General features: G+C 41.0%; 2 protein-coding genes across 6 annotated transcripts in view; one reads left to right on the forward strand and one right to left on the reverse strand.

Annotated features, from left to right (window-relative positions):
* Positions 1–5,071: 5,071 nt before the first annotated feature.
* On the forward strand, positions 5,072–119,354 carry pitpnc1l.L (phosphatidylinositol transfer protein cytoplasmic 1 like L homeolog). Its single transcript, XM_041569647.1, has 10 exons — positions 5,072–5,272; positions 61,991–62,139; positions 75,725–75,813; positions 100,027–100,034; positions 103,793–103,864; positions 107,041–107,133; positions 108,684–108,839; positions 109,172–109,235; positions 110,162–110,248; positions 114,300–119,354. The coding sequence occupies exons 1-10, from the start codon at positions 5,225–5,227 to the stop codon at positions 114,455–114,457; spliced, it is 924 nt and encodes a 307-aa protein (XP_041425581.1). The 5' UTR covers positions 5,072–5,224; the 3' UTR covers positions 114,458–119,354.
* A 13,247-nt stretch (positions 119,355–132,601) lies between these two features.
* The window catches only part of axin2.L (axin 2 (conductin, axil) L homeolog), a 15,320-nt gene continuing 3,742 nt past the window's right edge, over positions 132,602–144,179 (reverse strand). For 3 of the 5 annotated variants that reach the window (XM_041568330.1, XM_018224241.2, XM_018224242.2), the window contains exons 2-12: positions 143,883–144,013; positions 142,625–143,244; positions 141,150–141,272; positions 140,496–140,586; positions 139,750–139,890; positions 137,901–138,190; positions 137,421–137,615; positions 137,096–137,275; positions 136,678–136,767; positions 136,075–136,236; positions 132,602–135,799 (exon numbers count right to left, since the gene is read on the reverse strand). In XM_041568330.1, coding sequence (XP_041424264.1) covers positions 135,673–135,799; positions 136,075–136,236; positions 136,678–136,767; positions 137,096–137,275; positions 137,421–137,615; positions 137,901–138,190; positions 139,750–139,890; positions 140,496–140,586; positions 141,150–141,272; positions 142,625–143,244; positions 143,883–143,987 — 2,124 coding nt within the window. In that variant the 5' untranslated portion in view covers positions 143,988–144,013 and the 3' untranslated portion in view covers positions 132,602–135,672. 5 annotated transcript variants of the gene reach the window in all.

The raw sequence follows: 144,179 nt of genomic DNA on the forward strand, positions 1-144,179 counted from the left end.
CACACAAAAACCACAAAAGTGTGTTCAAACTTTAATAACCAGGCAAATTTAGTAAAATGGACATGGTAATTAGGGGATGTGGCCAAAAAATGGGCATGTTAAAAAAAATGTTGCCATGCTCCATGCAGCAAGTCTTTTTGTCCCTCTTTCGGTCTCCAAAATGTTGGGAGGTATGGGGACAGGGTGCAAAATGTGAAAAATCTGGTGGCTTGCTCCTGTTTTTGGCAGTTTATACCCAGCCCCGCTGGTTGTACATAAGTCCTTTTACATACCAAGATTCTTGTTCGAACGTCATCGGCACAACTCCTTTATCTGCAACAATAAGTGGATACAAACAGTGTGGTATTTCTGTCCTCACCATGACAAATGTGCGTAAGTTTAAAAGAAAAAAAATGATGTTTATGAAAAGGTGTAAGACGCAGACATAGATGGAGCACACAGGCATGCAGGGGGGAGGCATTTTTCTCTGAAAGCTTTTCATTCCAGTTGATAACTGCGCTCATTCTGAAGCAATACATTGTGTTGGAATGTGCAAGAATAAACCAAACCGATAGCTCTCCTGTTTGCCAACTAGAGTTTGTCTTCCGGGCTCACATATCACTAGTAACACAATTTGGTTTCTGTATACAGGTATAGGATCTGTTATCCGGAAACCCATTATCCAGAAAGCTCTGAATTACAGAAAGGCCATCTCCCATAGACTCCATTTTATCCAAAATCATTTTTCCTTATTGGAAGCAAAACCAGCCTTTTGGGTTTATTTAATGTGGACCCTGGGTGCTGAAATTGCAAACTGAAGAGCTGCTGAATAAAAAGATGAATCCAATTGAAAATCAATTGCAATTTTTCTCAGAATATTACTCCCTACACCTACATCATACTACAAGTTAATTTAAAGGTGAACAACCCCTTTAACCCATTCCCTGTAACTAACACATAGGGGCACATTTACTTAAGGTCGAATATCGAGGGTTAATTAACCCTCGATATTCGACCATCGAAGTAGAATCCTTCGACTTCGAATATCGCATTTCCTACAATCGTAAGATCGAAGGAAAAAATCATTCGATCGAACGATTAACTCCTTCGAATCGAACAACTCGAAGAATTTTAATCCATCGATCGAACGATTTTCCTTCGATCAGAAAATTGTTAGGAAGCCTATGGGGACCTTCCCCATAGGCTAACATTGATGCTCTGTAGGTTTTAGGTGGCGAAGTAGGTGGTCGAAGTTTTTTTTAAAGAGACAGTACTTCGACTATCGAATGGTCGAATAGTCAAACGATTTTAGTTTGATTCGAAGACGTAGTCGAAGGTCGAAGTAGCCAATTCGATGGTCGAAGTAGCCAAAAAAATACTTCGAGATTCAAAGTATTTTTTCTATTCCTTCACTCGAGTAAATGTGCCCCATAGGGTTAGATTGCAGCAGAGGCAATACCCAATGATACACTGAAGTGTGATAGCCTGAATACAGCCTTGCCATTCCCACAAACTACTACATGTATGGGACCTTTTATCCCGGACCTGGGGTTTTCCGGATAAGGGATCCTTCTGTAATTTGAATCTTCATACCGTAAGTCTACTAGAAAATCATGTAAACATTTAATAAATAAACCCAAAAGGCTGGTTTTGCTTCCAATATTCCAATATGGATCAATTATATCTTAGTTGGGATCAAGTACAAGGTACTGTTTTATTATTACCTAGAAAAAGGAAATAATTTTTAAAAATTTAATTTTTTTATTATAATGTAGTCTATGGGAGACAACCTTCCCATGATTCAGAGCTTTCAGGACAAGAGGTTTCTGGATAATGGATCCTATACCTGTACTTTGGAGGGATGGTGGAAAACAGTGTGACAGCCACAAGAGGGGGACACTTTGCACAATGTAAGCCAGGTATATGTACAGAGAAAAACCTGCATGTAAGTACAAGTAGACACAATTATTTAAATGCGCATGTGTCCCCTCTGTGTGTATGGGCCCCAAAGCAGCGAGCGTGCAACAAAGCTAGGCCACGCATTCTGTGATGCAGGTGTGTGAGTCTATAGAACTAGAAGAGAATACAGAGAGAAACAAAGACATGTTGGAAACTGCAGTCACATGGTATAATGTAAATACAGTATACTTTTGTTATATTCACAGGGTCTCCCAAACATCTTGAGTTAAAGGGGAAATTCCCCTTAAAGGACCAGTAACATCAATTTTTTTTTCAAGTATACTACGAAAAAAACCCCACCAACACATATTAAAGTTCAGAAAAGGTGACAGGGCGACGATCCATCGTGCGGTGCTTGACTTCTCCTCCCTGGCTATCTTCTATAAGGAAGGCAGGAGAGAAATCAAGCGCCGCACGATGGATCACACGATCGCCTTTTTTGAAGAAGAGCGCAAGCGGAGTTTCGGTACGTTATTTCTTAATAAAGTCTTTACAATTTTAAAGTTTAACATGTGTTGGTGTTTTTTTTTCGTAGTATACTAACGATTTTTTTTAAAACTTATATTTGATGTTACTGGTCCTTTAAAATTAACTGTCTTGTGATGGAAACATTTTACTGTTATTAATAAGATATGTCATATTTATGACTGTATGTTCTATTTTAAAAAAAAAAATTTCAATAAAAAATATTGAAACCTAAAATTAACTGGCAGCATGGGATAGACAGATTGCATAATTGTCACGCCTATACATGGGCAATGCCAATCAGCTCATGCAACAGGGGTATAAATGCCAAGCGGCCCTCCTGCTAGGGTGGCAGTTGCCACTGGATGGAGATGATCTTCCACTCTCTGGCACCAGGTTTGCCCAGGGTGATTAATCTATAGCAACCAATAAGAAGCTTGCTTTTGAATAGGTTACTGATTGGTTGTTGTAGGCAGTGGTATAACTAGAAATGACTGGACCCCACAGCAAAATCATATTGGGGCTAAGTTATTTTTCAGGAAACTGCTTATCAGTCAGTGCCCTGCTGGCAGGGTCTAACTGGAGTATTGGGGGCCCACCAGGGCAGCAACATGAAGGGCCCCCCTGGCATTCACCTGGGGCCCCCATCCGACTTCTAAACCTGCTCCCCCCACTGCGTGCGTGCATTTGCACCATGTGCTTGGGAGAAAGATGCACTGCAAGATCTTTATGGGGCAGCCAATTGGGGGAGCCGGTCTGGGTCAGAGGGGACCCATGAGGGCCGGGGCCCACCAGGTTTTTTTCTATTCAACCCCTATTGGACCCCCTTATACCCACAGGGCCCTTCCCCCCGGGCCGGCTCAGGATTTGCTTCCACTGTAGATATACAAGCTGTCATTTGACACGTTACGTTACTGGTGCTCGATATGTAAATATGTCCCTGCGAGTGGGGTTGGTGGCACTCAGGGTGGGGGCCCTAGTGGGCCCAGGACACCCCAGTCTGAGCCAAAATTAAGTCACTTTCTGGTTGTTAGGATGTCAGGCCAGCAGCCAAACTTTAAAACCCTTAAACCAACCTTAGGTGCAGCTTGCAAAAGAGAAACAGGGCCGCCTTTAGGGCCTGGGCCTGCAGTTTTTGAAATAGTTGGGCCACCCTGGCAGCTCCGAAGCTGTGCCGCCTCTTCTTAAGTCCTGAACTGCCAAAAAAGTTAAAGTCCTGAACTGACGAGGTCACAAAGAGCCATACTGCCGAAGTCTCGAAGCCGCAAAAAGATCATAAGTGACGAATAGAGCCGAACTTGACGTCCCGAAGCCGCGACAAGACCTGAAGTCATGAAAAGAGCCGAACTTGAAGTCCCGAAGCCACGAGTTCAGTTCTACTGAACACCAATGTGTGTTTTTTTATTTTTTAATGTATTATTTTAATACGCTACAGGCCCCTGCCACCAATGTTTTTTTTTTAATTTAAATATTCTCTGGGGCCCCAATGTTTTTTTAAACTTGTAAGGGGGGGCCCTGGTGCCAGTATTTTTTTTTTTAATCAAAAGAAAAATTTGAAAACCTGTGATATATTCCTAAAATATTTCATGGATCTATACAAAGAGCCATACTGCCGAAGTCTCGAAGCCGCAAAAAGATCATAAGTGACGAATAGAGCCGAACTTGACGTCCCGAAGCCGCGACAAGACCTGAAGTCATGAAAAGAGCCGAACTTGAAGTCCCGAAGCCACGAGTTCAGTTCTACTGAACACCAATGTGTGTTTTTTTATTTTTTAATGTATTATTTTAATACTCTACAGGCCCCTGCCACCAATGTTTTTTTTTTTATTTAAATATTCTCTGGGGCCCCAATGTTTTTTTAAACTTGTAAGGGGGGGCCCTGGTGCCAGTATTTTTTTTTTTAATCAAAAGAAAAATTTGAAAACCTGTGATATATTCCTAAAATATTTCATGGATCTATACAGGGTTTTCCTGACCCACACCCGACCCTAACCCGCCCTGCTCCAGCATGGACTTCCAGCTGGAAGTCGGAAGCCGGCATTTGAAGGTGGTGGGCGGGGAGAGCTGGAGAAGAGCTCAACCCGCACCCGAGCGTCACCCGCAAGGAGCAGAGCGGGGTCGACCCGAACCCGCCCGACCTGCGGGTCCCGCGGGTATCGGGTCGGCCCGCACATCACTACTGACCACCAATGAGTTTTAAAAAAAAACTTTTATGGGGGGCCCTCACCATCAATGGCTTTTTATAACTTGTGTGTGTGGGGGTTTACCGTTTTTAGCGCTGATGGTCTTTTAACTGTGGTGTGGGTAGGGCCCAAGGCTCCCCGAAAATCTTGTAGTACGGGCTTGTGATTTCTAATGGTGGCCCTGAAAAGAAATAGATATAATTTTTAGATGAATTAGAATAGGAATGCCTATAGAATGCTGAATGTACATATTGGGTTAACTCCCCTTTAATGTGTGTGTGTGTCTGTGTGTGTATTTGTGTGTGTGTATTTGTGTGTGTGTCTTTGTGTGTGTGTATCTGTCTGTGTGTGTGTCTTTGTGTGTGTGTCTGTCTGTGTGTGTATTTGTGTGTGTGTATTTGTGTGTGTGTTGATTGTAGGTGGAGTGTGTCTCACTCAATGTAAAGGTGTGTGTGTGACTCCAGCCCTGCCTCTATAGAGAGAGAGAGAGAGGGAGCAGGAGGGAGGGTGAGAGGGAGAGACGCTAGCACAGAGGGAGGGGAGAGAGAGGCAGAACCCACAGTGCAAGGTGAGAGAAGAAGCAGCAGCAGTGCACAAGCCAAAGTTTTCCCCGAGTGCAGCGCTAGTGTCGGGCCGCGATGCTGCTGAAGGAATACCGCATCTGTATGCCCCTCACTGTGGAGGAGGTAAGTCAAGGGATCCATGAGGCTCCTGCGCGATTCCGCTTCTTCTGCCGACAGATCCCGCCAGTTCCTGTGTATTTACTGTACATCCGAGTAGCGAGGGAAGTGCTGCCTTTAAATCGCAGCGCCTGTAGCCCTGTAACGATCCAGCCAATGCGACACTTGCTGCAAATAGTCTGCGCCACTCGTGGGTATAACGCAACAGCAGCGCCAACATTTCACTGTAGAGAAGGGCATGTGCCTTTATATTACTCATTAGCTCACTCTGTGCGTCTTGTTGCTGCTGCTGATCATCTGCAACTCCTACAGCCTCTAGGCTTAACCTGGCCGCAGTTTCTAAACCAGCACCAGACTCTCAGGGGGGGGGGGAGCTGTAGTTCAGCACCAGGATTAGTGGGTGTTGCAGTGAATTTGTAACTCATCGAGGAAGAAGTCAGGCAGCTGAACTAGTTATGTGAAGACATCCCCAGTGTGGCTGCAGTCATCTGAATCCTGTATTCTGCTGCAGGGGCTCCTGCAACTGTCGCTTTTAACCCTGAAAGTGCCGCTGCAGTCAGTGCAGGCATGGTGTTGGCATTTTTGACAATTTCCCTGTTCCTCTTGGTAGAAGAGCATTTTTGCAAACATGGCTACATTCAGGGGGTTATTTATTAAACCTCACATTTTTCTGGTCAGGCTTTTTAGGGCAAAATTCAAATTTTACATGGAAAAAAAAACCTTACATTTTTTGCTGCAAAAAGCTCAAATCCAAAAATCCACCGGCTCAGACCTGGCGAGGTCTTGTATAAGTCAAGGGCAGAAGCACCCATCCCAAATTGAAGGTATCATGGTCTTTGGTGGCTTTAGCCCGAAAAATCTGACTTTTTCTGGCCAAAAAAATATCGAGTTTTCCGGGAGAAAGGACGAAAAAAAATCATACGATTTGGGTTTTCGCTCAGTTTTTTTATTACGTTTTAATTCATCTTAATTAACGGGTTTATTCATCTTTAAGATAACTTTTAGTATGATGTAGAAAGTGATATTCTGAGATAATTGGCAATTGTGTTTCATTTTTTTTGGAGTTATTTAGCTTTTTATTCAGCAGCTCTTTAATTTGCATCGTAAACAATCTGGTAACTAGGTTCCAAATTATCCTAGCAACCATGCATTGATTTGAAAAAAGGCCCCCAAACACGGGCCCATAAAAGCTGCCGACAGACCGAGTCGCCAGCTTATTGGCCCGTGTGTCCGACGGGCCACATCTGTGCGTTTATACAGTCCTGCGATGCGCCCACTCGTTTCGGATGCACTATGATCCGATCATTGGGCCCTAGGGCCCACGATCGGATCAGCCCGATATCGGGGAGATCTCTACATCTATGGCCACCTTAAGAAACTGGAATATGAATAGGAGAGGGACTGAATAGAAGGATCAATAATAAAAACTAAAAATACCAATACATTTGTAGCCTTACAGAGCATTTGTTTTTTAGAAGGGGTCAGTGACCCCCGTTTGAAAGCTGGAAAGAGTCAGAAGAAAAAGGCAAATAACTATAAAACTATAAAAAAGCCGTTCTATAACATAATAAAAGGTATCTTAAAGGTGAACAACCCCTTTAAATTTTTTTTAATGATCCGATTAAATGGAGTTAATATATAACTAAATAAGGAAAAATCAGGCATGGGAGTTTGGTGGAGTTTTTTTTATTGGGACAATGAGATAAATTCAGATTTGAGGGTGGAACTACACGGGCGATTTTCAGTGTGCGTCCATCTGTTCCGACGTGAGGAAGAGCAGGCGGCACGTCGGGTGCGCCGAATCTTATGTAAGTAATACAAATGTCGCACGTACAAGCTGATGGCATCCAACACAACGCGACTGACGGATGAAGACGCAACATGCAGCGTTCCCATCGTACAGTCGTGTCGTGTTGGATACCATCAGCCTGTACATGTGAAATTTTTATTACTTACATTAGATTAGGCGCATCCGATGTGACGCCTGCGATTCCTCGTGTCGCGTCTGAACGGATGGACGCGCACTGAAAATCGCTTGTGTGGTTCTACCCTCAGTGAATAATCTCTCCAATGTTCAGCTGAAACTAACGGTGACAGATGTCGCAGCCTTCCTCTGCTGCCGTGAAACTGGCCTGGGACTGCCGGGGATGGTAGGAAAGGGTTACAGAGACCCACCACATACACCAACAGGGACCCTTTTTTTTAGGTTCAGAGGCTCAGAGGAGACTAAACATGGAATGCACCCGAATATCCGCACAGAGAAAGGAGCTGATGACAAATCTATGTCTTGTGTACACAGGGAACTCTACAGCCGCCCTATGCAAGCCCCCAGGCAAAGCTTAAATTCCTGCCTAATTAAGAGCGTGTTGGAAAGCATGGGATAATGGGTTAATATATTTGGTGCATAAGGAGTCAGCGTTTGTTTTGTAATGCCTCATTGCATTTTTAACTCTTGCAAGGTGAAGTACAAGAAAAAAAATCCTTCTGATGCTAAAGACTCATAAAGAAAGCTGGTGATTATAAAGTGTTTGTGCAGTCCTTGTGATGTTGGCCTCATGCTGAAAAACAATTCATCCTCGTAGTGAAGTTAATGGAATAGACCGATCAGAAGTCCAGATGGGCCCGAGTTGTCCATAGTCCTGTTTGTGGCTTATGGAACTGTACTTGCGATTTCTTTTTAGGGTCCCTGGGGGATCAGGCCCTTGTTTTGTAGTGACACGGTCCAGTGTCGGACTGGCCCAGCAGGACACCGGTAAAAAACCCGGTGGGCCCTGACCCTCATTGGCCCTGCCTGGCCAGACCCCCTCTCCCCATATTGGGATCCCAAAAAAAAAATTCGGCACCTCATAGTAGGGGACGGGCGGGGAGGCCGAAGGGGGGACCTGGACAGCAGTTCCGGTGAGCCCCGGGCCCCCAAGTCCGACCCTGACAGGGTCTGGGGCAAACTGAGTCTGTTTGGGGTGCAGTTATAACCACGTAAGCTTTGTTGTTAAACAACTCCTGAAGGAAAGTGATGAGATATATTCCAAGGGGCGGTTCACCATCAGATAAACTGTTAGTATGTTATAGAATTGTATATTCTTGGCAACTCTTCAATAGGTCGTCACTTTTTATTTGTAATAGTTATTGAAATATTTGCCTTCCTCTTCTGACTCTTTCCAGCTTTAAAATGAGAAGGCGGGGTCACTGACCCCAGCAACAACAAAAAACGATTGCTCTGCAAGGCTACAGTATTATTCTTACTTTGTATTACTTATCTTTCTATTGAGGCCCTCCTCTATTCATACGCCTGTCTTTCTTTCAATCCACTGCCTGATTGCTAGGTTAAACTGGACCCGAGCAACCAAGTAGCTGCCAAAATTACAAAAGGGGAGAGCTGCTGAAAAATCTAAATAACACAAAAGCCGCAAATAATGAAAAAAAAAACGAAGACCAATTGCAAACGGTCTCAGAAGAGCACTCTACATCATAGTAAGAGTTAATTTAAAAAAAAAAAAAATAACTCCTTCAAACAACAACCCAAGGGCTACTGATCCAAAGATTTATTGTTACCATCTTGCTCAAAAATATTTATAATCTCCCAGCCATTCTATCAGTGCCCGCCGATCTGCAGGTCCCGCTATGTGTGGGGCCCAGGGCCATTACTTGTTTAGTCTCCCTAAACATTTTGTTGCACCTGAAGGGGCTCAGTACAATTGTACCCCACTTTCATCTTCTGTAGGATGGATTACAGGACCGTGCCGGTTACTCTGAACAGTGCTGGCCAACTTTTGCCAAGCTGTGGGCCAAATATCAGAGACGCCAAATGCATGGGGTCCAATTGTCGAATGTTTGTGGTGCAGCATTACTATTGCTGCCTTTTTATGCCTGTAGTCCTAGGTTCAATTCCAACCAGGGCACTGCATCTGCAAAGAACATACATTAAGTTTAATTGGCTGCTGATAATGCAATAGGGATCAGATTGCAAGCTCCACTGGGGCAGAGACTGATGGGAATGATATAATCTCCATAAAGCACTGCATAATATGTTAAAATAAAACATAATAACCCTGCTGCCCCTGGAAAGCTGCTTTAAACCACAACCTGCCTGTTTGATTCTGGCATAGCATGAGTTCTGTTCTATCCAGCAATAACCAGCTGGGCGGGTGATTTAATATTTTTTAGTTTAGTTTGACAGTGCACCTGCTATCCGTCTAATGCAAGATGATTCATGATTCTGCAGGCTTTCCTTTAAGTGCAGTTGACGCAGCTCCCATCGCCCCGGCTGCTTGCGCGCGAGAACTGAGCAGAGACTTATGGGGTGTTTACATTTAATGACATACATATGTCACAGGCTTGACACCTAAGGAGAAAACTCGTCAGCATATGAAGAATATGCAGTTCCAGCATCGGCTCTCCTTAACCTCTTTTCTGCATTAAACTGACGGATAACTTTGGTGATGGAATGAGTTGTAAAGCCTCTGGCAAAACGGATTGGTGGTCACCTCGGTTGGTGCTTATGGAGGATAGTATCATTAGAACTAGGGATGCACCGAATCCACTTTTGTGAAAGATTCGGCGAATACCAAACCGAATCCTAATTTGCATGATGCAAATTAGGGGTGGGAAGGGAAAACATTTTTTACTTCCTCGTTTTGTGACAAAAAATTACACGATTTCCCTTCCCACCCCTAATTTACATATGCAAATTCGGATTCGGTTCGGCCGGGCAGAAGGATTCGGCCGAATCCTGCTGAAAAAGGCCGAATCCCGAACCGAATCCCGAACCGGATTCGGTGCATCCCTGATTAGAACAATAACACATACAGGCAGGGATGAAAGGTGTATGTTTGGTACAGCCAGGGTTGAAATCACAATTGAGAACATGAAAAGCTGCTGTCGGCATGAAAATGCCCAAAAAGAGGTGAGAGCTTGGCCCTGTTACTGTTCTTGAAAGAAAGAATGTGACTAGTGTTTCTTAACCTGCTTCTCATGGAACCAGCAGGATCAGCACAGCACCCACTGCATTCTCCCATTGTGTTTAGTAGGAATAGCATGAAAGTTATAATTTCCATACATACCATGTGCTTTTGGGCAGTGACCACTCCAGCCACAACCAGCTTAAGGCTTGTGACACACGGGCAGATTTGGGGAGATTTAATCGCCTCTTCTTCTGGGCGACAATCTCCCCCCGAACTGCCTTTGCGTGTCTTCCCGTCCATTATAATGAAAAGCTGCCTGCACTAAAGCACATGTGATGCTTCATTTTCCGAAGTCGCCTGAACTTGCCTCACAAGAAAACTTTGGAAAATGAAGCACCACGTGTGATTTAACGCAGGTCGACTTTTCATCATAGCGGACGGGAAGACGCAAAGGCAGTTCGGGGAGATTGTCACCCAGAAGAAGAGGCGATTAATCGCCAGGCGACTAAATCTCCCCAAAGGGGAAGGAAAGTCTTCTTCCATTTGGGGGTGCCAAATGTTAGGCACCCCCAAGTGATTGTATTGACTTACCTGAAACCTTGGGCCGGTGCTCCTATCAGCAGAAAACTGCACCGGCCCGGGGTTCTTCCAGCAAGCACCACAAAGCAATCCTTTTCCGGCTTCTTCTCGTGTGCATGTGCAGTAGAGTGAAAAGCCGAACTTTAACTTAAAAGTCGGCTATTTCGTTCTACTGCGCGTGTGTCTGCCCCAGGAAATTTGAAGAAAGAAGAAGCCGGAAGAGAATCGTTCCGTGGTGCTCGCTGGTATAACCCCGGGCCGGGGGTTTCAGGTAAGTAAATACAATCACTTAGGGGTGCCTAACATTTGGCACCCCCAAGTGGAAGAAGACTTTCCTTCCCCTTTTAAGCAGGTTGTGGCTGGAGTGGTCACTGCCCTTCTCCTTTGTTGATTTTTTTGGTATAGATTTTATTACTAAAACTTACACTGTGTACATTGCAAGTAATTCATTCTACCTTTTAAAATTTTATTCTTGAACCATTCAATTACATTTTTTTCTTTAGTTGTAATATTGGTGTATAGGCAGCCATCTCCGGCCATTATGCCTGGTCATGTTCTTCCTGAAAGAGCCAACACTTCACAATGGAACTACTTTCAGATTAGCCATTGGTCCTCCTACTCAATGTAACTAGAGGAGTCTTGGTGGGACTTGGATAATACCTCTTGAGTGCTATTCTCATATCTATCACTAGGTGGGGCATTGGACCATTTTTAGCTGTGTCAGGGAGCTGTTATCTGGTTACCTTTCCATTGTTCTGCTGCAGTAAAGAGTGACTGACAGAGAACAAGTCACATGGCTGAGGATACTTGGGAAACTGGCAACATGTCTAGCCCCATGTCAGATTCAAAATCAAATTTTAAAAAATCTGTTTGCTCTTTTGAAAAATGGATTTTAATCCTCCTGCTAGAGGAATGCTATAAACTGATGCAAAAAAAAAAAAAAAAAACTTTTCCAATGACGGAATCCATTTAACCCTTTAAGTGCCAGCTGTAGAATCAACAATGCCCATATAAAAGCGTCATTGCGACAATACTTTTGTGTTTCAAATTTGATGGGCATGTCTGGACAGCTTTTTAATACCAGTGTGTACATCATAATAAAAGAGTCAAGTGAACTTTCCCTTTAATTCTGAATCAGATCAACAAGTCTCTTCGCTGCTCAGTCTCTCATCTTTGCTATTCTCCAGCCATCTATCATATTTGTTTAGAGAGTTTCACAGCCGCTGTGTAATTATGGTACAGATAACAATGGGCTTCTGCCAGAAGCTGCTGCTGTACATTCTGTTTAATGCACTATATCCTCATTTAACTCTGTTCATGTTGCAGCTGATGTGGTTATGTGTTTTGTTGTTTTAAAAATATAATTGTGTGTCTTCTGGCTGGTTAGGTACAGTAAAATAGTCGCCTGCTAGTCTGCTTATGCCGTTGTAAAGATATATTGTTTATTTTTCTGGTTCTGACTTTTGAAACAATGTATCAGGAGTCGGTTCTCCTCCAGGTATGTTATCAGCTGGCTTGTGCAAATCCCCTTCAGTAGTATATGGAGTGCACATAGAGAAGCCTCAGCTGCCAGTGAAGCTCTGGAATCCCTAGAGGTCTCTCAGGAGTCGGGTAGTATACTCAACCACGAGTTGGCACCATCACGGTCTTTGGAAATGAAATCACCTGACTAAGTCAATGTTTACTAAGTACTGACTTTTCTGCCGTCATGTTTGGCTTTGATTTCCTGTTAAGAAGTTGCAGTAGTTAGAAAAGTGGATGAAAGTAAAAAGTTACTTCTAAAAGTTACTTATTTTAACATTAGGGGCAGATTCATCACGGGTCGAATTGAGAATTCAAATTTTTTTTTTATGGTCAAAACTGTCAAATTCGACTAGGGAGCTATCCATATTCGATTTTGAGTTTTTTTAAAAAAAAATTAAATTTGATTTTAAGATTTATCATACTCTTATCAAATTCGACCCTTGATAATTGTGCCTCCCCGTGGTAGAACGCCAAATCCAAGACAAAGTTGATGTTCCACACTAGAGGTGCCCATACATGGGAAGGTTTTAGCTTGGCTCCTGCGCTCCCAAGGGGCCTATTTGACCCATAGCTGGCTGAAAATCGGCTAGATATCGATCAGATTTGGTTATAAAAAGCTTGTTAGGGCGATGATGATGATGCAGTCCTCTTCCTGACAGCCTGTACCCCTGTCATTGTGATCTGATTTGTTTGGCCCAATATCGCCAGCGTCAGACTGGGGGCACATCAGGATCCTGGCACACGGGGTGTCACTACAGAGGAAGCAGACCCTGTGGCTGCAGGGGGCTTCTTGAACCCCTAATTCATATAAAATGTCAATAAATAGTGGTAAAACAGGTCACCCTCTAGACCAGTGATCCCCAACCAGTAGCTCGTAAGCAACATGTTGCTCTCCAACCCCTTGGATGTTGCTCTCAGTGTCCTCAAAGCAGGTGCTTATTTTTGAATTCCAGGCTTGGAGGAAAGTTTTTATTGCATAAAAACTAAGTATAGGGCCAAGTAGAGCATCCTGTAGGCTGCCAATCCACATAGGGGCTACTAAATAGCCAATCACAGTCCTTATTTGGCACCCAAAGGGATTTTTCATGATTGTGTTGCTCCCCAACTCTTTTTACATTTGAATGTGGCTCACGGGTAAAAAAGGTTGGGGATGCCCCACCTGCTCTACACTTTTGCGGGCTTAAAAAATAATTTACTGTGGAGCCCAATAATATTTAGTTATGGCAAAGACCAAGACCTAGGTTGGCAGGATTTTAGGGACTGCGAAGCCCTGGGGCCGTGCAGGAGATAAGTACACTGGTTTAAATTTCCTGTGCACCAATCCCCAATGCTCAGGTACCCCATGGTGAAAATTTGCACACTCGCACAGATGAAGGAGAGGGGGTGACGTGCAGCAGTGGGCCTAGGGACACCCCCTAGAGTCCTGCGCAGAACCAATTTATAAGACTCGAACCTGACCGGAAACCACAACTCGCAGCCCGTGACCCAAACCGCAACCCGCATATTTACCCGCTTTGATCTGCTACCTGACCCCAACCCGCAACTGGAGGGCTGTATGTATGGATGCTGGGTTTTCATTTAGAGTGGTTGAACTTGATGGACTTTGTCTTTTTTTTTCAACCTGATTTAACTATGTAACTAACTATGTAACTGCCCGATCCGCCACCTGCCGACCGCCATTAAACAGGACATGATGTTGCTGTAAACCGGATTTGACATCATCAAAAGTGGGCGTGGAAAGAATATGTTTTGTAAAATGTTAAAAGGAGTAAAATATAGACAATATAAGATAAGATAAATTTAGATGAGACCCGCAACCCGACCCACAATCCGCAGACCCGCAGGCCGCATCTATTCCCGCACCTGAAAATCCTACCCGCAGGATACCCGCTCTATTTGCGGGTAACCCGCAGGTACACGACCCGCTGAAGGACTCTACTGCGCTCTATGTAGTCCCTGGGTGGGTCCCATGAGGGCTGGGGCCCACCTGATTTTCTCCCTGTGTCCCACCAGCTCAGTCCGACCTTGGATATCACCCACCTCAAGGCAATTTGTCTAGGGAAGCAGCAAATAGACAAGGATTACTCTCATATACCCAAAGGCTCCACAGCATGTTAACAGTTACACATATATCAATTTGCACATACATTATTCACAGTTGGTTTACCACTTGCACATTCACACAGGAACCAACTCAACTTACACACACAAGCACTTATGCACACCATGCATTCTTACATTTCTCCATCGTCCCTTGATGATAATACAGCAAACAGAGGCAGTAGCGCATTATTAGGTATAATAAAGAATAATGATACATTCGCTTATTTCCAGTAGGGCACAATGTATAAGTGAGGTATAGTGACCATGTAAAGCACTTGCCAAACCTGCTGTCCAATGCTGGTGCTCTAAAGAACAGGCTCACCATGTAGAGAGCCCAAGTTAGAGATTGGGGGTCATAGGGGGACGCCATGCAAATCAGTGCCCCTCTCATTTAAACAAGCAATTAGCTGAATTCCTTTAATGCATTAACAGGCTTACATTTAAAAAAAAAAAAAATGAGGAAATTGTGTAAAATTACAGAAAATAATTTCTTTAAGGATTGGCAAAGAGTTTTAGCAAGTGAACGGTGTCACATTAGCATAACTGATTTGCTCATTATAATGAAGTACTTAAATAATTGGGTAACAAGCAGACAACCCTGCTGAGTGAGGCCTTGCTTAGACACGTTCACTTTATGAGACAGATGGGGCAAAGGAAAAACCTGTAAGGCAACGTCAAATACTAGAAATAATAATTCACTTTGCACTGAATTTCCAATACATTGTCACTCTCCTTTATACAGTGTAGTGATTATTTATATGGGGTGGATTAACCTTTAAGTTAACTTTCAGTATGTTATAGGATGGCCAAGTCTAAGCAACTTCAATTGGTCTTCATTTTTTATTTCTTATAGTTTTTCTATTTCACACCTGCCGAATAAATTCGCCCATCACTAAACCCATACATATACTGGCACTTTCCATCATCTGTTTCCATAATTCTGTAGTGTATCATTGACTAATTGTAAATTGCGGCACAGGGGTCTATTCATTTGTTTGATACCACTATCCAGTGACTGTGGCTATTATGGCACTGTGTGGGGGCCCAAACAGACTGGTTGGCCAATACCCATGATTATGTGTGCAGAACATAGGTATTTTTGCATTAAACCAATCAAAATCGACTAAATTACTAAGTTGTACCCATACACACACACTCGTTTTGCCTAAAACTGGCTTGTTTTATTTGCCCCTTTGTGGCTGGCTCTAAGAAATATGATTTATATGAAGAAGATAAAGTATTTGCAAACCCAAAGCAAGGTACAAACCAGCAACTTATAGTACTGGATTTGTAGTTGCTACCAGGAATTGTGAAATGTCCTTTATCAGGAACGGCACCAGGAACGGCACTGTTTTGTTTCGCTGGGAAGGTGTCACCCCATGCATTTCCTTGCAGACATAGGTGTAGGGAAGGGCACTTTGTCAGCGCCACATTGAATGGTTACCAAACAGGTTACTAGCATAATGAGTGATCTCTCTCTCACTAGTGCCATTATGCTCAAATGGTTTTCACTTTGGGTTTAGATATACAGTTCCTTTAGCATACCTCCCAACATTCTGGAAATAAAAAGAGGGACAAAAAAGTTGCCGGCGTGCCCATTTTTGTGGCCACACCCCCTAATTACCGTGTTCCTTTTACAAAATTTGGCAGGTTATGAAAGTTTGAACATATATCTGTGTTTTTTTTAGTTATTACAGTTTTGCTTATGAAGGCTACTTGCCCTTTAAGCTGTGAGTCTAACTTCTCCCAAGAGACCTGTTATCTTATGCTGTTACAATTACATATTTGCTTATCTCAAAATTGTTATAAAAGTATTTTATCTGCAGCTGTGGCTGTTCTGGGCTCATAATTGCCAAAAGCCAATTATGTTAGAAACATGGTTTCTTTTTCTGCCTGTTCAGTGCAGAGAAAATCGGGACTTTCCAGTACAAATGAGGGATTGGGGTTGAGCTATCAAAAGAGGGACTGTCCCTCTAAAAACGGGACAGTTGGGAGGTATGCCTTTAGTAATTCAGCCTTTTTTAGCAGGATTTGGATTCGGCCGAATCTTTGTGCCTGGCCAATCCAAATCCTAATTTGCATATGCAAATAAGTGGCAGGTAGGGAAATCACGTGACTTTTCATCACAAAACAAGGAAGTAAAAAAAAGTTTTTTCCACTTTTTCCTTTCTCGTATCTGTAACAAGGGGAGTGGTTTATTAGCAGGAGTGTCTCCCAAAGTGATCTTACTAGCATGTTTGGAGTTAATAGCTTATTGGACATTATTCAATGATCTTACTGGCATGTCTGGGATTGATGCTCTACTGACCAAGTCTGGGACCATTTGAAATGATAATTCTGATCCTTTTATTGCATTACCCGCCATTCACATCTGCTCTCCTGAAACATTCCTCATGGAGTATGTCAGAAATTATGAATATTCAATTCTTATAGTTTGTTATATTTTGGATTGTAAAGATGGTAAAGTGAAATGATTTGCAAAACCAGAATCCGTTGCATGCGGTAAGCTTCTCCTTGATTTTTATTGTAAGCTGTTCCCTATAGACATTTACACGTTTGAGATCAAATAATTTATCAGAGGATAATTTAGAGAGGGAGACAAGCTTAGCGGGAGGGTTTACTATAGATAGCAGAGGAGAGACTGTCAGATAAAAGGGAATCGAATTAACAGAGTGCTCCTGTAGAGGAGAATGCATGGAAGCAATGAAAACGCTGATTTATCTACTAATGCTGCTTGCCGGTGAAGGTAAAAGAACTTGGACCATTACCGAGCGTGAGAAATGGTGGCAACAGCTTTAACCTGAGAGACAGAGAAGGGTACACAGTACAAATTTATATCATCTGTAACCTTGTGGCAAAGATTTACTCGCAATTTACTGTCCATAGGTCGATAGTCGTGAAATACATAACAGGAATCCAATGATGTATAAATATATCACCGGAGGTTCTGAGCTGGCAGCAGGGCCATTGTGAAATTGCTCATTTATTATGAAGGCTTGAGTGAAATAAATACTGTTGCATTAGTCTTCAGAACTCAATAAGATAGGTTGGAATATGAGAATTGTATTTTTAGTTTTTTTTGTATTTTGTATGTAGGGATCATGAGATTTACAAGAAAAAGGAAACTCAAAGTCACTGGGGCTCATTTATAAACAATGGGCAAAGTTGCACATGGGCAGTAACCCATAGCAACCAATCAGTAATTAGCTTTTTTCAGCAAGCTGAGGGTTGGGCATTGAAAGCAATCATCTGATTGGTTGCCATAGGTTACTGCCCAGGTGCAAATTTGCCCACTGTTTATAAATGAGCCCAACTGACTTACTGAGTCCCCTCTCCCCAATACAACAAAAAAAAACCACAGGATGGCCCTACTGCCCCATGCTGGTCTTAAAATGCAGAATTGTGCAATTGAGTTTGTGGGCACCGTGACTGACTACTCAACTTCTGAAACTCAGCTCTCTCTCTGACCAGAAGCATGCACACTAGAAGACCAAAGGGTATTTTATGAAGACCCCTAAGAGCATGCTCCTTAGGTCACCTGTAGAGAACACTTTTGTCTGGGTTCTGGCTGCACTCTCGCTACGAATAAAAAAAACATGCAGGCCCAATGGTAGCCTGAGTCTCCACTCCCAAACTTGCTTGACTAAATGATAAGGAAGTTAGGTGATAGGAGTGTGCCCCATCCCTGCCCAACCATCATGATTACAGCAGGGTTGAACGCAGGCAGTGCTATATTTGGGGTGGTGGTCTGGTGCACCTTTTTTTTTACACATGGTCAATGACCCCTAAAATTTTCCTTGCTTCAAGTGCCCATGCTCCTGGGTTCCTCGGCCAGGTTAATAGATTTCTTTCGGCTGCCGATTATTACTCTGCATGTATTGCCGATCTGAAGATTTTCAGTAATCTTAATACAATTGCTGTCAGGGGCAGAACATTGGCTGATCTGTTGTTTTACTACTTTATTTGATCTGAATGGTTAGTGGTAGGTCAGGAGATGTGGAAGTCCGATCATTCGAGCGATCGGATCTTTGCATCTATGGCCAGCTTAAAAGGCGGCAGTCAACCCTGCTTGCAAAATGCAACTCTGCATTTTCAAGAGTTGAACTGGGGTGCAGGGCATTTTTGTCTGGATTTTTTGCTTTGGTATAGAGAAGGAAGATCAGTCTAAGGGACCCCTAATTTGCCTACAGAATTGCACCTAGTAAAGGGAAATGCCTTGGAACCTCTCTCTACAGTCAACAGCAAAACCTTGTTTTCCCTTCAACTGACCTATTTAATTTGGTACCAAGGTCCATCCCAGTAACCAGTTCTGGATTTAGAAAGCAATCTATTTTCTCTATGGCTTTTCTTCCTGAGTAAAACAAGGATACTCCCAAGCTTCAGAAATGCTTCATTGAGACATTATTGCTAATTAAAACCAATTAAGCATTTTCTCTGATCATATCACTACTGTAGGGCACTATTTCATTATTAGTTTACATTAGTTGCTCTCACTGATTCAAATATATATCTGAATCCCATCCATGGGAAGGTCTTTTAGCTTGGGCCAAATTGGGCTGTTCCCAGTGGAAGGCTGTTGGTTTTGCTAGGAGTTGTACTTTAATAATAGCTGGAAGGCATTCAATAGCCAATATGTTTTACTGTTTGTTTATAGGAATGTTAAGTGAATCCTAATTCCAATAAGAGTACATTGCTCCTTTATAAAGTTCCTGGGGGAAAGTCAGAATCATGACCTCCTATTTATACCCGAGACTTAACTCAGTCCTGACTTTGTTGATTTGACATTTTCCAAGATTGCGTCTCAGTTCAATGCTCGATGCCTCTTGGCCATGGTGAAAATGACTGCTTTGGAAATAGGCCTTTTAAATGACTTGTGCTCATAGCATAAATGACTTGTGCTCATGGTATAAATGATTTGATCTCATTTTCTCTGAAAATGGCATAACGGTAGATTAAAATAATAAAGAATCTTATTACAAAAATTGCCGTAACCCACACATGTCCCTGCTATTTTTAGCTTAAGTCTAAGAACGGGGAGGGGGGAAGGAAAATTCTGCTGCTGATCCTTAAATTATACAGTACAGTTTATGGCACCCGTAGCTTTTGCATGACGCCATTTTCTTGCTCAAATTGTCAAAATGACCCTTCTGTGGCTACACATTCATGACCCGAGAATCACATTAAAATGTCAGCATAGAGAAATGTTAAATTCACAAGGGAGCAGGAATTATTTTTATGAATGTCCCCCTCCTTGAATAAAATTGTTTACTTTTTACCCAGAACTGGTGTTTCTCTGCCTTACAAAATTCACAGACCAAGAGACAGGTCCTGACTTGTAATCCATGGATTCTGCGAATGCCAGTGGGTGTAGCTCCCCCTGTTTCATCAGGATATACCCGATTTAGACCAACTCCCTCCAGCTTCCCTCCCCTTACATCATCCTCCCAGGGTTTTCAAGTTACAAATTCAATGCGTGCATGTGCAGCAAGTATTTAGTTACATCAGCAAGTCTTCTGACAGCATATGTATGCACAGTGACATCACGTCCTGTGACAGGCAGGCATGATTACTTCTTTTCCTCAACTAAAGGAAAAAATCCCCTCTGAGTTGCCTTCCTTTGGATTGAAACAGTGTTTGCTGGTTTGCTGTCTGGTTCCCCCAAAACACGTTGGATAGGTGGCGCAAGTGCCCCCTAGATACCTGGTGGGGTATCAAGCCAGCAATAGAGAAGTAGAAACCACACACATGTTGAATTTAAAAAATGTCTTACCCTTTTATTTGGCCACAAAGTGTCAAAACAAGATACCGTTTTGGGTGGATAACAAAGGGAGGTTCATCCAACCTAAAAATAATACTGCTTTGTCACATTGTGGCCATATAAATAGGTAACCCCCCTTTAAACATGTGCGTGGCCCCTACTTCTCCTACTTGTCTCTACAATTTCCCTGGATTGACAGTTTTTAGAGCGGCTGCTGATACGATAGGTAGTCACTGATAAGTGAGGGCTGTTTGGGCCTCTGTGTTCTTGAAATGCCAAGGCTATTTAGAACTCCGGTCTGGGCCCAAGATCAGGAGTATTAACCTCTGAGCAATCTGCTCAGTAGCATAACTACAGAGGAAGCAGACCCCACGGCTGCATGGGGGCCTGGGTCTGCCACCTCTACTGGCCTTCCTACATATTTAAATTTTTTCCCTATTAATAACATTGGGGTTAAGTACCATTTTTAACGGTTAGGCCGGTAAAATACTCCTCTCTATGGGGCCTGGGCCCGCCTCCTCTGTATGGAGCCTGGGCCCGGCTCCTCTGTATGGGGCCTGGGTCTGCCTCCTCTGTATGGGGCATGTGTCTGCCTCTTCTGTATGGGGCCTGGGCCCGCCTCCTCTGTATGGAGCCTGGGCCCGGCTCCTCTGTATGGGGCCTGGGTCTGCCTCCTCTCTATGGGGCATGTGTCTGCCTCTTCTGTATGGGGCCTGGGTCCGCCCCCTCTGTATGGGGCCTGGGTCTGCCTCCTCTGTATGAGGCCTTGGTCTGCCTCCTCTGTATGGGGCCTGGGTCTGCCTCCTCTGTATGAGGCCTTGGTCTGCCTCCTCTGTATGAGGCTTGGGTCTGCCTCCTCTGTATGGGGCCTGTGTCTGCCTCCTCTGTATGTGGCCTGTGTCTGCCTCCTCTGTATGGGGCCTGTGTCTGCCTCCTCTGTATGGGGCCTGTGTCTGCCTCCTCTGTATGGGGCCTGTGTCTGCCTCCTCTGTATGAGGCCTGGGTCTGCCTCCTCTGTATGGGGCATGTGTCTGCCTCCTCTGTATGGGGCCTGTGTCTGCCTCCTCTTAATGGGGCCTGTGTCTGCCTCCTCTGTATGAGGCCTGGGATTGCCTCCTCTGTATGGGGCCTGGGTCTGCCTCCTCTGTATGGGGCCTGTGTCTGCCTCCTCTGTATGAGGCCTGGGTCTGCCTCCTCTGTATGGGGCCTGGGTCTGCCTCCTCTGTATGAGGCCTGGGTCTGCCTCCTCTGTATGGGGCCTGGGTCTGCCTCCTCTGTATGGGGCCTGGGTCTGCCTTCTCTGTATGGGGCCTGGGTCTGCCTCCTCTGTATGGGGCCTGGGTCTGCCTCCTCTGTATGGGGCCTGGGTCTACCTCCTCTGTATGGGGCCTGGGTCTACCTCCTCTGTATGAGGCCTGGGTCTCCTCTTCTGTATGCGGCCTGGGTCTCCTCCTCTGTATGCGGCCTGGGTCTCCTCCTCTGTATGGGGCCTGGGTCTCCTCCTCTGTATGGGGCCTGGGTCTCCTCCTCTGTATGGGGCCTGGGCCTCCTACTCTGTAGGAGCCCTGCAGGTAACCAACAAGGCATGCAAAATATACCTCAATCTAATGTTCATTTACTTAACTCCGTTTTCTTATCATTATGCTTATTGCAGAAAACTGCTGTGATGCCAGCCATTAAACAAACAAAAAGCAACAGAGTTGTTTCCCAGTTCCCAAGAGGCTCCTTGCCATGAATTGTATTGCTGTGATACTGTCATACGCAATCCCGGAAAATGGCAAGCGGGAGGGTTGGCAACTCCTCTAACTGCCGCTTTGAATGAAAGCATGCCCATGGTGATGAATGCTGTAGATCAGGTGCCATATGATTTTTAGATTTAATTATAATTTACAAGCCAAAATACTTTGGCACCGTGTGAAACCAAGATAGGCCGGAAGGCAAATTGGGAGCTGGTGTTTTACTATAAGTGAAATGTATCGTTTGTAGGTGTGGCCTTTTTTCTACTTCCTTGTTTATGCTTTTCTCTCAGTACTGTCTGCACACGAGGCTTTAGTGCTTGTTTGTATCTTGTGAGAAACTAGTCCTCGGTGGTTCTTTGTTTGTTAGGTACTGCCGGTGAGTAGTCCGGATACAATGCCTGCACAAAATGGAATCAAAATGTTGTGTCCCCATGATGTGCTGTAGGTGCCATAGACAAGCTGCAATGTTTACTTCTTTACTTCTGATGAAACAGATAAAGGCTTTTTTCTGTCACAAAAAATGGCTACAACAGGAAGAAGTGCTGTGGTCTAAATACCCTTGACCTTGCTGACCTTGCTTTGTGTAAAAAATAAGAAAGTACCAGTGTGTTATACACATTTAGATATAGAAGAATTGTGCGTAAAAAAGTACTGTTTCAGGCTGATTTATTGAATATTTCTGCAAAAATCCTAATAATCCCTCCCTTCCACTTCCTGCTCCCTGAATTCCCAGGCTGTACAGGGGAGCCGGCAGCTCTCAGCTCACTGCACTGTAGGCCAGGAACCAATCAGCAGCTAGCAGGACCTGATAGGGAACTGAAGCTTGTCTGTGCTTGTGTGACTTCAGGGCTGTGATTGGCTGTCCCCCTCCTACTGTGCTTATGGCAGGGACCGTTAGGACACGCCCACTCCTCATTTGAAACACAAAATGAGGGACCAGAGGACATCTATAGGGAGCTCCAATAAAGGGGCTATTTTTAAAGATAATATTAATTTTTAGCACCATGTAAAAGAAACAGGACCTGATAGGGAACTGAAGCTTGTCTGTGCTTGTGTGACTTCAGGGCTGTGATTGGCTGTCCCCCTCCTACTGTGCTTATGGCAGGGACCGTTAGGACACGCCCACTCCTCATTTGAAACACAAAATGAGGGACCAGAGGACATCTATAGGGAGCTCCAATAAAGGGGCTATTTTTAAAGATAATATTAATTTTTAGCACCATGTAAAAGAAACAGGACCTGATAGGGAACTGAAGCTTGTCTGTGCTTGTGTGACTTCAGGGCTGTGATTGGCTGTCCCCCTCCTACTGTGCTTATGGCAGGGACCGTTAGGACACGCCCACTCCTCATTTGAAACACAAAATGAGGGACCAGAGGACATCTATAGGGAGCTCCAATAAAGGGGCTATTTTTAAAGATAATATTAATTTTTAGCACCATGTAAAAGAAACACCATATATTACTCATAATTGCCTACAAAATTAGGGTTTTTTCACTTATCCTATATGTCTAAAATCATTGGTGGTTAGGGCTCTCCCCACCTAGTTTAAAAAAATGAATTGGTGGTCAGGGTCCCCCTACAAGTTAAAATAATAACATAGGTGGCCAGGGTTTTTTTTTTTAAGGAAAAAAAAACCCATAGGTGTTCAGTGGAACTTACCTTTAAAGTGTGCCGGGTGGTCTTCTTCCTCCTCGGCAATGACACCTTCTTCGTTCTCTTCAATGGCTTCAGCTTCGGTTCCCTTTGGCGCTCCTTCCCCTTCTGCCTACTCCTTGTTCCAGCCCTGATCATAGGCCACTTGATCCCCAACCAAAGTCAATGGTAAATAGCTGCTGCAGAAATGGGAGTCCTGATCACCGTGTCCAACCCATGGCAAATACAATGTTTACTTGATTACTTGAAAAAGTGTCCCTGGATGTAACGCTGACCTATCAATGCAGAGTAGCACACGTAGCTTCAATTTTTTCTCCGAAATTGAGCTTTTTTGCACATGTGCAGATGAAGCCAGTCTGGTATCAGTCTGGAAAGCTCTGTAAATCATCAAAAGGAAAGAAGAGGATCTGAAGATACAGAAGATAGTACCTATGAGCTCTGTGTGCTACTGTGCATTGATAGGTCAGTGTTACATTCAAGGACACTTTTATAAGATTCTGTAGTTGCATGGGAGGTTAGTTCTCCTTTAAATAAGTCCCACACTATCTTTTTTGCTGTACAGAACATGCTTGAGCTTAGGGATCAACTCACAATATGTGGTATGTAAATAATATAAAAAGCACAATACAAAACTATTGAGTAATTTATTCTGTAAATTACATTATCTGCCAGCTCAGTAATCAGTACTGTGTCATTCTCTATCAGAATTTCATAATCAGCCTTGTAGCATCAGCTTCTATGTCAGGCAAACCTTGTTTTTGGCTTGATGCTTTGCTACAACCCCCTAAGCTTAGCTTCTCAAGAGCTGCCCAGAGCACACTGAGCATGTGCAGTGCCACTGACACTTAAAAGATGGCTTAATAAGTAAGCTGGTGTGAACAACCCTGAAGGCCAAGATTGTTATTTGTATAGGGCTGCTGATCCTCTCTGCTGGTACAGTTAGTTCTGTATCTAAAATGCAGCCTATCTTGCTTTATGGCAGGAAAAGAGAGCGAAAGAGATAAGGAGGCTTATTGAAGCAATGTAAACATGTGCATTGTATTTATGTACTAGATAAAAGCATGAAATCTGAACCTGTGTAGCACAGAATGAGAGAACACTTTTATGTAATAAAATAAATGACATTGTTATTAAACGGCGTCATATTGTGATGGCGGCATCCCTTTAAGCTCTCTTGGCATTCATGTTACTGGTTTATTTTTATCAGTATGACACCTCCAAACATGGTTAAGCAAACACATCAGATTCACGTTTTGATCATTTTGATATATGTTTCCTTTTGGAGTGGTTTATGCTGCGTGGCAATATCAGAAAAGCGTGTGTGTGTGACTAATCAGATGTAATGACTAATGGCTTAGTTAGAAACGGAGAAAGTTTGGCAAAAGATAAAGATTATGAAACAAACCTTCAGCGTTGAACATTCTGCTTTGGAGTTTTGTCACCGGGTTCAGATTAAAGATAAAAGGCAAAATCTTACTTGCAAAAAGGCATGGAATGTACTAAAAAGCTACATTTCTCCCAGTGTTTGTCTCATTCTCTTTTTTAGAAGGGGCAGCATACATACCCCTTGTGCAACATGAGTAAACATAAGCAAACTTTTTGCTTATTTTCATCAGGATAAATCTTTGTTTTTTATTTTTTTTTACTGATCCTTATTTCTTTTTACTGATCCTTTAATATACTAAGTTAATTTCCATGTTGATTGAAAGAAGTTAAAGGGATACTGTCATGGGGAAAAACATTTTTTTCAAAATGAATCAGTTAATAGTGCTGCTCCAACAGAATTCTGCTCTGAAATTCTTTTCTCAAAAGAGCAAACAGATTTATTTATATTCAATTTTGAAATCTGACATGGGGCTAGACATTTTGTCAATTTCCCAGCAGCCCCAAGTCATGTGACGTGTGCCTGCACTTCAGGAGAGAAATGCTTTCTGGCAGGCTGCTGTTTTTCCTTCTCAATGTAACTGAATGTGTCTCAGTGGGACATGGGTTTTTACTATTAAGTGCTGTTCTTAGCTCTACCAGGCAACTGTTATCTTGTGTTAGAGAGCTGTTATCTGTTACCTTCCCATTGTTCTTTTGTTTGGCTGCTGGGGGGGGGGGAAGGGAGGGGGTGATATCACTCCAACTTGCAGTACAGCAGTAAAGAGTGATTGAAGTTTATCAGAGCACAAGTCACACGACTTGGGGCAGCTGGGAAATTGACAATATGTCTAGCCCCATGTCAAATTTCAAAATTGAATATAAAAAGATCTGTTTGCTCTTTTGAGAAATGGATTTCAGTGTGGAATTCTGCTGGAGCAGCACTATTAACTGATTAATTTTGAAAAAAATGTTTTTTCCCATGACAGTATCCCTTTAAGTACACAACATACAAGACATTTTATCACTGCCAAAGCTCAAAGATATAAACCACATCCTTTGACGACACCGACTCCGACTACAGATACCGAAAATTGCATCTGACTCCATCAGCTCTGCATTTTATTCAAATAAGGCAATTTTTTTAAAATGATTTCCTTTTTCTCTGTAATAGTAAAACAGTACCTTGTACCTATTTGGTTTAGTTAATGTTTCCATGATTTTCTAGCAGACATAAGGTATGAAGATTCAAATTAAGTAAAGATCCCCTATCAGGAAAACCCCAAGTCCCGAGCATTCATGGGGATCTTTCTGGTTAGCAGGTTCCCACACCTGTACTAAATAAGACTATTTTTATGACAATGGTTTATTTAGATGAAGCATAGTTTTATACATATATATATATATATGTATATATATATATATATATAAATACGCAATATATTTTTATAGAGACCTACATTGTTTGGAAGTATCGTTTTCCTTTAACAGATGAGCATTCTGGCTGAGGCACAGCAAAACACCATGGAACGTCTAAAATTTATAAATGTACGAAACTGAAGCCTCTGCTATGACAGACATGTACCCATATAAAGGCATGTTAAAGAATACAGGTAGTCTTTATAAAGGCGTAATCATGAGTATCCCTCTACCCTAAATGTTTTTAACTATTCTGAGCTCTGTACACGGAGAAATAACATTGTAAGATGTATTCCGGAGGCTGCTGATCCTTTATACCAGCGCGGGATTCTCTGCCTGCCCATCCATATAGATGCCTTCTGCTGGAGCACAGCGTGCAATCTTGCACACTCTCCTATATCATTTTCCATTCTTAATTGAATGCTCAATAATTCAAGAAGTATAACAAAGCAGCCTGAGCCTGGCTAATCAGATAGCCCGTGTTTACTCATACACTAAATGGATTTGGCAGTGGAGCCCTGGCTCGTGTTGGAAAACCAGATGATTATATACTGATTGGTTTAATGCTGTACAACAGTAGCTGCTGGATTAATGCTTTTTTTTTTGTTTTAAATCCTTCCACTTAGGTGTTATCATTTCAATCTCTTCCTTATTAAAATGCCAACATAATATTTGTACCCGGGAGCCAGTATATAGCGATATGCTCTACAGGAATGACATGGAAGGGCTTAGTGAGCTATTATGTGCAAACTCTCTGCATTTTAGCTCAGATGAACACAGATATTTCCACGGGGCGATAACCTTGTTGCAAAGTGCCATTATGCTAAGTGCCACCTAGGAATGCTCTGCAGAGAAACCGTACAGAATAGGATTTCATAATAACACTCTTACAGTTGAAAGGAAGAAGTTCATATAAAACATTGCCTTTTTAGGAGAAGCTTCAGACTCTTGCAGCCTGTGCAATGGGGGACATTACAACAGAGAACCTTTAACACCCCCCCACCCTGCATTATAACATGCTGGGGGAGAAACATAGCAGGTGTTTTTATCAAATTGCAATGATGAGATTTAAGAACTTTCCAGCACCCTAGGTGTTCCATAGGTGTGGAATAGATTTTATGTAATCCCCTGTTTCTGGCTGTACTGAACATTATGTTAACAGAACACATAATATCCCCAACTTTGTGGTTAAATATATTTCAGAGAAAGGGGATGCTTATTTTTGCTGTTTTATCTAGGGAAGCACCAAATCTACTATTTTGGAATCGGCTGAATCCAAAATAGATCAAATTCATGAAAGATTAGGCTGAATACCAAACCGAATCTTAATTTGCATATGCAAATTAGGGACGGGAAAGGAAAAAGTGGAAAACATTTTTTTACTTCCTTGTTTTGTGATGAAAAATCATATGATTTCCCTTCTGCCCCTAATTTGCATATGCAAATTAGAATTCGGTTTGGCGGCTAAATCTGAATCCAGCTGAAAAAGGCCAAATACTGGATTCAGTGCATCCCTAGTTTTATCTGATGATGCATGGTTTAATTTCCAATGCAGGAGGCTCCTCCAAATAGAATCCTTCCTGAAAATTCACCTCCTGTTCTGGCCTAAGAGGGGAAAGAGCAGATGCCCAGCCTGGAGCACTTCTCTCTGATTTCCAGTAGTTCCCCTGGGCTGATAGATCAGGTCATGTCATCAGTCTGATATTGACCCATATAATAATTGGAATATGGCAAAAACACTGTGCATTGACAACATGGGGAGTTTTGGCAATTGGACAGATTTCGGCTCGGCTTGGTGATGGTCCATCAAGCACAACCCAACTTTGCCCCTTATATTTCACCCATAGGGTTCATGAAACCATTTTCAACAGTTCTTGTTTAGAAAGTGTGTGTTAATGTGATTGGGTAACCTGAAATGCTTCATTATAATGGTAAAATCAATAAATGTATTTTTAAAGTACCTGTTTATATTGTTGCCTAGCATGTATCATGCCCTCCTAATTGTCTGGGTTATGCTGGGGTTCCAACCTTTTTTTTTACCTGTGAGCCACGCTTAGATGTAAGAAGAGTTGGGGAGCAAAGCAAGCATGAAAAATGTTCCTGGGTGGTATAAAAAAGGACTGTAATTGGCCAAATGGACTGGTAGCCTTCAGGAGACTCTGTTTGGCAGTACACCTGTTTTTATTTAACTAAACTTGCCTCCAAGCCAGGAATTCAAAAATAAGCACCTGCTTCGAGGCCACTGGGAGCAACATCCAAAGGGTTGGTGAGGAACATGTTGCCTGTGAGCCACTGGTTGGGGATCATAGGTTTATGTATTTCTATATTGGAGGTGGGGGTGACCTCACAAGCAGCTGTCTAAGGCTGATGGAAGTTTAGCTGATCCCAGAAAAAACTCCATCTAGTTCTTTACCAGCTGTGTTGGCATGGACACACTGTATCATGAGTGAGGCCCTAGTTCCATCCCAGCTATTGGTAGCATAAGATTCTATCACCATTTGTATTGAAAATTGTTGTGGTGTCCTTCCAACTGATGAGAAATTGGGGTCTGCCACTGGAAGATCTTTGATTCAGAACCTATGGCATTACATAGAGATTAGATTTGTATCATGTACAGTAGAAATCAAATTCATGAATCTGGCAGCACTATGGGGAATATTCTTCATTGCCCCCCCCCCCAAAAAAAAGTATCATCAGTGCTATGTCTCATTTTTACTTCAATAACTGTTCAAATTTATCTCCAAACAAAACCGAACACCCGTTTTTTTGCGTCGATTTTTTTTAAATAATTTTTGTATAGGTATGGGACCTATTATCCAGAATGCTTGGGACCTGAGGTTTTTCCAGATAAGGGATCTTTCCATAATTTGGATCTTCATCCCTTGTCTACTAGAATATCATGTAAACATTAAATAAACCCAATAGGCTGGTTTTGCTTCCAAATGAGGATTAATTATATCTTAGTTTGAATCAAGTATAATGTTTCTTTATTACAGAGAAAAAGGAAATCATTTTTTAAAAATATTAATTATTTGGATTAACTGGAGTCTATGGGAGACGTAATTTCTGCAATTTGGAATAACGTGTTTGGGAAGTACAGATCCCATACCTGTATTAATTGTACAAGCTTGAGGGGAACTATTTAAACACCTTTTGTACTCGAGGCATATTCATTACATGTAAGCAGAGAGTCTGGAATCACTTTTTTCCCCTTCCTGTGACACAATGTTCTATACTCTTTGTGAAAGTTCAACAAAAGCTCCTTAATTACCAGTAACACTCGTGCCAAGCAGCTTCTTTGAACATCTTGGCAATTTTGAAATACAATATATTTTGGAAAATTCCATCTTGATCAGAATGAGTGGTGTTGGAACCTGGCGCTGGTTATTAAGGGAGCTGGGAGGTAGGGAAAAGGGGGGGGGGCAGCTAATGCAAGACGGTTGGAGTCTTGAGAAAAATAAGACCGAGTTAAAGGGATCCTGTCATGGGAAAACATGTTTTTTTCAAAACACATCAGTTAATAGTGCTGCTCCAGCAGAATTCTGCACTGAAATCCAATTCTCAAAAGAGCAAACAGATTTTTTTTATATTCAATTTTGAAATCTGATATCGGGCTAGACATATTGTCAGTTTCCCAGCTGCCTCTAGTTATGTGACTTGTGCCTGCACTTTAGGATGGAACTACTTTCTGGCAGGCTGTTATCTCTCCTACAATGTAACTGAATCAGTCTCAGTGGGACTTGGCTTTTACTATTGAGTGTTGTTTTTAGATCTACCAGGGAGTTGTTATCTTGTGTTAGGGAGCTCCCATTGTTCTGTTGTTAGACTGCTGGGGGGGGGGGTGATATCACTCCCAACTTGCAGTACAGCAGTAAAGAGTGACTGAAGTTTATCAGAGCACAAGTCACATGACTGGTGGCAGCTGGGAGACTGACAATATGTCTAGCCCCATGTCAGATTTCAAAATTGAGTATAAAAAAAATCTGTTTGCTTTTATGAAAAATGGATTTCAGTGCAGAATTCTGCTGGAGCAGCACTATTAACTGATACGTTTTGAACAACATGTTTTTCCATGACAGTATCCCTTTAAGTATAAAGGACAGTACTGTCCAAGTTTCTGGAACTGATATATAGGGGGGCCCCAGGGAAAACTCTCTGTCTATTCTACCCTCAGCTGTGGCATTTATACTGGGGATGCAATAAAGATTATTTGTGTCGGCAGCCAGGAGTATGTGAGAAAGAAGGAATCGCCAATAGCAGTAAAGGCTTAGAGATCAGTAACACGAATATCCGGGAGTCCTTCACATCAAACCAGGTGCTTGGCAAGACTTTGTTAGTTCTGTGCTGGACAAAAGCTCTCAGTGGGGAGCAGCCTGGGAAATACTGGCTCGTTTGTTTTATAGACTGAACAGGAAAACATCAACAGAACTTGCACTGTTTGACTCATTTATTAAAAAAAGGAGATTTTTTTTTATTGGACAGCAGTGGATTAGAACTCTTCTGTTTCTTTTAACTTTTTGTCTATGTTCTTCTGTAAAAAGCTAAGATATTACAGAATTCGTGAGATGCCGTCACTTCAAGGCTTTGTTGTCCCTGGGCCCTATCAGATTGTACACAAGCAAGTTATGATTGGTGAGTCTTGATAAAGGCAGCACCTGATTGGCTTGGCCAAAGGTTTATCAGAAAGGCTAGAAAATACTCTTGGCCATTGGATATGGTTCTCTCCTGATGGGATTGTAGAGGCCTTCGGGCGACGCTTATTGACTTGGGTGCCAACCTTAGGATCAGCTGGTTTTGGCCCAACAGTTGGGAAGCTGAACTAAGCAAAGGTCACTGTTTTGCCAAGCTTTGGTCTACAGTTGTTACAAACAAAATATGTGATTGGTGCTTTCCTCTTTTACTGTAATATAGTCAATTGATATTAAGAACTGTCTTTGGCAACTGTCACTCTTTAGGTGGCATTTATATAGTAAGCAGTGATGGACGAATCTGTCCCATTTAGCTTTGCCTCAAAAATTCACAAAACGGTGGAAAAATTGCGAAACGCATTGAAGTCAATGGGCGTCTAAGTTATTTTGAAGCTTGGCAATTTTTCGACAAGTGACAACTTTTATACGCGCGACTATTTAGTCCATATGTATTAAAGTCAATGGGTGTCAGAATATTTTTGACGGACGCCAATTTTTATGTGCGTCAATTCTGACGCGTGACAATTTTTTGTCACATTTTTCGCCGGCAGATTTTTGACACAGTTTGGCAAAAGCATTAGTTGGCGTCATAACACACAGATTCGCTGCAAATCCCTAACCCATCACTAACCATTCTTTCTCCCCAAACTACTGTTCTATACTAAACATTTTTTCCGGCAAAAATGGAAACTTTTAGGGGGTTAATTAATAAAACTCTAATTTTTCTGGTTGGGCTTTTTGGGGCAAAAATTCTAATTTTTTGTTGAAAAAAAACTCAAATTCTTCGAGATTTATCATACCTCGATGCTGCAAAAAGCCTAAATCTTGAAATACGCCATTTCAAACCTGTCGAGGTCATGTATAAGTCAATGGGAGATGTTCCTAACCCAATTTGAAGATATTGGGGTCTGTGTAAGGTTTAGCCCGATAGGATTTTCCGGCAATAACCCAAAAAAATTGGAGTCAAATCTGAGAAATTAGTACGAATCGAGTTTTTTATGATTTTTTCCAGTTAATTTATTGATAAATAAGGTAAAATTGTGGACGTGAGTTTGGTTGAGTTTGTTTTATTGAAATTATGAGAAAAAATTGAGTTGTACTTAATAACCCCTTTTGTGTCCCTTTAACCAGAGAGCTAACCGGTTGCATTAGAGTTTGCCTTTTGTATTTTGGAACATTTTCAGAATGTAATAAGAGTTTCTGTGTACTGATGAATTGGGTCTGTACAGTATTATGTTTGCCCATTGACCTAGTGAGCATGGATATTGTATATACAGTATGTGTTTTATTCAATACTTACACCTTTCAATGCACCAGACAGAATCAGGAGAGGAGAAAACATATAATACGGCTACTTTTCCTCCCATTTGGTTTCCCCATCCCCGCAGCCCCTAGCAAAAAAAAACACCAGCTGCAAAAAAGAGATTTTCAATGTCAGTTCCCGCTTTGATGTGTGCTTAGCAGACGAACTGTGCTCTGCTGGAAAGTAGTCGGCTTTACATATTTATAAAGATAATAGTCTGTTCTTAGCACTCGGCCTCGCAAAGCTAAACTGAAAGATATTTTTTCTTACCCGTTCTCAGATTAGAATGCAACATGCTCCAAAATAAGGTTACGGATCATCAGAAACCGATATCGGCCTCTTTGTTTAACCGCAAGAGCGCTCGGTAGTCTTTCGGCATTTTATTCAGATCCCTCGGTGCTGTATTAGAATCTTTATTAACATTCAAACTCCATTTAATCTCTGACAGGGAACCTGCAGCAGCAGAGAACATTAGATTGACTTGGGCAGAGAAGGTGATATTCCAGTATTTGCAGATGATTCTGAATTATGACAAGGTGCTTACACTTTATTTTTCCTACCCAAGTCTTCAGGAAGATAAGGTGAATGGATGAATTCAGTATGGGTAAAAATAAGATTATGTATATAGGCTGTCGGGATGGGTTTGGCATGCATGGGATTACAGTATAGATATCAGAGCTCATTTACCAAGTGGAAAATGTCACCCCCTACGGACAAATTAGGGAGTAGCAGGAGGTGCAACTTGCAAAGGAGCCACTTCCTTTCCCAGGGTTGGGCAGGGCCACCGGGGCGCAACTTGAGGCTGGTGGGGGTTAAGATGGCGGCACTGGTGGGCCCTGGAAGCCAAGTCTGACATTATCCTTTCTGTCTGCCCTTAGACAGGTTATAAGGACGAGGCTCAACCATACCTCCCAACATTTTGGAAATAGAAATAGGAACAAAAACACACGTGGTTCTTATGTGTTATTATAGTTTTGCAAATGAAGGTGACTAGCTCTTTAAAATGCAAGTCACAGTTTCCCCAAGAGACCTGCTTATCTTAAATGGTTACAATTGATTCTTTGCTTATGTTAAATTGTTAGATTTAAGATTAAGTCAGAAACTTTGGGGCAGATTCACTAAAGGGCGAAGTGGCCGCCGGTAGCGACAATTCACCAGAAATCTCATGCGCAGGGACATCGCCAATTCACTAACAGGATTAGAGGACAAGTCGCTAGTTTATTAAAACTACGTTGAGGTGCATGCCACATTTAAATAAGGGTGGGCTCATGTCTAGGGCAATAGAGGATCTCTTCTGTCTTTATTATGGCTCATCGTTTAAAAAAGTGGCCACTTCAAGCTTTGGCACCAACATTACTATTAAAGCTGTCTATACCACTTTTAGGTACCTACCCTTTTCAAATTAACCTAAGCACAAGAGTGAAGTTTTGCTAGGCAGAAATAAACGCTAGCGTAAATTCACTAGGAAATGCTCAGCCAGCCGAATTCGCTAGTGAAAATTCGCTAGCATTCAGCTGCTGAGACGCAACTTTGTATTTTAGTGAATTAGCGTAGTGGTAACGAATTTGCACCTGGCAAAGTAGCGCAGAGCGCGGCGAAGTGGTCGCTGACGAAAATTCGCCCTTTAGTGAATTTGCCCCTTTGTATACTTTTCTGGCTGTTCAGTGCAGGAGATGAAAGAGAAATTTCAGTAACAATCCGGGACTGCGGGTTGAGCTGTCAAAATCGGGACTGTCCAGAGAAAAACGGGACAGTTGGGTGGTATACTGATCCTATACTCCTGCACATAAATTCACAGATAGCCTAGCATGGACCACAATAAGGCATAACAATTTGGAAAGCCTTGTGCAGTCCCAGTTGGTGTTTAACATTTTGTCATTCACATAAGTCTCTAAAGAAAGGTTTATAGCGACCGACTTTTTCTCGTTTGGTCGGTGATTTAACACTAATAAAATGCACAGAAGTAGCTCCGTTTTCCTGTGATCATAAGCCAGCCCCAATGCCAGCTCCCACTCTGACAGAAACACTGTATATCCTCAAGGGTAGGACTTGGATAACTATGCCATAATCTTACATTTTGTTTATCAGAGAGTCGGTAATTGTAGGGAAAGGCAAACTAGAAGCTGTACAGTTATTGGGGAGGGTCACTTTGTGTTATTCAGTGTTTAACATTGTTTGTCGTTCACACCAGTCTCTAAAGGAAGGAGATTTACTTTATCTATCTGCAATGTCAGGTAGCCCTTTTCCATTTTCAGATAAATTATTTTATTCCCTAAATAAATTGCAGTCAAGGTTATCTCTGTGCTAAGGCATCAATTAGGGCTGCTGCGTCTGTGCAGTTTAAACACCCTCCCCAGGTCTCTCAGGTCTGTTAACTAAAGGGCAATGAGAAAAATTTGCAACAGATTCTGCGCAAATAAATTCTTTCCCTTATTAAAGGGAAATAATTCAGCAACACGTCTTCCTAGTCAGCGAGTGCACTGTGCTACTCCTTTACTCCTAAACATGTTCTTGTGCAAAAAAGACACTGCAAAAGTTGTGAAGCCACCTAGAAAGGGATTCCTATCTTTGTGTACCCCCTCCGTCTGCACATTTTAATTGATTTGGTAGTTAGGGGGTGTTCTAGCATATCTCCTCCTGTTTCGCAACGCCGATTGCAATGTGAGGCACGGCTCTTTGCTCACCAGTGAAAATTTGTATCATTGTTCTCCTTCCCCATTCTTGATAAATGAGGGCTGAGAATTGCCTGCTGATGCATTGACTTAAGGTGGCCATACACGGGCCGATAAAAGCTGCCAAGTCGGCAGCTTATTGGCCCGTGTATGGGGCCCTCCGACAGGCTTCCCTGATCGATATCTGGCCGAAAGTCGGCCAGATGTTGATCGGATAGGACTAAAAATACCATTGGATCGTGGCCGCATCTGTTCGTTGATGCGGTCCTGTGATCCGACCACCCGTTACCCATCGTTAGGATCCTATCGTTGGGCCCTAGGGCCTACGATCGGATCAGCCCGATATTGCCCACCTTGAGGTGGGCATATCGGGGAGAGATCCGCTCGTTTGGCAACATTGTGTATTCTCTCCGTGTATGGCCACCTTTAGATGCCAGATAAATATCAAATACTGTGGAGAACTCCCTACAGAGAATATTACTGCAACACAGCAAAAATTAGTTAGAATGGAGAAGGAGTTCCCTGGTGCAGATCACTTAGAGAAGCAAGACAGATAGGACCGGTGGAGAGGACAGCTCTCGGCAGTGAAATGCGATTTTGTGCTACTGCTCAATCATTTCAAATAAATTGCATGTTCTGAACGGCAGCACTGGAACCTTTGATACAGAAAGAGTGTGACAGCAAATGAAAACTAAGCTGAATTTGTTGGCCCATTGTGTCTCTCCATGTAAATAAATATTTAATTTGTCTATGCCTTAGAATTCCTTTCCTCTTCACTAATAGAAAAATGTCACTATCCACTATGCCCTTGTGTTCCCATTTATAATACTCTAATGCAGGGGTTCCTACATTGCAATGACGTGGGGGTCTATATTTAGCGACAATATCTCATCAGGGTTCAACACTGCCATGGAAATTGTAACTTGCATTACTCCAAGAGAATTTGTATGTAACCGAACAACACCCATTAATCAAGCTTTTCTTTTTCTAAAATGTGAGTGGGAAGAATGTGGAAGGGAGGCTCAATAGAGTTGTTTGTGAGCAGACTGGGCTACTTGCTTCTATTGATCACCAGCTTAAGGTCTACTCTGGGATCACAATTTACCTTTTGTGCACCCTTGGTCTATGGGAAGAAGTAAAACTATTTAGTATAAGCTTCATCATACTGAAATAAGAAACTTTCTAAATGCAATCAATTAAAAATTCAATACTTTTTCTGAAATAAGTCACTTTCCCTCTATCCGCATCTGTTTCTCCTCATTCTGTCTCCATGCAGCAGTTGAGTCAGATGAATGATCCAATATATCTTATAGGAGGGGCCCTTTTGCCTAGAAGATGTATTAGTGCTCACACTAGACACCATGTCTCTCTACATGCAGGATTTGTGCAAAAGGCAGTTATTTTGTTAGATTTTATTTGTACTGGAATCAGTTATTTTTAAGTGAGCTCAAATTCATCTTGTAGGAAAGGAAGCCCCCCTATAATATATATTGGATCATTCATCTGACACTCAACTGCTGCATGAAGACAGAATGAAGAGAAACAGATGCTGAGAGCGGGATAGTGAATATAAACTTGGTTTAATAGAAAGTATTTAATAGATTGTATTTAGAAAGTCTCTAAATTCAGTATGAGGAGCTTATATTAAAGTTACATTTTTTGGATAGTTCCCCTTTAAGAGATAAATGTAGTGATGGGTGAATTAGCGAAACGGCGATTTTGACGCCATCGACAATTCGTCGGCATCAAAGTTGACGACGATCATTAAAGTCAACGCAAATTTATTCGCCGGCGGCTAAATGCACAAATTCGCTGCGACTTTGCTCATCACTAGATAAATGCACATTTGTTCTTTTTGGATTTTAGCCCCTAATTTCTGTGCAAGTTTACTGGTTCTGCTGACAAAGCTTCCATTGGCTTTGACTAGCTTCCTAGATCCTTCCTTATCACCTGCCATATCCTTGCACAGAAATAATGCCATTATAAGACTGTGAGCTTGAAATAAGGGTTATAGGTATAGAAGGTTCCCTGATCAGAGGAAACATTTCCTCATAATTGACAAAACACTATAGGGATAATAGATTCATTTTTAGATCCAAGGAAACACGTCAGTGTTCACTAATAGGCATGTCTTCAAGACTTTGAGGGGGTTATTTATCAAAGTTTGAGTTGTGTTTTCCATGAAAAATTTTCGAGAGTAATTTTTGGTCAAAAAGAGTTTTTTAGGTTTATTAAAAAAAACTAGTTTTTTTTATACCCCGAAAATACCCTGGAAAAAGCTAGAATCCCAACATACACCATCTTAAACCTGTCGAGTCAAATTCAGAGGTCCTTTGAACCATTTGAAGATATTAATAGTCTTCATGATGTTTGTGTTTTTTTCTGAAAAGATCTGAAAAGATCTAACATGGGGCAGATTGTTATTGTTCAAGCACCTTGTTCATACAACCAGTCTGATCTTTTCCACATGGATGGCCAAATTGGCTGGTAGTCTTAAAGGGATACTGTCATGGGAGAAAAAAATGTTTTCAAAATGAATCAGTTAATAGTGCTGCTCCAGCAGAATTCTGCACTGAAATCCATTTCTCAAAAGAGCAAACAGATTTTTTTATATTCAATTTTGAAATCTGATATGGGGCTAGACATATTGTCAATTTCCCAGCTGCCCCCAGTCATGTGACTTGTGCTCTGATAAACTTCAATCACTCTTTACTGCTGTACTGCAAGTTGGAGTGATATCACCCCCTCCCTTTTCCCCCCCAGCAGCCAAACAAAAGAACAATGGGAAGGTAACCAGATAGCAGCTCCCTAAAGGTGGCCATACACGGGCCGATAAAAGCTGCCGACAGACCGTGTCGGCAGCTTATTGGCCCGTGTATGGGGGCCCCCGACGGGCTTCCCCGATCGAGATCTGGCCGAAAGTCGGCCAGATCTCGATCGGATGGGATTAAAAATCCCGTCGGATCGCGGCCGCATCTGTTCGTTGATGTTCGTCCCGCGATCCGACCGCCCGTTTGGCGAACGCTAGGATCCGATCGTTGGGCCCTAGGGCCCACGATCGGATCAGCCCGATATTGCCCACCTCAAGGTGGGCATATCGGAGGGAGATCCGCTCGTTTGGCGACATCGCCAAACGAGCGGATCTATCCGTGTATGGCCACCTTAACACAAGATAACAGCTGCCTGGTAGATCTAAGAACAACACTCAATAGTAAAAACACATGTCTCACTGAGACACATTCAGTTACATTGAGAAGGAAAAACAGCAGCCTGCCAGAAAGCATTTCTCTCCTAAAGTGCAGGCACAAGTCACATGACCAGGGGCAGCTGGGAAATTGACAAAATGTCTAGCCCCATGTCAGATTTCAAAATTGAATATAAAAAAATCTGTTTGCTCTTTTGAGAAATGGATTTCAGTGCAGAATTCTGCTGGAGTAGCACTATTAACTGATTTATTGACTGTTTTCCGATGACAGGATCCCTTTAAGTCCTTTTACTGTGGGCCTCCACATAAGTGCTAGCTCTCAATTTTGGGTCAGCTGTTGACCTCCTAAATGCACTTATACAGGACATAAGAAATCTACATTTTTAGCTTTTGACCTCATATTGGTTGAGCTTCATATAACCATTAAGGGAATTCCCAGCAAATAAAAGCAGAACACTTCCCGAAATGTCACTGAGAAAAAGTGCAGTAAAGGAGGAAACATGTAAAGCCTTATCTGCTCTTATCTGTGTAAGGTGTTAAAGGAAAGTAGACTTTTACTATAAATACCATTTTTATAAAGTACGGTATGTTGTAACACAACAAATTCTTACGGGAACCTTTATTTGTATGGTTTATGTAACATTTGTTTGGGCTACAGTTCAATTGGGCAAATAACTTTTATACCAGTTATGGAGGATATCTTATATACCATATATACACTGTGAATATCCAGATGACTATTGAAAGAGGAAAAAAGGGAGAACAGGAGCTTTGTACAATCTACCAATGCTTATAGCAATACCAGTATGGGAACTGTTATGCAGAATGCTCGAGACCTGGGGTTTTCCCGATAATGGATCGTTCTGTAATTTGGATCTCCATACCTTAAGTCTATTTAAAAATAATTTAAACATTTTATAAACCAAGTAAAATGGTTCTGCCTCCAATAACGATGATGTGTATCTTAGTTTGGATCAAGTACAGAGAAAAAGGAATTTTTTTTTAAAATTTGAGCCATTTGATTATAATGGAGTTCCCATAAATTGGAACTTTCTGGATAATGGGTTTCCAAGTAACTGATCCCATACTTGTTATTTAGAGGTAGTACTACAAGGATAAGGGAAGCTAGGTTCTGACAAGTGGTTTTTAGGGTGTAAACTCACAATTCAGGCCTAAATGCACCCTACTACACATATCACTGGGGAGGTGTCTCTGGATATTCAGTGGCTGAATGAATCATAATGAATAGTGCTGATTATAATGGAGTCTATGGGAGATGGCCTTCCCATAATTTCTGGATAATGGGTTTCCCATACCTGTAGTATAGAGGTAGTACTATAAGGATCCCTGAAGACTTAGGGTGGTTCTTAAGATGTAAATAACTTGCAATATAGGCATACCTTCCAACATTTTGGAAATAGAAAGATGGACAAAAAGATTTGCAAATTGTTTGACCATGCCCATTTTGTGGCCACGCCCCCTAATTACCATGAAGTGAAAAGTGAGAAAACAAATGAAATGACTGCAAACTAAGTGTGTGTTAAGTGAACAGAGCTAAAGAGTAAAGTGTTTGTGGAAAAGTAAATCTAAAAAGTCCCATAATTTCAACCCCTAATAAAACTATTTGTCAAAACTCAGGTTTTTACCTTTTGATCGTATTCTTCTATTGGGCAAGATCTTTTATGTCCTCTGATATTACATTTGTGATGTTAATAGGTCCCGGATAGGGTTTGCCACCTGGCCGGTAAAAATAATGGTTGATCCCAATGTTATTAATAGGGAAAAAAGATAAATATATAGGAAGGCTGGTATTTTTTTCCAGAAAAGGTGGCAACCTTAGTCCCGGATAAGTGATGTCTCTAGACAGTATTGGTTTAAATGATCTACTATTATTTATTTTTCTACGGCAGACTTTTTTTTACCTTCAATTCATAGAAGCACAAAGGAATCGAATGGTTTAGGGTTCGGTCAGAGCTTGTGGACTCATAGAGCAGAAATGGTTTGAGCGAGTTGAGTATGGCTGTTGGAACGAACTTATTCACGAATTTGCGTGTTGCAAATTTTTTGCTGTTTCATGAATTTTGGCGAAACGGGACAAATTCACCCATCACTACTTAAGACATTACCAACATGTATTTGTTCTGGTGGAGGTGGAGGTGTTTCTGTTCAGGGTTTGTACATTCAAGCTGCCTATGAGCTATTAATAGGCACCCAAGCTTCGGAAAACCACACAATATCTTTTCTTTACATTTTCTTTGCGGTATTGAAAGAAGCCAATCTCCTGCGGCTCAACGGCACAATTGCTATTTCTGCGGTTCCTTCTTCAGGTATAGTTCTACAAGAAATAAATATCTGAGCCTCTGCTCTTCACAAAACAACACTGAGCTGTCTTTGCCTCCTATTAGTCATTGTAAATAAGCCCTTGGCCATCAACTAATACAAATGGAAACCAGATCATATATCAGGTAGTTCAACAACTGATTCTGTAGCTCTAAAGCTTGGGCTACAGCTTGGCTTTCTGATCTGATTGCAGCAATTCTTCCCTTAATGTCTAGTAGGTTTCCAGAAATACTCAAATCTGTAGACAAAACACATCGCAGACCTTGCAATGTTGCTAAATTTAAAATCCCCCCCCCAAAACAGACCCAGCTGCCAGCAGGTTGCTAGTTTTAGATCAATGATATCTGGAGGTCTGCAATTTGCCCAATATAAAAAAGATAATACAGGTATGGGAGCTGTTATCCAGAATGCTCGGGACCTGGGGTTTTCCGCATAAGGGATCTTTACCCCAGGTCCAGAGCATTCTGGATAACAGCTCCCATACCTGTATTAATAAGACAGTACTTTGTACTTGATCCCAACCAAGATACAATTAATCCTTATTGGAAGCAAAACCAGCCTATTGGGTTTATTTCATGTTTACATGATTTTCTAGTAGACTTAAGGTATGAATATCCAAATGACAGAAAGATCTGAAGCATTCTGGATAACAGGTCTCATACCTATGTTATGGTTGAAGTTGTAAATAGTAGGACTTTCAGGGCTTACACAATACTTCCAATGATTAAAGTCAGTGGGGCTCATTTATCAACACTGGGCAAATTTGCCTCTGGGCAGTTACTCATGGCAACTAGACAAATTGTTGCAATCATTGTTCTACTTGCAGCTGGCTGAAAAAAAAACAATCACTGATTGGTTGCTATGGGTTACTGCCCATGGGTAAATTTGCCAAGTCCCGATAAATGAGCTCCAATAAGGACTCTATTTCCATGGTACAATCGCATTTCTTTCATCTGGTTTGGTATGTTCCTTATTGGGCTGCACTGAATCCACTATTTCAGATTCTGCCGAATCCTTTGTGAAAGATTCAGCCAGTGTCGGACTGGGCCGACGGGAAACCAGGAAAAAACCCGGTGGGCCCGGGCCCTCTTGGGCCCTTGCCAGCCCAGTCCCGGCCCTAGATTGGCCCCCTGAACGGAAGTAAGTTGTGCGGCGCTGTTTAATCGCCATTGGCACAAGTTTTTGCGCATGCGCACAGGCCCCCAAGGTTCACAACCCGGTGGGCCCCGACTGCGCCAGTCCGACCCTGGATTTGGCCGAATACCAAATACAAATTTGCATATTCCATATTTGCAATTGGAAAAAAACATTTTTTACTTTCTTGTTTAGTGACGAAAAGTCAATTGATTTCCCTTCCCATCCCTAATTTACATAAACAAATTAGGATTTGGATACGGTTCAGCCAGGCGCAAGGATTCGGCCGAATCCTGCTGAAAACCGAACCGAATCCTGGATTTGGTGCATCCCTAGTTCCTTCCATGTGAATACATTTGAACATTCATGGTAGATTGCATTCAATATGACGCACAGAACGCCAATGGGCCATCCTGGAACTATGAACCACTGTGTTGCTATACTATCCAAAAATGAAAGCCTTCTAGGTGCAATTTCTCTGTATTCATAAACTGTGCTGTGTTGAAGCACTGGGAAAGTTAACTATGCCCCATGACTTCAAACATTGCTAAAGATAAGACTTTACTTCACCCTTCAACTAATGAGCACTTGTAAATGGGTTACATTATTGGAGAATAATTGCTTTTTCTGAATTCTCGAAGCAATCTGTGTAATGAAAGGAAGGCAAAGCCCCCTTGTTCTTTCCGATTTCCTTTTTTGTCTCTTCATGTAGGGATAAGTTGTTTAGCTGCACACTTTTATTTTCTTTTCTTCAGGGGGAGGTTTTATTCACTATGCTTAATCAAAAATTGTATACTGTGCGGATTGCTTTTTATATATTGAATGCACAGTATAATGTCAAGAACACAATAAAGAGCATTTTGCTTCTCAATACCTTGTATACCCGAACCTGTACTTATTGCGTTTGAGCCAGTTACAAACTGGGTGAGAGAGGCACTTATTTTTGTAAAACACATTTCAGACATTGTTAGGAATGCAGCATTTTCAAGTTTCAAGAAAGTTTAGCATTATAAAGCCCGTCTCCCATAGTCTCCATTTTATCCAAATAATCAAATTTTTTTTAAAAATGATTTACTTTTTCTCTGTAATAATAAAACAGTACCTCGTACTTCATCCCAACCAAGATATAATTAATCCTTATTGGGTTTATTTCGTGTTTACATGATTTTTAGCAGACTTAAGTTATGGAGATCCAAATTACAAAATGATACCGTATCCGGAAAACCTCAGGTCCTACTAAGCTATAATAAATCCTTATTGAAGGCAAAACCAACCTACTGGGTTTAATTTATTAATCTTATTTTAGTAGAGGTAAGGTATGAAGAACCAATTTACGGCAAGAATCCATGAAATCCAGAAAACTCCAGGTCCCAAGCACTTTTCTATTTGTCCTATTATTATGCCAACGGTGCCATCTAACATGGTTGAAGGTAATGGAATCCATATGAAGTGTTAAAGGGCAAAAAAATTAAATCCCATTTCTACTTTCTTTAATGAAAAGTAAACCTATCTCTAATATACTTTAATTAAGAAACCTGACTGTATGCAGTGAAATTCCCCCTTCATTAACTGCTGTGGATAGAAATTGTCAGACAGTCCCTAACTACTCTGCAGGGAAACAATCATACTTATGAACAGCAGGGGGAGCCCCCGCCTTACTTCCCAGCCATGCAGAACGCAAGCAGCTTTGTTTGTTTCCCTGTAGAGCAGTCGGCGACTGTGTAGAGATTTGTATTGGATTTTAATTTTGCCTTTACATCCCCCTTACTGTTTCCAACTCCAGCTGCAGGGACAAAGATCATTGAGCCAGATTTAAACAGATAAACTGGGATTCTATGACGCACGTGTAGTAATTAGTAATTATCTGTATTAATTACTAATCAGCCTTATATTGTGACATTTCTATTCTATGTGTACTGTATATTGTGAGTGGGTCCCTAAGCTCAGTAAGTGACAGCAGCACAGAGCATGTGCAGTGAATCAGCAGAAAAGAAGATGGGGAGCTACTGGGGCATCTTTGGAGACACAGATCTTTACTGCTAAAGGGCTGTGGTTGTCTTGGGCTGGTACAGAAGCCCAAAACATAATGTACAGCATTTCTTTAGTTAAGCTTAGTTCTCCTTTAAAGCCGTGGGATCCTGGGTTTGGGACTGTCTGCAAGGAATTTCTATGTTCTTCTCATATTTGTGTGGGTTTCCATTGGATACTCCGGTTCCTTCCTCCCACCCCAAAAATATACAGGCAGATTAACTGGCACCTGATTAAATTGACCGTATTAGTCTTGTATGTTGAGTGAATGTGATACAAACTGATTGTAAGCTCTTGGCCAAGGAATTTGATTAATTTAGGTATAAACTGCACAGAATTATATAGATAAAGGATTATAATAATACTAATAATCTTCCAAGAAAATCTGCAAGGAGCATATTGTGTTGGCGATGGTCTTCACAGCATGTTCCTGTCTGTGTTTTTGTTTTTTCTTTAAAGTTTGCTTTGCAGCTGTTTGGATTCACATGTTGAATAGCAGCTTCTGCTTTATGCTAGACTTCTGGGATCCATTGTCTAGAAAGCACCGATTTAAGGAAAGGCCCGAAAGTTATCAGAGTTTTCGGGCAAAATTCTGAGTTTTCAGGTGAAACATTAGAAAAAATAGTGAAAACTTTTTTTTCCCGCAAATTTTTTTTCGGGAAACTGTATTAATAAATAAGACCAAAAAACCCATGCAGGTTTTGGTCTGAGTTTTTTTCAGAAAATATCGAGAGAAATTCGGACTTTGATAAATAATAATTTCCTTTCTTCTCTGTAATAATAAAACAGTAGCTTGTACTTGATCCCAACTAAGATATAATTAATCCTTATTGGAGGCAAAACCAGCCTATTGGGTTTAATGATTTTCTAGTAGACTTAAGGTGGCCATAGACACACTGATCCTATCGTACGAATCGAGGATTCGTACGATTTTCAGATCTTGTGTGGCGTGTGCCGACATCTTTCGTCCCGCGGAGATCAGATTAACCCCGATATAGCCATGCTCGTTAATGGCATATCGGGGAAAGATCCGCTCGTTTGGCGATGTTGCGTTTATGGCCACCTTTAAGGTATGAAGACCCAAATTGCAGAAAGGTCCGTTATCTGGAAAACCCCAGGTCCCAAGCATTCTGGATAACAGGTTCCATGCCTGTAGTAGAATGACATGTATGGGGTCTTTTATCTGTGATTTTGCCTAATTGCATACATTCTAACATAAAACGTTAGAAAATCACAAAGACAGAGCTAGACACTGCCTTGCAGCACTGGGGCTATAGGTTTGATTCCAACCAGGGCACTAAATGCTCTTTTTGTTTTTCTCCATGTACTTCGACCTCCTCCCCCACTCCAAAAACACGCAGGCAGTTTAAAAGGGCAGGATATGTCCTTGCTCCAGATGAGTGCAATAAATCGGGAATATCATTTTTGCCTATTTTTTTTATGAAAAATCTGTGTTTTTTGTTATTTCTTGAGATAAACAGAGAAACTGAGGCTTCTCCACGTTTGACTATTGCAATGAAGACAGATTTCCAGTTCACAGATCATTCCGCTGCATAATGATTTACCGCATAGCTGTTAAACAAAACGCAACAACAAAGGGTGAAGGGAGGGGTTATTTATACAGAACTCATTATGAAGCGTGAAAGCAAAATAATGCTCTTTTACTAAAAATAACAAAGAAATAAGCATTAAAACTAAAAGTCTCTGTCAATTTGTAACTGGCTCCTGAACAAATTGACCATGTTGTGTGAATGTGATAGGGACTTTGCATCACTCCACTGGGGCAGGGACTGATGGGAATGATGTAGAATGTAGTAGAGCCAGGCTAGATAAATAATGGATAAAAATAATGTTACAGTTAAGTGTTTTGCAAGAATCATGGATCTGTGCCAGGCATCGGCTTTTTTCCCCCACTGATTATCATTCTTGATACGAACTGGAAGTACTATTATTTATATATTTTGATCGCAAACAACTGAAATAATTCATTAAAATGCAGGTATGAGATCTGTTATGCGGAAACGTGTTATCCAGAAAGCTACAAATTCCATAGACTCCATTTTAATCAAATAATTAAAAAATTTAAAAATTATTTCCTTTTAATCCGTAATAATAAAACAGTAGTTTGTACTTGATCCCAACTAAGATATAACTAATCCTTATTGGAATCAGAATCAGTCTATTGGGTTTATTTAATGTTTACATGACTTTCTAGTAGACTTAAGGTATGGAGATCCAAATTACAGAAAGATCCCTTATCCGAATACCCCCAGGTCCCGAGCATTCAGGATAACACGTCCCATATCCGTAATATAAAATATTTGAGTAAATATTAAAAATAATATGAACATAAATATGAACCTTTAGTATTGGTGCAAAGGATTCTGACAACACTGAAACCATCCCTCTCAGTATATGCAGGTATGGGACCTGTTTTCCAGAATGCTCAGGGCCTGGGGGTTTTCGGATAACGGATATTTCTGAAACTTGGATGTTCACACGTTAAGTCTACTAGAAAATCACTTAAAGGACCAGCAACATAATTTTTTTTCAAGTTCATTAGTACACAATGAAAAAAACAGAAAGACAAATTGAACTTTGAAATCACTAAAAAATAACTTACTGAAACTCCACTTGCACTCCTCCTCAGAAAAGGTGACAGTTTGACGATCCATCGTGTGGCGCTTGATTCTCCTCCCTGGCTATCTCCTATAATGAAGGCAGGGAGGAGAAATCGAGCGATGCGCCGGATCACCTTTTCTGAAGAGGAGTGCAAGCAGAGTTTTGGTAAGTTATTTCTAAATAAAGACTTAGCGATTTCAAAGTTTAACTTGTCTTTGTGGGTTTTTTTTCATTGTATACTAACGAATATTTTCAAAGAAAAATGTAATGTTACTGGTCCTTTAACATTAAATAAACCCAATAGGCTGGTTTTGCCTTCAAAAAAGATTAATTATATCTTAGTTGGGTACTATTTTATTTAGGGATGCACCGAATCCACTATTTTGGATTTGGCCGAACCCTTTGTGAAAGATTCGGCCGAATACCGAACCGAATCCGAACCCTAATTTGCATGTGCAAGGAGAAATTTTTTTTACTTCCTTGTTTTGTGACAAAAAGTCACGCGATTTCCCTCCCCACCCCTAATTTGCATATGTAAATTCGGATTCGGTTCGGCCGGGAATCCTGGATTTGGTGCATTCCTAATTTTATTATTACAGGGAAAAAGGAAAACATTTTAAAAAATTTGCATTATTTGGATGAAATGGAGTCTATAGGAGACGGCCTTTCTGTAATTTGGAGCTTTTAGGATAACTGGTTTCCGAATAGTGGATCCCATATCTGATATACATATATTGTTGTTATCCAGAATGCTCTGGACCAGGGGGTATCCAGATAAGGGGTCTTTCAGTAATTTGGATCTTCATACCTTAAGTCTGTTAGAAAATCATGTAAACATTAAATAACCCCAATAGGCTGGTTTTGCTTCCAATGAGGATTAATTATATCTTAGTTGGGATCAAGTACAAGGTACTGTTTTATTATTACGGATTCAACGGAAACATTAAAAAAAAAAATTGGATAAAATAGAGTCTACGGGAGATGGCCTTCCCCTAATTCGGAGCATTCTGGAAAATGGATTTCCAGATAACGGATCCAATACCTGTATATGTTGAAAAAATTGCAACACTTTGATTAAAACATTAAAAGCCTATACATTAGTGTTTTGTAACCTGCCCTGTTGCTGTTAACTCCATGATCATGCTGTTCCCCTGCCGCAGGGTAATTCTTGCACAGATCCAGGTCCCACTGAACGCCAAGATATCAAAAACCCACTGCTTTTGTTTTTAAATGAATTTTCAGTTCCTTACCATCTGATTTCCACATGTAGAACTTTTGTAGGTTAGCATATCCTCTGGCATTCTCCTACGCCCTCTCTCTGAGAACCAGTCTGTTGAACCTGCTTTGGCAGCTTCCCCAGATTCCCCTACACACAAGATTTCTATCTCGTTTACCTTGTAAATGTCTTGCATAGAGACAGTAATTGCTCCAGCTTCTAATCTTTTAATCATATCTGCAAATGTGTTTTCAATTCACTCAAATTATTCAAGGATTTACTTAAAAAGCTTAATAGAGTTTTACGGGAAAATACTAAATAGCGTAATGAGGGAACCTGAAGACCAAATGGCAAATATAGAAAGACGTTATGCAGATAATGAACGAACTGTAAATGCTGCATGACAGCTCATTTTCACTGCGGCTTTCAGTTACATAGGTCACGAACATATAGGGCCAGATTTAAGGGCGAAGTGGCTAATGCTAGCATCAATTTACTAGCGTTACCGCCCGCAGGGACATCGCCAATTTACTAATGGGCACAGTCGCCAATTCACTAGTGAAAGAGATAGGCGCTAGTAGTCATATACTTTATCACTTTACTTTATCGACAGGCAACAATTCGCTACAAATTCACTAAAACGTTACCTCTTTTTGCCAGAGTTTCCCTCGCCAGCTCAGACCAGGCGAAGTGCTATAAAGCAGCTAGATCTTCCTCAATCTTCTGTCATTTACATTATATTCTCTGAGCTGAAAATGCATCAAAGTTCAAAAAACGCTGGCGACTTTTCCTTTTTTCAGCCTGCAAAAGTCCTGACTTAAAACGTTTTTTGGGTAACCGGTTTTCCCCCATACATTTGCAAACATATGGAACATTAATTTTACAGTGGGCTCATGTGTAGGGCATTAGAATAACTTTATTGTCTTTATTAGGGCTCTTACTGACAAGCGGTTGAAGCTGCGCTCCCCTGCGTTCCGTTTTTCTGCGTTCAGCCGCAGGGGAGCGCAGGAATAGACGCATTATGTTTTTTCAAAGGGGCTGTACTCACACAGGCGCGTGTAGTCGCCGAACGCAGGTTGAGACGCGAAATGCTGCATTTTTCCTGCGTTCGGCGCCTACACGCGCCTGTGTGAGTACAGCCCCATTGAAAAAAACTTAATGCGTCTATTCCTGCGCTCCCCTGCGGCTGAACACAGAAAAATGGAACGCAGAGGAGCGCAGCTTCAACCGCTCGTCAGTAAGAGCCTTTAAGGTTCCCTGGACATGTGTTGTAAGAAGTGGAATTAGTAATTATTTAACATAAAGACGTCCATACAACTTTAAATTTCCTGCCCTATGCAAATTGACCTGAGTGCAAGATCACTAGCAAAATTTCGCTAGGCAGAAATGAACGCTAGCGCATCTTCACTATCAAATGCTTGCATTGCCGAAGTAATGCTAGCGAAAAGCCGCCAGTGTTCGTGCCCGCGACAAAACATTTTAGTGAATTAGCGTAGTCTGAGCAAATTTTCGCCTGGCGAAGTGTTGCTCTGGGTGCGAAGTGGACGCTTGCAAATTTTCGCCAGTTAGTAAATCTGCCCCATAGGATTTTCCCCTTATCTGTATACAGGCATGTAATCCGTTATCCAGAAACCCATTAACCATAATTACAGAAAGGCTATCTGCCATAAACTCCATTATAATCAAATGATCCAAATTTTTAAAAATGATTTCCTTTTTCTCTGTAATAATAAAACAGTAGCTTGTACTTGATCCCAACTAAGATATAATTAATCCTTATTGGAGGCAAAACCAGCCTATTGGGTTTAATTAATGTTTACATGATTTTCTAGTAGACTTAAGGTATGAAGATCCAAATTACGGAAAGATCCCATACCTGTAACAAGAATTACCCAGGTTTTTCAAATCTCCACATTCATATAATGTATTAACATGAAATAAACCCAATAGAATTGTTGTGCCATTTTAAAAAATGCACCCATGGGAGAGGGCCTCCTGTAAATCGGAGCTTGTTGGATAATTGTTTTCTGGATAAGAGATCCCATTCATGTATTCACAGGACAGTTATAGCAGAACAATGCTCCACGTAAAAATAGTACAGTTCTGAAAAAATGTCCTTTCCTTTTTTTTTTTACTATTTCCTTATTCTAATACTGCACAGTACGCTTCACCTGCTTTCCCATGACAAGAGAAGATTGAATTGTGTCAGTCATTGTGTCTCTGTTAGAAAAACTCAATTATTAGTGTATTTTTAGCATTTTCATTTTTAGAAATTGAAAAAAAAAAAAAAGACACCAGATGAACCTATGGGATCAAATTCTATTTCGGTGTTGCCGTTTTGTAAAGATTTAAAAATATTCTCTTGTAATGTCAGATGAAACAGTATCGGAATGGAAATTACATCAAAATAGTCAAATGTTAATACAGGTATAGAATCGGTTATCCGAAAACCCGTTATTCAGAAATCTTAGCATTACAGGAAAGCCGTCTTCCATAGACTTCATTTTAATCAAATAATTGAAATTTTTAGAAATTATTTCCTTTTTCTTTGTAATAATAAAACAGTAGCTTGTACTTGATCTCAACTATGATATAATTAATCCTTATTGGAAGCAAAACCAGCCTATTGGGTTTATTTAATGTTTAAATAGCATTTTAGTAGACTTAGGTATGGAGATCCAAATTACAGAAAGATCCCTTATTCAGAAAACCCCAGGTCCCGAGTATTCTGGATAATCAGTCCCGCACCTGTGTTATACATTTTATACCATGTCAGTGATTAGTCTGTTGGATCTATTGACACAGATTGACAACAATTTTTGTTACAGACAAACGGGTGCTCAGTAGTGATGGGCGAATTAATTTGGCAGGTGCAAATTTGCGGCGAATTTCAGCCTTTCGCTGCTGGTGAATACATTTTTGAAACTGCGGCAAAAATTCACCAGCGAAAAATTCTCCGGCAGCAAAAAAAATTGGACGCGAGTCAGAATAGTCACTAGTGTCAAAACTGTCGCGCCTCAACATTATTCAGACGCCCATCGACGTTAAAATTTATGCAGTGTCAAAGTTCTCGTTCCGCAAATTTTTCATTTCGAGAATTCCGCGGGACATTCGCAAATTTTCCGGTGAAGCAAAACGGTGCTTAGCACAACAATTCAGAAATGAATATGTCCATATTTAGGCTTTCAGTGCAGCACATGACAAAAGATCCAGTTCAGTTGTGTGGTTTTTGTGGTCCGTTGCCTATAAATCATCCCTTGACAAAGGTCACACAGACCGTTTTCTGCAGCACTGCTATAGTGTGGGCTTAGAAGGATTTGTTGCAGGATTTAAATTGTTGTGAATTGACTGCACCTTTGCTGACGTATCGAAGGTTGCTTATTTAAAAGCTTCTTTAAAGACCATAATTGGAAAGAACATTACGTTTAATAAGGTTACATTTGATTAGTGATGAGTAAAATCTGAGGTCGGGAACATCAGTCATGTACTAGAAAGCAAACACATCTATTTTCTGTCACCACTATCTAGAAGTCATTTAAAGGAGAACTAAAGCTTAACTAAAGAATTAGGCTAGAAATGTTGTACATTATGTTTTGTGCTTCTGTACCAGCCCAAGGCAACCACAGCCCTTTAGCAGTAAATATCTGTGTCTCCAAAGATGCCCCAGTAGCTCCCCATCTTCTTTTCTGCTGATTCACTGCACATGCTCTGTGCTGCTGTCGCTTACTGAGCTTAGGGACCCACTCACAATATACAGTACACATAGAATAGAAATGTCACAATATAAGGCTGATTAGTAATTAATACAGATAATTACTACATGGCAGCACAGAAACCAGTTTTTAATTTAATAATCAGCCCTGTAGCATCAGCTTATATTACAGGGGAAGCTCATTTTCTGCTGAATAATTAGTGACGACCCCTAAGCTTAGCTTCTCAACAGCTGCTCAGAGCCCACTGAGCATGTGAGTGTCACAGACACTTTCCAAGATGGTGACCCCCTGTGACAAGTTTTAAGTCCTGGATCATTGCTGCTATTGACAAGCTGAAACTTTATGCTGGTGCAATAAGTTCATTATATATAATTTGGTATTTTTAGCCGTATTCATTTTTACGGTTTAGTTCTCCTTTAAAACAAACCAATTAAAACGTATGACATCACAAAGCACTGTTTATAAAGGTATAGTTTACAGGTAATCTGTGGATATTTATTATTGTGTATACAGGTATGGAACCTGTTATCCAACAACTAAAAAAACATTTAAAGATTAAAGTGATACTGACATATTCCTATAAAATTCGGAACGTGTCGTTATCAGTAAATAGAAGCTGCACGTGAAATATAAGCAGCTAAAAGCTCTCCAAAGCCACCCCCAGCCCGGCGAACCTTAGTAACGACGACCCTCCGACCCCATTAAATCATCTTGCGTAGTTGTTTCAGTCACGCTGGGCTGGGGGCGGCGCGATCCCTCCATAGGCCAATTACAAACGAAAACAGGTCTAAATAAACCCACCCTACGCCACCACCACATATAACTACCACTTTGTATTGGACCTGTTAGCTAGAATGCTCGGAACTTGGGATTTTCCGCATAATGGATCTTTTGTCATTTGGATCTTCATACCTTTAGTCTACTGAATATAAACATTAAATAAACTCAATAGGCTGGTTTTGCCTCCAATAAGGATTAATTATATCTTAGTTGGGATCAAGTACAAGCTACTGTTTTATTATTACAGAGAATAAGGCAATCATTTTTAAACATTTGGATTATATGGATAAAAGTGGAGTGGGAGATGGTCTTCCAGTAATTTGGAACTTTCTGGAAAACAGATACCATATCTATACATGTATTATGAACCATTTATGGTTTTATTAAATTAGAGAGAAAAAGAGGTTCTGCCTTAGTGTGCCAAGTAAATTGATATTATATGTTTAAAAAAAATATATACCGGTATATTCTTTGTATTCTTGCCAAGCTTATCTTACCTGCAGCTGGGAGGCCACTGGTTACAAATCTCTGATTTACATAGATTGTTCCTTCTGATTTTGGTGCTAGAGTCTTTGGTGCATACACGCACAGATGCGGCCGCGATTCCACGGGATTTTTTTAACCTTCCCGATCAAGATCTGCCCGACTTTCGGCCAGATATCGATTGGGGAAGCCCGTCGGATGGCCCCACACACAGGCCAATAAGCTGACGACGCACTCTGTCGGCAGCTTTTAGCAGTCCGTGTATGGTAGAGTCCTGCGCGGGTCCATTTTTTGGAACCTGTACCCGACCCACAACCCGGACTCGCAACCTGCATTCTTACCCGCTTAGACCCACTACCTTATCTGCAACCTGGACCCGCTGACCATCAAAAATCAGGAAGTGCTGTCATTGTAAACCGGAAGTGACATCATCAGTAGGCGTGATCAGCAAAAATGAGTACAAATCGCTATTGAGACGACCAGTGGGCTGACCCGCAAACCCGCAGAACCGCCAACCCAAGTCTATACCCGCACCCGGAACTTCTACCTGCAACCCGCAGGGTACCACGGGTTTTTGCGGGTAACCACCGGTACCCGACCCACTGCAGGACTCTAGTGTATGGGGGCCTTAAGAGAGAGGCTGGAGCTGGTCAGGCAATTAACATTAGAAGCAATTTTTAACGGGGTAGCTATGTAGAGTGTGGTAGCCATGCACCCATTCAAGCCATGAGAAGTACGGATCCAACATCATTTGGTATTCCCACTGTATATGCTGTGAACTTGCCTTCAACAAAGGCTGGTTTCATCTCATAACCACTCTAATTCCATTAGTTGAGTAAATAGCCATCATTAGCTGTAATATCTATATCATTTTCAGAACACTGGAAAAAAAAAATCAATGCATGACTTGGAAATGAGCCGATATAAACAAGTGGGGCTTACAGTACAAGTGCAGAGAGGCTGGAGAACATGGAAACAAAGAAGCAGAGATATTGCTTTGCACGGGGACTCGGCATATATTTATCCTTGACAATGAAATTATATATTTAGGGGCAGATTTACATAGAGTCGAATATCGAGCGTTGACTAACCCTCGATATTCGACTGCTGAATGTAAATCTTTCGACTTTGAATATCGAAGTTGAAGGATTTAGCGCTATTCCTACGATCGAATCCATTTAATCCATCGATCGAGTGATTTTCCTTCGATCAGAAAATTGTTAGGAAGCCAATGGGGACCTTCCCCATAGGCTAACATTGGCCTCGGTAGGTTTTAGGTGGCGAACTAGGTTCGAAGTTTTTTTTAAAGAGACAGTACTTCGACTATCGAATGGTCGAATAGTCGAACGATTTTTGTTTTGAATCGTTCGTTTGGAAGTCGTGGTCGAAGTAGCCATATTCGACCATTCGAAAATGGAATATTTTTTCTTCTATTCCTTCACTCGAGCTAAGTAAATGGGCCCCTTAATATACAATTTATATTATCCAGAATGCTCAGGACCTGGGGTTTTCCAGATCTTTCTGTAATTTGGATGTTCATACTTTAGGTCTACTGGAAAATCTTGTAAACATTTAATAAATCCAATAAACTGGTTTGGCTTCCAGTAACGATTAATTATGTCTTGGCTTGGCTCAAATACAAGCTACTGTTTTATTATTACAGAGAAAAAGGAAATCATTTTGAAGCATTTGGATTATTTGATTATAATGGAGTCTATGGGAGACGGCCTTTCCGTAATAAGGAGCTTTTCAGATCCCATAAATGTATATGGGATGACTGAGGTTGTCCTATTTGGAGCCAAATCGGAGCTCCGACACAAAAGTACCAGCCTGGCAGTGATGTTGATTAGTGATGGGCGAATAAATTCGTCAGGCGCGAATTCACCGCATCGAAAAAATTTGGGCTTGCGTCAGAATAGATGCACACATACAAATTTTGCATGTCAAAATTATTCGGACGCCCATTGACTTTAATGCATTTGGACAAAATAGGTGCGCGTATAAAAATTGTTGAAATTGACTCACGGCAAAATAATTTTGACACCCATTGACTTCAATGTGTTTCGCAAATTTTTTGCCGAAGCAAAACGAGACAAATTCTCCCATCACTAATGTTGATGCTACATTTCTGGGCTTTTCTATCTACCGTATATACTCGAGTATAAGCCGAGTTTTTCAGCCCCCAAAATATGCTGAAAAACTCTACCTCGGCTTATACTCGGGTCAAGCGCAAAAACGGTCGCCGGCGTCTAAGAATAGTCGCTGCGCCTAAGAATAGTCACTGGCACCTAAGAATAGTCGCTGGCATCCAAGAATAGTCGCCGGCATCCGAGAATAGTCTCCAAGAATATTCGCCGGCTTCCAAGAATGGTCGCCGGCTTCCAAAAACAAGACGCCGGCACCTCCAATGGGAGCAGAAACCCTCAATTTTTTGATTGAAACTTACCAGAAGCTGCTGCATTTCTCACCCTCGGCTTATACTCGAGTCAATAAGCTTACCCAGTTTTTGAAGGTAAAATTAGGTACCTCGGCTTATACTCGGGGCGGCTTATACTCGAGTATATACGGTATACGAATAAACCAACACTAAACACTTCATGACAAAAAGGCAACACATTTTTGTTCAAGAAAATTAATTATTGTTGATTCTAATCCTTGGTACTAAGTAAAAAATATTTTTTTAATATTATTATGAGGGTACAGAAAGGGGTGCACATTTGGCACCATTTTGTGCAAAGATCACAGGGGCTCAGAATGTCAAATCTCTACACCTTACAAAAAGTTAATTTAAAGGCAAACAACCCCTTTAAGTGGACAAGACAAAACTATGTTATCCAGAGACAGTATAGTCACCATCTAAGTCAATGGGGATCATTTATAAACACTTGGCAAAATTGCACCTGGGCAGTAGTAACCCATGGTGACTATACTGAATCCGGATAACATATTTTAGTCTTGGGCCACTTAAAGTGGTTGTTCGCCTTTAAATTAACTTTCCGTGTGGTGTAGAGAGTGATATCCTAAAACAATTTGCAATTGGTTTTCATTTCTTATAATTTGTTGTTTTTGAGTTATTTAGCTTTTTATTCAGCAGCTCTCCAGTTTGCAGATTTTAGAAGTCTGTTTAGTAGGTTCCAAATTACTCAGCCATGCACTGATTTGAAGAAGAGACTGGAATATGAATAGGAGAAGTCTGAATAGAAAGATGAGTATTAAAAAGTAAGGGGCACATTTACTAAGGGTCCAATTTCGAAGTGTTAAAAACTTCGAAATTCGACCATCGATTTGGATTACTTCGAATGTCGTTTTTTTTTATCAAATTTGCCCGTTTCATTGATCGATCGAACGATTTTACTTCGACTTCTAAAAACGTAGCCAAATGTTGGCTATAGGTTCTAGAAGGTTCCCATAGGCTAACATTGCAACTCGGCAGGTTTAAGGTGGCGAAGTGTCGAAATCAAACTTTTTAAAGGGACAGTACTTCGATTTTCGAAGTCTAAATTTTTTAATTCGAATCGAAGTCGAATTTGGCCTATTCGATGGTCGAAGTATTCAAAAAATTACTACGAAATTCAAACTTTTTGAATTCGAAAATTCAATTCGACCCTTAATGGGCCCCTTAATGTGTAGCCTTACAGAACATTTGTTTTGCTAGATGGGGGTCAGTGACCCCCTTATTAAAAGGTGGAAAGAGTCAGAAGAAGATAGCAAATAATTCAAAAACATTAAAAAATGAAAGCCAATTGAAAAGTTGCTTAGAATTAGCCATTCTATAACATACTAAAGGTTAACTTAAAGGTGAACCATCCCTTTTATTCAACAATCTCTCCGAGATATAGGAGACAAGCATAAATGAAGTAAAATGAAGTTCTCACACAGCTCTCTCAATGTGTAACTAAACAATTTACAGGCTAGTGACGCTCAAGGCTATTGCACATTGCATGAGAGAGATACATGTTATTCCAAATGGTTTTCTAATGTACAGACTTTCAGATATTGAAATTATAGTACATATATGGGATGGGTTCTGAATTACGGAAAGGCCGTTTCCCATAGATTTAATTTAATCCAATTTTATCCAAAAAATCCAAATTTTTAAATATGATTCCCTAATTTTCTTATAATAAACTAAGATATAATTAATCCTTATTGGAAGCAAAACCAGCCTATTGGGTTTATTTAATGTTTACGTGATTTTCTAGTAGATTTGAGGTATGAAGACCCAAATTACGGAAACATCATTTATTTAATGTTTACATTTTTTCTAGTAGGCTTATGGGGCAAATTTAGTGCAGGGTGAAGTGACTAACGCAGACAAAAATTCGCCAGAGTTACATCATTTCAGTACTTCGCCGGCGTAACTTCGCTAGCGAAGGAGATAGACTCTAGCGGTACTTCCCTCCCTAACTCCAGGCGAATTTGCGCTCTGGCGAATGGACGTAACTACGCAAATTCACTAAGATCCGGATTTTACTGAACGTTACCTCTTGCGCCAGACTTGCCTTCGCCACCTCAGATCAGGCGAAGTGCAATAGAGTACCGTATATACTTGAGTATAAGCCCAGTTTTTCAGCACCCAAAATGTGCTGAAAAAGTTAACCTCGGCTTATACTCGAGTCAGTGACGCCAATGGCTACGATTCAGCAGAACACACACTCCGGCATGTGCACCATTCACTTCCTACCGGACCCGCATCTCCCTGGTACCTCTGCAATCCTGCGGCGCCTACGAGGACTCGCGCTAGAGGCGAGCTGTGGCCAAGTAAGTAGCTGGTGTTCTGGGACAGGGATAGGGGGCAGGCTTCTGAGATCCAGATGCTCCCAATGCAGAGGCAGGTTTATCCCTCCGCTCGCATGTGGAGTGGGCTGAGCCTGTAAGGGAGTGAGCTTGTGAATGTCTCATTGCCTTACCTGACTGCGTATGGTGCAGCACTTGCCTGACCCTTGCTGTATGTTTGTATGTATGTATATGTAATTTATGTATGTGTATGCAATGTATATATGTGTATGTAATGTCTGTATGTTTATGTAAATGTAATGTATTTATGTATATATGTATGTATACCCTTACAAAAGCAAGTGTGGGCAGCACAGAGCTTTGACTGCAGCCTCTTCAGATCAGTAAATAAGATGCGACTTCTTCCCTAGCAGAGCGCACGCAGGAGCGTGTCTTCTGCTGAAGATGTCCTAAAATGCATTTCTCACCCTAGGCTTATACTCGAGTCAAAGTTTTTGTAGGTAAAATTAGGTACCTCGGCTTATACTCGGGTCGGCTTATACTTGAGTATATACGGTATATAGGACTTCCTCAAAAAATAGTTGAACATTTTTCTAAGTCACAAAAAATGTTGGCGACTTTTCCTTTTTCAGGGTGATAGGCTGAAAAATATCGTAATTTTTTTTTTTTGGGGGGTAACCGGCTTCCCCCCTACATTTCCTAACATATGGCACATAAACTATACACTGGGCTCATGTGTAGGGCATTATAACAACTCTATTTTATTTTATTTTATTAAGGTTTCCCGGGCTTGTGTAGTGTAATGTATTTGCTGTAACATATACGTCCATTCAACTTTAACTTCCCGCCCTATATGCAAATAAGCAAACGCTAGCGCAACTTCGCTTCGTTTGGTGCAGTAACCCTAGCGCATCTTCGCCAGCGTTCGGTGCCCTGGACTCAAGTTAGGATTTTAGTGAATTAGCGTTGTCCTGGCGAATCTACGCCTGGCGAAGTGTTGCACTGTGAGCGAAGCCATCCCTGGCGAATTTTCAGAGGTTAGTAAATTTGCCCCATGGTATCAAGAGCATTCTGGATAACAGGTCCCATACCTGTAGTTGAATTGTGTTAATTTCACTGGAATGCTTGTTAATTTCCTGGGGTTTAAATATTTGGTGTTAGAACTTTGTGCTCACCCCATGGCAGTAAATACATTAATAAAATGCCTGAAATTTTCCAAGATTTCATAAATGAGATTTTTTTCCCTATAAATCTGCCCCTGGCTGGCTGGTTCGCAGATGTGTATATTCACTTCAATGTTTTTAGCATCTGTCTTAGGTGTTCATCAGTTCCCGTCAGCAAGCTTTTTAATTGCGACCGCCGCTTCCGTTTGTTAATAGATTTTCCTTCTTCGGCGTATTCCATCATGTTCCTTTCAATTCAATTCCACTTGACGCATTGAATCATTTTGCGTGACTGACATGCTTCCACTGACTCAAGCGCTGACTATTCTGTTCAAGAATCTCCTAGATCTTGTTTTTCTTTAGAAACTGAATTACAGTATTGATTGCCACACAGAAAACTAAAAATGTGAGTGTTTTTGTATTGGGTATTTCACTTTTATTTGATTTGCTTCCTATATATACAATAAAGGTCAAGTTGTATTAAAGCCATAAAAAATAGGTGTCAGCAGGTAAAAGACCAATATGTCCATCTATTTTTCTTTATTTCTTTTAAGAAGAGGATAGACCTTGATCCACCCCAGACGTGTTTAAATTAATTTACTGTAACTGCCTCAGCCGTATCAGCTGGAAGCCTCTTCCAAGTAATGATTTCTGAGGGTCACCGTTGAGCTTGAGAAAGAACTTCTCACCCCATCGAGAATTATTTTTTTACGGGTGTGGGATCCATTATTCGGAAACCTGTTATCCAGAAAGCTCCGAATTACAGAATGGCCATCTCCCATAGACTCCATTTTATCTAAATAATCGTAAATGTTTAAAATAATTTCCTTTTTATTTGTAATAATAAAACAGTAGCTTGTACTAGATCCCAACTAAGATATAATTAATCCTTATTGGAGGCAAAACCATCCTATTGGGTTTATTTAATGTTTACATGATTTTCTAGTAGACTTAAGGTCCTAAAAACACCAGATCCCAATAACAGGTCCCATACCTGTATGCTGAAAGATGAATTACTTGAAATGCATGCTTGTGTTTGCATTCTTTTCCAAACTATCTACCTTCCAATAATCCAGATTTCCATAGGACAGTTGAGAAAATGGCCTGCCTCTCATTATGCTCAGTGCAAGTTAGTTCCTCATACACGGGCCAATAAAAGCTACCGACAAAGTAAATCTGCAGCTTATTGGACAGGGTATTGGGAGGACCTCCGATCAATATCTGGTCAAAAATTGGGCAGATGTCAATCAGCTAAGTTTAAAAATCCAGCCGGATCAAGGGCCGCATCAGTTCATTGATGCTGTCCTTGGTCCAACCTCCGCATTCTTCTCATTGTTATCCAATTGTTTGGCCCTAGGACCCATGATTGGATCAGCCCTCAAAGTGGGAATATCTAGGAGAGATCCGCTCATTTGGCGACCTTGCCTAAATAGAAATGTCCTCTGACATTTTATATTTTTTAGAAATATTTGTAAAGGTTTAATGAAGGGTGTTTTCTTATAATGATCTTATTTACAATACAGGTATGGGATCCATTATCCAGAATTACAGAAAGGCCATCTCCCATAGACTCAATTTTATCCAAATAATCCACATTTTTAAAAATGATTTCCTTTATATCTGTAATAATAAAACAATACCTTGAACATATGGACATGCGGGGTAATTCTGTACATATTACTGGTGGGCTACCCTTCTTTTTGGGATAAAGATCAACATAAACTTTACCAGCAGGTCAAAGCTGGGGAATATGATTTAATAAAGACAGAACTACAATTCTGCAGTGATTCATTTATTAGCAATTCTGTGTGCTGCAAGATCTTTTGAACAGGGCCTTTCCCTATTGTCGCTAACAATGTAAATATGCGTCAGTATGATGTCATTGTTTGTTGGTGTAAATTGTTATGTCTTGTGTTTGTATCCCCTTATTCTGTAAAGCACTGCGGGTAAGGATGTTGCTATATAAATAATCAAAGTGTTACGTATGGTGTCCCAAACCCAGAACAAACCCCAAGGTCCCGGCCTCGGCTCACCCTTCTGCCTATAACCACCGCCTTTTGTTTCGGGAGGAGCCATCTTCTACTCGGATGCTGCCGGGTCTTTTAGTGAGATGAGCATGGGGGAAGATCTGGGCAGGCAAGGGAACTAAACATGAACTAGAGGAACGGGGAACAAGGAACGTGGTTAAGGAACAATCAGGTTTCAAGAGAATGGTCAATAAACGGGCAGAGGTCAGGACGGGCAGCAACCTAGGAATGGTCAGGGACAGGCAAGATGAGGAACTGACAAGACAACTAGACATAGCACCCAGGAACTAAGAAAATAGACCTACGTTGGCCAATGAGTAGTAGTTTGAAGGCCCTTTAAATATTTAAATTTTGCCGCACAATGACGTCACGCACCGGCGCCAAAATAAATAGACGCACACAAATGTTTTGATGTGCGCGCCAACTCAGATATAATTAATCCTTATTGGAAGCAAAACCAGCCTATTGGCTTTATTTAATTTTTACATGATTTTCTAGTAGACTTAGGGGCAGATTTATTAAGGGTCGAAGTGAATTTGAGGAAATTTTCGCAGTTTTGAAATTCGAAGTAATTTTTGGATACTTCGACCATCGAATAGGCTATAACGACTTCGACCTTCGTTTCGAAGTAAAATCGTTCGACCATTCGATAATCAAAGTACTGTCTCTTTAAAAAAAACTTCGACAGGCACCTCCTGTGTGTTTTGCAAAGTTTTTTTAAGTCGAAGGATTTTTTGGGAAAATCGTACGATAAAATCGCTTCGATGGTCGAATTTCGAAGTTTTTTCTACTTCGAAATTCGACCCTTGATAAATGTGCCCCTTAAGGTATGAGGGCCCTTTCCATTATTACAAATAATGGAAAGAACCGTTATCCAGAAAACCCTAGGTCTAGACCATTCTGGATAACAGGTCCAATACCTGTATTATAAGCTTCATATGTATGTAACAATGATTACATATCATGAACTATAGCAGAATGGTTAATTACAATTATTTCATATTATAAAACCTAGAGGAATGCTCATCTCATGGCCCATTGTATGATCCTGAAGCCTGAGTTTGTGGGTCTAGTGAAGTCAGTAGTAAATAATGGTGCCTGCCTGGACAGGCTGATATTTTAATTCCTTCCCACGCTTTCTGCAGCTTTGCCTTGGAGCGAGGCAGTTACTGACTAGTCAGCTTCTTCCAGATTCCCATGGGTTGATACATGCAACATTGAATTGTGTTCCCTCTCATCATGTCACGAAGAACCCCCCCAGGCACCGCAGGGCTTATACTTTCTGACATTTCATAAATGATGCATTAATTTGATGCAGTTGTTTTTTTCTTTAGAAGTTTATGTCAGTGCTTTCTGGGGTTTTTTATTTGGTAATTTATGTTTTATTGGATTTTAACAAGTACAAGATAGAATAAACACCATAGTATGGGATAGAATAAGAATAGTAACAAAGTAGGTAGAGAAAGGAAATACCATTATTGAGAGTTCTTGCACAATATCGCAAATATAATTTAAAGCAAATTATGTCAGTGAGTTTCTGTTTTTAACATCTTCCTTTGGTTTGTTCTCTACAGTACAGGATTGGGCAGCTCTACATGATCAGCAAACACAGTCATGAACAGAGTTCCGATGGAGAGGGTGTAGAAGTCATCATTAATGAGCCTTATGAAAGTGCTGTCCACGGGAAAGGACAATACACAGAAAAACGAGTCTACCTAAACAGGTACTTTCTTCTCTTTTCCCAAACTCCGTGGTGAAGGTTCCACAGAGCTTCACAACTTGCCATCAAATAGTGAAATTTTGAGGTTTCCGGTGGTCAAGTTGACTTGACTGCTAAATGTGGATATAAATGAGAAAAAACACTTTATGATTGTGTATTAAGGGGGTTATTGATCAAAGGTCGAATTGTAGAGTTTTTTTATCATTCGAATGAGGTATAAATCTTGAAAAATTCTAGCTTTTTGATAAAAAAAAAAGTGAAATTTGACAAAAAATCAACTCGAAAACGCAATTTTTTTGTGGAAAATAAAACTCGATCCTTAAAAATATAACCCCCTAAATGTTAGGATGGTGGCCGGCGGGGAGATTTGATTATTTATGCATGACTGCAGGTGACAAATCTCCCAAAAATGCATCTCCAATGGAAATAAAAAAATTCAATTATTTTCCACGGAGACGCATTTTCAGGAGATTTGTCGCCAGCAGTCTTGCATGTTTATCGCGGATGACAAATCTCCCATCGGCCACTGCCATTAACCTGATATATCCCTACCTACAATGACGATGCTTTATGCCTCTACAGTGTTGCTTGTACACCCCCACCCCTTGTGTTGCCCGTAATCAGTCCATTGACCTGATTACACTAGAGCAGGGGATCAACACAAGCATGAAAAAGTTCCTGAGGGTGCCAAATTAAGCATATGATTGGCTATTTGGTAGCCCCTATGTGGGAAGGCTTTCTTTTGCCATAAATCTGTTTTTATGCAACCAAAACTTTCCTCCAAGCCTGGAATTGAAAAATAAGCACCTGCTTTGAGACCACTGGGGGCAACATCCAAGGGGTTGGTGAGTAACATGTTGCTTGTGAGTCACTGGTTGGGGACCACTGCACTAGAGCCATATGAAATACTGTATACTAATCTCCTACAGTTGCCTCAAGGAAGTGTTCCAACAACTTTGAAGTAAAATTCTTCTTCTTCCTGTCACCCCCACTTATCTACAGAACCTGCTTTTGTGTGTTTGACTTCTAAGCCCAATATAAACAGTGGTTCATTTAAAGAACAAAGTGATACAGCAGATCTTTTCCCTAATTGCTTCATGAGCTGGAAAGCAACACTAGCCCAGTAGGCTGTTTGGTTCTTCTCAATCTGATTGGCGGCCTACATGGAGATGAGAGGAGCAGATATAGAATTACATCTGCTAATGTAATAATGGTAAACAGTACCCGCAGTAAATGGAAATCTAGAGCTTAAAAATGTTAATGACCCTAGTTATCTTTAAAGTGAACTTGACAAACCTAAAACCATGTGGTATTTGTATAAGGGATGTCTCAGGAAGCACAATAAACAAGAGCAGCTGTGTTTGTGACTAAATAAATAAAGTACACGCAATGTCCACCTTCCTCATTCCTGGTTGCAATTCTGTAGAGCGGCCATATTCATGCATACATTTTTGCCCCCAGCCTGAAAAGTTTTGAACCTGAAACAGCCGAGTCAACAGTGAACTGATATGTGATAAGCATGTATCATTACTTTGAATATGCAGCACTGTAGATGGCAATTGTGTTCCACAAAATGTATAAAAACATATGAAAACCTGACAATAGCAAAGTACTCCACACCATACTAATAAGGCCATACATAAATGGGAACCTTGACAATAGTAGGGTGTAAGACAAAAGTCACATATACTGTAGTTCTAATTACTCTTGACTTAAGGTGGCCATATGTTATAAGTTCCACTAGTTTGGCAAAGTCACCAAATGATTGTATCTCCCCCCCCCCCGATATGGCCACTAAAAATTGGTGAGATCAGACTAATCCAATCATTTGGCCCTATGGCTAAACAACTGGATTACAACGAGCAGAATAGGGGCTGTTGTGTTGAGGACCACATCAATGAGCCGATGCAGTTCACAATTTGATGTGAAAATCAAACCTGCCTGATTGTTGGCCAGATACTAGTTGGGTAGCCCCATTGGAGGGCCCCTTACATAAGCAGATAAGCTACCGACTTGGTCATAAGGACTCAAATTCCCAGCTTACCTGTGTATGGCCAACTCTAAACTCTCTTAGTGGCATAAGGTGACCATAGACGTAAGAATTACGATCTTTCTTGGAAAGATCTTTCCAAGAAAGATTGTTTGTTTCAATACACACGTGTAGAGCTGAATCATCATTTATACAGGTAGAAACAACAGCATTCTACTTGCATGTGACAATTCCGCACTAACAATGGCCGATGTTGGGGTGCCTTTTAAAGGCACCCGATCAAAATTTTCCATCCAGCCCAATCTTTATCTCATAGAGCCAATGCAAACGAGGAGTTGTGGGTGAGTGGCATGATGACCCTTTTGGGTTCCACCGCTATGAAACATTTAGGCATGGGTAAAGGCTGTGAATATTTGTAGTAGAAGGGGCTGTAAGGTATTCAAAGTAGATATTGGAACCAACTAGAACTATCTCCATATGATTCTTCTGAAATGCCCCATTGAGCCTGAAAGGGAAACCAAATAAAAGAATGACCCAATAATGAAAAATCAGAAGTCCCCGACCTTTTTTTACCTGTGAGCCACATTCAATTGTAAAAAGATTTACACAAGCATGAAAAAAATGTCCCGAGGGTGCCAAATAAGGGCTGTGATTGGCTATTTGGTAGCCCCTATGTGGACTGGCAGCCTAGAGGAGACTCTGTCTGGCAGTACATCTGTTTTTTATGCACCAATTCTTGCCTCCAAGCCTGGAATGCAAAAATAAGCACCTGCTTTGAGGCCACTGGGAGCAATAGCCAAAGGGTTGGTGAGCAACATGAGCCACTGGTTGGGGATCACTGGTCTAAACAATTTGAATGGGATTAGCATTAGAAAAAACTATGAACTATGGGTGCATTCAGAGGTCAAGAATGGCCAGCAAAGACTTAAGAAACCAGTAGAACAGGTTGGGTCTGACCATATAGCAAGACAAGGTTAATGTCAAAACAGGATGAGCTGCAGGTAGGCAGGAGCAACACTGAGTTTTATGTCTCCACAGGAGAGCAAGTAGGTTGTACAAAGGGATAGAAGTCTCCATGTTTGCTCCAGTGCTAGAAATCCATATATGGAAACCCATATTAAATTGCCCCCAAAAAGGCTGTGCACATGCTCAGCTGTCACTATGCCACTTTCCCCCATGTTTTGTTTTTAACTACAAGTAGGTTTTTTTTTTGTTGTGGGCAAATCTTTCTCACAGTCACAGGTGGGTGAGTTTTTTTTGCCAATGGTAACAATGGAGTCAAATATTTTTTGGCCACCGTAATCATTGTTTTTTTTCCCCCCACCAGGTTTAATGTGATAAAATCCACCATAACCTAGGTTTAAAGTTTAAAGAAAATTTGATCTGCTAAAAAAACAAAACTAAAAAAATCATTTCACATCATTTACCTTGAGATAAAATTGCCTACTAGTGATATAACACCTGAAAAATAAATAACAATTGCCACTACTTTTTTCCCTTTCTTTCCTATTTACGGTGCCATTATCCTCTAAAAAAAAATGTGACGCTATGAGATCCATTTTGATTGAGACCTGATATCAGGAAAGTAGCATGTTTTTCTCCAATTACACACATGTGGTGCCTGTGCCCCTGCAGAGCTTTATACGGTGTTAGAGCTTCAACAAGAGGAGAAATCAACTCATTTTGTATCTCATCTCATGAACCTCATGAGGCACATAACCTCTCTCCCCTGCCTGCTGTGTAAATTGAGCACCAAAAAGGGCACATTTCATTATTATATGTTCCAAATAGTTTAGTAGAATTATTTCTCCCAAAGTGCTGGCAGTGAGCCCCCATGCTTTTCAAAGCGTAGTCGGAATGAATACATCGACAATGATTTGCACTAAATTGATGTTTATAAGTTATCATTTGTTGCATATCATCTAACCGGAAAGGATTGGATAAATTGGGTCCCACCTGCTGTTGTCATGAGGATTTATTAATACAATTGCTTGTTATTAATGCACTGACATATTGTCTTTGTACCCACAATGCATTTGTCTCAGAATAGCATGTGCCTTCGAAATATGGCACACCTCAACTTGGGTGTTGGTTCACCACTGCAGTCACCTACGGCACATTTGTGCACAATTCACTAGGTGAAACCAGCACAGGGAATGTAGAAGTCCCAACTTGTAAAGGTAGGTGTTAATTCAAGGGCTATTTTGTTTGTGCCCTGTACTTTGTCAAAAAAGTCAACGTTTTATTACGCATTGCAACCACCAAGTGGTCTTCATCAGGGGAAAAATACAATTAAAAAAAGGCCTTTTTATATTGTATTTTTCCCACGATGAAGACCACTTGGTGGTCGAAAAGCGTAGGGCTGGTTACTTTATTTTGTAACGTTTGATGTAATAAAACTTTGACTTTTTTTGACACAGAGTGCACAACTTAGTTACATAGACAAATCGGGTTAAAAAAAGACAAAGTCCGTCAAGTTCAACCCCTCCAAATGAAAACCCAGCATCCATACACACACCCCTTCTTACTTTCACAGAAATTCTATATACCCATATCTATACTAACTATAGAGTTTAATATCACAATAGCCTTTGATATTATGTCTGTCCAAGAAATCATCCAAGTCCCTCTTATAGTCATTAACTGAATCAGCATCACAACATCACCCGGCAGTGCATTCCACAACCTCACTGTCCTGACTGTGAAGAACCCCCTACGTTGCTTCAAATGAAAGTTCTTTTCTTCTAGTCTAAAGGGGAGGCCTCTGGTACGGTGATCCACTTTATGGGTAAAAAGATCCCCTGCTATTTGTCTATAATGTCCTCTAATGTACTTGTAGGGGCACATTTACTATGGGTCGAATATCAAGGGTTAATTAACCCTCGATATTCGACCGTCGAAGTAAAATCCTTCGACTTTGAATATCGAAGTCGAAGGATTTACCGCAATTCGTTCGTTCGAATGATCGTAGGAAAAAACGAACGATTAAATCCTTTGATTCAAAGGATTTTAATCCATCGATCGAATGATTTTCCTTCGATCAAAAAAAGCCAGGAAAGCTTATGGGGACCTTCTCCATAGGCTAACATTGTACCTCGGTAGGTTTTAGGTGGCGAAGTAGGTGGTCGAAGTTTTTTTTAAAGAGACAGTATTTCGACTAGTCAAATAGTCGAACGATTTTTACTTCGAATCGTTCAATTCGAAGGTCGAAGTAGCCAAAAAAAACCATTCGAAATTCAAAGTTTTTTTCCTTCTAATCCTTCACTCGAGCTAAGTAAATGTGCCCCGTAAAGTGTAATCATGTCCCCTCGCAAGCGCCTTTTTTCCAGAGAAAACAACCCCATGACAGTCTCCCCTCATAATTTAAGTCTTCCCTCCCTCTAACCAGTTTAGTTGCACTTAGTCTCTGCACTCTCTCCAGCTCATTTATATCCCTCTTAAGGACTGGAGTCCAAAACTGCACTGCATACTCCAGATGAGGCCTCACCAGGGACCTATAAAGAGGCAGAATTATGTTTTCATCCCTTGAGTTAATGCCCTTTTTTATGCAAACAGAACTTTTTTTGCTTTAGTAGCCACAGAATATCTACAAAAACCCCTAGATCCTTCTCATTTATGAAAACTCCCAACATAATGCCATTAGCCAGTTCTCTATCCAGGTACAAATACTATGTTCCAGGCCAACATTCCTTTATTTAACCAGTAAACTTCTGGGTGGCACTGTATCAAATGCTTTAGCCAAGACCACTACTATAGTTCATATAAAGAAGCTGCTGTCTAGCCATGGGGGCAGCCATTCAAAGCTGAAAAAGGAGAAAAGGCACAGGATACACAGCAGATAACAGATAAGCTCTGTATCGCACAATGGGATTCTTCAGAAATGATCTGTTATCTACTTTGTGTCCTGCGCTTCTGAAGCAAACACATCGGTTTTGACAGGGACCAGTACATTATATTGTCCACTTTTACTTTTCCTTTAATTCTAATAGATACATGCAAGTGTTACTTTTACTGTAGCTACTATCCTTCAGTTATAGCTCTCTTTTAATATGTACATTGTTTCCTTGAAGAAAAAAAAAAGCTAATTACCGACAAAATAACTGTATTTATTTGGCAGATAACCAAGACCCATATAACTAACACAGTGTATAGTAAAGACTGTGCTTTGTGCAGACTCTTTCTAAAGTCCTTGAGCTTCTGCATGGTGAGAATTAAGCTGTTTGTTCAAAGGGAAGGTAGATAATAGCTCAACAAATGTAAGTAGAACAGACAGTTCTTGTACATAACTGAAAACTTGTCACAGGGAGGGATTAAAGCTCCACAGCAAGTTTTAAGGCCTTGTGTGTATAGAAACTGCTTGTCTTGTATATGGCCTTAAGCTGGTTATACAGGTACCAATTAAATCATCTAGTACCAAGAATATAGTACAGTGGTTGATGACCGAGAGAAGAGGATCCCCAGCTTCTCTTCCCTCCCTGTAGTCCTGATCTTTTCGGCTGTTGGCCAGGGCAACCAGAACAAAAGAAAGTTGGCCATACAGTTGGCCCTCATATGATATCCATCTGTTTTGTTGGATAGCTTATGTCAGGCATGTCCAAGTCCAGCCCGCGGGCCAGTTGCGGCCCAGTTTCAAATGTACACCAGCCCACAGCCTCCATCATGAAATTAATAATAATGCGGCCCGCCAGCACAGTGTGATCAGGATCATTCACTCCCGGAGATGGAATTGCATAGCAATAGACACGTACTGGCACTTAGTGACGCACCACTCTCACATACTCCTTTAGTTTACTGTACTGGCATGTCAGTACGTCTATTGACACTTTCAGCCCTAAAGAAGTATGCGAAAAAGTCTCTACGTGCCAGTAACAGCTTCAGCGGCGCATCACTACGTGCCAATACGTGTCTATTGCTAACACCTTCAGCACACAGGCAGCCCAAAATTTACTGCTACGGTACGCGATTCCTTGTTTAAATGAGGCGCTTAGAATAAGTCCAAACTAGGGATGCACCAAATCCACTATTTGGGATTCAGCCAAACCTCCGTATCCTTTGCGAAAGATTCGGCCGAATACCGTACTGAACCAGAACCCTAATTTGCATATGCAGATTAGGGATGGGGAAGGGGAAACCCTTGTTTTGTGACCAAAAAGTCACGCAATTTCCCTCCCCACCCCTTATTTGCATATGCAAAATATGCAGTATAACAGATGTTTCCGTAATTTGGATTACAAATTAATTTTTATTCTCAATTTCACTTAAACATGGGCAGCTTGGAGTACAGGCAGTGGCGGAACTACCGGGGGAGCAGGGGGTGTGAGCGGGCCAGGGCACGCACCCCCTCAAGGCCCCACCGGCAGCCCGTGCACCACTGAAAATGCGGCCGTACGGAGGGGGGCGGGGCCCGTCTGCGCGTCAGGGCCCACCCCTCTATAGTGATGGTGGTTTAATGACTTTTTCACTTTCAGTATTTAGAAGGGTACTACAGGTATGGGACATGTTGTCCAGAATGCTCGGGACCTGGGTTTTTTTCGGATCTATCCTTAATTTGGATCTTCATACCTTAAGTCTACCTGAAAGTAATGTAAACATTAAATAAACCCAAGAGGCTGGTTTTGCTTCCAATAAGGATTAATTATATCATAGTTGGGATGAAGTACAAGCTACTGTTTTATAATTACAGAGAAAAACGGAAATCATTTTAAAACTTGGATTTTTTTGGATAAAATGGTGTCGGGCTTTTGTCATTTTGAGTTTCCTGGACAACAGGTTTCTGGATAACAGATCCCATACCTGTACCTATACTGGCCAACTGTGATGCAAATAGTCGATAGTCATCCAAAAGCCCAGTAATCTTTAGCAACCAGATATTTTCTTCCATTATTAAAGTTTACACAAACCTGTCAAACCTTTGAGCTTTTTGGATATCGACTTTGAAGATAAACGATCCTGTACCTGTAATTTATTGTTGAATATACAGGTATGGGATCCATTATCTGGAAACCCATTATCCAGAAAGCTCTTAATTACGCAAAGGCCGTCTTCCAAAGACTTCACCAAAATAATCCAAATTTTAAAAAAAATGATTTCTTTTTTCTCTGTAATAATAAAAGAGTAGCTTGTACTTGATCCCAACTAAGATACTATGGTTCTCTTGTACTCCAAGCTGCCCATGTTTAAATGAAATTGAGAATAACAAATTAATTGGGAAGAACTTGAGTTGTGTACATTATGGCAGTGGGTGTACATTTATTGCTTTCAGCATCTCACAACTTGTTCCTGATAAGCAGACAGATAAGCAGACAGAAGCACAGTTAGCAAACTGTTCCTGAGACATTAATTGCAGACACACAGGGATTCGGCACAAGATTCTGACTCACTGATCAAACCTTAGTATGAAAACACAGTGGCAGAAGGTCGGGAAGTAGTGAGCAATAAACAGCTAATGTTAATTTGTCCGGTAACATTTCAGCTAGTGATGTGAAGAAATATCTGCCTGGGTCACTGATTCAAAATGAATAAGGCCGGCGAGGGCTCAGAACTTGACATTTCGGCTCATAGCTGCTGGCAGAAGAAGATAACTCACTTTGAGACATCGGATGAAAAATCGCCTGCGGCATGGCACACGCGTCACTTCGTATTCCGAAGTTGCCTCGCGAGGAAACTTCGGGTGACTTCGGAATACGAATCGCCTCGTGTGATTAGCGCCCGTCGATTTTTCATTTCAGCCAGCGCAAGACAGAGGTAAGGCATTTGAGGAGATTGGTCGCCGCAAAGATGAGGCAATTAGTCGCCAGGCGACTAAATCTCCCCAAATCGCCCAGTGTGACCTTACCCTTCACTTATATTTTTCTTTTTTTAACAATATGTAATGCATCAGTAAAATAATAATAAATAATTAGTATTGCAATCAGTAATTAGTAGATAGGCAGCATGAACTGACTTAAGTCTTCTAATTAGTTGATCCATACATTACTGACATATTTGAAAAAGTAGAAGCAGAGATTTAGGTGCACTAATCACCGACGGGACGGCGACTCTTCCAAAATGAAAAAAATGGTGCCACAATCATGTTTCAGGTATCTTTACCAACGGAAATTCTCATGTTGTTAGTATTCAGTTCCATGTAATTGTTTTATGATGTCCTTCTTATCTTTGATCGCAAACATGGCAGGTTGTAAATGTATTAGTTCTCTTGTTTCTGGGTAAGTTTCTCATTGGCTGCTGGAGTTACCTCTGTTACATTATGTTTAAGGTATGGAAGTTCTTGGCTATGATTCGGAAGAACCCATTATAGCAGATCTAATGCTTGTGCTCCCATGATCTCCTATCATCCCATCAGAAATATCCATCTATAGTGGCTTCTCTTATAAATCCACTTACTCTTTATGATGGACAAAGTAATCGGGGTCCAACAGGTGGAGATCAGATATATGATGGTGCCTGAAAGACTCATATTTGCATCATTATGCCTGCATTGACCACCGTATTTCTCCAGTAACCACCAGTTGGCGTCATTTATTTAGGGGTACAATGTGAAATACCTCCTGCTCTGCCTGCTAAGCTGGGGTGAGGCGTAGGCTACAATGGAGACCAGATTTGAAGACCACCCAGTGATGTTTAATGTAGAACTGGGGACTATGCAAACAGTTCAACATGCTGGGTACACAAATTATGATAGAATTACATTTACGTACAAAGGACTCAGCACCCATTAGGACCCTTGGCACTTCATTAAAGTTCTTTCACATTTGTCAGTTGTGCTGGCAAGAGTCCGGCTCCGTGTTCTTGTAAACTCATTAGAGTTGATAAGGTTATCACGCATGCCAGGGTTTATGAGTCATGCTTTGATTTGACACACTAAATACCGGCAATAGAAACACAAACCAAAATCCTGTTTTACTGGTTCCTATCACATGTTTATATGATAAGTAGTAGAGTCAACAGTGTGCAGAGACTTTCTAGAAGAATTTAGTTTAGGAATAAAGGAAGGTGTTTGTACTTGTTCAATGTTGAGTTAAATTGAACAGTAAAGCCTATAATAAGTGCCTATTTTTGCACGAAATGCGTCAGGCTATACATGTCCTAATAAACACTTTTATAATTACTTTTGCTACTGCATTTACTATTGGTGGGCCTCTTCACCTATTGTGAGTTTTCTAATTTTTGGCAACCCTTGTATTGGGTTTTTTTGTGATGGTGATTTATTTTTTTCCAACTTTATATCTATATTTACTCTTTAGGAGCAGGTATACACGCCATTTTTGTTAATTTAAATTGAACAGTGAATGGAATATTGAGAATAATGTCCTTTTCTGGTGGTTCAGACTGAGTACAGACAATACTATGCCACCATAACCAAGTTCTTTGCCGTGAAATACAATCAGTGAGGACAGTTACCGTTGTCCTTTTTTTAAGATTGTATTGTCACTTACACAATGATCACTCACTGTGGTTGTGTTCACTTGTTTTTGTAGTTTGGGTGAGTACTGTATTCTTTTTTTTAAGAGGTGGGGCTTGCAAACAAGTTGGTGGCACCATACACACAGCAGCTTATTGGCCAATGTATGGGGCCCTCCGACAGGCTTCCATGATCAATATCTGGCCAAAAATCGGGCAGATGTTGATCAGGCAGGCTTAAAGTTCCTGTCAGATCGAGGACCGCATTGGTTCGTTGCTGCGGTCTTCAATCCCAACGCCTGCATGCCTTGCCTTGTGATTCTATCATTGAGACATAGGGCCCACAATTAGATCAGCTGATACAAGGTAGGCATATAAGTGCAAGATCCACTCATTAGATAGTGGATCTGCCTCCCTGGTCACCTTTAGTAGCCAGGATAAGGTGGGGAAATTGCATATCAGGAATGCTGGGATTAACATTCTCTCTAACAATCTTGGTAAAAATCTTGAGATTCATCCAAAGCAGTAAACTCATTCTGGACTTGTAAACACAGGCATGTAGGGATGTTGTATCTCCTATAATAAATTAGCCACCTCCTTCCAGTATTGCAGTACACAGCATTTGCCAAAATTCTGTTAAGGGCCTGGCCACACGGGCAGATGTGGCGACAAATCTCCTCTTCTTCACAACGACTAATCTCCCCGATCTGCCTTCCCCTTCCTTCCGGCGGCTAAAATAAAAATCGCCTGGGGTGGAGGCACTCGGAGCAATTCGTTTTCCGAAGTCGTCTGTAATTGCCTCACGAGGAAACTTCGAGCAACAAAGAGCTCCTGCCCTCAGGCGATTTTCATTTTAGCCGGCGGAAGGCAGGGGAAGGCAAATGGGGGAGATTAGTCGCAGCGAAGAAGATGAGATTTGTCGCCTGCCGACTAATCTCCCCGAATCTGCCCATGTGGCCAGACCCTAAGGCAGCCATAAACGGACCTTGGTTATTGTCCTCTCGCTTCTCATCTGGTGGTGCACCATGCACTGGTTAACATGGCGTATCAACAACTGCAAACCTGCCTGATTTCCAAACTGACCCATAATCACAGTACATGGATATTGGTTGGGATTGTCAGATACATGTAACAATAATCATACAATATTCTTCGGTTCTCCCGTTTGCAAAATCAGCAATCTGGTTGCTAGGGTCCAAATTCTACTAGCAAGCAATCATGCAATGATTTGAATAAGAGAATGCAATATGAATAGGAGAGGGGCTGAATAGAAATAAAGTAATAAAGTAGCAATAACAATAAATATGTAGCCTTACAGGGCATTGTTTTTTTGTTTTGTTTTTTGTAGATGGGGTCAGTGTCCCCATTTGAAAGCTGTAAAAAGTCATAAAAAGGCAAACATTTCAAAAACTATATAAAAAAACAAAAAAAACAAAGACCGATTGTAAAGTTGCTTAGAATTAGGCATTCTGTAACATATTAAAAGTTGACTTAAAGGTGAACCACCCCTTTAACAGTACTATTAATGCCCAATTGTAACAGGGTGTGGACACGTAGATTGGGTGTAAAATATCCGGATTGTTATGTCCCATCAAGAGTACATATTTTGTGTTACCATTCAAACATGGGCAGTTAAAGGGCACCAATCATGACCAAAATCATTTACTAAGTAAATACACTATGTGAAAGTTCAAGAAATCCGATTTTTAAAACAGTTAGAATTGTTTGTATAATGTAAATGATCAGCTCACTATTCCTTCTGCAAGATCTCCCCTATCTCCACTGCAGTTCTAGCTGAGGCAGCCATCTTGGATTTCACTGGCTCCTCCTACCTATATCTTCCCAGCCAACTGTAGCTCTGAAATCTCGCACATGCTCAGTTGAAATTCCTTGCTTGCTTATCAACCCTTCTAAGCTATTTTCAAATCAGCCAAACCTGTGTGTTAGCTGCTGTACAGTAGTGCTGCCAGCTGCTGGAAGTTAGTGTGTGCCCTTCATTTGCATAATAATATCACCAGCAGGGGACAAGATAGGGAAATCTCCTGATACTTCTAGTGGAGGAGTTTACTTAAACAAGGCATTCTGGGTAGAATACTCAAAGCAGTGTTACAATCTGAGCATGCTCCTGAAATTTGCATATTAGAGTCTCTGTTATAGTCTCAATATGGCCTCCCTCAGTGAAAGAACACATTTGACAAAGTAAGGGATTTTTTTAAAACCTGCAGTTTTTTAAAAAAAAAAAAAAACTATATATGTAGTTTGATTAAACGTGTTTAGCTTGTACTGGTCAGATTGTTAATATGTGTTTGATTTTGGCTGTGATAGGTGCCCTTTAAGACATGGTGCTCTACAGCCCTGGTTACACAATCCATGCCCCCACACTCGACTTAATTTTCCTTATCTTTCTCAAGTTGGTAGCTCAAGCCAGTCTCACCTAAACTGGTGGTACATGTTTTGTGGACATTCTCACTGCAGGACAAGTAGAACTTGTGCTGTTATTTACCCAAAATGTGTTCAATGTCTGTAAAGCCTGAAAACAGGGCTGAGAAGAAGATATATGGGCAGCAACACAGTAGCCATGGTCTTTTAACCTGCCGAACAGAAAGCAGATTCACATTGTAGCCTAGGAGTGCCCATACGAATGTGAGGTCTACTTTTAGTGAGTTTGTCCCATTATGATCTACATCCATAATGGCATTGTTAGCATTCTGTTCCATGGAAAATATTACTTAAATATTGATTTATGAGAAAATGTATATTGCTATATTTATTATTTCTTATGTAACCTTAACATAATAAACATCTGAATTAAAAAAATTAAACAGGAGCGTGATTTAGACAATTGACAGTGTCTTGAGATCTACTGATCACCCGCTAAAGGTCTACTGGTAGATCCCAATCTACCTTTTGGGCACCCCTGGTGTAGCCTGATTGATTTATTGTTTTTGTTGCATTTTTTAATGCTGACATGCAAACTAATGCTTAGTTGGTAGGGTCAATGAGCCTTAAACCAAACAACGGTTTTATTTCCACAGCTGTAAAACAAAAGATAAATATGCCATAAAACAAAAAAGGTCTTGGAATTACAATTACAATCATTAAATACGGTTAGTTTTCCCTTTGATTTGTTATCTAATGAAAAATATAACTGTTTTCTTTACTGTGTTTTCACTATTCTTTAACTTTTTTATTTTTCAGAAAGCTGCCAGCCTGGATACGAGGTTTTATTCCAAAGATATTCTACATCACGGAAAAAGCCTGGAACTATTATCCATACACAGTTACAGGTAACAAAGGCACGACAGATAAGGCCTCTGCATTATATTTTAACAACTAAGTGCAAACATGATGCAAAGTAGCAGCTGCCTCTGGCATATAAGAAGGTCAGGGCTGGGTTTTGAAGTCAAGTGTTATAGCACATATTTACATACATAAAGCAGAGACAGCACTTGCAAATATATATTTGCTCCCACTAGGTCATGGGAATGGAACATACAAATATTGATTGTTTTATAATTACCATTGTTATGCATCATTTGAATACTCACCATGAGGAGTTTAGGGGATTATTCCATGTGTTCCAGTAGCGGGAGCTAAGAGAGGGGCAGATGGTAGACTAGGAATCATAGAGAGGAGCATCTATAGAGTAGGAATCATAGAGATGAGAGTAGGAATCATAGAGTAGGAATCATAGAGAGGAGCATCTATAGAGTAGGAATCATAGAGAGGAGAGTAGGAATCATAGAGTAGGAATCATAGAGAGGAGCATCTAGGAGAATTAGCCAATCTGATGAGGTTTTTTTAGGTATTCCCCAGTGACTCTAAATTGCTAACCAATGCGGTTATATTCTGCAGTGTGGTTACCACCATATTTGTTCTTTCCAATGATCCTCAGTGCCGAATTAAGGTGTGCCTCCCAGAGCAGCTCACATGGTCAGTGGAAAGAAAACCTAAAATGTTTATACAAAACATAACCTTGGTCAGCATTGGTCTTCTTTAAAAAAACACTGGTGATTGGAATCACAGGGGGGTGCATGATAGATTGCTGCCAACCAGTGATTTGGGTTATTATTGTTCTTTAAGGCTTAGAATACTGCAGTGATATAAATTGTAGGTTTCAGATTAAATCTCAGTCCAGAAGAGCTTTGGAGAAGCCGCACACCACACAAACCCAAAGATTCTTATCCTGGTGCCCAGCGATAGAGGAATCGGCCACCTCACAACACGGGTAAGAAGAATTTCACTGGCACACAGGAGTTGCGGTAGCAGGGCAAGCCCTTGCAATGTTATTATGCAGTTGTGCAACGTTTCGGGGACATGCCCCTTTGACAAAGGGGCATGTCCCGAAACGTTGCACAACTGCATAATAACATTGCAAGGGCTTGCCCTGCTACCGCAACTCCTGTGTGCCAGTGAAATTCTTCTTACTCTTTTCAGATTAAATCTCAGACCATGGGGTCTGAATGTTGTATAAAAGTGCTATCCAGCTCTTTCGAAGAGGTGAGCCAGTTAGCTGACCTGCTTTATATTCGTGGGTTGGATTTCATGGCAATGATAACGTCATACATGTCAATACTCTGTGGAGTTCAAATAAAAACCTACTTTGAAGGGATAAATCCAGTCAACAGCCCTCCAGGTGGACATTCCCCCTCCCAGTGCCGGGCCAAGCCAGCCGGATGCCCTAGGCAACCCCGCCTTCTACATCTCCTCATGGGCTTAAGAGCGAGTATGCACAGAGGAGCACTTGTGGCCATTATGAAGGTTACACAATCAGCTGCTAGAGGTTGAGGGACTCATGCTTGACACCATTCCACCTTTGTGCCTTAAGGCCCCCATACACAGGCCAATAAAAGCTGCTGACAGACCAAGTCAGCAGCTTATTGGCCCATGTCTGGACCCATCCGACGGGCGTCCCTGATCAATATCTGGCTGAAAGTCAGGCAGGTTAAAAAATCCCGTTTTATTGCGGCCGCATCTTTTCGTTGATGCGGTCCTGCGAGCCGACCACCCTTGTGCCCTCTATTCTCCATCAGCCTGATATTGCCCACCTCAATGTGGGAATATCGGGGAGAGATCTGCTCGTTTGGAGACATTGCCAAACTAGCAGATCTCCCTGTGTATGGCCACCTTTAGGCACGTGCCTCTTTTCCTATCCCTAGTTCTGGCCCTGCCCCCTCCAATTGCGCCCGCCTTTCCCCTGAGTTGCACTCGGGGCACATGCCTCTTCTGCCCACCTTTAGTTCTGGCCCTGATAAAGATAGCTTGAATCTAAGAAAGGAAAGTGAGTAATTTAACCATACAAACATCTATGCTAGCACAAACGTGACAATAACTTTTCCAGAATGTGTCAGAATTTTGATTACACATCAAAATTGCACATTTTGTTTTTTCAGGAGCAGATACAAATATTTAAAGAGTGCTGAGTTCTCAAGCAAATATCCCAGCAGACGCTGGTCTCCTTTGTGTATGGAGGACAGTTTGTCAAATATGCAGCCAAACCTTCTGCTTCAGTTTTGCTTGACTGCCGTTACATTACTTTCGCCTTGAGCTTACGGTCATTATCCTGCTGAAAACAAATAGACGTTACAGCTTTATGTTTTCAGCAAACTGAAAAGAACAGTTTCTTGTAATACCAACGAGGGCGTTAGCCCGTAACGTTGCCTAGTTTGTTGGCACAATAAACCACTGTAACAGGATTCTGAGTGCTGCAGCGTGTGTTCCTTTAAGGTATATGTGGGTCTCTGGCAGAGGTTTGAGTATTGAGTTGAGTATCGCCGCATTTGGTTGTTCTTAGGCTAAGGCAGCTCCTTTCAATGTTCCTCAGCTGTAAAACTGTTATGATGTGGAGTCAATAATAAGGGAAATTGCCAGCCTTCACACTCACTTTAATCAACAGCATAGTAGTTGCCTAAGCATCTTAAACTATGAGCTATAAATCCAACTCACATTGACTGCAAACCGGCTTATTTAAGGGATCTGCCCCATTTTTTAGGATGTGATGCGACCAATGCAACATATTTTTAGGTAGGTGGACTATAGTCTTCCTTTGCCAGTTATAAATAAAAGTGGGCAGTTGTTTATATAGGAAATGACCATACCACCCACATGGGTATTTCCAAAAAAATCAATAGTTCTTTGATACTTGCTCAGTATTGCAATTGGTCCTTTACAATTCTGCAAGCCAAATAGAAATAAACAGGTTAGCTTGTAGGACTTCCAATAGCCTATCCCTTACTCAGTCCCCAAATGATAAGAATGCAAAATTGGTATAGGTCAGCACTGCTGCTGAATACAAAAATAACAACTTTATAGTTGGGTGTATTAGATGTACATGTTCTCTCCTATATTGAAAATAGTTGTGTTTAAAGATAGATGAACCACTATGGAAGCTTGATACAGTGAAATGCTTCAAGTATGATGTCCACAAATAGATTAAAATGTCATCCCACTGCACACGCTGCATTGCTAACACACTCTAAAATCCGAATGTTAAAATCTCACATTTTTAGAGGAAAAGAAACTTGAATTTTAGAGATTTATTATACCCCAATGCTGCAAAAACCCTGAATCTGACAATTCACCATCTCAGACCTGTCGATGTCTAGTCAATGGGAGAGGCACCTATTTCAATTTGAAGTTTTTATCGTCTGCATTCGGTTTAGCCCAAAAAACTGATTTTTTCTGAGTTTTTGTGCAAAAACTAGAAAAATTCAAGCAATTCGGGAAAAAAGCCTGAAACATTCGAGAAATTCGGGGGGAAAGCCGGAAACATTTGAGAGATTCAAGTTTTTCCATGATCCGATTAAATAGAGATTTTTTTAATAAATACCGTAAGTTAAAATCGGGCATGTGAGTTTGGTCGTGGTTTTTTTTAATAACATATGAGATAAGTTCGGATTTTAGTAAATAACCCCCTTCGTGTGTAACTCCCATCGATTGGCACTGAAATTAAAAGTTGACAAAGCTCGTCAACTTTGTTTATTATTCGGGAATCCGGACAACCTTAAACTTGCTATTTTTGACAATTTATTTTGCTTAAAAAAAGGGACAAGCCGAAGTAGGGATGCATCAATACCGCATTTAATGACACAGATAGGGCTGGCGGAAAGGAGACAGCTAGATTGCTATGTTTTGACCAGCAGTTCTATTTAAAGTGCTGCACCCTGGTCATCTCATTGATACATGAATGAATGTGTATGGCTTTTATTTAGAATAAAAGTCAAAGGGATTCTGTCATGATTTTTATGGTGTAGTTTTCATTTCTAAATTACACTGTTTACACTCTACCATATAAAATGTCATTCCTGAAACAGCAAGTGTATTTTTTTTAGTTTTTAATATTGGTGTGCAGGCTCCATCTCAGGTCATTTTGCCTGGTCATGTGCTTTCAGAAAGAGCCAGTGCTGCACTATGGAACTGCTGTCTGACAGGCTGTTGTTTCTCCTACTCAGTGTAATGTGTTGCATGGGGACCTGGATTTACTTTACTTCATCGAGTGCTGTTCTTAGATCTACCAGGGAGCTGTTATCTTGTCAGGGAGCTGCTATCTGGTTACCTTCATGTTGTTCTGTTGTTAGGCTGCTGGGGGGGAGGGAGGGGGTGATATCACTCAAATTTGCAGTACAGCAGTAAACAGTTACTGCAGAATTCACAAGACTGGGGGCTCATGGGAAACTGATAATATGTCTAGCCCATCACTATTAATTATATCTTAGTTGGGATCAAGTACAAGGTACTGTTTTATTATTACAGAGAAATTATAATATTATTATATTAATTATTATAATGGAGTCTATGAGACAGCATTTCCATAATCCTTCTGGATATCGGGTTTCCAGATAACGGATTCCATACCTGTACTGTGTTTTTAGCTGTTATCTTATAATCTGTTGTTAAATTTAGAAGTTTGTATTGCAGTAAATTATAGAATGTGGGCAGAAGGGATTTAAGAATCGTTAAACTATTTATGAAACATTAAATGAGTAACTGTTTGGTAGTCAATGGGAAAACTTTAATTTACTATTTCATAGAAAAGATTTACTCAATTGCTACTGGTCAGACTTTCAGAATGAATAATTGAACATGAAAATATGAAACATTAGGTTTTGTACTTGGGTAGCCGAGGATGAGTAGAGTATAACAGTGCTTTATTAGCAGGTTCATGCAGCCATTACACAATAGTAAGCTTTCACTTTTAAGCTACCAGGAAGTATGCAGAGTATAAGTATGAGCTCAGTAATAATAAAACAGTAGCTTGTACCCGATCCCAACTAAGATTTAAGTAACCGTCATTGGAGGCAAAACAATCTTATTCGGTTTACTTAATGTTTAAAAGTTTTTTGCAGACTTAAGGTATGGAGATCCAAATTACGGAAGGATCCCTTATCCAGAAAACCTCAGGTCCTAAGCATTCTGCAAAAACTGTCCCATACCTGTATCTCTGTATAGGCCTGTTAATATGTATTCTTAAACTTAAATCCCATTTGCAATATAAGGCACTAGTTTTGTTAAGTTTGTTAACTGGTTAAGTTTGCCCAGGAGCAACCAATAGTAACTTTGCGTTTGATTAGGTGACCAGTAATTTCTACCTTCTGATTGGTCTCTATTAAAAAAAATCTATAGAATAATAAAAAAAAAGAATAAAAAGGATAGTGAGCCTTTGATTTGATTTCCCAAGGGCCAAGCTTGAGCCAACCATTTTTTTCTTAGATTATATTCCATATATCTTTCTTTAAAGCCTAGTTTCTCCTGCTGTGAGTCCAGCATCAGTGAGTAGACTCATACAAGGATTGCTCCTTCTTAGGGATGTACCAAATCCACTATTTTGGATTCGGCCGAACCCCCAAATTCTTTGCGAAAGATTCAGCCGAATACCGAACCAAATCCTAATTTTTAGGGATACACCGAATCTTTGGCCGAATACCAAACCAAATCCGAATTCTAATTTTAGGGATACACGGAATCCATTATTTGGATTCGGCCAAACCCCCGAATCCTTCGAGAAAGAATTGGCTGAATGCCGAACCAAATCCGAATACTAATTTGCATATGCAGATTTGGATTTGGGTCAGCTGGGGAGAAGGATTCGGCCGAATCCTGCTGAAAAAGGCTGAATCCCGAACTTAATCCTGGAGTCGAAGTGGGAAGGAGAAAACATTTTTTACTTTCTTGTTTTGTGACAAAAAGTCACGTGATTTCCCTTCCCTGCCCCTAATTTGCATATGGAAATTCAGATTCGGTTCGGCCTGGCAGAAGGATTCGGCCGAATCTGAATCCTGCAGCAAAAGGCTGAATCCTGGCCGAATCCCAAACCAAATCCTGGATTCGATGCATCCCTACTCCTCATACATTGCAATATGTGCGTCTACTTCTTAGTAGTAGTGATGGGTGAATTTATTCGCCAGGTGCGAATTTGCGGGGCCCATTGACTTTAATGCGCATTAGAATTGTCGCCAGCGTCAAAATAATTTTCACGAAACAGGAGAAATTCACCCATCACTGCTTCAGAGTCCATGTAATCAGTGGCATAACTAGATGATACTGAGCCCTACAGCAAATTCATTTTAAGGCCCCCATCATATCCAGAGGTTGACCTGTTTTACCAATATATTTTGAAATTGCTTATTAATTAGGGCATCATGGTGCCCCTATCCCTCCCGGGACCCCTGCAGCCGCAGGCTCTGCTTCCTCTGTAGTTACGCCACTGCAACTAATATTCCAAAATAATTCTAGTTGTTCTGATTATCATTCTCTTTGGATACAGTTAAGATGCATCTTAAAGTTACATTTGTATGCCTGTACTTTTGAAAATGATTTCATAAATGGGGGAGGTTGGATATTGACTATAACAAGCATTTAAGTTTGGGGTTTAAAAACTTGAAAATGGCTGCTGCAAATTATTACCCACAAGTCTTCATCCCTCCAAGGTTCAATTAGCTTTTGCATTTATAACCACTTTTCTCTTTAAAGTGGTTATAAAGCCAGGTGCAGAATTTCTCCGTTTTTTCTCCTACAATAAAGATTTACCTTGAGTTGGTATTTGGAGTTCCATTGCACTCAGAGCAGCGTAAAAGTCAACACTCTAATATACTTTCTTTTATATTCTTCTGCTTAAAAGCACAATTTGAAGTCCATTAAAGAACTGATTTACTGTATTTCACTGACTCAAGCAACATAGTCTACAATTTAAGCAAGAAGTAGCCATGGAAAAAGTAAAAAAAGTAAAGAAGAATAATGGTGTATCTTAACTGTCAGCCCATTTCAGTCAACACTTGGTGGAATCCGTTTCTGCAACAATAGTAATCACAAGTCATTTAGGAAAGTATCCACCAACTTGGTGTAATTTTACCCAGAAGAGAGAATATCTCACTTTCAGATTGGCTGGGCATAATTTTTGGACTGTTGTTTTATGTCTTATTATGGTAAATAGGGGGTTATTTACTAACCTCCGAATACAAAAATCACGATTTTTTTTAAAAAATCGGACTTTTATAAAATCATAAATTTTTCGGGAATTTCTTAAACCCAGAGGATGGAGAAGTCAGAATCAGAAAATCCGGCATCTCAGACCTGTCGAGGTTGCATATACTGTAGGTCAATGGGAGAAGTCTCAATGATTTTTTGATGTGCGCTGGGTTTCGTGCAATACCCTGAAGTTTTCAGGCAAAAATCTAAGTTTTCGGGTGAAAAATCTTAAAATATCGTGAAAACCAGATGAAAAATTTGAAGAAATTGTGAAAATCTGATTTTTTTCCCGCAAAGCAAATTTTCAGGAAAATGTAATAATAAATTATGAAAAAAAACTAGCGGATTTGATCGGAGTTTGTAGCAGAAAATATTGAGATAAATTCAGACTTTGATAAATAACCCCCTTACTATTTGATTCAGTTCTGGGCTTCAGATGGAACACTCCAGGATAACTTTTATCGTTAAAGGGATATTGTCATGGGAAAAAAATCTTTTTTCAAAACGCATCAGTTAATAGTGCTGCTCCAGCAGAATTCTGCACTGAAATCCATTTCTCAAAAGAGCAAACAGATTTTTTTATATTCAATTTTGAAATCTGACATGGGGCTAGACATTTTGTCAGTTTCCCAGCTGCCCCTGGTCATGTGACTTGTGCCTGCACTTTAGGAGAGAAATGCTTTCTGGCAGGCTGCTGTTTTTCCTACTCAATGTAACTGAATGTGTCTCAGTGGGACATGGGTTTTTACTAATGAGTGTTGTTCTTAGATCTACCAGGCAGCTGTTATCTTGTGTTAGGGAGCTGTTATCTGGTTACCTTCCCATTGTTCTTTTGTTTGGCTGCTGGGGGGGAAAGGGAGGGGGTGATATCACTCCAAATTGCAGTACAGCAGTAAAGAGTGATTGAAGTTTATCAGAGCACAAGTCACATGACCAGGGGCAGCTGGGAAATTGACAAAATGTCTAGCCCCATGTCAGATTTCAAAATTGAATATAAAAAAATCTGTTTGCTCTTTTGAGAAATGGATTTCAGTGCAGAATTCTGCTGGAGCAGCACTATTAACTGATTCATTTTGGAAAAAAGTATAGTTTTAGTATGATGTAGAGAGTGATATTCTGATATTTTTTTTACTATTTGTGGTTTTTGAGTTATTTAGCTTTTTATTCAGCAGCTCTCCATTTTATAATTTCAGCAATCTGGTTGCTAGGGTCCAAATTACCCTTGCATATGAAAATTGTAAAATGCGATTTTCATATGCAAATTACCATGTTATTTTTATCCACACTGCACCGATTTTTCCAACAATTCTATTGGATCTAGTTAAGGCTGACCTTTCAAAGTAGGGATTGTGTCAGTTCAGATCTTGTGGTTGAAATCTACTGTGCCTATTGATGCAATTAGGACTGTATTTTTGCAGACCCAGAAGGCACCCCCCCATGGCAATTTGCTATATATGTCATGTGCTGAAAGTATAGAGACCACGTACCCCATTAGCCATACCTCCCAACTGTCACGTTTTTCACAGGACAGTCCTGATTTGGCTTGCAGCTTAAAGGGCAATTCACCTTCATTAGCAAAACTGTAATAACACATAAAAACCACAGAAATGTGTTCAGATTTGCCAGATTTTGTAAAATGAGCATGGTAATTAGGGGGTGTGGCCACAAAAATGAGCATGGTCAAAAACTTTTTGCCGCACTCCGCACAGCAAATCTTTTTGCCCCCCTTTCTATTTCCAAAATGTTGGGAGGTATGCATTAGTTTTGTATATATAGAGGTATTTGAGGGCTATCCCCCTAAAGCTGCTGGGATATCTATGTATAAATATGGCCCTGGACACAACCTACTGGGTGAACCCTGGAATAACTGCCATGTTTATGGTGGATGAAATTTGCGCACCATTTAGCAGAAGAGGCAAAATGAGGACAATGGTGCTTATCACAACTAGAGATGCACCAAATCCACTAATTTAGGATTTGGCTGAACCACGAATCCTTCATAAAAGATTCAGCTGAATAATGAACCCTAATTTGCATACGCGAAGGGAAAAAAAGAATTGCACATGCAAATTTTTTTTTAATTCCTTCTTTTGCGACAAAAGGTCACTTGATTTTAAAGTGGACCTGTCACCCAGACAGACAATTACTTTCACTTTCCATTCAGTACTTTCTAGATGTCACTGCTCTCCCCACGTTCCCCTAGTTCTCTTAACCATTTAATTGTGTAACCAGGGCATGGGGATGGACATCGGAATGATGAGATGATACAAGGTTTTCCTTAAAAACAGTGTCCACAAAATGGCTCCTGCCTGCTTGTTATAATTATGAATTCCCAGACTGAAGGAAACAAGATTCAAATAATTTATATAGTGTAATTAAAGTTCATTTTGCTTGACTAATGTGATAAAATAGGATTTGAAATAATTTGTTTGGGTGACGGGTCCCCTTTAAGAATTTGGATTCGGTTTGGCCAGACCCAAGGATTTGGCCAAATCCTGCTGAAAAAGGCCAAATCCTGGCCGAATACCAAAACGAATCCTAGATTCGGTGTATTCCTAATGACAACTATACCAAAGTGCAAGGAATTTGTTTGGACGCAAGTACTTTTAATAAATGGCGCCAACCCATGCAACATTCGCATCTTGCATTTTAGCATAACTGTACAGCTACATTCGTAAATGACCCTTTGATGAAAATGTTGCCTTTCTATAGTAACATTTTTCAGATTTTAGGTCCCTGAAAATGTTGCAGTACCACAACTTGGTTTCCTTGGCCAGATATATATATATATATATATATATATATATATAGCTTCCTAATAATTAAGAAGCATCTCTGTGTCATAATCTAAAAAGTAACTGTCAGATTCTGAGTTTAACAAGTCGATTGATCAGTGTTCCGTCAAGTCAGTTTTAATATAATGTATGCAGCATGATTGGCCAATAAACCTATAAGCCTATAGGCAGAATATTGCTCTTGCTGAAACATTAAGCTCCGTGTTCTGTCTCCCCCTATTTATATCTGTGCTTGTAGAACAAGGAAATGCAATAAAATCTGGCATTGGATATGATGAGGGATTCGGAGAAGGTTGCCAGAGTTCAGAAATAATAGAGACAGAGCCATTGTCCTACATATAATAGTCTGTATGGTACGTAACTGAAAAATGGGATTAATTTGCAGCTCCAGCTGGTGAAGCATGAACAAATGCTTTGGGTCAGAAGTGTATGGGTTTTTTTTTTCTTGGGCGAAATACATTTTCCTACATGGAGAGAAAATTGCTAATAGCAAGGCAGAAAATTAACTGTATTCTAAATAAACTAAAAGAACAAAAGCAGGGGGAGAGGGAAAAAAATGTAGAGGCATTGGAAATAATGTTTTTAAAATCGGTTTTAACGGGTGACATTGACATTAAAGGCATCCTGCCCTGAAAATGATTATTGAATATATTGGATCTTAGAATGTATATGGCCCAAGGGACAACTGATCAGAGCAGACTCAAGGTGACCATATTGGAGACGTTTGGAGACATTGCCAGCCAACTGAACAGAGCCTCAAATTACCCCCTTCCCCTTTGAATTGAATAATAAACACTAAATCTAAACTGGGTTGTGGCTGAGCCACTTTAAGGAGTTTCCCATTCAAGTCAATAATTGCAAAGTCCAATTATGGGAAACCCTCTAAACCAGGGGCCCAAACGGTTTTTTGGTTTTTTTTTACCCGTGAGCCACATTCAAATGTAAAAAGAGTTGGGGAGCAAGATAAGCATGAAATAATCCTTGGGGTGCCAAATAAGGGCTCTGATTGGCTATTTGGCAGCCCCTGTGTGGACTGGCAGCCTACAGGATACACCTAGTTTTTATGCAATAAAAACTTGCCTCCAAGTCAGGAATTAAAAAATAAGCACCTGCTTTGAGGCCACTGAGAGCAACATCTAAGGGGTTGGTGAGCAACATGTTGCTCGTGAGCCACTGGTCAGGCATCACTGCTCTAAACAACTGATAGGTTTATGACTGAGGACAGCTACCGTAGGGCATTCCCATTAAAGGAGAAACAAACACTAAAGTAAAAAAAACCCTACCCCAGCTGCTACCCCGGGCAAATGCTCCTAACTCTTTACTTCCCCTCAGTGCAGATTCTGTCCAGGGGAGTTCACGGCAGCCATCTTCTTCTCTTCGGTAATCTACGGCGTAGCGGCACATGCACAGTTGGAGCAATTTTCTGTTTCGCAACAAGTGTGCATGCGCTGAAACTCACGAAAATTGCAGAAGCAGCTGAAGGTGGCGCCCGTGAACTCAGCTGGACAGAATTTGCACGGAGGGTTGAGTAAAGACTTAATGGCATTTGCCCAGGGTAGCAGCTAGGCTGGGGGGGAGGGGGTCTATATAGAGTAGGGGGTGGAGATTTTTTACTTTAGGGTTTAGTTCTCCTTTAAGATCAATATTAGCCGATAGGTGACGGCAGGGTGCATTATCAGGTGCTTTCAGGTCAACTGAGAAGAGCTGTGGGTGACATCACCCTTAGTGGAGGCGGCAGTTGGTAAACATTGATTTTGTTGATCTTTCTCCATGTCTTATTTGCCTTATTTTTTGCTTGGTTGCTTCTACAGTCTACATCAAATATTAATTTCTTAATTTTCCCATATTATTTATAAAACCCATGGTTTACATTTACTGTTTACAGACATGGTGATTATACGTACATGTTTATCGAGCACATATGGATGACTAGACAGACTGAGACACCCTTAAGGAAATTAAACAGAATGAAACACACCCTTAAATCTTTGGGATTGGTATTTGGATGCATTACAAGAAGCGAATGCATTTTATTGTTCAATGTTGTTCCTTGAGTTTGCAACTGAAATCCTGCTGTGCAGGAGGAAATCATTGAGCAGAAAGGAATAATAGTGCCATACCAATCGTAAACTGAGATTTGCCTATTCTACAAACATGTCACTCTACAAATTTAAGGCCCAAACAAACAGCAAGCTCAGCTGTCAAGAGATGTGTTCCTGTGTGCAGCAGATAAGGCTAGACAATGGTATCTCATCCCATGGATTCTTTGGGGAGTTCTACCAACAAATGCGCATAGATAATACCAAACATGGGACACTAAATAAGCATGAAATAATGGCGAATGTCACCACCTGCATCTATTTCTAACCTTAACCTCACTCTGGGTGACATTCCAGGGAAGGAAATATTACCCCCGCTGAGAAGAACACATGGGCATTTTTCAGCTGTGACACTCATATGGAAACATGGCTAATGAATCATCTTGTCCTTGCTTGCATGACATTTTTAAAGGAGAACTAAACCCCTTCGGCGCTAAAATCCCTCCATCCTCCCCTGTGTTGCCCCCCCTCCCTCCTCCCCCCTGGCCTACCCCCCATCCCCCCTGGGCAAATGCCCCTAAGTTGCTACTAACCTCTCGGTGCAGGTCCTGTCCACAGAGTTCACAGGCGCCATTTTCTCCCGTGAGGTCTTCTTCCTGGATTGCCCCGCGTTTGGCGGCGCATGCACAGTAGGAGTATTTGCCGATTCAGCTCTACTGCGCATGCGCCGAAAGTCACAAAGTTTTCCGATTTCTTTTTTCGGAAACTTTGTGACGTAGAGCTGAACCGGCAAATGCTCAGGAGTTTACCCTCCGAAAAAAACTTGAATGTCAGGAAGGCTATTTACATCTTCAAATGGCTCAACTGACCTCTGCCATTGACTTGTACATGAACTCGGCAGGTTAATTTAGGTGGCGAATATTCGAATTAGGACTGTTTCCATTGTTGGGGCGTGATAAATCTCACATCCTAATTTACATTCGAATAGGGGGATTAAAATTAGAATGTGTGAATTTTGACACTAAAAAAAATTTACTATTCCACCGTTAATAAATTTGCCCCCAAGTGGTGCCTCCTACACACTATACAGTATTGCAATTTGTGCTGCACATTGAAAAGAACAGGACAGGATTCAAACTGGCTGGTAGGGGTTGCATTGTTCCCAAACAACATATCGGTAGGGCCGTGTAAATAATGCTTTACAACTGAGGGTCCCCAACCTTTTTTACCCGTGAGCCACATTCAAAATTTAAAAAAAAATTGTGGAGCAACAGAAGCAAGCAAAAAGTTTGTGGGAGTGCCAAATAAAGGATATGATTGCCTATTTGGTAACCCTGTGTGGATTAGCAGCCTACAGAAGGCTTTGTTTGGCCATAAACTTGGTTTGTATGCAACCAAAACTTGCCTCCAAACCTGGAATTGAAAAATGAGCACCTGCTTTGAGGCCACTGGGAGCAACATCTAAGGGGTTGGTGAGCAACATGTTGTTCACAAGCCACTGGTTAGGGACCACTGCTCTACAACCTTCCCCCAATGCTTTGATCTTAATCAGACATTAAGGCTCTCTAGATTTAAGTACATAGTGGCACAATACTGGTGTACTCTACTGAACCTTGAACATGGTACAACACAATCCAGAACAAGAGAATACAGTTGAAATGGGACCGTTGCCCAAAGAATACGGTTGAAATGGGACCGTTGCCCAAAATATGTAGTTCTACACAATGGAAGTGGTTTTGCTCTTTTAATTTATGGTCTACTGCCTTTTATTGTCTCGGATCCCCTTAGGGCAGTGGCATATGGAGCACCAGGAGTTGTCCTGTTTAGGTGATTTTCTGGTGCCAAACACAAGTGGGTATCCCCCAGCTTCCAAAGCCTGAGACAATTGTGTTGCTTTATCTGATGTAGCTAAGGAAGTCTTCACTTATGTTGGCCTAGCCAAATAGACTGGCACTCATTTACAGTACCCCTGACCAAATAAGTAAAAGACCAACAAATGTAGGAACATGTGAGAATAATCAGTACTTTTTTAACATTTTCGTTTAAAAATATAAGATGTGCAATATAGTTTTGAAGCAAATAATTCCTTTCTCTGTAAGTATTGTTCTTTAATAGAACAACAGTAGTGATGAGCGAAACGCATGGGCGTTTTTACGAGTGATAATTTCTACGCACGTGACGATTTTTCTGGCTCCAAATGCATTAAGTCAATGGGCATTTTTTCTTATGGCGACTTTTTCTGTCCTAATGCACTAAAGTCAACTGGCATTTTTTCTTATGGCGGACTTGTGTCCAAATGCATTAAATGGGCATCTTTTCTTATGGCGGACTTTTTTCATAATGGCATTAAAGTCAATGGCCGTTTTTTCTTATGGTCGTTTTTTCTCAGCGAAATTTTCCGCGGCAAACTTTCGTTGCAGCTTTGCTAAACAATTCGCACATGGCAAAATTCTGAATTTTGCCGCAAATCCATGGCTGGCAAATAAATTCGCTCATCACTAGTCAACAGGAGTACAGTAAATGCACATCACACATTCTGCAAGGGGTGAACTTTGGCCCAAGAGCTCATATAATTTCAACTGTAAATATTGCTATCATCGTTTCCATTGTCTAATATATTTATGGATTCATTCCGGAGTGGAAACATAATCACAACTGTTTCATTAGCATTTTGATCTGTTTAAACGTGTCCCCCATGGATGAGTCAACAGTAGTCTTTGACACCATGAATGGTTTCTGTAATGACTCTTTAATAATAAGCTGTCGCCAGTTATTGCTTACTTAACTCTAAAGGCTTGGATCAAACAGGTGATCCCGGCTGGGAAAGCGAGGGAGTTTGACTGAAGCATGTCACTGAACTGGCACCGAATAAATACAGAGCGAATGTTTATAAGATTGTCACTTGAACAAGAGGAGCGTGGGGGAGGAAGGATTTATAAACAGAAAATCCACTGGAAGGATTCTGAACTCGGCAGAAGGGCATACACTCGTACAAGGCTGTCCAGCTGGGGTTCTCCAAGGCAGACGTGGCCCTCCATGGGGTTATTTTGGCCTCCAGCCTGCACGTGTGCTCTATAGACTGTGCTGTGTACCATCATTATTGTTACTCTTTAATACTCCAGCCAGAGCTTGTGTTGGCATAGCAGCCCACTATATGAGAGTTCTGTGCTAATAGACTGTACTACATATAAACTGAATTTCCTATTTTCCATAGCCCTATAAAAGGAACTGGTACATGTGCTTGAGTTGCTTTCATACTTCTATTTTAGTGTTGCAGCAATTTTGTTCCATTGCATTATTTATAAAGCCTACCCTTAAAAAGATATCCTTTTTCCAAAATAACTGTGCCAGTTTGCAGATAATGCTGTGTTGCTGACTGCTGCATTCACGCTCCAGCGGCTTCATACAATATTATTCTCTCTCCCTCACTGGGGAATATTCCTTAAAGAGAAAGTCGAGTTGTTTCTAAATCTGGGTGTTTTATAAGACCCCCATATTTTTTGGCTACATATATGGGTGCCTGTGGCAGGGGTGAATGCTTGGGGCTATGAAACTGTTGATAATTGTTGAAGAGCACTTATCTGATGGATAATGGCAGGCTGAACATGAAGAACTGAAGTGGAGATACCTACCTGTTCTCAGATCCCTGCTCCAAAGCTTTAATAAAAATGTTACGGGTAGGGATGCACCGAATCCAGGATTCGGTTCGGGATTCGGCCAGGATTCGGCCTTTTTCAGCAGGATTCGGATTCGGCCGAATCCTTCTGCCTGGCCGAACCGAATCCGAATCCTAATTTGCATATGCAAATTAGGGGCGGGGAGGGAAATTGCGTGACGTTTTGTCACAAAACAAGGAAGTAAAAAAAGTTTTCCCCTTCCCAACCCTAATTTACATATGCAAATTAGGGTTCGGATTCGGTTCGGTATTCGGCCGAATCTTTTGTGAAGGATTTGGGGATTTTCTCGCTCATAGACTTCAATGCAAATAAATTTTCACCGTTTTGCGAATTATTGGTGAAACGAGTCAGCTTCGCCCATCGCTACTGGTATATAAATAGGCTTTTGTAATCTAGGTGTAGGTGAAGCGCAGCATAAAAAAAGCACCAGTCACCAGTTGCCAATGGGCACATGGCCGGAATTCATGCATGGAAGTGATCTGTCCAAAATGGACCAGTATTAAGTATAAAATGGTTTATATAGGTATAGAGAAATGTAGGGATAAATAGGAATTGGCAAGGAATGGATACCAGGGGAACATTGGAACGTTGTTATACTGGCACCAGATATACTCTATAATATGTCTGTTTTTTATTGCTCCTGTCCACAGACCAGTGACCCCAACCAGTGGCTCATGGGCAACATGTTCCTCACCAACCCCTTGGATGTTGCTCCCAGTGGCCTCAAAACAGGAGCTTATTTTTGAATTCCTGGCTTGGAGTCAAGTTTTTGAGACATAAAAACCAGGAGTACTGCCAAATGGAGCCTCCTATAGGCTGCCATTCCACATAGGGTCTACCAAATAGCCAATCAAATATTTGGCATCCCCAGGGACTTTTTTAATGCTTGCGTTGCTTCCCAACTCTACATTAGAATGTGGCTCACAGGTAAAAAAAAAAAAAAGATGAGGACCCCCGCAGTAGAGCATACATACAGTACTTTGGCACATGTCATAACCTGTTGCCACCTGTTCTCCTTATATTTTTTTATTTTTTCTCTACTAATAATATTGGCATCAAGCACCATTTTTACCCGCCATGCTCTGTTGTTTGGACTTATCCTTCTCCAAACTTAAACCAATGATTCATATTCTTGGGGTTTTTGTAGATAACAAGTTGTCTAATTCTGGGCAGTGTCATTCTGTGGCTACTAAAGCAAATAAAGTTCTGTCTTGCATAAAAAAGGGCATTAACTCAAGGGATGAAAACATAATTATGCCTCTTTATAGGTCCCTGGTGAGGCCTCATCTGGAGTATGCAGTTCAGTTTTGGACTCCAGTCCTTAAGAGGGATATAAATGAGCTGGAGAGAGTGCAGAGACTAAGTGCAACTAAACTGGTTAGAGGGAGGGAAGACTTAAATTATGAGGGTAGACTGTCAAGGTTGGGGTTTTCTTTCTCTGGAAAAAAGGCGCTTGCGAGGGGACATGATTACACTTTACAAGTACATTAGAGGACATTATAGACAAATAGCAGGGGACCTTTTTACCCATAAAGTGGATCACCGTACCAGAGGCCTCCCCTTTAGACCAGAAGAAAAGAACTTTCATTTGAAGCAACGTAGGGGGTTCTTCACAGTCAGGACAGTGAGGTTGTGGAATGCACTGCCGGGTGATGTTGTGATGCTGATTCAGTTAATGACTATAAGAGGGACTTGGATGATTTTTTGGACAGACATAATATCAAAGGCTATTGTGATACTAAGCTCTATAGTTAGTATAGATATGGGTATATAGAATTTATGTGAAAGTAGGGAGGGGTGTGTGTTTTGATACTGGGTTTTCATTTGGAGGGGTTGAACTTGATGGACTTTGTCTTTTTTCAACCCGATTTAACTATGTAACTATGTAACTATATAAAGTCAATGTTATATCTTCATGTTTGTCTCAGTAGATATATGCATCCCTAACAAGGGTTTATTAGCCTTTGCAGCTTGCCCCATCTATTGCCAAATAAACTCACTAGGTCCTTGTTTGTTGCAGCTTCTGCCACATATAGACCAGTTCAATTGTAAATAGCTTTCTTATTTTTAACTCAAGAAGGTAAACTTATATCTGCCCATTTTTTCATCCCATTTTCCTCTTCTTCTTTTTTTTTTTTTTGACTACTTTAGTTTCAGTATTAAAACGTTACCGGATCTCATTATTTCTGTGGCATTTTAACAACTGTTACAAATAATGAACTGCCTGTAATATTTCGTTGGTTTCTTTTCACCCGAAGGACAATGTCATCCTTCTATAGAAAATAATGTGGGTTAATAATGGTGGGATATATAGGGACAATCACTAGAACTCGCAAAAGTGTAAAAGAGAAAACGTGTTCACACAGGGTGACAAGGGATTTAAGGTGACCCTTTCCCCGAGCGACCTTCCCATAAAGGAGCAAGATCACGGCGCCTAACTGGAGTTACGATTGTATTATGTGTCACATAGCAGCAACGGAATTGTGTGTCACTAGATTAAAATAGAAATAAAATAATGTCACCTTCTTTTTATAAGGACACCGTGGGCCCGTATTGTCCGTATCCTTTATTGCGTGCATCCTTGTGTGCTCTCCACAGTGACATTAATAATAACCCGCCAGCCATCTGTCTGCCTATTATACAAATTGCAATCAAATGGCGGATTTGCATCGGTAAATGAAAAGCAATGACACACAGAGCAAATTGACCAAGACAGATTTTCATAGTCCCTCTGGAGAGATGAAGGGAACGTGGAGTTTTCAGTTTGCATGATGTGGATTTTCAAGGTACAGGTAGGGGATCTGATATCCAGAAAGCTCCAAATTACAGGAAGGCCATCTCCCCTAGACTCCATTTTAAACAAATAATTCACACTTTTTTTTGTTGTAACATATGGAAGATAAAAAAGGAAAACAAAAACATTTTTTGGCATAACAAATCAAAGATAGCAAAGGAAAGAAGTTAGACAATTGGATATCTGAAGTACAATATACAATGTAAATATCACATCATGATAGAGTTTCACTGGGAATAATTCACCTTTTTAAACATTATTTCCTTTTAATAAAACAACAGTATCTTGTACTTGATCCCAGCTAAGATGTAAATAATACTTTCAAACTAAACATGAAATTATTATTTTTTAATTAAAGCATTCATAGCTGTTGTAAGCTCATTTAAATATCGCCGCTGTCAATCAAATATTGCCTGCCCCTCCTCTATGCCTTAGGCGGGGCAGACAATTACTTTCACTTTCCATTTAGCACTTCCTAGTAGGGATGCACCGAATCCAGGATTAGGCCTTTTTCATCAGGATTTGGATTCGGCCGAATCCTTCTTCCTGGCCGAACTGAATCCGAATCCTAATTTGCATATGCAAATTAGGGGTGGGGAGGGAAATTGCGTGACTTTTGGACACAAAACAAGGAAGTAAAATGTTTTTCCCCTTCCCACCCCTAATTTGCACATGCAAAATAGGGTTTGAATTCGGTTCGGAATTCGGCCAAATCTTTCACAAAGGATTCAGGGGTTCGGCTGTATCCAAAATAATGGATTCGGTGCATCCCTACTTCCTAGATGTCTCTGCTCTCCCCACATTTCCCCAGTTCTCTTTACCATTTAATTGTGTACCCAGGACATGGGGATGGACATCGGGTCCCCCATTCTGGTGCACAAACAAGATTCTGAGATGATGAAAGGCTTGTCTTAATAACAGTGTCCACAAAATGGCTCCTGCCTGCCTGCTATAATTATGAGTTCCCAGACTGATGTGAACTGATTCAAATAACTTATACAATGTAATTAAAGTTCTTTTGCTTGACTAACATGATAAAATAGGATTTGGAATAATTTTTTTGGTTGATGGTGATCTAAATTACAGAAAGAACCCTTATCTGGAAAACCCTGGGTCCTGAGCATTCTGGATAACAGGTCCCATACCTGTAGTCAGTGGTGTAACTATAGAGGAAGCAGATCTCTGGGGGGCCTATGCCAATGGGTCTGCTTCCTCTACAGCTTAGTATAAATCCCACTTCCTTGGTTTTCTATCCAGGAAGAAGGGGGGCGTAGAGGGCCGGCAAGAGAATGGGTGGTTGGGGAAGCCGCTAGGCGCTGTGTTGTGCGCCAGGACCTTACAAATATTTTTAGGGCCCTTGTTCCTGATGTGCTTTCGTTATTGCACCAAATACAAGGCAGGTTGTAAGTATAAGGCTCCTGATGCACTTTGAGCTCATATAGATTTAATAGTGCTAAAGTGTATTGTTATACTTTATAAACCACCAACTCTATTCTTAGGTTCACATTTGCTCAAGTAACCGCCATCGGCCTATGCTGCTTTCACATGTTGGCTTCACAAACCCATCTACACACTCACTGCTTAGACATATGAAGGCTAATACCAAGCATAAGGCATTTTCATTCCAGGGAGGCCCCGTTTTGGCCACCTAACTTGGAAGCTACAAACCTAAGCAGTCAGGTGACCCATGAATTTTATCATTTTGTATCATTTTAGTCAGTTCCTTCTTCTTGGTCCATGAATATGCAGAATTTAGCAGGCGCCTTTACTTTTAAAGGAGAAGGAAAGGTTGAAACTAAGTAAGCCTTATCAGAAAGGTCCATCTAAATATACCAGTAAACCCTCAAAGTAATGTTGCTCTGAGTCCTCTGTCAAATGAAACATCACATTTCTTTCCTTCTATTGTGTACTCATGGGCTTCTGTATCAGACTTCCTGTTTTCAGCTTAAACCTCCTGGGCTAGGGCTTGAGCATGCTCAGTTTGCTCCTCTCCCCTCCTTCTCTGCTGTAATCTGAGCCCAGAGCTATGAGTGAACAGGGAGAGACTCAGACAGGAAGTGATGTCACACCAAGCTAATATGGCAGCTGCTATCCTAAACAAACAGAGAGCTTCTAGAGCTTTTTACTCAGGTATGGTAAAGCATTCTGCAGAATAAATATAGCATTCTAGCTTGCACTATTGCAGCTAATCTATTAGCAATAAAATGCCTCCGTAGTTTTCCTTCTTCTTTAAGTCTTGGTGGCAGACTAATAGCAGCGACAAATGCTCATGTGACCTGGCCTATAGAGGGGTCACTGTTTTATTGCATGCAGTTTTGCCCCAAGAAAGTCATCCTTCACACAATCCTAAGCATAAAACTATAGTAGAAGATCATCAAGAAATGGAAATGAGAAGAAAACCAGACTAGCAGTTATTTTTTTTACTGCATCCCTTTTATTGGGAAATCACACAACAAAGAAACGCAGTGAAATCTATTACTGGGTGTCCTGATTCTCATTTAACTTTGCAATGAAATGCAACCGACTGTCAGTACTAACAAGAACATTGTTTAGAGAGGACCAACCTTTACCCCAACTAGATCCATTTTCCACAGTGCACCAGTTGCACTATTTCATGTACAGGTATGGGATCCGGTATCCGGAAACCCGGTATCCCGAAAGTTCTGAATTACAGAAAGACCATCTCCCATAGACTCATTTTATCAAAATAACCCAAACTTTTAAAAATGATTTACCCTTTCTCTGTAGTAATAAAACAGTACCTTGTGCTTGATCCCAACTAAGATATAATTAATCCTTATTCGAAGCAAAACCAGTCGAATTTCGAATTGAAAAAACTTCGAAATTCTAATTCAAAAAGACCAATCGAAATTAAGTCGAAGGTTTTTTTGGTCAAATTGGTCTGTTTTTGATCTAATAGATCTGTATTCGAAATTTGAATTGTACGAATCGAAGGACTCGCGCATTCGGTCAAATTCGATTAGAAGTTTTCCCCCAAAAAAACTTAGATTTTTCGAAGTCAACCAATTGACTCCAAATAGGTTTTAGGAGGTCCCCCATAGGCTAAAACAGCAATTTGCCAGGTTTTAGATGGCGATTGGTCGAAGTCAAATTTTTAAACATAAATTTTTAATGATAAATTTTGATATTCAAATTTTTTAATTATTTTTCAAATTCGAATCGAATTTTGACTATTCCCTAGTCGAAGTACACAAAAAAATAGATCGAAATTCAAATTTTTTTCATTCGAAAATTCACCTTGACCTTTGATAAACCTGCCCCTTAATGTTTACATGATTTTCTAGTGAACTTAAGGTATAAAGATCCAAATTAAGGAAAGATCTGTTATCCGGAAAATTCCAGGTCCCGAGCATTCTGGATAACAGATCCCATACCTATACTATGTAGTTGTCACTGACCCTAGTCACCACAACAGATTGGGGCTCATTTATAAACACCGGGCAAATTTGTACCTGGGCAGTTACCCATAGCAACCAATCAGAGGTTTGCTTTCATTGCTCAACCTGCAGGTGGCTGAAAAAAGCCACTAACTGAATTCTTACCAGCAAAGACATCCCACTCAAGCCTTGTTCAGACTTAAAGCAGTAGATCACCTTTTCATTAACTTTTAGTATGTTATAGAATTGCTAAATTCTAAGCAACTTCTCAATTGGTCTTCATTTTTATTTTTTATAGTTTTTGAAATTTTTGCCTTTCTCTTTCAAATGAGGGCCACTAACCAATGCTCCGTAAGAATGCAAATTGATAGTTATTGCTACTTTATTACTCCTCTTTCTATTCAGGTCTCTCCTATTCATATTCCAGTCTCTTATTCAAATCAATGCATGGTTGCTAGCGGAATTTAAACCCTAGAAACCAGATTGCTGATTTTGCAAACTAGAGAGGTGCTGAATAAAAAGCTTAAATAACTCAAAAACCACAAATAACTAAAAATGAAAACCAATTGCAAATTGTCTCAGAATATCACTCTCTACATCATACTAAAAGTAGACTCAATTTAAAGGCAGACAACCCCTTCTTTAAATAGGTTTCCAGTTTATAATCGGTGTTGGCAGTTTAGCTGTGTTGTGATTAAAATTGGCAGTTGGCAGAGAGATTGGCCCATTGCTGGAGCGGCACCACCTGGCACTAAAATGAAAGCTCTCATTTGAATCTATATCTCTAATACTGTTTTAGCTCTGTCTTTTTCTGAAAACCTTTATCTGTCATGCCACCAGTGACTCAACACATAATTACACAGGATGAGCGCTGGGAGGGGGATACCATACGAGAGTCGTGATTAGTGCTCAGGCTGAACTTGGGGAGAGCAGCAGTCAGGGGAAAAAAGGGGGACAGGATAATCTGTGTTCTGTATTATTAGCACATTAACGTTTAATGGGGTTTTCTATCATTAATAAAGGGGAAAAGTGGGTGATTGCAGCACTGGGGTCCTAGGTTTGATTTTGGCTGCGTCTGCCTGCACCCAAGCGGAAAAAAATGCTTCTAGGTGCAGGCAGACCAGGAGTGGAAGCACAACGGGTGGCGGATTATCCACCTGCGGAGAAATGCAAGAGGAGATTCGCCATTGTCTGGTCCTGGCCTTAAGCGTCACCATGCGCGCGCTGCCTTTTTATCTGACAGATAAATGTAGTTCTTACATGTGATTTTCCTTCACTTCCTGTTTCTTCACAACATCCGACATTGCAACGTGTCGGCACCAAACGCATTGTAGAGTTCCTCTCTAAGTGTTATATCCGCCTGGAGCAAACCCGACTACTTCTGTTGGGGACCGGCAAACCGCCAACAAGGTCCGAACAGGTCAGATCAGATCTTTTCAGCTCTAATCATGACTGTTTGTGGATATTCCATAGGTTCCTGATCCAGTGCAGGACTGTAGTCCAACGTTGCACAAGTGTACATTTTGCCACAAGGGAACTTTGCAGCTATCAACTAGTGATGGGCGAATGTATTCGACAGGCGCGATTCGCCTCTGGCGCAGAAATTCGCAAAACCGCTGCGAAAATTCGCCAGCGCACGAAAACGGACACCGGCGTCCAAAAAACGGACGGCACCGTTTCGCTAGAAAATTTTTCAGCGAAACGCCCCAAATTAGCCCGTCACTACTATCAACCCATGGGTACAGAGACATGCTGCTCACTGTGCCTGAAAGTACTACGTTTAATATGTCCTACAGATGAGCTCCGTAAGGGTTTTTACTGACGAGCAGTTGTAGCTGCGCTCCCCTGCGTTCCGTTTTTGTGCGTTCAGCCGCAGGGGAGCGCAGGAATAGACGCATTACATTTTTTCCAATGGGGCTGTACTTACACAGGCGCGTGTAGGCGCCAAACGCAGGAAAAATGCAGCATGTTGCGTCTCAACCTGCGTTCGGTGCCTACACGCGCCTGTGTGAGTACAGCCCCATTGGAAAAAATGCAATGCGTCTATTTCTGCGCTCCCCTGCGGCTGAACGCAGAAAAACGGAACGCAGGGGAGCGCAGCTTCAACCGCTCGTCAGTAAGAGCCCTAAATGCTCAGCGCGGAAGCTGCAACTTGGGGCCTGGGCTGGATACTGTGTGTAATTACCCTAAGAAGAGGGGGAGAGTCCAGATACTACGACCATGAATCAAGTGCTATGATATGAGTTATGTACCAATAATCTGTTGGCCTCCTCTCTAATATGTCTTTTTTCTTTTTATATCCTGCTCCTGATTTCCTGTGGGTTCCTGCACAGAATATACAGTAAGTGTCCTGTCCTTCTGTACTGCCTTTATTGCATGTCTTTCTAAGCTCAGGTGCTTGTATTGATCAGTAGTTACTAGTCAGGAACTGCAGCACCACTGCAGAAATAAATGCTGCAAACAGAACAGTGTAGGGAACTTGTAAAGACCATCATTTAGAAGTCATTGCAGAAATTACTGTTTCATAGTCCTATTCAGTCACATTCATTAAAATACTTCTTGCTTTGCAGTTGGGCTGTTTAAAATACAAGGCCATACGGGCAAATTCACTAAGATTCGTAGTTGCGCCAGCGTCCGCTTTGCCGCACTTCGCCAGGCGAATTTTCGCCAGCGATACGCAAATTCACTAAAATCCGAAGTTGCGCTCAGGGGAAACAAAAGGTTGCGAAGTTGTTCTAGCGTAATTCGCCAGGCAAAGCTAAGTTACGCTAGCAATGCTTAATTTGCATACGGCGCCAAATTGAATTTACAATGGAGGTTTATGTAGCATCACTACACTAGCCTGGGAAACCTTCAAAACATCAAATAAAATTTTTATTTTGCCCTACACATGTGCCCACTATATAGTTAAGGTGCCATGAGTTAGGAAATGTAGGGGGGGAAGGAGGGGAGCCCCCAAAAAAATTTTCGATCTTTTTCAGCCTATCACCCATAAAAAAAGAAAAAAACGCCAGCGTTTTTTTGGGATTTCAACTTTTTTTGAAGCAATCCCTATCTACTCCATTGCACTTTGCCTGGTCTGAGGTGGCGAAGGAAGTCTAGCGTAAAAGGTAGCGTTCAGAAAAATGCGCGCGTCAGTGAATTTGCGTAGTTATGTCTATTGTGCATATTCGCCAGGCGTATGGGTGCGAAGTAACACTAGCGAATTTACGCCAGTGTCCGTTAGTGAATCGGTGAATTAACGAAAATGCGCTACGCTGGCGAATCCACGCGGGCATTAGGCGCTTCGTCGTTGAATTTGCCCCTGGAGATCAGACACACTTGTATATACAGTATATATATTTCCCTGACGAAGGTTCCTGCAGGGAACTGAAACGTTGGATTAAATAAACCTTTTCCCAAGAACATCTGAGTACTGGGGTGTTTTCTGAACAAAAATTTTTAGTGAAGCCGTATTCAGTTGTATGAAATTAAATCAAACTGTCTGTGCAAAAATGTGGGTAATTTGAATGCATGTAACTGCTTAAGGGTTCTTACTGACGAGCGGTTGAAGCTGTGCTCCCCTGCGTTCCGTTTTTCTGCGTTCAGCCGCAGGGGAGCGCAGGAATAGACACATTACATTTTTTCCAATGGGGCTGTACTTACACAGGCGCGTGTAGGCGCCGAACGCAGGAAAAATGAGGCATGTTGCGTCTCAACCTGCGTTCGGCGCCTACACGTGCCTGTGTTAGTACAGCCCCATTGGAAAAAATGTAATGCGTCTATTCCTGCGGCTGAATGCAGAAAAACAGAACACAGGGGAGCACAGCTACAACCGCTCGTCAGTAAGAGCCCCAAAACTGATTTCTGCCAACACCAAATTGGATTAGCTTGTTAAACCTTGAACTTCATAGGTAGGTGTGTCCAATTATGAGAAAAGGTATTTAAGGTGGCCAATTGCAAGTTGTGCTTCTGTTTGACTCTCCTCTGAAGAGTGACAGCATGGGATCCTCAAATGTATGCACCTGTCTAATTTTGATGCATATTTTCTGTTAATCCAATAAACTTTATGTCACTGCTGAAATACTACTGTTTCCATAAGGCATCTTATATATTAAAAGGAAGTTGCTACTTTGAAAGCTCAGCCAATGATAAACAAAGCTCCAAAGAATTAAGAGGGGTTCCCAAACTTTTTCATGTGGCTGTATATGAGACCTAAAGCATGATGTACAAAAGTCACACAGCATTACTGGGGTAAAGATGTTGGTGGAAAATACTAAGGGCTTCATGCAAAGGTACCCACTAGAATACCAAGCGATTAGGTGCCCCTGTACCTGCAGGATTAGGAGGCATTATGTACAAATGTCACACAAGTGATTCACAGGATTATGTATCAGTGAGTCTGCAGGGATATTGAGGATTAAGGGAAAATGTAACTGTAGGGTTTCAGGGGATTACATGCAGTGTTCAATTTAATTTTTATATGGCAGATATAAGCCAGGTTGTGTTTTGAAGTTGATTCTATGCCCCTCCAACCCTTAATTTCCCAGAATATCTATGCCATTAGTACTGTATTTAAATGGGTTATTCACCTTTAAATGAATTTTTAGGGCTCTTACTGATGAGCGGTTGAAGCTGCGCTCTCCTACATTCCGTTTTTCTGTGTTCAGCCGCAGGGGAGCGCAGGAATAGACGCATTAAGCTTTTTTCAATGGGGCTGTACTCACACAGGCGCGTGTAGGCGCCAAACGCAGGTTGAGACGCAACATGCTGCTTTTTTCCTGCGTTCGGCGCCTACACGCCCCATTGAAAAAAGCTTAATGCGTCTATTCCTGCGCTCCCCTGGGACTGAACACAGAAAAATAGAACGTAGGGGAGCGCAGCTTCAACCGCTCATCAGTAAGAGCCCTTAGTATGATGTAGAGCAGGGGTCCCCAACCTTTTTTGGACCGGGACCGTTGCCAAATTTTTTTTTTTTTTTTTCGAGGACCGGGGGTCGGGGAGGGGTCGGCGGGAGTTGGCAACAAATTTGGACGTGCCATCCGATTCGTCGCGTCACGTTTTTGCGCACTGGGCTCGGCGGAGTGTCCAAGGCCCGGTTCTGGCCTGCGGCCCGGCGGTTGTGGACCCCTGATGTAGAGAGTGATATTCTGAGACAAGTTTTTATCACTTATGTTTTTGGGTCATTAAGCTAATTATTCAGTAGCTCTCCAACTGGAATTGGAACTGGTTGCTAGGGTCCAAATTACCTTACAAACTCTGCACTGATTTAAATTGGAGACTGGAATATGAATAGGAGAGGGCTCGAATAGAAGGATGAGTAATACAAAGCAGCCATAACAAAAAAAATTTGTAGCATTTGTTTTTGGATGGGGTCAGTGACCCCATTTGAAAGCTGGACAGAGTCAGAAGAAGAAGGAAAATCATTCAAAAAAGGAAAAAATGAAGACCAATTGAAAAGCTGATTAGAATTAGCCATTCTATAACGTACTAAAAGTTACTGTAAAGATGAAAAATCCCTTTATTAGGATATGTCCCCCCAGTTACAGTTTCTACTGACCTGTAGGCCCCCAAATGCTCCATGTGCTCCAACTTCATAGCCATGACAAAGTTCCTCCGCATCTAGAAAGCTGCTGGCTCATCATCCTTGAGTACGAGGGCCAGATTTAGAGATGATGGGACCCAGGGCTATGCTGGAGGAGAAAATATATGTAAACAAGAAGGTGCAACTTACACTTGAACGAAAACCCTGAGCATTCTATTCAGCTGGGGGACCACAGGTTAGACAACCCTGATGTAGAAACTGAAAACCTGGTGGTGAGGACCCAATCTTATTGCCCACTCTGCCCTCCACTATAACTGGCTTAGACTGATATAAGAAACCACTTCTGAATCCTGTATCTTCTAAAAGCCCAGTGCTATGTATTCAAGCATGGAGTATTTCAGTAGTATCCTAGGAGTTGTGCAAGGCCTGCTTGAAGAACTCACCCTACAACCATGTGGTTGACCTTATTATAATTGAAAGCAGTGGACAGTTGATTATAGCTTCTATTATTACGGCATTAATTATCACAAAAGCGCTCATGCTTTGCTCTTTTTGTTTTTTCATTTTTCTTCTAGTGCTCATTTCTGCCAAAGTTTCAGATTCGAATAGAAACGAAGTTTGAGAATAACAATGGAAGCAATGCCCAGGTAAGAATATAATCATTGTTTGTACAGGTATGGGACCTGTGATCCCCAATGCTCCGGACCTAATAATCGCTTTTTCCGTCACTTGGGTTTCCATACCTCAAGTCTACTAGAAACATGAAATAAACCCAATAGGCTGGTTTTGCTTCCAATAAGGATTAATTATGTCTTGGTTGGGATCAAGTACAAGCTACTGGTTTATTATTACAGACAAAAAGGAAACCATTTTTATAAGTTTGGATAAAATGGGAGACGGCCCTGTCCTTAATTTGCATGTGCAAATTAGGGTTCGGATTCGGTTAGGCCGAATCCGAATTCTGCTGAAAAAGGCTGAATCCTTAACCGAATCCTGGATTCGGTGCATCCCTAACATGAACCCTATGATCTAGGGAAATGATTTATAAATGACAAGGATCAGAGCATCCCAACCCATGGCCTTTCTAGGCCTTTCTATTCCGGGGGATGCCTATGTATTGCCTATATTTCTTGGCTTAAATTCTTTTTTTTTTTTTACCCGTTTCCATTAGTCATATACAATTACTGTCTAATTATGCATTTGAAATTATAAGCCACTAAAGTAAAGCAAAGGGCACATTTAAATCAAATTGACTTTATGATAATGGAGTGCTCCAAGCAAATGACATTGTGAATTAAGGTCTTTAAGTAACATTTTTAGAATACATTTTGCTCATTATCCTTGTCATGAATTCATTGCCTGCTTCCCTCTGACCTCTCTCTCCTGTCACAACTGGTCCAGATATGTAAAAATAGAAATAGGATTTATATATACAGTATAATGAGGAATGAATATGCAGAGGGCAAATATCACTGAAAAGGGGGTGCTGGTTGGATCTCCTTTAAAGGGATGGTTCACCTTTAAGTTAACTTGTAGGGGCCCATTTACTAAGGGTCGGAGTGAATTTTCAAATTCAAAAACTTTGAATTTCGAAGTAATTTTTGCCTACTTCGACCATCGAATAGGCCAAAATTCGATTTGAATTGAAAATACTTCACAAATCCGACCATTCGAAAATCAAAGTACTGTCTCTTTAAAAAACTTCGACTTCGACACTTCGCCACCTTAAACCTGCCGAATTGCTGTTTAGCTTATGGGGGAACCTCCTATAACCTATATGAGCCGTTGGCTAAGTTTTGAGAAGTCAAAGGTTTTTTTGTAAAATCGTACGAAGTTCAATTGAACGATTCGAATGACTTTAATTTAGCGGAAAAAACCTTCGACTATCATACTACACCTATTCGATGGTCGAATTTCGACGTTTTTTCACTTCGAAATTCGACCCTTTATAAATCTGCCCCTTAATATGTAATAGAATAGCTAATTCTTTTACACAAGTTTATAACAGGTATGGATGTTTTAACATATAAAATAATTTGGATTTCATGTTTAATTTAAAAAGGACTTTTATTATACAGATTTTTATGTCTGGGTGACAGGTCCCCTTTAATCATGTAAGAGAAAGGAAAATCAGTAATGTTTGGGGCAGAAAGGGGCACACACCTGCAGCACAGAATAGTGACTATGGCTGCATAATGAGGTTTTCTTGGGAGTTCTACAGGGAATTGATTATGGAATATGTTCTATTTGCTTGTGACTCAATCTCTGGAGTCGCATGGAAAATTAGAGCATTTTTACAGGCTGTTATGAGATCCCACCCCCTCAGGGCAGGCCACACCCCTCCAACCATTGGTAAGCCATATGCCCTTCAATATATTAAAAAAAAACATTATATTTCCCTCCCTGGTCTGCATCTCATTTCTGAGCCCAAGAAAAAAGACAGAGGTAAGATAATATTGATGCACAAATGGAATACACATTTATGTTTGCCAGTGCATGGGCCTTTTTAAATCACAGGAGATGGTGGACGTGTTTGTTCAGAACGAGCGAAGATTATTTCCTTTGCAAAATGGAAAATCCAAATCTAAACGATAGTTATTTGCATGCGTGTGTCGTCAAATAGATTGTGCAGGCGGCTGAAACCTAAGGCCTTCAGCTTGCTGAGATCACATGGCAAAGCCTTGGAAGGGGCACGATCTGTAATTTAGGATATGTTGGTAGCCAAGGTTAATCGGCACAAAAATCAGCCCAGTTAAACCATCTAAATCCTTCCACCTGTTCCACGCTGTATTGGCTGATATGCTCATCAACGAATAATAGAACATTTGATTGTTAGGATGTTTTAATAAATACAGTATAATATGTGTTTATGGCAAGCAGGTAATATCTTGGTATAACTCCTGGATTGGTTTTGCAATATGGAAGTCCCTTATATGGATAAATAACCAGGTGTATCCTATGTTTAGGACCATCACACATACAAATAAACAGTAGCATAGAGTGGGTATCATCCACAATAAACTGAAACAAAAAAGTGAAGAATATTTTAGATGCCCAAAAGAAAGGATCTGCCAGAAGGCGGTCTAAAGGCATCTAAAAAATTGTTATTTATGGAGATGTCGGCACATCCATAATTCCTGGACTTGTAATTGCCAATGGTGATGTGTTAGGAGGTGCGGATAACATAAACATTGTGTATCCTATGTGAAGAAGTTCTTACAAGGACTAGAGACAAATATGGAGAGGAGCACAGGGTTCCTGCAGTTGGAGGCAGGAGGTGGACAGCCAGTAGGTACCTGCCATGGCTTATAACAAAGGAAGACCAAGCAATAGGCTGAATTGCAAAGTTTCATGCTCAGGCCCGGATTTGTGGAGAGGCCACCAAGGCCTGGGCCTAGGGCAGCAGGATTTAAGGGGGAGGCATGCTGCCCAACCAGCGCAGGAGATACAATAGTTTTTTTAAATTTCCCGTGCGCCAATCCCCATTGCTCCGGTCCCGATGATGAAAATTTGAGAGAATAAAGGAGAGGGGACTGGGGCAACAAACGACAGCAGGCCTAGGGGCACCGGCTATGTAAATCCAACCCTGATCATGCTACCGGCACCGAGTGCATGAGTTATGTATGTAGACCAACCCATGAGGAGCTCAGTGATGTTTCCCAGGATATTCCAGAAGTCATTCTCAGCTGTTAACCAGTAGAAGAGATCTAAACACTTCTATAGCCCTTGTGCATAATGCCCACTCTGTATAAGCATATTAGTGCCTAGATGCTACATATACAGTAATAATGTACTTCTCTCTCATTCTGGGCTCATATCACAGGTGTTTAGAGACAAGCCAACCCCAGAGGAAGACGTTTGCTTTGTAGACATCGCTGCTGATGACATCACAGAAGGGTATTACAAGAAGTCAGAGGTACACAACTTTTCCTTGACATTTGTTCAAGTAATTATTTCTTATGGCTGCTAAATAGTTGAAAAAATATTGGAAAGTAAATGTTGACTATGGACGTTATTGTGGGAGTTAGAGCAGAAGCTAAAACTACTGGGTTGGGTTAGGCAGGAGATGCAAAATGTATTAAAGGAGAACTAAAGCCTAACTAAAGAAATAGCTAGAAATGTTGTACATTATGTTGTTGGCTTCTGTACCAGCCCAAGGCAACCACAGCCCTTTAGCAGTAAAGATTATGTCTCCAAAGATGCCCCAGTAGCTCCCCATCTTCTTTTCTGCTGATTCACTGCACATGCTCTGTGCTGCTGTCACTTACTGAGTTTAGGGACCCACTCACAATATACAGTACACATAGAATAGAAATGTCACAATATAAGGCTGATTATTAATTAAAGGGGAAGTAAAGTCTAAAATAAAATAAGGCTAGAAATGCTGTATTTTGTATACTAAACATAAACATGAACTTACTGCACCACAAGCCTAATCCAACAAATGATTTATGCTTTCAAAGTTGGCCACAGGGGGTCACCGTCTTGTAACTTTGTTAAACATCTTTACAAGACCAAGACTGTGCACATGCTCAGTGTGGTCTGGGCTGCTTAGGGGTCATCATAAATTATCAAAACAGCACAAGTCAAATAATATCTGCCAGAAGCGGATACAGCAAGACTGATTAATAATCAGAATATGCAGACTGCACTGGGTCCTGTGTTGTCATGTAATCTAATGTGGATTTTATAGTTTTTGTATTGTTTAATACAAACTTTCTCCAATTCTACAGAACCAGTGGCTGCAGCAAAATAATCCTCCAAATAGAATCCTAGTTTATCTGTTTAAATCTGGCTCCATGATCTTTGTCCCTGCAGCTGGAGTTGGAAACATTAAAGGGGACGTAAAGGCAAAAATAAAATCCAATACAAATCTCTACAGAGTCACCACCTGCTGTACAGGGAAACAAACAAAGCTGCTTGAGTTCTGCATGGCTGGGAAGTAAGGCGGGGGCTCCCCCTGCTGTTCATAAGACTGTTTCCCTGCAGAGCAGTTAGGGACCATCTGACAATTCCTATCCACAGCAGTAAATAAAGGGAGAATTTCTCTGCATACAATCAGGTTTCTTATAAAAACAGTACACCTTTTTAAATGAAAGTATATTGGTTTCTATTTCATTAAAGAAAGTAAAAATGGGATTTTATTTTTTTGCCTTCACATGCCCTTTACATGGCAGCACAGAAACCAGTGCAATTAGCATCAGAATTTAATAATCAGCCCTGTAGCATCAGCTTATATTACAGACCAATCTCATTTTCAGACACTTTCCAAGATGGTGTAGGGCTTAGTCTCCTTTAAAAGTACAGTTTGACAACCCATCTAAAAAAACCCATATCTTGGCCTTTATCTGCCAGTTTATTCTTCGATGTGTTGTGTCTTCCTCTGGATCTCTATTAATTATATTTGTGTACAGCTGATGTCTTCTCACGTTAGCAACTTCCTAACTCTCATTTCCATTCCATTAGGATCTCCGCAGTTTCCATTCAGTGAAGACAGGTCGGGGGCCACTGCTAGATAATTGGCGAGAGACATCAGAACCCATTATGTGCTCATATAAGCTGGTGGCAGCCAAATTTGAGGTTTATGGGTTTCAGTCTAGAGTAGAAAGCTTTGTCCATAAGGTAAGCTGTAAAACGTATTATTCCTTACTGTTTCACTATAGTAACGTCACAGTGCAAGGGAACAACTGGACTTACCAGTGCACATTTTAATGTCATAATAACAGTAGTAGCATCCAGTTGATGAAGCTATGGACTAGTGGGTGCAGGAGCTGCTATTTTCTGCATGACGTTCCAAGTGTAATTTGCCAGTTCTCAAGTCATTATTTTTATTACATTATGGCTGGTGTGTATTATTATAATTCGTTCAATATGACACTAGCAATTTCCAGGAGTCTGCTTTAGATTGTCCATTAAACCATAATATAAAGCGATTTTTCTCTTTTTTTCTCCAGAATATCAGAGACATTTTACTTGCAGGACACAGGCAGGCAGTAACCTGGATGGATGAATGGTATGGTAAGTAGACGCAGTGAACAGTTTGGAATATCTTGTACAGAACTGGGGACCTGTGATCCAAAAGGGGGTATTTTTTTCCAGAAAAGTGGTAACCCTAGCTTAAGCCTATCCCATGGACTCTGGTTGCATGTCAGTGTTTTTTTTTTTTTACTCCATTCCTAAATCAAGCCTCATTCAGATCATCATAGCCTTAGCTTTACCCACTTTCCATAAAGTCCATTTATTTTGCCTCCAAGAATCTATAATTATCCAACAATCCAAGAAATTGCAGCCGTCATCCCAGAATTTTGTTCATGCCTGTCCCTATTGACTGCCTCTGCCCATCTACTTGACGGGTAAATACAGCTTCTTTGGCAAAAAATTGTGCAGGTCGGAGTTGAACCGTGTTCTTGAGTGATACCCACTTACCTGCTGCTGCCATAGGCCTAGCATGTCCTACTGAAGTGAATGAGGAGTTGCTTGTACAGAGAGGTGGCATTGTTCTCTTTGAGAGGATATTAACAATCCCATGCACTTAATATTGAGATACAATTGTGCTGGTGACTCTGAGGAACTCATGATTTTGGCAGATGGAAAGCTGAGCTTCAAGTCTCCACTGCTGGCCATAGTTTAGTGTTTGATGATTGTCTGGCTGAGCAATAGACTGAGCAATAAGCTATCATTGTTGGGTAATAGTTTGGTGCAGTAATTTGCACTGGACTGTGATGTCCCAGGAGAACCCCTCAACCACCTCACTGCTGCTGAATTCCGCTGTAGATCAACTTACTTCTCACCAAAGGTATCTTCACCGGGATTTGCTTTGTAGCCAGTGGAGCCCCAGACTTTATTTGTCTGACATAATTAAATATGATCAAAACAGCTTTAATCCCAAGAAATGCAAAAACATTTCCAGCTTCTTATGGCTTTGGTCTATCTGCTTGTTTTAGGAATGTCTTTGGAGGATGTGAGAAAATTTGAGAAGAAACTTCAGGAGGAGACAAATTGCAAAGTGAATTCTCAGAAGAAAGCGCAAGGTATGGATCTTTTTGAATTCAAGCAAATATTCTCCAACAGTAGCAGTTAAGATCAGATACTGCTCCGCCTTCTGACATGTTACTCCAAATTTTGGTGGTAAACTGTGGGATGTGTAGGAATCTGTCACAATTTGGTACAACATAAATTAGGAGGGGGAGAGGTATGAAGCCCAGAAGGGTCTAAAGCAGTGATCCCTAACCAGTGGCACACGAGCAACATGTTGCTCACCATCCCTTGGATGTTGACCTCAAAGCAGGTGCTTGTTTTTTAATTCCAGGCAAGTTTTGGTTGCATGAAAACCAGATGTACTGCCAAACAGAGCCTCCTATAGGCTGCCTGTAAACGTAAGACACGAGGTATGGAAGACTTCCTCTTAAACAGTTGAAGTTTATTGCTTTGACTCCTTCATAATAGGTAGACCTTTTCTGCTCACCTCTCCCTAACAAAGACTGCTGCCCCTTCCTCCACCACCACCACCAGAATGGCCACACATTTCCTGTTCTCTTTTATTCCCTTCACAGTTTAACTTATGACTCACTGCCACCTAGTGGCCAAACTAATTATATATTAACCATCACTAAACAATTCATATTTCACCCCCCACAAAGGGGCTACCAGATAACCGATCAAAGCCCTTATTTGGCACCCCAGGGACTTTTCATGCATGTGTTGCCCCCCAACTTTCTAAATTTGATTGTGGCTAAGGGGTAAAAAAAAAGCTTGGGGACCCCTGATTTAAAGCTTTCCTCGCTCAGGCCCTCATGCCCAAGTTTACATGGAGTCTGCAGAATATGAATACATCTCTAATGGTTGAAAAACACCACCAGAGAATACATCCAGAATGCCGTGAGCTTTTAAATCAAACTCAAAACTAACAATAAAGGGTGGCTAACACTTATCTGCACATTTACATTCTCTTGAACCGATTAGGCCCTGGACACAAACGTTTTTCCACTGCGTTTTTTTTTAAAAAGCTGACCACTGCGTAAATACGCTAGCGTAAGTGCCATTGCCTAAACTTGAAACCACTAAGTGTATTTACACAGCGGTCAGCTTTTTTAAAAAACGCGGTGCAGAACGTGCTGAAAAATGGGGCCGTAGACAACTAGAGTCCGAAAACATACTGTATAATTTCCCACCCAACATAATGGACTCAAATGACCAAACTCTTTATTTATACAAAACTTTCTGGCAGTTTGCTTATCTAAAGGAACATATTTATTGAAATATAGGGGGAAAAGAAGGCTATGAAAATGGGTGTATCTAGTAAGCAGAAAGAAGAGAGGGAATACTCTATGTCCTAAAGTTACTCTATGTCCTGAAGTTGCCAATGAACTACAGCCACCAGAATGTGGTCTATAAACAAACCCTGGAAGACAACATACTGGCAGTCATAGTATAGGGTTTCTGGTCATATAATGAGATGCCAGATGAGTACTAAACAGAGTTTTGATGAGCAGTATGATCCCCTTACCTTCTTAAAATAGCTCTTAGAAGAACTAAGGGAGACTATAAGGTAGAGCAGAACAAGATGCTGTAGGAAGCCTGTTTTCCTAAAGACAATTTTCAGCTCTCCATAAAGAGGTGATTGTAGAAGAATTGTAAAATTCTTTATTATAGGAGGCCGATGGTTCCGTTAATCTTTATTACCACTTTGGGCAGAGAGAGATGTGTCATATAAATGAAAGAGAAATTATATCAGTGTGACGAATACAAGTTTTGCCTCATATTTCGTTTAATACAATATTAACAACTGCTGTAGCAGGAGGGAATTTGCTCTTTGGGGATAGAAAGCTTCTTACTGTGGTCTCACATTATCATCTGGTAGTAACAGGATATCCTGTTTGTTAGTCAGTGTTGACTGTGTATACATAGAGATTGGTAGGACTAGCTGATCTGGGAAGGGTTAGCACATGGTATATTTAGACATATCCTGTTACAGTTGGAAGGAGAAGAGGATTACAGTAGGATCCTACAGGCAGAAAGCCAAGGTTAGCTAGGTTGCATTTGTTTGTATTAATATATCAGTTAACGTAACAGCCGTCAACAAAAAAAAGACTGTGTTTTGCAAGTGCCTTTCAGAAAAGTAACTTATAGTGTCGGGATTGTAAGCTCCTGAGGCTCAGCTTTTGCCAAAATGCCTTCAGGAATGGAAAGTGAGCCTGCTGCTGGGAAGATGACATCTGGTGCGTGTTACAAATCTGAAATAGTTGGAGAGCCAAAGACACAGCCTTTAGCACCTTTAGAGCCAAGGCAAAAGCCTGGGGGTGAAAAACAAGAGGCAAAAATGAAGGGTATTATATATTACAAATATTAGCATTATTGACACAACTGTATCTGCCCTGCTCAGGGTTTCCTAATGTTATGATATTTCAGAATAAACGTGGTAATATGAAATTTTAAAGACTGACTGCCTCACTTCAGTAAGATTCTGTTTCTAGTGGTTTTTGGTGTGCAGTATTATCACATAGCTTATTTTTTGTGTTTTAAGCTCTTGGAAATTACAAACTTTCTAAATAAGGTTTATTAATAATGCTGTACTATTTCTAAAATATCATGTTCTTCTTCATTATCCCCCTCTCATCAATTTGTCTCTCTAGATGCAGGAGTTGGAGATACATTTTGACTGAAGTTAGGTTTAAGGGATACGGTCATGGGAAAACATGTTTTTTCCAAAATGCATCAGTTAATAGTGCTGTTTTAGCAGAATTCTGCACTGAAATCCAATTCTCAAAAGAGCAAACAGATTTTTTTATATTCAATTTTGAAATCTGACATGGGGCTAGACATATTGGGGCTCATTTGTTAACACTGGGCAAATTTGCCCATGGGCAGTTACCTATAGCAACCAATCAGTGATTAGCTTTCTAAAGACAGCTGCTAGTAGAACAATGAATGCAGCAATCTGATTGGTTGCCATGGGTTACTGCCCATGGGCAAATTTGCCCAGTGTTGATAAATGACCCCTATTGTCAGTTTCCCAGCTGCCTCCACTCATGCGACTTGTGCATGCACTTTAGAATGGAACTACTTTCTGGCAGGCTGTTATCTCTCCTACTTAATGTAACTGAATCAGTCTCTGTGGGACTTAGCTCTTACTATTGAGTGCTGTTCTTAGATCTACCAGAGAGCTGTTATCTTGTGTTAGGGAGCTGATATCTGGTTACCTTCCCATTGTTCTGTTGTTTGGCTGCTGGGGGGGTAAAGGGAGGGGGGTGATATCACTCGAACTTGCAGTACAGCAGTAAAGAGTGACTGAAGTTTATCAGAGCACAAGTCACATGACTGGGGGAAGCTGGGAAACTGACAATATGTCTAGCCCAGGTCAGATTTCAAAATTGAATATAAAAAAATATGTTTGCTCTTTTGAAAAAGGGATTTCAGTGCAGAATTATGCCTATATAACTATGCACCACGGATCGCTTCTTTTCCGGCTTTCTTCAAATTTCCCGGGGCAGACGCATGTGCAGTAGAATGAAAAAGCCGACTTTTTACGCAGCCGCAAGAAGAAGCCGGAAGAGAAGCGATCCGTAGTGCTCCCTGGAATAACCCCGGGCCGGTGCAGTTTTCTGTTGATAGAAGCACCAGCCTGGGGTTTCAGGTAAGTCAATACATTTAGTGATGGGTGCCTAAAGTTTGGCACCCCCATGCTAAACGACTTCTCCTTTAAGTTTTTCAAGGTTAGTTTATTATGCTCCGAAGCTGTTAAAAGTCTGAATCTGAAAATACTCCAGCTAAAACCTGTCAATGTCAGAGGTCCCTTTAACCATTTTAAGATGTTTTTTGCCTTCATGATTTATGGGTGTTTTACACTGGTTTGCGCTCAAAAACTCAATAAATTCAGGTATTCGAGGTTTTTTAGCCTATAAACTAAGATACATTCGAGTTTTTCTCAACAATTGCATTCAATTGAGATTTTTTTCATAAATAAGCATAAATTTGAGTTTGTTTAAATTATGTTTATTCGAGGTAGAAAAAAAACCTCACAAAATCGACCTTTAATAACTAACCCCCCTTTAACGTTATTTTGTGATTTTCCTTTTTTTATAGATTCCAAGAATGACACTTTGGTGAACATTGGGGGTGGAAGACATTCAATCAGCCGATCTACGTCATGGAACAATGGAACGGAGCCATGTTCTTATGCAGCAACCAATGGATCAGCAGACATAAAGCCACGCCACAGATTGCCTTCAGCCCCTGAATAGTGTTCGTCAAGGAACTGAAATGTTCAAACAGACATTTCATAGAAAATGTCCATGGTGAAGACACTGTTGTCTTCACAATTTACAAAAATGTCGGCATTACATGGCCGATGAGATATGTTCTGTGGTTTACCTTCTGCATAGCAAAGTAACTTTCTCCAGAAATGAGAGGACCAAAGGACTTTTGAGTTGCCAATGTACAGATATATTTATGGTATGAAAGAGTATACGGTGCATTATATATTGGATATGTGGAGAATACCTATTGGGTTCATATTTAGAACTAAAACTTTTTTTCCGGATTAATAATCACCTGGAATGGTTAGAGAAAAGATTAGGGTCAAGGGCTTGGTTTAGGGATGGACCATGAGCTGTTCTCATTTGCATGCCACTACCCAGAACCCCTGGTCTCAGTAGAAGCTCTTGTTTTGCTGCCGCAAAGCACGTTGTCCCTAAAAGACAGGACCATGCTTGTGTTTTTCTTCTTAGCAGTACTTCTTACGGTGGAGGGTTTGTAATCCCTTTTTGTATCTTGTATATATCTATATATATATCTAGAACGTCGTCTTCAGTAATGGCACAAACAAGGGTGGGAGTCGAAACGACCGATATTGAAAACGCAGTTCTCAAAAGAGCACAACTTCAGCGGGTGATTATATTGGCTGGTATTTACTTATATGTCACAGAACATAGGAAATCCTCTTTATAGAATCTGGTGCAAAACGAAGATACGTTTGTGGGACTTTACTGTCTATAGGGCTCTACTAATGTGATGTCAACAAATGTGCATTTGTGTGTGCATATAAATAGCTCAAGGGAACACAAAGAGAAACCTCCACACTCCTGGGCCTTAGTGGAACAATGCTTTCCTGGTTACGATGCATTGTTCTTTCCCCTGCACTAAAGCACTGGTGTTCCGGAAACCGCATGTACAGCCTTGTTCCACCTACTGGTGTTGGTGGAGCTTCAAACACAACACATGTTTGCGTTCTGCGTGTTTGGAGCACATTTATTAGATCTTCAAGTGCCAAGATCGGTGCACATGAGCTTCAGCAGTGCCTGTGGGTTTGAATCCATGTTGACTCCAACTTGGGTACAATAATTATAGAGTACGTCCAATTATGCTAATAACGCATGCTCCACCCATGCAAAATCAAACACAAAATGCTCCTTTAACCTCATAGAAACCTTACCACCTTTAGACCACTTAGTCTTTTACTTTTGGATCCATTAAAATTGCAGCCACCTTGTAGTATGGATAAAGTAATGGCAGTGTATATGTTCTGTAAAATTCGGTGCAGTTAGTTCTATTTTTGAAGTTATAGATATACATATATTTTAAGTGGTTGTTTATATCTGTGGTTTTTCCCACCATCCAGATGACAAGCTATTAAGGTGTCATGGGAGAGACACATTATATTTTCATTCAATATTTTTTCATTCTATGGAAATATGAAGTACGGTATATTGATATTGCTGTGGCCGACCTTATACATTGTTGTACAAATGGCTTTGTTTTATTTGAGCTGCATCCGTCCTTCTTAGCTCTTCCTAAAGTCAGTGTGATACAACCAGTAGGATGGACTGGTGACCAATGGGTTGCGACTAAGGTCTTAAAGGGAATGGATAGCTTCAGGCCCGGATTTCTAATTGTGCTGCCCCTAGGCCAGTGGGTCCTCGCCCCTCCCCCGCGTGCAAGAGCCCTCCCCTGAAGTCCCTCTTCCCTCGCGAGTAAGCGGATGCTCCAGTTTACGATGGATGACTGGGAATTACGAGCACAATAAAGTTAAAGTGTTGGGCATCCCCAGTGCTCCTGAAAAAATTAGAATGCGGCTGGATGGCATGCCGCCCCCTAAAATCTTGCCGCCCTAGGCCTGGGCTTTTGCCACAAATCCGGGATTGGATAGTTTATAGTAGCCCCAAAAAAAATCTAAATAAATAAGCTGGAGGAACATGGAAAGTGTCCAAAGTTTCTTCCTACAGGATTATCCCTCAATCAACCAACAATATTTTTGAGTATAGTTTTCCATTCAGTTTACTTTATCTTTTCTTCGACTCTACTGCTGAATGTCAGCTCCGCTGCTCAGTTTTTTTTTAGCTAACTACTTATTCCTGCAGTAATGGAAAAATGCGGTTGTACAAGCTCCATAATATTACAGAACAATGTTATTTTCCATGAAGACTAAAAGGAAATTGCTAAAGCCCGTTGCATATAAATGAGGCTTGAGATGGCGTTTTCTACTCTGCATTATATTTTAATGCATTGGAGTGGAAATCATAAAAGTGCGGTAATTATACTTTAGAGCTGTAACCCATGGCAACCTATCGCAATTAGCAATTAGCGGCGATCTGTTGACTGCAGTAAGACTGATGATTAAGGCAAAATTCTGATTGGTTGCTATGAGTGAGCACTAAGGTTGTTGTTATATTATCACAAATATGGGACTGCTCGACTAAATACCACCGGATCAGAATATGATGTGGAACAGGACCAATAACTAAACAATGTCAAGCTCTTTGTCTTCAAGAATAGGACTTGTTTATAGTCAAAGGTGGCAGCCACGTACCCAACAAAGGACTAAAGACATTTCATTTGGATAGATTTCAGCTAGTTCAAATAAAGGGCCCCTTGAGCTTAAAAGGTATTTGTACCTTGTATTAGAGTAGTAAAATTAGAGCTTTTTAGCCTTTGATATAAATAAATTGAATAGCCTCACAGCAAGGGTTGCCACCCGGCCGGTATTTTACCTCCTAGCCGGTAAAATACCTGCCGGGGCCGGTATTACAAATTTACCGGCAATGTAGCTGCCGGTAAATTTGTAATACATTTAAAAGGAGCCCTCGGCCTGCCCCCAATCCCCTGTAACATCCCCTGGAACTTACCTTTACTCTGACTCCTTCTAGCCTCCGTGATGTCCGTGTCGTGGCCCCGCCCCTTTTGACATCACGGCCTGCCCCTTTTGACGTCAAGGCCCACCCCTTTGTGTACCCGCCCCCCAGCAGCCGGTAAAAGATGTTTAAAAAGGTGGCAACCCTACTCACAGCAGTACAAGTGGTTCTGTAATTCACTGGGTAATTCTCTCTCCTTGATATGATGATATCCCTAACAATTCTCCTTGAGGACAGGTTTGAGTGCCCTCCAAGTCCTACCCCTAGGAAGCCATGTGGTGATATCTTGCACTGATGAGATCTCACATGATCAAACCAGGGGGCAGATTCACTTAAGGGCGAAAAGTCACCAGCGAACGCTTTGCACCCATCGCTACACTTCGCCAGGCAAAAATTCACTCAGACAACGCTAATTCACTTAAGTATGGAGTTTCCTCGTGGACGCCGAACACTGGTGTCTTTTTGCTAGCGTTTTTTCGGCAATGCGAGCAATTCAAAGCCTAGCGCAAATTCGCTAGAGGTATTGCGCTCAGGTTAATTTGCATACGGAGGGAAATTTCAAGTTGAATGGATGTACAGTATATGTTGCAGCAAATTACATTTCCATTTTTAATTACACAAGTCCAGGGAAGCTTAATAAAGACAATAGAGTTGTTATAATGCCCTACACATGAGCCCACTGTATAGTTTATGTTCCAAATACATGGGGGAACCCGATGAGCCAAAAAAAAATTTTTAGAACTTTTGCTGACTATCACTCTGAAAAAAGAAAAAGACGCCAGCGTTTTTTGAACTTTGATGCTTTTTCCACTCACAGAATATGATGTAAGTGACAGAAGATTGAGAAAAATCTATGCATTTCGCCTGGTCTGAGGTGGCGAAGTCAAGTCTGGCGAAAGAGTTAACGTTCAGTAAAATTCGAATTTTTTGTGAATTTGCAGAGTATCGTTCATTGCCAGAGCAAATTGTCTCTTGGCGATAGAGTGCGAATAAGCTCCAGCTTCTATGTCTCTCACTAGGGAATTGTTAGTAAATTTATGAAGTCCCTGCGGGCGTTAACGCTGGCGAAATTATCATGCCACTTCGCCCTTTAGTGAATCCTCCCCCAGGTTTCTGCAAGTTTGGATTCATGGTTCTGAATTTTAAGGCCTCGTTAAATCAGTGGTTTTGGAAACCCAGAACATAAAGTAGTAATAAGCTTGTCTCTGGTTTTAAGGCAGTTGTATGTGTGTATCATGGGGCAAATAAACACCTTCTGTTTTAAGAAGGAAATGTGCACATTTAGTGCACAAAATAAACAATGCTTCAATACATTACTAAAAAAAATGGAAAATAAAACCAAAATTAAAATGTCATTTTTCAGCCCATTGGCATACTATAAATTTTTATTGTCTCGAAGGACAATGAAAGCCGTACGGCCAACTCCTGCTTTACTGTTTCAGTGCAGCTATGAAATCCACGGCGTTACCTCTTTCAATAGAAGCCATGACAGTGATGCAGTTCAGCCCACGGCTTAAGATTGACTGTAGGGGTTTGATGAAAGTGACTGTAGGGGTATGATGAAAGTAGGGTAATGCAGAAAGGAATTTATTTTAGGGCATACCAGCTTGAAATCATTTGATGTTATTTTAAGAAGGACCAAAATGTGACTTGTTGTTTTGACAAGCAGCCATCTTGTAAGAGAGTCTACGGTGGCTGCCTGGGAACACTAGTTCGGAAGAGGTTGGTTGCATGGAAACAAAGTCTCGAAACGTAGTGATTAACATATCCCCATTTATTCCACTAATGAAGTCCATTTGGTTTGCATAGTCCTAAAAGTAGATATAAGATGATAATGATCACTGCCGGTGCAAGAGCTGTTAGGGAAAATAAGCCCCAGAACTCACTGCCGTATCTTATTCTGCAGGAAGAGAATTCCGACTTAAGGGCGCTACCTCTTCCGTAACATTTTGTAGTGGTTTCGGTTTCGTTTTTTAAGGTCTTTGTACAAATAAAAAGCCCAGTTACTGAACGACTTTATTTGATGCCTTTTATTCCAATTAAAGCCTCTGCTAAGACTCATCGGTAAAATCTTCAGAAAACCGCTCTCAGTGCAAACGCCTTTGAAAAAAAATGTCATTTGTCATGCCACACGTCTGAAATGTTCCATTTCACCCGGGGGAGTCTCCGTAGAATCTACAGGTTCCCTACAGACAATTTTAATTAATCTTCTAGGGGGAATTTAGTCCGTTCATAAGTAGGGATTTATTTGTCTATGAATATTCAGCGGATCATACTCGCAGATGTTATGCTACACGGAGAACCTTATTGCACCCCATGCTTGGGTTTATTAGTAAAGTGAAATATCATCCATTAACCTCAAAGATAGGGAGAGCTGCCCCTGGTGGGAGAAAACAGTTAAGAAAAAGGAATTAATGAAGAAGTAGAAGAGCCAGGGGCGTAACTATAGAGGAAGCAGACCCTGCGGCTGCAGGGGGGCCCAGGAGGTATAGGGGCCCCACGAGGCCCTAATTCATATACAATTTCAATAAATATTGGAGAAGCAAGTCAACCTCTAAACATTTTGGGGGCCTGAAAAATAATTTGCTGTGGGGCCCAGTAATATCTAGTTACGCCACTGCGAAGAGCCCTGCTTTGTAGCAGTCGATAGGTCTGAGATAAGCTTATCCCTCAAACATGGACGTAGGCTTGTGTTCAGCAAGAAACATTTGGAACTTCTTAATGCACACCTGAATAATATGGAAGTCATGACAACAGAGTTCAACAGCTAGAACAAATGTATTTTGGTTGCTAAGTAAAATGTACTTGTATATTCTGTACCATCCAATGGATCCATGAGTTCCAAGCTGTAGACGTCACAAGTTCCCCCCTCAGAGACCACCTCATCCTTGTGACTTCACTTGTTCAATGTCTACCCTGCTTGTTATCTCTGGAGAGCACAGCACCATCGCTCTGCAGGTAGGAGAAGTCTTTTTGATGCTGTATTGGCTACACTATCACATTGAGGCATGCACCGCAGACAATAGGAGTAACTCCCTCCTACTGGTCAATGAATGTATAAGCCCCATGAAGAGCACAGCAAAGATACCAGCATTAGATTAGGGCTGAACTGGTGGTGTAATGTGGCAGCCATAGCTCTGGGTTCATGCTACAGTTCAGTCCTAATAAAAATTGCCACAGCGATTGCCATTCTGAAGACACTGGTGATCTCCCCGAATCTGACCGTGTGTTTCTGCCCTTACCAGGCCCGGATTTGTGGAAAGCCAACAAAGGCCTGGGCCTACGGCGGAACATATAAGGGGGCCACCATGCCCACTCAGCGCCAAATATTGTAGAATTGGGCGCACGGGAGAGTTAAATCCCGTATCCTCATGCGTGTACATGCACAAATGAGGGGGGAGCAGACGCGAGCCGAGTGGGAGCATGGGGGGCAGATGGACTGTCCAAGGGGGGCTTGGCCTTGAGGCACCTGACTGGCAGATCCAGGCCTGGTCGTTACGCTGAGTGAGCTGCTGACATTTAGGCCGATATTTACAAATGAGACATACAAGTTATTGGTGGTTTATATGGAGAATGTGTTGTGAGGATTTTTTTTAATTTGGTTCCAAATGAAAATATAGTCTACACAGCTTTGACACACCTGGGGTTAAAAGACAACCAAACCCATAAGAAATATATATTATATTACCTTTACCTTCTTCCCAGTCATAGTAACTCCATAACACTGTGGATGCAAATACTAGACCACTAAGGGGAGCAGATTTCCTTTTGAATGGGTGGAGGTCGACCACAGCTTTATTAATACAGGCATGAGACCTATTTTCCAGAATGCTCGGGACCTGGGGGGTTTTCTGGATAAGGGATCTTTCTTTAACTTGGATCTCCATACCTTAAGTCTACCGAAAAACGATTTCAACATAAATAAACTCAATTGGATTGTTTTACCTCCAATAGGGATTCATTATAGCTTAGTTAAAGGACAAGGAAAGTCTAAAATAGAATAAGGCTAGAAATGCTATATTTTGTATACTAAACATAAACATGAACTTACTGCACCACAAGCCTAATCAAACAAATGATTTATGCTTTCAAAGTTGGCCACAGGGGGTCACAATCTTGTTACTTTGTTATACATCTTTGCAAGATCAAGACTGTGCACATGCTCAGTGTGGTCTGGGATGCTTAGGGATCGTCATTAATTATCAAAACAGGGAAACAAACAAGGTTGCTTGAGTTCTGCATGGCTGGGAAGTAAGGCGGGGGCTCCCCCTGCTGTTCATAAGTATGATTGTTTCCCTGCAGAGCAGTTAGGGACCGTCTGACAATTCCTATCCACAGCAGTAAATGAAGGGAGAATTTCACTGCATACAGTCAGGTTTCTTATAAAAACAGTACACATTTTTAAATTAAAGTATATTGGTTTCTACTTCATTAAAGAAAGTAAAAATGGGATTTTATTTTTTTGCCTTTAAATGCCCTTTAAGGTCCAGTACAAGGTATCGTCTTCCCATTAGAGAATCGTTTTTTAAAATGTGAATTATTTGATTAAAATTAGTCTATGGGAGATGGCCTTCCCATAATTCAGAGCTTTCTGTATACAGGTATGGGACCTGTTATCCAGAATGCATGGGACCTGGGGTTTTGCAGATAACTGATCTTTCTGTAATTTGGATCTTCATACCTAACATCTGCTAGAAAATCATATAAACATTAAATAAACCCAATAGTCTGGTTTTCCTCCAATAAGGATTAATTATATCTTAGTTGGGATCAAGTACAAGCTACTGTTTTATTATTACTGAGACAAAGGAAATCATTTTTTTAAAAAAATTGATTATTTGGATAAAATAGAGTCTGTGGGAGACGGCTTTTCTGTAATTCAGAGTTGTCTGGATAATGGGTTTCCACATAACAGATCCTATACCTGCATCTATTATTTAAACCAGATAACCTGTCCTTGCCGCGCCATAACAAAAGTTTTCGCTTTGGTAACCTGTACAAAATGGCAAGGGCATAATTAAATAATTTGCAACTGATGGGACATGCCATAAACGAAGATTGAAATTTAGAAAAACACAAAAGCTGAAATCAGAAATTGTTACAGTATAAAGTAACATATAAGCAAGGAACATACAATATCTGCAACTAAGGGGGTCACAAGCGTTCCGGTGCCCTGATGGTGAAAAGGGTTCCAGGGCAGTGAGGGGTTAATATTTAAGAGTAGGGAGGACTTACATATTAACCCCTCACTGCCCTGGATTCCGATCCCTGCAAGACAAACTTCTCCCCACAGTCCCGGGCACCTTCTTTAACCTCTTTGTTGCTGGGTACGATTGAGAAAAACTAAGGTTCAATATTATTTGCGATGCACAAAATTCTGAATTTGGGGGATTTGATCGGTTTCATTTTTTTTTTTGTATTGTTTTTGAATTATTCGCCTTCTTCTTCTGACTCTTTCCAGCTTTCAAATGGGGGTCACTGACCCCATCTAAAAAACATATGCTCTGTAAGGCTACAAATTTATTGTTATTGTTGAGGAAGATCATTATCAGATATAGTTCTTTATCATGTAATTATGTTTATTGCTAAATATTGAGCTTAGTATTTAAAAGGGTTGGTTCACCTTTAGGGCAGAGACACACGCTCAGATTTGGGGAGATTAGTCGCCTGCCGGCTATAATGTGAATCTCCAGCGGGATGGCATTCGGAGTGCTTCGTTTTCCGAAGTATCCCGTAGTCTCCTTACGAGAAAAGTTCAGCGACTTCGGAAGTGATCCGAGTGCCATCCCACCAGTGAGTTACATTCTAGCCAGCGGGAAGGAAGTTTAGGGAGATTAGTCGCCCGAAGAAGAGAAGATTTATCGCCGGTCGACTAATCTCCCCCCCCGAATCTGAGCGTCTCTGCCCTTAAGTTTACTTTTAAAATGTTATAGAATGGACAATTCTAAGCAACTTTTCAATTGGCCTTCATTTTTTAATTATTTTTTATAGCTTTTGAATGATCTGCCTTCTTCTGACTCTTTCCAGCTTTCAAATGGGGGGTCACTGACTCCATCTTAAAAACAAATGCTCAGTAAGGCTACACAATTATTGTTATTGCTACTATTTATTACTCATCTTTCTATTCAGGTCTCTCCTATTCATATTCCAGTCTCTTATTCAAATCAGTGCATGGTTGCTAGGGTAATTTGGACTCTAGCAACCCAAATGCTGAAATTGCAAATTGGAGAGCTGCTGGATAAAAAGCTAAATAACTCAAATAATAAAAAAATTAAAAACAATTGCAAACCGTTTCAAAATATCACTAGCTACAGTTAATTTAAAGGCGAACACCACCTTTAAAGGCCTTGCTCGTTATGCAAATCTGTCTTCTCACTACAGATAAAGGAGTACATACCGATATTAAGCATGAAGTAAAAGCATGTAGTATTTATATTCAATACCTTGATATATGATTACGGTGGATAGAAAAGCTGCAGGATCCAAAATGCACAAAAGCTTTGGTGCCTGATGCCTTTGGCATTTTTAATTCCTGCTGTTTTTGCTGCAGCCACTAGAGGGCGCCCCATATATTACTCTACTATTATAGACAACTCGTTCACACTGACTATGTGCAGGGATTGTAGCTGGGCCGCAGCTTGAATCAAGCTGAATGCAACGATCATTCCTGCAATATAAGGTTTGTAAACACAAACTTGAATTGCAATGTATATGCTTTCAAATCAGCCCTTTAATTCTCATCTCTTTTACATATGCGATTACTATTTTCATTTTAAGGGAATATTCTGCTTCCCATTGCTCTATGGCCGCAACTGCCTGTGCTTACTATTCACACAAGGGGGCAGATTTATCAAGGGTCGAATTTCGAAGTGGAAAAAACTTCGAAATTCGACCACCGAATTGGATTACTTTGACTTCGAATGTCGAGGTCATAGTTTTTTTTATCGATAATTGCCTGTCTTCGGTCGAATGTCAATCGTTCGATCGTACGATGAAATCCTTCAATTCGAACGATTTCATTGATCGAACGAACGATTTTCCTTCGACTTCTAAAGACTTAGCCAAATGTTGCCTATGGGTTCTAGGAGGTCCCCATAGGCTAACATAGCAATTCGGCAGGTTTAAGATAGCAAAGTTGAACTTTTTTAAAGAGACAGTACTTTGATTTTTGAAGTCAAACTTTTTTAAAGAGACAGTACTTCGATTTTCTAAGTCGAACTTTTTTACTTTGAGTCGAAGTCGAATTTAGGCCTATTCGATGGTCAAAGTACACAAAAATAGTTAGAAATTTTAAGTTTTTTACTTCGAAAATTCACTTTGAATCTTAGTAAATCTGCCCCAAGGTGTAGGGGCATGGGCAACACCTCTATGGATACAGCTTTCCATAGCATACATAGAGTAGACAGACAAACAGCAAGTCCTATTGTCTCTCTGTACTTGAATTGAGTTACAGAATCACTTAAAGGGCATGTAAATTCTAAAATAGAATAAGGCTAGAAATGCTGTATTTTGTATACTGAATATAAACATGAACTTACTGCACCACAAGCCTAATCAAACAAATAATTTATGCTTTCAAAGTTGGCTACAGGGGGTCACCATCTTGTAACTTTGTTATCCATCTTTGCAAGACTGAGACTGTGCACATGCTCAGTGTGGTCTGGGCTGCTAAGGGATCGTCATAAACAAAGCTGATTGAGTTCTGCATGGCTGGGAAGTAAGGCAGGGGCTCCCTCTGCTGTTCAAAATTCCCCTAGTAACCATGCACTGATTTGAATAAGAGACTGGAATATGAACAGGAGAGGGCTGAACAGAAAGGTGAGTAATACAAAGTAGCAATAACAATAGCCTTACAGAGCATTTGTTTTTTAGATGGGGTCATTTCAAAGCTGGAAAGAGTCAGAAGAAAGCAGATTCAAAAAATATTTTAAAAAATGAAGGGCAGTTGAAAAGTTGCTTGGAATTAGCCTTCTATAACATACTAAAAGTTAACTCAAAGGTGAATCTCCCCAAACTGCCTCCCCACCGGCAAGAATCTAAATCGGCGGTGAGATGGCACTCGGAGCATTTCGTTTTCCGAAGTTTCCTCGTGATTCAACTTCGGACGACTTCGAAAAATGAAGCGCTCCGATTTCCATCCCGCCGGCGATTTACATTATAACCAGGGGCAGCAATTCGGGGAGATTAGTCGCCCGTACAAGAAGCGGTTTGTCGCCGGGCGACTAAATCTTCCTGAATCTTCGCGGCTGTCTCTGCTCTTAAAGTTGAATGTCCCTGTCTCTGGTGTTTCAGTCTGGCAGCTCAGTAATTCAGGTGCAGATTCTGAACTGTTACAATTTGCAACATTGAGTTGATCCATTTCTCAGCAGCATCTCTGGAGTATCAGCAACTATTGTATCAATTCTAACAACTGCCTGTAATGAAACTCAGAGATTCTGCTCAGCAGGGAAATGTATCAACTAAATGTATCAATTTAGAACATTTTACAGGGATTTTTGCAGCATTGGGGTATAATAAATCTCAAAAAATTTCGAGTTTTTATTTCCTCTAAAATTACAGTGAAAAAAACTCACATATTTTAATAAATAACCCTCTAAAAGTTCTTGCACCAACATGTGCTCCGAGAGTTTAACATTGTTTGGCCGGACACCCAAGCAGAAGAAGGTTTATGGTCTCACACCAGCCCCCTGTGTCTCTTTCCACTCGGCCCCCTGCTACTCTGGGCCCTCCTGCAGCTGTAGGTTCTGTTTCCTCTACAGGATTTACCCCTTGTTTTCCCTAATTTTTTAGCAAGGGATGGAATTCAGGGTTTTGGAAGATAGATCATAGTACAAGTTGATCCAGGGACTGGTCTGTTTTCCCCTCTGAGGCAAATTGGAGACTATTCAGATGGGGTTTTTTGCCTTCCTCTGGATCAACTGACAGTTGGGCAGGATAAAATAGACTTAAAAGATTGAACTTGATGGACATGTCTTTTTTCAACCAAACTTACTATGTAACTATTTTAATAAGTCCCTTATAGATTCCCTTGGTGATCCTGCTCCGTTTCTCCCTGTTGTGCCTATTGACAAAGGGGAGCCCTGCCACCTCCAAACCAGACACGAACTCCGGGGTTCCCACAGCATCTTGCATCCGTTTCTGGAATCTGTCACAGAAATGTAGAGGAATGGGATTAACCCTGCTATAGCAACTACAACTGTGGCCTCCTATATGGCACGTCTTCTATCAGTGTGGCATCTGGGGTCACCTACCTGCGTTAATAGAAGTCCCCATGATAACAATGAACTGCAAGATTTGTAGGTGACGTTTTTTTTCATTGACAGGCGCCTGCTTCTCTAAAACACGAGAGCCCTCTGGTGGTTATTTCACATCATTGGAATTTGTACATTTTAAGGAAAAATCTGCAAATATTTCCAGTTAAGAATTCTCTCTTATACGACTCTCTTATATTGCAGAAGCGCCCATAGAACTATCTGCCCTGCCAGGGACCTGCTCTGTTCCTTCAGCACCCAGTGCAATAAGAGGACTATTATCCTGAACACGTATAAGATCTATTATCCAGAATACTCGGGAGCTGAGGGTTTCCAGATAAGGGATTTGGATCTCTATATAAGTCTGCTAAAAATCATTTAAACATAAAATAAACACACTAGGATTGTTTTGCCACAAATATGGATTCATTACTTAATTAGCTTAATTACCGTCGAGTACAAGGTACTGTTTTATCATTATAGGAATTCTATTAGTGATTTTTATGGTGTTGTTTTTATTTATAAATGACACTGTTTACGCTGCAAATAATTCACTCTACAATATAAAATGTCATTCCTGAACCAGCAAGTGTATTTATTTAGTTGTAATATTGGTGTGTAGGTGCATCTCAGGTCATTTTGCCTGGTCATGTGATTTCAGAAAGAGCCAGCACTAGTGATGAGTGAATTTGTCCCGTTTTGCTTCGCCAAAAAATTCACAAATTTTCTGCAAAATTCGTAAAAAAACGGCTAAAAAATTCACGAAATGCATTGAAGTCAATGGGTGTCAAAATTATTTAGACGTGTGTCAATTTCAATGCCCACGACAATTGTTATACGCACGCCTATTTTGGGCAAATGCATTAAAGGGCATGTAAAGTCTAAAATAGAATAAGGCTAGAAATGCTGTATTTTGTATACTAAATATAAACATGAACTTACTGCACCACAAGCCTAATCAAACAAATAATTTATGCTTTCAAAGTTGGCTACAGGGGATCACCATCTTGTAACTTTGTTATACATCTTTGCAAGACCAAGACTGTGCACATGCTCAGTGGGGTCTGGGCTGCTTAGGGATCATCATAAACAAAGCTGCTTGAGTTCTGCATGGCTGGGAAGTAAGACGAGGGCTCCCCCTGCTGTTCATAAGTATGATTGTTTCCCTGCAGAGCAGTTAGGGACCGTCTGACAATTCCTATCCACAGCAGTAAATGAAAGGAGAATTTCACTGCATACAGTCAGGTTTCTTATAAAAACAGTACACATTTTTTAATTAAAGTATATTGGTTTCTTTTTCATTAAAGAAAGTAAAAATGGGGTTTTATTTTTTTTCCTTTACATGCCCTTTAAAGTGAACGGGAGTCTGAATAATTTTGACGTGCCACAATGTTTATGCACGAAACTATTCTGAGGCACACTCAAATTTTTGTGGCAGTTTCGCAAATTTATTTGCAGTAAAATGCGGAAATTCAACGCAAATTCGTGTCTGGCGAATTTATTCGCCCATCACTAGCCAGCACTTTAGGTGAGAAATGCTTTCTGGCAGGCTGTTGTTTCTTCTACTCAATGTAACTGAATGTGTCTCGTGGAACCTGGATTTTACTATTGAGTGTTGTTCTTAGATCTACCAGGCAGCTGTTATCTTGTGTTAGGGAGCTGCTATCTGGTTACCTTCCCATTGTTCTTTTGTTTGGCTGCTGGGGGGAAAGGGAGGGGGTGATATCACTCCAACTTGCAGTACAGCAGTAAAGAGTGACTGAAGTTTATCAGAGCACAAGTCACATGACTTGCACCTGGGAAACTGACAATATGTCCAGCCCCATGTCAGATTTCAAAATTGAATATAGAAAAATCTTTTGAGAAATGTATTTCAGTGAACTGATGCGGTTTGAAAAAAATAAATAAATAAATTCCCATGACAGTATCCCTTTAAAGAGAAAAGGGAAATCATTTTTAAAAAATGTCTATTATTTGGATAAAGTGGAGTCTACGAGAGACAGCCTCACCGTAGTTTGAAACTTTCTGGATATCAGATCCTTTATCTGTATTTATAAAATGCCAACACGTTTACAGCAATTGCTCATTTACATCAGTTCCTGCTCCAGTGGAGCTTGCAATCTAAGGTCCGTATCACATTCACCGCTAGGGTCATATAGATCAGGAGCCAACTAACCTGTAGGCATGTTTATATTGGCAGGTAGGAGGAAACCACAATTTCGGGAGGAACCCCAAGCAGACACATGAACCCAGGCTGATCTCTACAGCAGAAATAATCCCAAGCATTCCTGAATATGAATTATCAACTTGGAACCAGACCAGTACGGAATAATAACACGTTTTTCCAGTCTGATAGCGTCAGGCCAGGCAACAAAGGGTTTGAGACAATAGACAAATCACTGGCTACAACTGGCCATAGAGGTGCAGATTTTATTCTTTGTGTGATTGACGACCTACCACTAACCATTCAGTTTAAATGAAGCAGTAAAAAGAACAGATGATGTTGTTGCCATTAATTGACAGACAGCAATTATATGAAAGTTATGTCTCACAAATCGTAGTGTCAGTCGCCCATTGATATCGTCAGATAGGCAATACGTTATCAGTAGCCGATATAAATCTTTTTACTTGTCTGATTGACTAAACGAACGATCGCCATGGCACAAAAAATGTCAGGACAATCCACACACGGTCGGAAAATAATTTCGTCCGATGGTATGTTTGCGTCTATGGCCAGCTTTAGTAAGGCATAATGCTGTGGGTACATTATATAATGGGGTAAATGTACTAACCGGTGAAAATTCGCCAGCGACGGCTTCGCAGCCATTGTAACACTTCGCCAGGCAAAAATTCGCTCATACAATGCTAATTTACTAAAATGCAAAGTTGCGTCCAGGGCGCCGAACGCTGGTGAATTTTCGCTAGCATTACTTCGGCAATGCAAGCAAATCGGGAACCCGGTTACCCAAAAACATTTTAAGGACTTTTGCAGCCTATTACTCTGAAAAAAAGGAAAAGACGCCAGCATTTTTTGGGACCTAGAAACTTTTTCCACTAAAACATGATGTAAGTAACAGAAGATTGAGGAAGATCTATGTACTCTATTGCACTTCGCCTGGTCTGAGCTGGAGAAGGCAAATCTGGCGAATGAGGTAACGCTCAGTAAAATCCGCAGCTTAGTGAATTTGCCGACTGCCGAGTAACATCCATTCGCCAGAGATATAATTTGCCTGGCGATAGAGGGCGAATAACCGCTAGCGTCTATCTACTTCGCTAGTGAAGTGATACCTGTGCCAGTTAGTAAATCTGCAAAGTCCCTGAAAACGGTAACACTGGCGAATCTTCGCCCTTTAGTAAATCTGCCCCATTGTCTTTTGTGAGCGGAATTCCACCTTATGACTGGATCTTGCTGGGCAAATCTGTCCCATTTGCTTTGCGGGAAAGTTCGTAAAATGGCCAAAATTCAAGAAAGGCACTGAAGTCAATGGACCTTTTCTCAAAGCCGTGCAACTCTTATTTTTTGCATTAGAGTCTATGGGCATTTTTTTTTTTGCAGTGTAACCTGGCGAAAAATTTCAGCCATCGCTACAGTTAATATCGGTGATGTGGACAATGCCCCTGATGAAAAAATGGAGAGACACATCCTGCACGGACTTAGTTAGAGGTCAAGTGACATGGGTGGGGGTATTACCAACATAAACAGAGCTGAAAAACCACGGGGGAGGTGGGCTAAAAAGGTTCTAGCAAAATAAACACTGTATAATTTCCTAAGTGAGGGTTAATATCTGTCATTTTTAGTTTAAAATCAATGCTATGAATGTAGCATTAGGCATGTGAAATGTATTCTCTATACACCGTGGCAGGCCCGGACTGGCAATCTGTGGGTTCTGGCAAATGCCAGAGGGGCTGCTGTAAGAAGCCATAGAAAGTCATTATTTAGTGGGCTGTTGGGGGGCTGTTTGGGCTTCTCTATACTTGGAATACCAGCGCCTTTTTTGACTTTCATTGCAGACCCGCATTGTGGGCACCATCATCCTGAAAGGAAGACATTGGTAGTGAGCAGGAATATAAACATCCTGAGCTAAAAGTGGAGATGGAAATGGCACGGAGCGCCTGTTGGTGCTCATCTCCTCTATGGCGCAGTGGCCAAGATGGCGGCACCCAGGGGATGTGCACTCCACATTGGAAGGCTGTGACATCCGCACATTATAATGAGGCGTCTGTGCGTCAAACGTGTGATGTCAATGCGTCCGTTCAGCACTAAATTCAAAGTTTAACAGAAGCCAGAGCCCAAGGATCTTTGCCCAATTATAGGTTCACCCTTTGGATGTTCCTGGGTGCAGTCCTTTATTCTAAATTGATTTCTGGATCTTGACTTAGACCTGTTTGACTTTGAACCTGTACTGCCTGTACCGACCTTCTGTTTGGACTTGACCAGGAACTTGTTTTACCCTTGGATACCTCGTTTTAGAATCATGTCTGCTGCTTCCTCCTTGGTCCCAAATCTTCAAAACCCGGAGCTGCAAGGCCTTGTCAGAAGTCTTTCAAGGTTACAGTAATAGGAGAACTGGCCATTTCTGCCTTTGACCTACTGGTGTGAAAAATGTGGATAAAATGAAGACTATGGGAGAGGGCCTTTCCGTAATTCAGAGCTTTCTGGATAACAGGTTTCCGGATAACGGATCCCTTCCCTGTATTAGGTGTATTTGTATGGAGGTGTGTGGGTAGGCTAGATTTGTTTCCAATCAAGATTAATTATATCTTAGTTTGGATTAAGTACAAGCTACTGTTTTATTATTAGAGAAAGAAATCATTTTTAAAAAATTGGGACTATTTGGATAAAATGGAGTCTATGGGAGATGGCCATTTCGTAATTCAGAGCTTTCTGGATAACGGGTCACAAACCTGCACTATATTCCCTACATTCAAACTTTGTTTGGTGGCCTCTTACATATAAACTGTGGAGCCTTACAGAACGATATGCTTGTATTGAACCTTAAATTGATCCCCCACCCCCTCAAGAATCAGGGAGACAAAATTATCTTTTTTTTTTCCCCAAAAAAATATATGTTTTATTTCAGCTTATTTTTTACATTTTCAAGAATAGCAAAGGTTTACCATTTTTACACCTTAATTAGCACTCTGAAATATATATATATATATATAAAACAATGTTATTTATATTTATACATGTGTATATAGATTTTAGATATAAAAATATGCCTTGCTGTATAAAACCGTTGTGGAATGATGGACGACAGGTGATGTTCATGGGAAACGCAACGTTCCCCTCATTATTATTAGGACACCAGGTAATGTTCTGCACCTTTAAAACAGGTGGGGAGGGTATATGTTCTTTACCTGGCGAGCCACAACACCATAATAACAGTACTTGGTTAATATGAATATTCAGTATCCAAATCTTGGTTGCAAAAAGTACACGTCTCCTTGCGGAACATTAGTATTACAGCGGCATTTAGAGGCTGAGCCCTTGCATATTAACGTAAGCGTAAGGGCACACCTGGAGATTCGGGTGATTTAGTTTAATCGCCTCTTCTTTGGGGCGACTTATCTCCCCAAACTGCTTTCCCTTGGCTCCTGTCTGCTTCAATGAAAAAAACGCCTGCGCCAATGCACTCACGACCCTTCGATTTCAGAAGTCGCCTGAAGTCAGGGGCGTAACTACAGAGGAAGCAGACCCTGCGGCTGGGGGGCCCAGGAGGTACAGGGGGCCCCATGAGGCTCTCATTGATGAGCAATTTGAACATATATTGGTAAAACAGGACAAACACTGGATAGGTTGGGGGCCCTAAAATTAATTTGCTGTGGGGCCCAGCGTTTTTTCATTGAAGCAGACAGAAGCCATGGGGACCAGTCTGGGGAGATTAGTCGCCCCAAAGAAGAGGCGATTAGTCGCCGGGTGACTAAATCTCCCCGAATCTCCAGATGTGCCCTTACACTTAAGGGACAAAAACATTATAAATTAAGGATTAATTATTGACAGAGGTTACTTGGTTCTGTGTTTTATTGGCTATAGGGTAACATTTACACCTATTTAGGGCAATTGCAGCCAGACAGACCCCTACAGCCCCAAGAAAGCAACTGTCACACATGCAACTGCCCCTTAGAATATAAAGAATACCCATCATGGGAAGACTGCAAAGAGAGGGGGGCTTTATCATGGGGAACGCTTTCTTGCTTTTGTGATACAGCGGTTTGTACAATATTTAACAGATTTATTCCAGTTAGACATTTATGTCAGCAGCTGCCCCAGCAGTGGTAATATCAGAAACTACGATAGGAATAGACCATCTGTGTGTTACAATCTATGGTGGCCTAGGGGAGGGGATTAGGCACTTGGGGCCCACCCTAAAGTTTGGTTCCACCACAGCTCACAAGTAGCATATTGGGTTGTGTTCGTACAAAAACTCCATCCTTGTGCCTACACCTGGGTTCTCAGCAAGACTGCCTTTGGTCAGATGTTGGCCAAGCCTGCAGTCAATGCTACATTCTCTTTAATAGTCAGCACCAATAACATCATTGCTAGGGCTTTAAGGGACTCAGACAAGTTTCAAATAAAAGGAATCTGGTTGGTTTTCTACTAAAATACAGTTTTTCTTTAGATGATGCCTTCTCCTTCTCACAGCCACCTCCAACTGCCAGCATGGCCTTCATACTATCCTTTGGCTGGTTTTCTGTTCCCCCTTCACGCTGGACTAGGGGACAATTAAAGGCTGGAGACTGTTTCCATCACTGTCAAAGATTCCCATTACCTCTAGTCCTGAATTAAGGGGGAACATGCCACTGCCATTGGAAATAGAATATCACCATAGAGATGGCTAGAGGGGCACATGAGGACAGAACAGTGTATGGTCTACAGCAGTGGTGCCCGACCTTTTTTTTTACCCGTGAGATACATTCAAAAATAAAGAGAAGGGGAGCAACACAGGCATGCAAAAAGTTCCTGGGGTGCCAAAAAGGGGATGTAATTGGCTATTTGGTAGCCTGTATGTGGACTTTCAGCCTACAGGAGGCTCTCTTTGGCAGTACACTATAAAATGTGCCTCCAAGCCAGGAATTCAAAAATAAGCACCTGCTTTGAGGCCACTGGGAGCAACATCCTAAAGGGTTGGTGAGGAACATGTTGCTCACGCGCTACTGGTTGGGGATTACTGGTCTACAGGGAGGGGAAAGCAAGCAAAGCTGTATTCTAACAGAGACCAACATGATTCCTATATTAAACAGGAACACACGATTACAAATAAAGTCACTATTAAAGTCTTTTGGAGTGTAAACATATATTAGCTCCCCCAATCTTGCATGTACCACACTCTGTTGGGCAACCACCAACCTTCCAGATGTTCATGAACCAACAGCATTGCATGGAGAGACCATCTTCTGTTGGTAGGATGCTGGGAACTTCTAGTTCAAGAACATCTGGAGACCCATGAGCACACAATCCTTAATTTTATATACATTAATAGAGCCCCTTTAATATGCAACCGATTCAAACCCACAAAACGCCTCCGTCATCACCGTTTTAAACAGCAAGCATGTTCTTTTTACAACAGCTACAAAAAGGCAAAACGAACCCCTTCAAAATAAGGGACAATGAACACCCTTAAAACAGAGTATAAAGATAAATATATTATAAATCTTAAATAATGCATGTCCGTAAAGGAAAAAAATAAAAACAGTACAGTCCGTTCAGTTAGCAGTACCACTGTGAAAACGAGTTAAGACTCCATCCATCCTGTGCAGATTGTGCTAGCGAGGTCCCAGCAAGTCCTTTGCCTTTCAATTCATGTTCGGGCCCCAAACTTTCATTAAAGGGACCCCTCTGTTTATAAAACTGAACAGAGATAAAAATATATATATATCTGAAGGTCCTAATTTGAGTACCAGATACTTTAAAAAAAAAAATCTATTTATAAAATAAGTTAGATTTATATAAAAAAAAACAAATAAAAATATCAGACCTCAATATATAATTAGATCTCTGACTGCCAGAAAGGGTGAGCCGCCAGGCAGCATTTAGCATTTCCTGCCCTGTGACCCAAGACAAGCGTTGCTGTGATGCACCTTACAAACACGACATTAATGCAGCCAGTGAAACTTCAGAGCAGCATTTCAATTCTTTGCATAGTTTGATGACCATGAGTTCAATTTTATAGGAATATAAAAAAAAAAAAAAAAAAAAGGGATGATTTCATGCAGCCAGAAAAGGTTTTATAAATTATTCATGTTCTGAGTTCATTGGAATTAGAAGTCTTGCCTTTTTTCTCCCGACTTGCTTTCCATGCCTTTGAAGCTGCAGCATCCATTGCGAAGTCCTTGGGATACTGTAGATGTACATGTGCATTCATACAGGACAAACTTGAGTTGGCTTCTTTTTTTATGTTTATCAAATATCCAGCACTTTGAAGAGGAGGCTGTATCTCTCTGACTGCGCTCAGGGACAGCCTGCGGATTACCATTCAGTTTTTTTTTTTGTTTTGTTTTTTTTAGCATCTATAGTGGTGATTTCTTCTTCAAACATTATTATAGAACATTCTCCAAACGATGGCAAGGATTTGCGTGTTCACCAAAAGATCAAAAACATTCTGTTTTTTTTTGCATAAATACACAGAATAAAAATAAATGTACATTTCATGTACCAAAATTAGAGATAGTGGCTTATCCGGAAAGAAGTTTTTTTTTTTTCTATTTAGAGATACAAAGAGTTCAAAGTCACATCCTTTGAAACATCAGTTACGTGACATTGTGGAAAGATCTACTTCCATCGAACGTAAGCAATAATTCCTCTGCTTTCTGAGAAATATCAATTTCACCCGTCCTTTCCTTCAGATTCGGTCATGGGTAGTCCATCGGCTCCTCTTGGATCCTAATGTTGCTCTTATGATTCCTTTAATTTAAAAGGAACTACCATTTGGATTTGCCTTCTCCAAGAATGGACATACCCTCTTCCAAGTATGGGCCAAGGTCAGAGCACTCTGAAGTCAATGACCTCCATTCTTGGCTCTATGACCCCATATGGACTTTTTAGACAGAAGCAAATAACTCCGCTCCACATCATGGTCAACATGCTCTTTCCACTTTGCAGATAATCTTTTCCTCAAACAAAGGTAATACAGCATCTTCTTCAGAGACCTCTTGGAAAACCGCATTGCATTCAAACTCATGGCTCTCCTTTTTGAAATAATACCTAGGAAAGAAAAAAAGTCAAGAACTAGTTAGTAATTTGTTAAAAGTGAAGTTATAATAGATCACTTTCCTACCACAGGGCTATCCAACTAGAGGTCTACAGGCTAGGATGTGGTCTTCCAAATGGTTTAATTGTAGCCTTGACATGTAAGAAGTTGGAGAGCACTTTTTCTAAAAGAATATTTTGACTAAATAACTCCCAAATCCATTCTAATGCCAACCAATGGATCCAAAGAGGACCACGACGTTTCTAATAAACACGCAAGGGATACGTACTTGTAACTTCCTTTCTTGCTCAACAGCTCTTTGAACTCCTGTAGAGTCAAGCTTGGCTCCTTAGTACGGATCATGTAAGGTATCCTTTCACCACAGAAGTAGTAAACAATGGCAAGTCCTTGACCCGGACACTCAGAACTTGGTTTCTTGGCTGTCTTTTGCCTATAAAAAAAAAAAAAAATATATATATATAGGTGATTAGATTATTTTCTTTTAGAGCTATGGGGGTCATATGTATATAGCAAAATTTCAGGAGACGGGTGTTTTCAATACAGGTATGGGATCAGTTATCCAGAAACCCGTTATCCAGGAAGTTCAAAATTACCGAAAGGCTGTCTCCATTTTATCCAAATTTTTCTCTGCAATAATAAAACAGTAGCTTCTACTTGATCCCAACTAAGATATAATTCATCTTTATTGGAAGCAAAACCAGCCTATTGGGTTTATTTAAGGTTTAGGAGATTTTCTAGTAGACCTAAAGGTATGAAGATCCAAATTATGGAAAGATTCCCTTATCAGGAAAACCCGGGGTCCCAAGCATTCTGGATAACAGATCCCATACCGGTACAAATCGCAAAGGATTTGGAGGCAGAAGGTACTTACTCTTCTGAAAGCTTTAGAGTAGAGAAGCCAGACGATGGCACACTTTCCGCTGTTTTGCCTTTTTCTTTCAGCGTGGCAGACTGAACACACCTTGAACACAAACAAATGCATTTAAGCGAATGAAACCTTGCAAATGTGCCAAATTAATTTTAAAGGTTGTATACATTTCCCATAAACAGAGAGAGGCTGTAAATTATTTAAGGAGGACACAAATGTAATGTCTGCTCATTGATATTATTGGATTTGAAAAGTTATCCCCCACCTTGACCCCTCACTATTGTTAATGTGTCCATAAAAAAAAAAACATCTGCAAGTACTGTGCTCCCAAGTATTCAACTCCAACTTGAAGAGTTTTATGGAGTACAGAAACACGTATATTTAGAGGAGAGGTACCAGAAAGTAGCTCTTGACTTTATACCTGGACTTGTGAAGTTTGGGAACTCTCTTATCTTCTACAAGACGTCTCCTGGCCTCTTCCAGTTGATCCAGAGTGTTGGGAGCTGTAAGTGGTGGCATGGAAGTATCTTGCAGGAACAAATGTGCTGGTTGGGATGCTGCACGGTGTGTGGCCTTCTTTAGTTCAGGGCAGGGAGTGACACTAAATAAAACAAAGGAAATAAAATCAATAATCATATTGGGGGGGAAATAAGAACATCGGCTTTGTAAATAAGCCTACTATGCATTAACAAATAAATGCCCAAGGCCTACATTTTTTCTAATGACAGTTGTTTTGATAAACCCACCTGGCAGTTGTTTCTCGGTGATGCTTTTTCATTAACTTTGCGCTATCTAGAACCCATTGCAAGACACTGTGGTTGCGCTCTGCTTCCTGCTCTGGAGAGAGAGGAGTGGTCAGCACGGCCGCTGAGGTTCCTTCCTCTGGTCTGTGGGGCTGTGTGCAACCTTCTGGCTTTCTGGAGCTTCTTGGGAGTTGGCTGCTAACAGAGAAGAGACGTTTTAATATAAGGCATTCTTTGTAAATCAGTTGCAAAGACTTCATTGTTTAAACATGAATGTATTTAGATGGTGCCAAAAAGCCACCTTTCCTCTATCAGTACACTCTAGAGGAGGTCTAAGGTATCTTTCCCTGGAGACCAAGCACAGTCTATAGACTCAAGACTTGAGGCACTTTTTACAGTAAATTGAACACAAAAGGATTAAGGACAGAGATACTGTAAATGCATATTTCAGTGCTCGTTTCCTCATATCATAGGTTTACATACCTTACAGAGCTTCGGTGTTCTGACGCCAATGTGGAAGTCGCTTCCATACCCTGAGGAACTTTGGGACGCAAGTGACAAGATGTTGAAGTCTGCCCTTTCGAGAAAGCTGGTTGAAATTTGCCTTTTCTTTGAACAAAAGGGGACTGTGATCTTGGCGACAGATTTGCTGGCGTTTTCAAAACTCTAGATACGTGGTCATCAAGGATAGACTGTGGATCATCCTCTAAAGCAGCCCCAGGTACTGTCTCGTGACTGGATGATGGGATGTCATAGTCGGCTATTTCTTCTTCCTGTGGATTCAGAGAGAAGCTTAGAGTTAGCCCCTAATTTTATAAAAATAAAGTCCAACTATTCTGTTTATCAGCAGGGGTTTATGTTAATATAGGTTATGCTTTTTGCCATGGGAGGCCACCACTTCAGCTGGCTGAGATAGCACTTTTTAACATATGTATCTATGACATACATGGTCTTTAAAGGAGAAGGAAAGTCATTTTTTACTTGAGGGTTCCCGACATGGGGTTATTCCAGCGAGCACCACGGATCGATCCTTTTCCCACTTTGTCCTTCAGCTTGCGGCTGTGCATGCGCAGTAGAACTTTAACGAAAAAGCCAACTATTTAGTTCTACTGCGCATGTGTGTGCCCCAGGAGATTTGAAGAGCGAAAAAGCAGGAGGAGCAGAGCCAGGCCAGATAGGAGCCCTAGGCAACCTGGCCGGTTGCGGCACTGGCTGAGCGTGTATACAGAAGGCAGAGAAAGCACAGAGAGTCTGACAGAGGGGACCGGACTGGGGGTAGGCGACCGAGAAGATACGTGCCTGGCACCCACACAGCTTTGCGCCCAAAGCACGTGCCTACTATGCCTACCCCTAGTTCCGGCCCCGAGGAGGAGGATAGCTCCATGGTGCTTGCTGATAGAAGCACCGGCCCAGAGTCTCAGGTAAGTAAATACAATCACTTGGGGGTGCCTATCCAGTGGCGGAACTACTGGGGGAGCAGGGGGTGCGATTGGGCCAGGGACCGCACCCCCTCAGGGCCCCCCGGCAGCTCGCAACTGACGATGTCCACCTGCAGCGGCCGATTTCCGGCCATATAATCTTGTACGGAGGGGGGGGGCGAGAGCCCGACTGCACATCCGGCACCAGGGTCCGCCCCCCTCCAGTTACATTACTGTGCCTAACTTTTGGCACCAAGTATAAAATGACTTTCCTTCTCCTTCAAGCTTCCATAAAGCCATATGGTCTGCCATTTAAATTTAAGTAGGCCTGCAAGGCTCATATTTGCATAGCAGATATCAGATAAGCATAGGTGAAAGGTCATTCATTCATGTAACCGGACTTTAACCATTTGCTTCCTACTAATAAAACTTAAAAAATTTTTCATCCAAAATTTCCCACCAAAAAACACTGCTCTTTTTGTATGCAGATTGGGTTCAAATGTGCCAACTCCTGCAACACAGGGCCACGCATGAAACATATTTAAACTGACAGCCAAATGTCGCCCTTCTTACAGGCCAGCAGGAAAATTATATGAAACTCTTCTCTGCGGCATCACAGCCGTCCCTTTGCCTTTTGAAGTTTACAATGCGATTGAAGCTCCGCATTTCTTTAGGGCAGAACCTTGCCAAAAGCTATTCCAGTAGCATTCTTCATTCCTGCGTGCCTCAGCTTGTCAACCTGTCACAGTGCCAGGTGCATATCAGTGCTATGTGCTACATTTCTTTTCCCCCGCTCTATGGGTGCTTCTTATCACTGTCTTCAGCTCTCCTTGAATTATTCATTTTGCTTGACGTAAAGCAAGGGGGGGGGGGGGTAGGGGTTCACTCAACAAAACATTGCACGTTTTACACACCTCTTTTAACCTCTGCAACTTTTCTTCCAGCTTCTCTTCAGCGTCCCTCTGTTTCTTTACTTTCTCCAAAGCTATTGTCAGCTTGGCTGCAAACTCTGCTGGACTCGTGGGCATCATCTCTGCTGGTGGGCGCATAGTCCTCTGTTGGAATCAAAGAGTCAAGCGTCAGTAAATGGGATAAAGTAAATTGGTAGGGTTCCTGATCATGCAGTATGCAAGCAGGACCCCTTTTTAGCTTGTCATGGGGTGGGAGCTTTACTAATGAATGGTTATGTCTACTACTACTACTACTACTACAACATAAAGTTGTCCCTTTAATATGACCAAAAATTAAGAGATATGGCCAGGCATGGGCTTGGACACAAAGTACTCTATCACCAAGAGCCTGCCTAACGCCAGAGTAGTGATATCAATGGAATGAGCCCATTCTTCACCTTCCAAAACAGAACAGCTACTTACTCCTGGGAGCAAGAAGGTCACATCTGGGAGATTACCCAAGCTTGCCAGTGAGGCGTCAGCCACATATTGTGAGGAACGGTTTACAGAAGTGCTAGTTTATTTTTACAGGTACTTTATGAGACTGGCTTGCATGGCCTTATCTAAGGTTATCAGAGTACATTTCCTCTTTGTTCACAACCGCCAGGTCATGTCTTATCTCACAGGCATACAAACACGTAGGAACATAGCTGGCAAGACAAAAAAAAAAAAAAAAAAAGAATAATCTTGATCATTCCGACTGAACTTACTGGAACAAAAGGCAAAGACACTTTTCCATTGGCACTGACGCTCCGGTGGATCTCCCTCTGCTTTTTTGAACGATACGGTGGAATTCCATCTCTGTTTCAATTTGACAAAAAAAATTTAAACATTTACAAAACCAGCAAAAAAGTGTTGGTCATTTTATTAAGGAATGTATAAGGATTTATATCTAATACTATGCTATTTAAAGTTGAGTTGCATCTACAGTTATGGGTAGTTGATCATCAAAGTATCTAACTTCTGAGGTCCACACCTTCTCAAGTTATTTCCTGTTCTGCTTGACACCATCCCCAACATCAAAGTGAACAAAGGATTTTATGAATAGTCTCCAACAACAGGAAGACAATAACCAAGAGGTTGTGTGTTGCTTGACCTCTACCCTCTGGCAATCAACTTGCTGAAAGACTCATGGGCTTGCAAACCCACCTGCCTATGAGGGCTTGGCATGTCCAAGCCTGTTGGACCATTTCATTTGTAAATATAAGAATTTCACTTGGCTGTAAAATATTATGTTTTTCACACCAGCTACATGTGGACTCTGTAGCAGCTAGTAGAACCTCTAGGCCACATTTTATGGACAACGACTGCTTATGATTGTGATCCAGACGTAGCTATGGGTTGAAAGGACATTAAATACTCACACACTCCCATCTGTCATGGACATACTGTCTTCTGTCAGGGCATCGCTGGATATCTCGCTGTCGTTGATACTGGCTGCAGGGGCAAAGTACTGATAGGTCTGCTCCAATTTCCGAAAATGAGACCTTAAAAGGTGATTAAAAGAAAATAAAATCCACGTCAATTAAAAATATTTAGTAATGGGTTTGTTTGATACAAGAAGACAATGGCACAGTTATTCCAGTCCTGTGTTAGGCTATTCTATATGCCATCATTTGTAATTCACATTACACTTATAGGCAAGTATTTAGTTTATCATAATGGACTGTAATCATGCCATACAAAAGGGAGGTGGATTATAGTTAGGTGCCGGTCTGTTTATTGGGAGGAGAAATAAAAGAAGAGTAATTGGGCACTAAGAACTAAATCCAGCGATAATCTTCCAACTTGGTACCGAGTTGAAACCTTATTTGGCATTTAATGCATTATAAGCCATAAAATAAAAGGAATAACTGTAATAAAAACAGTCATTATAAGATAAGAGGGCTTTGAAACAGCAAGGCATCTCGGGAGGGAGGGGGGGGAAGCTTGGAGAGTAGGAGAAAAAAAGAAAAAGTCCTTTTTATGGATGTTGTTCTTTGATCTTCGAAGCAGGGAAAGATTTTGTTCACATCAAAGATATGCGAGCTCAGAGAAAGGAATAACAGCTAAGTTAACCTTTAACTCAAAGGGTGGGGGGAGAATTAGAAACAAAGAAAAGCAGAAAAAAGTAAGAAAGAAAACAGATATATGGACAGATAGATAGATTCCAGTTTCATCACTTGGTGTAGACTACAATTAATACAGGTATACATCTCCTTGCCTGGAACCAACCATTTATAGTTATAAGAAAGAGCCGCCTCATTTCTTGCTTTAGAAGATATACACAAGCTTGGTTTCTCATTGGCCCTCTGTTGACACCAGTTGTGTAGGACAACGGACACTATATGGGTGGATAAGCCTCGAGCAGAAGCAAGAGCTAAACTTTTGAAACATTGTTACCATTAAAGCTACAGGTATGGGATCCATCATCTGGCAACCATTTATCCAGAAAGAGCCAACAAACAGGAATGCCTCCTTTTAAGCAAACTATTAGAAAAATGGAAATGGAATAAGTACTTTGGCCTTCAAAGTACAGGGTTTGAGGTAGACTTATGGCATGGCACCCTACATTATAGAACTAACCCTTATCTGGAAAGGCTCAGGCCCCAGGGATTCTGGATTATAGATCTAATATCTACATCCATTAGGACTCAAAACCACATTAAACATTAGCAATCAACCTTGATCTTTGCCAGTAACTTTAAAAACCGCATGAATTCCAGATTCTACAGAGGAGACACATTGAGCATGGCTCCACAATAAAACAAAGTGAGATAGACCATATACACCCCAGATAGATAAACCCAAAACCCATTAGGGTGAGAGTTTCTGCCATTTGCTCCTTCGGTGCGCTCACCTTTGGTTTCTAGGAGGGATCCGACTGAAGGCACGATTTATTTTCCCCATACCAGAAGAAAAATGGTGTAACCCTCCAAACTCTTCATCCTCAGTCAATGTTGGAAGCCCTGGCCCTGGACTTTCTGGAGTTGGACTGTCTTCAACACCACGAGCATACTCCTTGCATATATCAGACTGCAAAAAAGAGGTAAATGCCTCCTGCTCCATTGCCCTTTGTATCTCTTGCTGGGCCTGGTCGAACACAGTCTTATTCAACTGCTGGTTCTTCACACACTCCTTCACTTGGGTGCGGGTGGTTGGCTTTAAGCGACCAGAAACGGCTGAGCTATTTTGTACATACCAGCGATATATGGCTTTAGCTGTTTTTGATGTTTTGGGTTCTAATGGGTCCATAGCCCTAAATCCATTGCAAGCAAACCAGAAAGTTAAAAGATCCCCAAGACCTTCCCCTTCCAAGTACATGCGGAAAAGCGTTGCTCCATCCTGGTCATCAAGTAGAAGATTTAGAGACCTGCCCCATCTGGAGAAGCGGGAATCATGGGCAACGCAACCTTCAGCTTCACGGTTAAAATCTTCCTTGTGTTTTAAGTGCTGAGAATCCATGGTGAACTTTTCGGGCTGGAAATAAAAGCACAGCAGTTAGGATGGGGGAGGGTTACTTGAATTTAAAGTATGCTTAGCCCTATATATTTACTTTTACTTCCCCCCCCTGACATTAAAATAATCAGCATGTTATTGCGTGTTCCTATCGTCAGGAAACCATTCTGACTTCCAAAAAGGGCCAACAGATGGGGCTGGGAGGGCTGATCAAAGAGAAGTTCTCAGCTGAGAGATAAATCACTTTGCCTCCTTTGAAATATAATTGCTGGTAAATTGATGAGTAACCAAAGAACTTCTAACTTCCTCTTATAAAAACATCACTGAATGACTGGGAACAGAGCAGAGATAAACAGCTTAGAGGAGTATAAAGTTGCTATAAAAGTGGGTGGGACGGAATAGTATGGGGATTGGGGATCATTTACCGCAAGGGTAAATTAGTGGGATTTTTTAAGTATTGGTGACCACATCAAGTCATGGAATGACAGAGGGACCTCGGGAACGTTCGTGGATAGTTCCTTCTAAATGAACAGTGATGTCACAGCTTTAAGACTATCAATATACGATCTTCAGCGGTGACATCACTACAGTTCTACTAAGTTAATAGAAGGAAGTGTAAAGTCAAAAGGATAAGTTATAAGGAAGTCCTGGACACATACCTTGAAGTTGTTAGTCTCCTGGCCTGGAACAGGTGGACGCAAAGAAGTTTCCCTGAAGATAGGCCCAGAGTCTGGGATGCAGGTCAGTACTCCAGCAGAACTCATGGCTGCCAGGAGTCTTTTCAAATATCCTTAAAATACGAATAAAAAAAAAAAAATACATTGTAATAAAATTCCATCTTTGGAAGAAGACAATCTTCTGTTAATCACAGCTATCTACAGACTCAATAAGCAAAGTAGGCAGGCTAGATGGTGCTCTAACTGGTGGGTTTTACAGCTCTTTACAACTGCAAGTCA

Source organism: Xenopus laevis, chromosome 7L (assembly GCF_017654675.1).
Source record: "Xenopus laevis strain J_2021 chromosome 7L, Xenopus_laevis_v10.1, whole genome shotgun sequence".
Lineage (NCBI taxonomy): Eukaryota > Metazoa > Chordata > Amphibia > Anura > Pipidae > Xenopus > Xenopus laevis.

Coding starts and splice junctions, on each gene's coding strand:
- pitpnc1l.L (XM_041569647.1), top strand. CDS start 5,225: ATGCTGCTGAAGGAATACCGCATCTGTATGCCCCTCACTGTGGAGGAG. Junction 103,865..107,040: donor ACAATGGAAGCAATGCCCAG/GTAAGAATATAA, acceptor CTCATATCACAG/GTGTTTAGAGACAAGCCAAC. Junction 110,249..114,299: donor TTCTCAGAAGAAAGCGCAAG/GTATGGATCTTT, acceptor CTTTTTTTATAG/ATTCCAAGAATGACACTTTG.